Source organism: Bubalus bubalis, chromosome 22, assembly GCF_019923935.1.
Source record: "Bubalus bubalis isolate 160015118507 breed Murrah chromosome 22, NDDB_SH_1, whole genome shotgun sequence".
Classification (NCBI taxonomy): domain Eukaryota; kingdom Metazoa; phylum Chordata; class Mammalia; order Artiodactyla; family Bovidae; genus Bubalus; species Bubalus bubalis.
Genome location: NC_059178.1, coordinates 3,892,369 through 4,032,919, shown reverse-complemented (window position 1 = coordinate 4,032,919; position 140,551 = coordinate 3,892,369). Strand labels below are relative to the sequence as shown.

At 47.1% G+C, this 140,551-nt stretch overlaps 3 protein-coding genes and 2 long non-coding RNA genes across 6 annotated transcripts; 1 reads left to right on the top strand and 4 right to left on the bottom strand.

Annotated features, from left to right (window-relative positions):
* Positions 1-22,426: 22,426 nt before the first annotated feature.
* RAX (retina and anterior neural fold homeobox) lies at positions 22,427-27,256 on the bottom strand. The gene is made up of 3 exons (XM_025273363.3): positions 26,715-27,256; positions 26,163-26,419; positions 22,427-23,394 (listed from the first exon to the last, which is right to left on the bottom strand). The coding sequence occupies exons 1-3, from the start codon at positions 27,001-27,003 to the stop codon at positions 22,882-22,884; spliced, it is 1,059 nt and encodes a 352-aa protein (XP_025129148.3). The 5' UTR covers positions 27,004-27,256; the 3' UTR covers positions 22,427-22,881.
* Positions 27,257-43,708: 16,452 nt separating this feature from the next.
* CPLX4 (complexin 4) lies at positions 43,709-71,334 on the bottom strand. The gene is made up of 3 exons (XM_006073390.4): positions 68,093-71,334; positions 60,263-60,350; positions 43,709-45,824 (listed from the first exon to the last, which is right to left on the bottom strand). Exons 1-3 carry the CDS (start codon positions 68,257-68,259, stop codon positions 45,597-45,599), a joined length of 483 nt encoding a protein of 160 aa, XP_006073452.1. The 5' UTR covers positions 68,260-71,334; the 3' UTR covers positions 43,709-45,596.
* A 139-nt stretch (positions 71,335-71,473) lies between these two features.
* LMAN1 (lectin, mannose binding 1) lies at positions 71,474-93,352 on the bottom strand. The gene is made up of 13 exons (XM_025273608.3): positions 93,077-93,352; positions 89,538-89,692; positions 89,348-89,455; positions 88,220-88,281; positions 87,093-87,192; positions 83,804-83,927; positions 82,211-82,269; positions 81,667-81,799; positions 79,908-80,101; positions 79,707-79,777; positions 76,733-76,886; positions 74,952-75,073; positions 71,474-74,664 (listed from the first exon to the last, which is right to left on the bottom strand). Exons 1-13 carry the CDS (start codon positions 93,312-93,314, stop codon positions 74,628-74,630), a joined length of 1,557 nt encoding a protein of 518 aa, XP_025129393.2. The 5' UTR covers positions 93,315-93,352; the 3' UTR covers positions 71,474-74,627.
* On the top strand, positions 92,804-95,520 carry LOC123331246. Of its 2 annotated transcripts, XR_006547802.2 has the most exons (3): positions 92,804-92,926; positions 93,701-94,076; positions 94,301-95,520. It is a non-coding gene; the product is annotated as an uncharacterized LOC123331246 (long non-coding RNA). The 2 variants fall into 2 exon arrangements; XR_006547801.2 differs by lacking the exon at positions 92,804-92,926 and having other exon boundaries at positions 93,627-94,076.
* Positions 95,521-110,768: 15,248 nt separating this feature from the next.
* On the bottom strand, positions 110,769-117,177 carry LOC123331158. Its single transcript, XR_006547655.2, has 2 exons — positions 115,906-117,177; positions 110,769-114,190 (listed from the first exon to the last, which is right to left on the bottom strand). It is a non-coding gene; the product is annotated as an uncharacterized LOC123331158 (long non-coding RNA).
* Between the last annotated feature and the right edge of the window lie 23,374 nt (positions 117,178-140,551).

Below are 140,551 nucleotides of genomic sequence, written 5' to 3'. Positions count from 1 at the left end.
TTGTAATCCTTTCAAAACTACATTGGCTCCCAGCTTATCCAGAGCCAGGGGACCTCTTCCTCTTCTTGGGATGTCCTAGGCCCGTTTCCTCAAGAACTCAGTCCTGGGCTGAGCACACTGAAGCCCGCCAGGCAGCCGGTGATAAGGGTATAAGTGGGGGATAAGCCTCCAGGGGGCCTCCCTGGTGGCTCAGCTGGTAAAGAATCCGCCTATAGTGCAGGAAACCTGGGTTCAGTCCCTGGGTTGGGAAGATCCCCTGGAGGAGGGCAGGGCAACCCGCTCCAGTATTCGTGGGCTTCCCTGATGGCTCAGCTGGTAAAGAATCCACCTGCAATGTGGGAGACCTGGTTCGATTTCTGGGTCAGGAAGATCCCCTGGAGAAGGGATAGGCTACCCACTGCAGTATTCTTGGGCTTCCCTTGGTGGCTCAGCTGGTAAAGAATCTGCCTGCAATTCAGGAGACCTGGGTTCAATTCCTGGGTTGGGAAGATCCCCTGGAGGAGGGCACGGCAACCCACTCCAGTATTCTTGCCTGGAGAATCCCATGGACAGAGGAGCCTGGCGGACTACAGTCCAAAGGGTTGAAAGTCAGACATGACTGAAGCGATTTAGCACGCACACACACAAGACACTCATAAAGATGGGAACAACCTTTCCAGACTCAGGGGCCATTTCTCTAGGGGTGGCACATCAGGTCGGAAGAGGAAGGCAATGCTTCTGGAATAACCCCATCTAGATGTCTCTTGTTTGGTTGTTTCACGAGAGCAGATATGATCCTTTGTTTCGGTTGCAATTGTTTTTTCCTCACATGTTCTGACCTAGACACAGGAATTGCTCACTCAAATCTCCTGACACTTGCAAGCTCCCCTGTATCAAGCCTTGGTTCATCCATCAATGAATAGATAAAGACGATGTGGTACATAAATACAATGGAATATTACCTAACCATAAAAAGAATAAAACAATGCCACTTGAAACAACATTGACGGCCCTAGAGATGATCATATTAAGTGAAATAAGTCAGAAAAAGAAAGACACATATAGCTTATATATGAAATCTTTAAAGATGATACAAATGAACTTGTTTATAAAACAGAAACAGATTCACAGGCATAGAAAACAAAGTTATGGTTACCACAGGGGAAAGGTGGGGGAGTGATAAATTAGAAGTTTTGGATTAACATATATACACTATCATATATAGAATAGACAATCAACAAGGACCCATAGCACAAGGAAGTCGACTCAAGACTCTGTGATAACCTACATGGAAAAACAATCTGAAAAAGAACAGATCACTGTGTATGTGTAACTGAATCACTTCGCTATACACTTGAAACCAAGCAACATTGTAAATCAACTGCTGTTGCTGCTGCTAAGTCGCTTCAGTCGTGTCCGACTCTGTGCAACCCCATAGACGGCAGCCCATTAGGCTCCTCTGTCCCTGGGATTCTCCAGGCAAGAATACTGGAGTGGGTTGCCATTTCCTTCTCCAATGCAGAAAAGTGAAAGTGAAAGTGAAGTCGCTCAGTCATATCCGACTCTTAGCGACCCCATGGACTGCAGCCCACCAGGCTCCCCAGTCCATGGGATTTTCCAGGCAAGAGTACTGGAGTGGGATGCCATTGCCTTATCTGACTATAGACCAGCAAAAAATAAGAATTAAAAAAGAAAGATCAGAATCCCTTTAGTGAAAAGATAATACCTTTCCCTACACGGAGAGCTTTCTTGAACCCTTGTTTTGCAAGCGGAATCCTATCACCTATCTGTGAGTGCCTATTGGGCCAGGAAATTTCAGCTGCAGGGAACAGCATCCACCTTGAGTTGCTTAAGGAGGAAAGGAAAGCTCTGTGAGCAGACAGTGAGTGGGGAAGCATGGAGCTCAAGGCTGAGCTTGCACTTTCAGGGCTCAAAGCCACGTCTCCGACAGGTCGACGGGACAATTGCCCCTGCAGCCTTCGGCAGAACCACGGAGTCGGCGCAGTCGGCCTCTCCCTGTGCCCACAGCACGGGGCCAACTCTCTTCCGCCCTTGACTTGCTTCTGAATCCGGGTTTCGATGTCTGTGTCTGATTGGCAGAGCCTAGATCACGTGCCTGCAGCGAGGGAAGCTGGGAAACGTAGTTACGAAGGTTCTGCTTCGGGAGCACGGGACAAACGCTGTGGGACCTAAACGTGGGTCCTTGCCATCTGCCTCTGCAAGGATGCGGTTCACCGGCCACTACAGTTGTTGACCTTCAACACACCCCGACGGGAGTGAAGGGAGATCAGGAGGGAGGCGCTCTGGGCTCTGGGGAGACTGGCCGGACAGGCCTTTAGGTAGTTGTTGACAGAGATTTCCAGGAGACGATTTTATGAGCTCGGTTTCTTGCTCATACCTAGAAAAGCACTAAAATCATTAACGGACGCATCTGCTCCTCGTGACCAGCGCCCACCGTCTTGTGACCTGCGGCCACCTTCTGCCCAAATGTGTGCTCGGTTGTCCTTAACTCCCTTCCCCAAAACCACAAATACTCCAGGTTTCCTCCTACCCCTTCGGAGCAGCTCCTAGAGCTATCTGAGTGCTGTCCTCCAGGCTAGAGTCCCTATTTTGCCCCAAATGAAGCTTAACTCACAACTCTCACGTTACCCTTTTTTCCCCCCCAGTCAATAGACCCTATCAGAGAAGGCAGTGTGTTCAAAAGTTGCGGTCAGACTTCCCTGATGGTCCAGGGGTTAAGACTCTGCACTCCCCCTGCAGGGGGCACGGATTCAATCCCTGGTTGCTGAATTCCATGTGCCATGGGGTGCAGTCCAAGGGGAGGGGGAAGGAAAATACATAAATAATAAGAAATAAAAGATATGGTCAGGCCCAGGTTACAGATGTCCCCTGCCCCTTGTGGTTCTCAAAAAAGAGTTTCCTCTTTGATTTCTGCCTGTTCCTATTCTAGAGAACGATTTAGCCCCAGCCTGGGACTCTGGGGAAGGAAGAGGCTTCCGATTGTTCCCGGCACCACACAAGCTGGGTGTCTGTATGCCCACAGCGAGGACAGAGGGTGGCTTTTAAGAGGTGACAGTATTTAGGCCTCCTTGCAGCAAAGCGGGATAATTAAGAGGAAGAATCCAAAAGGGAAGAAAGCAATAATTGCCTTCAAATTTGTTATTTTAAAAACCACAGTCTTTTTTTTTTTTTCTATGTGCCACAGGGCAGGTTGCTGTGGGTAATTCAGCAGTCTTCGCTTATGATCAGAAGCTCAGCAACTCACTAAGCAGGCACTTCAAGCCGTGCAGTACGATTTCTAGCCCCACAACACCCACCTTTCCATTCCTCTTGGGGTATTTGGTCACCACAGAGATTTTTAACCTAGCTTGGATGCATAGGGCATAATCTAAGCAAAGTTGGGGTTCACATAATTCATTTCCTCAACCACAGGCTGCCTTAATCAGAGATTATGAGATAGCCCTTCAAGGGAAACCCACAATGAAAAACTATCACTATTCCCAAAGCAGAAAGACCATGTGAATAACCCTACAATGGATGTGAGAACACAGGTATCTCTTGGAGATGCGGATTTCATTTCCTCTGGGTTCCCACAAGTGGGATTGCTGGCAGTCCTAACCATAGCCCTGCTTCTCTTTGCCCTGTGATCAGACTCCTTAAACTAAGCAGTGAATAACGAATGAATGGGTCCATGTGACTCTAGATGGAAAACAGACTATGTCACAGACCTCCGGGAATGACCACTAGGACCATTCGTGCCCATTAGGATACCTTTGGCTGTTAGTAACAGAAAACCCTCAACTCAAATTGGCATAAAAGATCTGATTTATTATCTCATATACTAGAACTCCAGAGGGAGATAGGATTCAAGGTTGTTGAATTCAGTTAAATTCAGTGACTCAACGATACCCTCAAGGATAAGGGTCTTTTCTGTCTTCCCACTCTGACACCAGGATTCAGATTTATCCTTAAGCTGACTACTCCCGTGGTCACAAGACGGCTGCTGGAGTTCCAGCTGTCACATCCAGACAAGACCACATTCAAAAGGAGAGAGGCCGTATCTTTTCAGGCTTCACCTTATTAACAGTGGTAAGTCCTTTCCCAGAGGACTCGAAATCCCTCGCACCTCAATGACCAGCTGGGTCACATGCTTGGCCTAATCCTACCACTAATGAAGAGAACCAGACCACTGCAACTGACCTCACTGATTAGGATTTACCCACGAGTCATGTGGGAGGAGGGGCAGGAATCTAAGCAAAGTCAAGACTCCCTCAGTAAGGACGTGGGAGGAAATTTCAGCGGTGTTTGTGATGGGCATGAACTTCATTTCTTTTGACCTCACACAACCATGGTTCCAGCCAGAGAGCAAGTTCAAAAATTAGTCACTGTTGGGTGTTATTCCATTCTCGATGCTCACAGAAAGTCCTTCTGATGGGCTTAGGGCCAGGAATACCTTAGAGCAACAGTCCGTTTCTCTTGTTGCAACCCTAGGCTGTGATTGCAGTTGACAGGACGCTCCTCACTTCTGACCCAGCTTTTCTTGTCCTTTACTCCTCCTTGCTTTGCAAGAGCGCAATCAACATAACAGCTCCTCTGATACACAGAAATGGAAAGGAAATCAAGAGCTTCAGATGGCACTCCCCGTGGCCTGGCCGTTTCCCAAGATGCCTCAGCTAGGATGGCCTCAATGGAGAGGCTGGGGACTGAACTTGATTTTGGAAAAAACAAAACCAAACAAATAAAAATGCGTAGACCAGAGGCATCTTCCCTGCTTCCCCACCCCCCACCCTCGCCCCCACTTAACTCCTGGGGATGGAAGGAGAAAAGAAACGTGAATAATATGGAAAACAATTTATTAATAACTTAGCAGTCAGGAACTGGCTGCCTGCTGGTTTGGATGTTTGCCTGGGGAGTGTATTAAAAATGAAAATCAGGGATTTCCCTGGTGGTTCAGTGGCTAAGACTCCACACTCCCAATGCAGGGGGCCCAGGTTCAACCCCTGGTCAGGGAGCTAATCCTACATCCTGAACCTAAAGGTCCCACATGCTGTAAGGAAGACTGAATATCTCAGTTGCCACAACCAGGACCCAGTGCAGCTAAATAAATGAATAAAAGAAAATAAGATAAAATAATGACAGTTGTTCACAGACATTTCAACATCAAGGGATTTCACCTACAAATCCAGATGGCAAGCCCTTTGCAAAATGAGAGGATCTGCCACTGGGCCTGCTCTCCCAGAAGACAGCCAGTGGCTGCTATGGCCCTGTGGCATGGGGGCCCACGTTGTCCCCTGTGCCACCGTCCCCGCCACGCCCAGCGCCACCAGCCCATTTCATTTGTTTCCATTGTCTGTCCACCCACAGTGAGCGCTGAGAGGACGCACCACCCGCCAGTCCGTCATTCCCCGTTTGACGTGTGACACACGGCATGCTACTCGACGTTTCAGAGTCCCCCAGTGAAAGAGCACCTCCTGACGGCTCAGACAGTAGAGTCCGCCTGCAATGCAAGAGACCCAGGTTTGGTCCCTGGTCCAGAAACCCCCTGGGGAAGGGAATGGCAACCCACCCCAGTATTCTAGCCTGGAGAATCCCAGGGATGGAGGAGCCTAGCGGGCTGCAGTCCATGGGGTCACAAAGAGTCGGACACGACTGAGCGACTCACACAACGCCACGCTACAGTGAAAAAGCCACCGGCCTAAGGAAGGGATTCTTTGTCCTTAATGCGTTACCCGCGCAGCACAGGGCAAGGAGCCCTGCCAAGGCAAAGAGGTCGCCGAGGGAAGCAGGCTGTCTTTGCCCCCTTCTCCTGCCCGACCCTCTCCTTCTCGGGTGAGACCCTTCTTTCTCATCCCCACTCGGCCCCGAGAAGAAGCTGTCCCTGGACGAGCCTTCGTCTGCCTCTCCACCTTCTGGACGCACACCTGATTGCACAGGTCCCGTCCCTGGTTCTATTTCTGCCCCTCCCAGCACCAACCTTCCCGTATCACTTCCTGTATCATCACTAGGGTCGCTATGGCGCCTTCTTCACCACTGGCGACACTTCTTCCCTTTCCCATGAACTGCTTCCCTCGGGCCTTCCCACACTTGGGGGGACGTTACATCTTCCACTTTTCCTCCCCCAGGGGGCTGCTAAGCTGCTGCTAAGTTGCTTCAGTCGTGTCCGACTCTGTGCGACCCCATAGACAGCAGCCCACCAGGCTCCTCCGTCCATGGGATTCTCCAGGCAAGAATACTGGAGTGGGTTGCCATTTCCTTCTCCAATGCATGAAAGTGAAAGTGAAGTCGCTCGGTCGTGTCCAACTCCTAGGGACCCCATGGACTGCAGCCTACCAACTTCTCCGTCCATGGGATTTTCCAGGCAAGAGTACTGGAGGGGGGTGCCATTGCCTTCTCCAGGGAGCAGATACCAATTTAGCATATATAGATGTCAAACTTGGAGCTACTTGCCTGGCGTTCCAGTGGTTAAGACTCCATGCTTCCAGCACAAGGGGTGTGGGTTCAATCCCTGGTCTGAGAACTAAGATCCCATATGCCATGCAGCACGGCCAAGAAAATATAATAAATAAGTAAAGAAGTCAAACTTGGAAGTTCCAAATAGGTTATAGATGATTTCATGCCAATTATATGCAGATTAGTAACGTGTGGTATATAAATCCAGGGTCTCCTGCACTGAAGGTGGATTTTTTACCAACTGAGCTACAAGGGAAGCCCAAGAGCTAGCTCAAGGGTACCTAGTTTGTAAATTGGAAAAAAATAAATAAACAGAATAAAACCTATCCTTTAAACTCTAAGGCAATTTCTAGTTTTTATATCACATCTGCCTCCTGCAAATACTCCAGAGTCAAAATGGTAATTCCCCTCCCAGGACAGTTAACGTCTGTTTCTCTAGGAAGGAAGTGAATAAATGGAACAAGTCTTAATCTGCTTTCCCTTCTCTGAACCTTAAGTATCATCAGCATCTCAGCCATTAGCGGGTGGCCGAAAAGGTCACTGAGCTTCAAAGGATTTCCTGACCAGATGTCTTATACACCTAAATGCTACTGTTAATTCTTTGGGCTGGTCATTGTACTCCGGAAATTGACTCTTAGAATGTAAATATTTCTAGGTAGGTGACATATTAGGATATTTAAGTCATTAATACCTTGGCATTAAATACCAGGTATTAGAAACTAACCTGGGAGGAAATCCTATAGTATATAATGTCTAGTGGTAGGGCTAAACTTATTATCTATTTGTTGTGATTTGAAAGGATACCAGGAAGAAGATGGCTTGTATCAAATGCTTTTTACTCCACAGGCATCTGAAGTTCTACCCTTAGGATAATTTTTAATTAAATTTGAATTAAGAATTGCTCTACTTTAGTAATGACAGCAATATTGTGCTACAATCATCAAACTTGCTGGAAGACTGAAACTTAATTATCTCAACCACTACAAAGAGAGGAAATTGTGTAATGTGATAGAGGTGGTAAATGTCACTCACTGCAATATGCAAACTGACGCATTGCCATCTTCAGTGTGCTCAGTGGTACATGCCAAACACACTCAACTAAAAGAATTTCCCTGCTTCAGGGCTCATTTCAGTAAAACATGCAAATATTTCCTCGTGACAGTGGTAAGAGGTTAAGGCATTCATGCTTTGAATAAATTGATTTAGAACTAATTTCTTTCTAGTCTAAATGATGGAGGAGCATGAAAAACTTGAAAGCATAACCTTTCTTGGCCTCCTAGAGGCGTTAATGACAGAAGATCTCCCTGGGTTGGGTTGACCTGCCTGGGAGGGAGTCTGAGTAGAAAAGCAAGGGTTTTCCATCACAAGGAGAGTGTGAAGCCCACGGACTTGGGAGGACTCAGAAAGGAAGGCTGCTACTTGGTTGAGGAAATGTCCTTCTCATTGTAGATGGCTCTGAGAAGGAAGGGTTCTACTGGAAAACTGTTGGTGCCCAATCAGAAGGTATGCAGATGACACCACCCTAATGGCAGAAAATGAAGAGGAACTAAAGAGCCTCTTGATGAAGGTGAAAGGGTGAAAAAGCTCACTGAAAACTCAACATTCAAAAAACTAAGATCACAGCATCTGGTCCCACCACTTCATGGCAAATGCATGGGAGAAAAATGGAAACAGCGACAGACTTTATTTTTTTTGGCTCCAAAATTACTGCAGATGGTGACTGCAACCATGAAATTAACAGATTGCTCCTTGGAAGAAAAGCTATGACAAACCTAGACAGCGTATTAAAAAGCAGAGATATCACTTTTCCAACAAAGGTCTGTCCAGTCAAGGCTATGGTTTTCCCAGTAGTCATGTACTGATGTGAGAGTTGCACTATAAAGAAAGCTGAGCGCAGAAGAATTGATGGTTTTAAACTGTGGTGTTGGAGAAGACTCTTCAGAGTCCCTTGGACAGCAAGGAGATCCAATCAGTCCATCCTAAAGGAGATCAGTCCTGAATATTCATTGGAAGGACTGATGCTGAAGCTGAACCTCCAATACTTTGGCCACCTTATGTGAAGAACTGACTCACTGGAAAAGACCCTTATGCTGGGAAAGATTGAGGACAGGAGGAAAAGGGGACGACAGAGGATGAGATGGTTGGATGGCATCACAGACACAATGGACATGAGTTTGAGTAAGCTCCGGGAGTTGGTGAAGGACAGGGAGGCCTGGCATGCTGCAGTCCATGGGGTCGCAGAGTTAGAGGCGACTCGGCGGCCAATCAGAAGGTGAAGTTGTCAAGATGACCGCCGGGTGTCGCCATCAGCCAAATTACTGAAGCACTCTCTTTGCTGAGTGAGAATGTTGCAGCTGGTAAGATTTTCCAGTTCCTTTGGTATAATATTTTAAATTGTTTTGTTTCACTTCACTTCGTTTCCTTTTAATTTTTGTTTTTAGGCCGTGGCTGTGAAAGCTGGGAATCTCAGTCAGGAGGCCACCAGGGAACTCCTTGTTCTAATAACCCTTTTATTTTACAGCAGTGGAAACGTGGTTTCCTGTTCAAGCTGTCAAGGTCAGGTGTTAGAGCTGCTGCTGCTGCTGCTAAGTCGCTTCAGTCGTGTCTGACTCTGTGCAACCCCATAGATGGCAGCCCACCAGGCTCCCCTGTCCCTGGGATTCTCCAGGCAAGAACACTGGAGTGGGTTGCCATTTCCTTCTCCAATGCATGAAAGTGAAAAGTGAAAGTGAAGTCGCTCAGTCGTGTCCGACCCTCAGCGACCCCATGGACTGCAGCCCACCAGGCTCCTCCATCCATGGGATTTTCCAGGCAGGAGTACTGGAGTGGGGTGCCATCGCCTTCTCCGAGATGTTAGAGCAGAGGGTCTCTATTACCCAGGAAGTCCGTGGGGGAAGGAAACAGGTGAGTGCAACACGCAGGTGGAGCCTTGATGGCAGAAAGAGAAGTCAAGATTTGAAGCTGCAGAAACTACCAGGGGGAAACTACCCTGCCCGAAGCCATATATCAAGTCTGTGGCTAAAAAAAAAAAAGGCGGTGGCTGAACTGGGGTTCCTGTGACCTCCTGAGAAGGAATCCAGTCATCTCTCTGTGACAGTAATCTGAAGGATTACTCCTCACCCCACATGGAACAAAATACAGAAAAGATAGAAGGAGCTGCTGTTAGAGTCTGAGGACAAAGTCTTGCCTAAGCAAGGTTTTGGGGCAAGTGTCAGGCAGTCCCATTTACTGCAGGCTTGTTTGCTCTGAAAAAGAGCCTGGAGTCGCCAGGGGGAAGGAGTGGGATTTCAGAAATACAACAGGACAGACCGATCCTGGGAAATAAGAGGACAGCGGGCAGGGGAGACGCCGAGGAGAGACGCCTGGAGGAGAGGAGCCGTGAACTAGGGACAGAAGGCTGCACAGAGAGGAGCAGAGGTGATTGAGACAGAGGACACTCGGTGAAAGAGCAGGACTGGGTCCACCCTGCAGCCTCCCTGGAGCCTGAGGTCACGCTCTTGTCACACTTGCCCCTCCCCAGCCTCACCTCCCTGACTTACCATTGCAGAAAAAATTTTTCCAGCCAGGCGCTGATGTCACAGGGTGAATTTCAGCCATGGTTGTCTTTCCCAGCAGAGCTGGCATTTTGGGATGGCCTCTCCTTTTGAAGAAAAGGTGTGGTCCAGGGACTTCCTGAGGCGGTCCAGTGGTTAAGACTCTGCTTCCACTGTAGGGGGCACAGGTTCGATCCCTGGTTGGGGAACTAGGATCATGCATGTGACATGGTGTGGCCCCCAAAAAAGGTGTTGTCTGCTTTGAGCAACAGTATGGGGGGTGGCTGGCGAGAGTGATAAGCTGGCAAGGTCAGTTGTCTAGAGCAGAGGGTCTCTACCCCCCAGAAGTGAGACACGTGGGTGGAGCCTTGAAGGCAGAAGAAGTGGGTGGATGATTGATCACAATGCCTAGGACAGTGGGAGCTCATTATCGGTTAGCTGAATTGATACATCCTACTGACTTTGAAGAGGCTCCTTGGCAACGGAGCATCACAGCATTTAGGAAAATTCTTCCAGTGTGAGTACCTGAAATGGATGGAAGCTGCAAGAGCTTGATGGGAAGACTTTTACCAAAAAAAAAAAAAAAAAAAAGGCTTTATTGAGATATAATTCACATACCATACAATTTACCCATTTAAAGTGCCCCATCCAACAGTTTCTAGTATGTTCAAAGATATATGTGATCATTCGCCACCACGGCTGAGTTTAAAACATTTTCATCACCTCAAGAAGAAATCAGCCACCCTTAATCTCCCACCGTGTCCCCATCCTCCCTGCCCCCCAACACAGAGCAACCATGATTCTGTTTTCTGTCTCTATGGATCTCCCTATTCCGAATTTCCTCTGAATATCCATTCACATGGTATGCGGTCCTTTGAGTCTGGCTTCTTTCACCTAACATGTTCAAGGTCCGCCCACGCTGGAGTATGTATCGGTGCCCCACCCTTTTCATGGCTGAGTAATATTTCACTTTATGTATTCACATGCACCACATTGTGCATTAATTCATTTTGCAATGGGCATTTGGGTTGTTTCCACTTTTTAGCTGTTATGAAAAATGCACGTTATAAATATTCATGTATAGGTTTCTGTGTGGATATGTTTTCCTTTGTCTTGGCCAGAATTGATGGTTCCTATGGCAACTTTATATTTAATCATTTGAAGAGCCAGATGGTTTTCCAAAGTGACTGCACCGTTTTACGTCTCCCCAGCCATGTACGCTGGGCTCTGATTCATCACTTTATCACCGACATTGTTTGCCGCTGACTTTCTGATTATAGCCATCCTAAGGCATGGGAAGTGGGACCTCATGGCTTTACTTTTCATTTCCCTGATGACTCGTTATATGAAGTATTTTTTCTCTACTGTTTCCCATTTGAATCTTTACTGTTCCTTCTTTTTGCTCATTTTATGTTTAGTTTGATCTTTTTTTCTGTGTGCCAAGATGGAAGGTTATGTTATTGATCTGTGATCTTCTTTTTCAATAAAGACAGCATTTACAGCTATAAAATTTCCCCTAAGCACTGCTGTAGTTGGATCCCATAAGTTGTGGTATGCCGCATCTTCACTCATCTGAAAGTATTTTCTGTGGGGGAAGATATTCGGGTAGAAGGAAGAACTTGGATAAAGACATAGAGGTAGGAAAGCTTGGGTCAAGTTTGGTGGACTGTCTGGCAAGAGTAGAGAGTGTGTGCAGAAGTTTGAGTGACGGAAGAAGGTTAAGTTGGAGCCATCTTTAATGAAGGACTAAAGCCTTCATACAGGATGGATTTCAGAGCCTCAGTTGCCATTTCTAGGACTGTTGTGTTTTTTCACTTTCTTCCCAGATGTGGGGTGAGTGGCTTTCTGAAGGTGCAAAAAACAGGTGGGGAAAGGTTTAGAAGGAGGGACAGGCGTGGGGTCAATACAAACAGAAAGCCAGTCAGAGTCAATGCAATCCCGCGCTGACCTCCCAGTCCTGGAGAAGTGACCGGTCGGGGTCTGGCCGCCACAGCGACCGCTTCCCAGGCAGCGGGAAACACTGGCAAGGTTTCCAATAGCTGCACCCTGTCCCCCTGTAGGAAGAGAAATTGTATGTCCTTGCTTCAGCACTGGCTAAGTGTGAAGTTTTAAAAATAATAACAATCTGGTTGCTCATCTGGTTGCTCATCCTTTGCCGTTTGAAACTTTCTTCAGCGTCCATGTCACGACACTTCCCTGAGTTTCCTCCCCCGACTCCCTGCCTCCTCCAACACTGCCCACGAAGCCGGAGCCTCTCAAGGCGCTGACGTCAGTCTCCTCTGCTCACACCACAGTCCCCCTCCCTCTGCAGTCTCATCTCATGTCTGCCCAGGGCTTCGATGTTCATTTGTACCGTGATCTTGAGCTCAAATAGCAGCCAGCTCTTTGCTCTAAGCTCTGAGCCAGTACCAAGACTTGCCCACCCAGTCTCTCCACTCCAACTCATTTGATCAAGACTAAACTCACACTCTCCTCATTCAACCTCAGACCTGGCCTCCTTGCTACCGCAAGAGGCTCTCACTGTTTTTCCTTGATCACCGCAACAGCCTTCTAACTGGTCTTCTAGAACTCTCTCTCGCCTCCTTCCTGCAGTTCTTCATACTGCAGACAGGACGATTTACTTGAAATGATCTTGTCAGCGCCTATAGCAGACATTAGTTACTTTTGGGCCATCCGGAGCAGCTGAACACACTTCCTGTGTTGGAAAACTCCCTCCTTAAGAATCCTGGTTGGACACAGACCCTGCCTCCTAAGACTGTTTTTAGTCGTAGAGACTCACTTCTCTTGTCCTTTGGCCTCTGCCCGACCAGCCTTGTTCCGTGAGCCTCACACTGGCCCTGGTCCCTCCTTCTCTGCACACACCCTGCCCTCCCCTCTTGTCTGGGTAACTTGTTTTCCCTTCAGAGCTCCGGCTGAGTGTCCCTTCTTCAGAGAAATCTTCTGTGACTTCATGGTCTGGGGCAGATTCTCTGCTGTAAGCCCTTAAGGGATGGGAGCTTTCTCTGGGAATCATGTATCCCTGTGCTAGTTACTGGAAATCCGTTTGGGTGCCCCCATCAGGTTGGGCACTGAATATGCAGGCAAAAATCAGCTGCCCTTCAAGGACCCCACGGTCTCCCTGGGGGCCACAGACAGCACCATGGGATGAGTGCTGGCACAGTGCTCAAGACCCTACCGGCAAAGTGCCCTGGGGGCAGAGGAACGAGGAACCGACCGCTGCAGGATCACAGGCCAGCTGCATGGAGGCAGTGGTGCCTGAACCAGGTCCTGAAGGAGTCGGGGAGGGTGGGAAGTCCTTCCAGGCAGAAGGAATGTGCATACCCAAGGCCAGAAAGTGAAAAAGCACGTGGCAGACCAGTGAAATGCAGAGCACACCGGTGCCACTTGAGCAGAGGATGAGGAGGGAAGGGGAGTGAGGAGGAAGACCAGAGACAAGCCTGGAAAGGTGGATTGGGTAAGACTCAGAGGCTCGTCAGGTGCTCCCATGAGCCACAAGGAACTGTCTAAGTACTTAATTCTGACCACAGTGTGAAGGACAGATTGAAAGGATTGAGGGACAGGGAGATAATATGGAAGATGTATCTTTATCTTTATTACACTTGGATTGCAGGGAGCTCAAATCAGTCCACCCTAAAGGAAATCAATCCTGAATATTCATTGGAAGGACTTATGGTGAAGCTGAAGCTCCAATACTTTGGCCACCTGATGCGAAGAGCCAACTTATTGAAAAAGACCCTGATGTTGGGAAAGATTGAAGACGGGAGGAGAAGGGGATGACAGTGGACAAGATGGTTGAATGGCATCACCGAGACTCAATGGACATGAGTTTGAGCAAGCTCTGGGAGATGGTGAAGGACAGGGAGGCCTGGTGTGCTGCAGTCCATAGGGTCACAAAGAGTCAGACATGACTGAGTGACTGAACAACAAAAAACAAATCTTTATAGCTCCAGAATTTAGCAAAAGGAGAACCCAATAAATATAATAAACAAATCAATGAAGAAATAACTCAGTAAGTGTGAGGGGTAGGTGAATCAATGAGTAAATAATCATAAAGTGGGACCATATGTGGTAAGTGCCATGAGAAGCACTGCACGCCATGGGAGGCCATGCACCCTGGTGAGAGTCAAAGCCCTGAGCCAGAGAACTTGCTGAGAGAGACAGGGCTAGGTGAATTTAGGAGACATTCTGAAGTGAAATCCATGGAGCTGAGTAGTTAGCCGCATACCGGCATTGAAGGAAAGGAATGAATGAATGAAGGTTAGGTTTGGCTTCCTTTGTGACTCAGCTGGTAAAGAATCCGCCTGCAATGCGGGAGACCTGGGTTCGATCCCTGGGTTGGGAAGAACCCCTGGAGAAGGGAAAGGCCACCCATTCCAGTATTCTGGCCTGGAGAATTCCAGGGAATGTATAGTCCTTGGGGTCACAAAGAGTTGGACACGACTGAGCAGCTTTCACTTTTGCTAAAATGGAGAGCCCAGGTGGCAGTCCAGAGCTGGCATGGTGTGCCAGCGCCAGGGACGCATCACGTACGGTCCCTTCCATCCTGTTATTCAACATCCTCGCAAAGTGCCTTCCTGACACGGTCTAAGATGGGGGCTCCAGCATCACACCTGCCTCGCAGCCAGCAGACTGCAGGAACGAGACAGAGTAGGGCACGCTGGTGACTTAAAAAAAAAAAATATATATATATATATATTTGGCTGTGGTAATCTTTGTTTCTGCACACAGGCTTCTCTAGTTGCAGTGAGCAGGGGATACTCTGTGCTGTGGTGGGCGGGCTTCTCACTGTGGGGGCTTCTCTTGGTGGGGAGTACGGGCTCCAGATGTGCAGGCTTCGGTAGTTGCTGCACGTGGGCTCAGTAGTCGTGGTGCAGGGGCTTAGCTGCTCCATGGCACGTGGGAATCTTCCCAGACTAGGGGTTGAACCAGCGTCCCCTGAATTGCAGGGTGGATTCTTAACCACTGGACCACCAGGGAAGCCATGCTGCTGACTTTTAAGAACTTACTTCCTAAAACTGTTTTCCCTTACATAACATTGGTCATTATTTAATCATAGCTAATTTAAGGGAAGGCTGGGTGATGTCTTTCTTCTGGACAGCTAAAATTTGGAAGATGTATGGCTGAGAAATAAGATTTTTAAAAAACTGGAAAATAACTTGCCTCAAGGGGTCAAGAACGATTTCCATCATAGCCATTGGAGGACTATGAATGCAGAAAGAGAGGAGATGTCTAAGAAGGTTTTTAGGAAGCCTCAGAGTAAGGACAAATAAGTTTTGTTTGGAACATATCTACTTTGGTGTGGCCTGCGGAACCTCAAGTGGAAAACCAGGAGGCGTTGGAAAACATGTGTACAGTTTCATTCTTATTTCCTCTACCTAAGTTATGCTCCTTGAAGATGGTGACTCTGGGTTATCCATCCTTACATGCCCACCATGCCTTGCAAGTGTCAGGAATGGGTAAAGATGGCAGGAAAATCAAGAAGGTGAAAAAGACAAGTGGCTAATGTTTAAAATTACAAATGGGAAAACTATAGAACCCAGCTACTGTAAGCCCTAGAAAGAGCTTTCTCAGGCCACTCTGGACAGGAAAGTTAGCCTGTACACACTGCATTCAGAGCCTACTAATGTAAACACACGGACACACTCATACCATGGACAGAGCCGAAGAGCACTGCTTTTAACATGGAGCGTTCCATTTCTCAAGTTTATGGTGGGCGATGAGGGATAAAGGGAGATTTAGGAGATCTAGCTTCACAAGGGACCTGTCCAAGGTCACATGACCAGGCAATGTCACAGCCATGACTGGACCAGAGACCTCAGGACTTCTAGGCCAAGGGAAGACGCTGCACCTGCCCTTAAGATGACCCACCAGACTAAAGGAACCACATTCTAGAGACACATACAGCGGCTTGAAAACAAGCACGCCAATAGGAAGTCGTGACAGGCTTTCCTTGCCGGATGTCAGCACTCCTGACAAGCAAAATAGTCCAGGAGAATCCCGCACCAGACCCTTTTGTCTACATGGATGATTCTAGCACGAACTTCCAGGATGATTCACAGATACCAGCTGGTGTCATCAATTAACAATGTTGTGATAGTTTCAGGTCAACAGCGAAGGGACTCAGCCAGATATACACATGCATCCAGAGCAGTGTGTACATGACGTTCCCAAAGCCCCCAGTAGTCCTTCCCCTGGTGGTAACTATGGGTTCGTTTTCTATGTTTGCGAGTCACTTTCTGTATTGTGGGTAAGTTCATTTGTATCATTTCTTTTTAGATTCCACATATAAGGAATGTCATATGATATTTCTCCTATTAAAAAAAAAAGGAAGATGGCCCTTCGAAGATAAGGGAATGAGCTGTCTTTGAGTCTTCCAGGGCTGTGAGAGACTGGGGCCAAGGACCTGGACGATTTAATCCGGTTTTTACCAAGGGTGTTTACAATGAGCAATTAAGGCACAGTTAAGGAATTAATCACTAATGAGTCATTAACTCTGCCCACTATTGTAGAGTTAACGAGCTGGGGCCAGATTATTAGAGCCGGTTCCCAATTAAGGGGATGATGCAGGGCAGAAAGCGCAGCACTGGCCTCTTGAACAGTCGGGGGAGCCGGCCTGCGGCTGCCCGGCCTCCCCTTTCCCGGGCAGGTCAGGATGCAGGCCGAGCCCCCAGGGCTTGCGCTGGCTGGGCAGAGGAAAGGCCAGTTTTCCATTAATATTACCTTCCCTGAAAGTCTTTTTTAGTTTTTTGGATGGCCTCCTGGAGGCTTCAGTTCCACTAGTAGTAAAGGTCTGTGGGCAGAAAGGAGCGCATGGACCTGAGACAGAACCACACGCGGCCAGGCTGGGGCTGGGGGCGCAAAACACTACATCTCACCCTAAACTCGTAGGGGCACATCAGAGGCCCGAGATCCAGTCGGTCCACCGGCTGAGCGAGGGACGCAGGAGGAGCCTGGGGGCAGCCCTCCATTCCCAAACCCGGGGTTCACAGAGTGCTCTCTGTAAAAGCTTTCAAGTAACTGATGAACTGAGTGAAAAAGCTGGTTTAAAGCTCAACATTCAGAAAACTAAGATCATGGCATCCGGTCCCATCACTTCATGGCAAATAGATGGGGAAACAGTAGCAGACTTTACTTTTTGGGCTCCAAAATCACTGCAGATGGTGACTGCAGCCATGAAATTAAAAGATGCTTGCTCCTTGGAAGAAAAGTTATTACCAACCTAGACAGCATATTAAAAAGCAGAGAGGTTACTTTGCCGACAAAGGCCTGTCTAGTCAAAGCTATGGTTTTCCCAGTAGTCATGTATGGATGTGAGAGTTGCACTATAAAGAAAGCTGAGCACCGAAGAATTGATGCTTTTGAACTGTGGTGTTGGAGAAGACTCTTGAGAGTCCCTTGGACTGCAAGGAGATCCAACCAGTCCATCCTAAAGGAAATCAGTCCTGAATATTCATTGGAAGGACTGATGTTGAAGCTGAAACTCCAATACTTTGGCCACCTGATGTGAAGAACTGACTCACTGGAAAAGTCCTTTATGCTGGGAAAGATTGAAGGTGGAAGGAGAAGGGGACAGCACATGAGGTGGTTGGATGGCATCACTGACTCGATGGACATAAGTCTGAGTAAACTCTGGGAGTTGGTGATGGACAGGGAGGCCTGGTGTGCTGTGGTCCATGGGGTCGCAAAGAGTGAGACACGACTGAGCAACTGAGCTGAACTGAAGTGATGAACTTGGCGGAGAGGATCAAGCATGAGGACTTCCCTGCACCCCCTTGCGGGGGCAGGGATCATCTCCCTTCGTGTAACATTTCCCATCTCCCCAGAAATTAACTATACATTTAAAATAAGTGAATAAGGGCTTCCCTGGTGGCTCAGCTGGTAAAGAATCCGCCTGCAATGCAGGAGACCCTGGTTCCATCTCTGGGTTAGAAGATCCCCTGGAAGAGGGCATGACAGCCCACTCCACTATTCTTGCCTAGGAAATCCCATGGACAAAGTCTGAGCCTGGTGGGCTACAGTCCATGGGGTTTCAAACAGTTGGACACGACTTAGCAACTGAGCTGAGCAATCACATATAAGGTGGCACTAGTTGGTAAAGCGGAGAAGGCAATGGCACCCCACTCCAGTGTTCTTGCCTGGAGAATCCCAGGGACGGGGGAGCCTGGTGGGCTGCCGTCTATGGGGTCGCATAGAGTCGGACACGACTGAAGCGATTTAGCAGCAGCAGCAGCAGTTGGTAAAGAAACCGTCTACCCATGCAGGAGACTTAAGAGACCTGGGTTCAGTCCCTGGGTTGTGAAGATCCCCTGGAGGAGGGCAAGGCAAGCCACTCCAGTATTCTTGCCAGGAGAATCCCATGGACAGAGGATCCTGATGGGGGTACAGTCCATGGGGTCGCAGAGAGTCGGACACGACTGAGCGACTGACACTTCACAGTAAGTGGATGCAGCGGGGCCGCCCCAGTCCAGGGGCTGACCTCTGGCAGAAGCCCGCCCCACCACAAGGGCTCTCTCTCTCAGTCCTCCCACCCCGTCTCATCTACACCCTCCCCAACCCCTCCTGGCAGCAGGAATGAGAGCTCGGGCCAGCAGGAGACAGGACCGGGTTCCGAGAGCCGGAAGCCCACGGCGGTAGAACAGCTGGGACGGGCCTCGGGCCACAGAGCAGGCGGGGGCCGAGCAAGGAAGACCCCGCGCGGCTGCGGCCACCTCTGGACGCCGGGGCTCCGGAGACTGGCGACCCGCAGAGGCGGAGCCCTCGGTACCCCGCGCCCCCGAGGGAGAGAAAAATAGCCACCAGCAGTCCGGAGCCATCCCGCCAGGCGCGGAGGCGCCACGCTTACGGGCGGGAAAGAGATGCCTCCAAAAGGGTTAGGCGGAAACGGAAGTGCCCCAGCGCGGCAGGCGTGGCTGACGGAGGATGGGCCAGCAGGGCCCTCCGCAAGGGCCGGGCTCTGGGCATTAGCCGCGCGGTCCACGCGGAGCAAGAGGAACCTGCGGCAGCGGCTCTACCGGACGCGCCGGGCCCCGCCCTCCCCGCGGAGCTGTCCAGTCAGAGGCGCCCCGCCCCCGCGGCCCGGCAGCCCTTCCAATGAGAGGCGCGCTTCCCCGCCCCGCCCCTGCAGCCCGTCCAATCAGAGGCGCCCTTCCCCGCCCCTCCCCCGCGGCCCTGCTGCTGGGCCCCGGGCTGCTCGCATCGATGCTCCTGGGAGCCGAGGGCCGCGGTCCAGACTGTCCCACCCTCTCTCCCCGGCCCGGCTGCGGGTCGGACCCTCCTTCCTTCGAGGGAGTCCCCCAGGACGCCCTTAGACTGCCTTGATCCGACCTGGCCTGAACCAAGGCCTGCTTAGAGCCGCACACCGCCTTTTCTCCCCGACCCCCGCGAAACCAGTGCCAACAGGTTACTGTCCCGCTGCGGTGCACACATGTAGCACAGTCTGGACCAAACTCGCAGCCTCATTGTGGAAGTCAAGGGCCACTTCCTAAGGGATGCAGGTTTACTGGGGTGGGGGACAGTTTCCCCAGAGTCCTAGAAAGGCGGGTGCCCCCGCCCCCCCCCCCTCCGCCCCCATCACAGTCGGGAGAGTCTTGTTTCGGAATCTGGGGCTCTTCCTTGGCCGCCGTCTCCGCAAACTGCTTTCCGTAGCCGTGAGCTTGCGCGGCGGCCCCGGGTATTTCTCGATCGTCTAGGGTTTTAACACTCTTTACCGCAAGCCATTCTCACGTCCAGCCTGAGTAAAGTACCGCCTGCCCGCCTCACCTGCACCCCTCCTCCCGGGGTTGGGAGCTTGACTCACTACGGGCCCTTAAATCCGCCCTGCTAGGCAGCCCGTAGGACTGCGGAGAGAGGGGCCTCGGCTCGTCCACATCTCCCCCAGGAAGCCCAGGAAGGCACTCACAGCTAGCATCCATTCCTCAGCATCTCATTCCCAGTGTGGCCTAATGAGCTGTTCGTGGGAACTGGAATTAAGGAGTCCTTATTCAGCAAATATTTCCTGAACACGCGATATGATCGTGAATTGATGGAGGACTTCTAGTTATTCCAGCTCCAAGGCTTACAAGCAGAGTTGATTGGTGCAACCTCTCCAATACCTCAGTCTCCTCATTCATAAAATGGGGCTAGTTGAATCTTCCTGGTAGAGTCCTTGTGAGGCTTCACTGAGATGAAAACCACTTAGAAGAGTGCAGGCACATAGTAAGCTTTCAATGGTGATTAGCTATTAGGATTTTGATCATCCTCCAGGGACTTGTTCCTGAATCCAGGTATGGTTCAGTCTGTTGGTGCCTAAAGATATGGTTTAGAATATTCATTCTCAGAGTAAAAGAAGAGAGGAAAATGGTGGAAAGCTGCATATGCAGAAAGAAAGAAAGAAAAAGAATAGGAAGGAAAGTGGCAGAGAGGAGACAGAAGGAGCAATGAAAATGACCAAAGTGAAGTCGCTCAGTCGTGTTCGACTCTTTGTGACCCCGTGGACTGTAGCCTACCAGGCTCCTCTGTCCATGGGCTTTTCCAGGCAATAGTACTGGAGTGGATTGCCATTTCCTTCTCCAGGGGATCTTCCTGACCCAGGGATTGAACCCAGGTCTCCCGCATTGTCTGAGCCACCAGGGAAGTCCTTAAGGAAATCAAAGTAGATGCTAATGGTGAGAAAGAAAAGGTCAGAGGTGTCCAGGACTAAGGTGAAAGAGGGAGGAATAAGTGTGGTACTCATCTGAAGTGGAGTACCACACTTCAGGTACTTCAGGTACCACTGAAGTTCTCTGAATAAATTATTCCTAGTAAAATGAAGGCATTGAAGGATGAAAGAGAAGATAGGCCAAAGTGAGAGAAATTTACTTACTTATTTATCCTGAGTTTACCTATTTTTTTTCCTGCCGAGAGCTGATATCACTTGGGCCACTCCATTCATTTTTATTGTCAAAGAAAAGCATTAAATGTATTACTCCCTACCTTCCTGGAAAGGGGCTTCCCAGATATCTCAGTGGTAAAGAATCTGTCAGCCAATGCAGGAGATGCAGGTTTGATGCTCCAGGATTTGACCCTCCAGAGTCAGGAAGATCCTCTGGAGGAGGAAATAGCAATCCACTCCATTATACTTGCCTGGGAAATCCCATGGACAGAGGTGTCTGGGGGTCTATAGGCCCTGGGGTCGCAAAAGAGTCGGATAACCCAAATAGCAACAACCACGGCTTGGGAAAAACAACCCACTCAATAAAATCTTACTGACCAGCTTACTATGTGTTAGGCTCCAGAGGAGGGCCTAGGGGTACACAGCCCTGGTTATGCCCAGACCCTAAGGACCCACAGGCCAAGGACTGGGTCCTGTGATGACGCTCCCTCCCTTTCCAGCTCCGACAGTCCTCCTTTCCCCGGGTAGGTTTCAGGAACCCAAGGGCCACACAGGGATACTCCGGATCAGAAAAGTGGGATCACAACGTGTATTGCCTCCTGCCAGGTCGCCAAGAGTTTACACCATGCGGTAAACTACCTATCTTTCCCATTTCCCAGGGAGACCCGGCTCGTCACAGGAGGAAAGGGAGCTGGGGTGGTTCACTAACGTCCTAACGACCCTCAGACAGTACTCCGCGAGTACCCCGCGAGATGCTGGCGCCCATAGAGACTTCTGAATTCCTCCCCCAGCCCCAGAGACGGCGCCAAAGAACTGCAATCCTGTCCACGACGCGCCCGCGAGGACGTGCGCCCCGGGTCGCGGCGCACAGCGCTCCAGGACATCCTTCCGGAGTGCGGCTGCCAGCCCCACGCGCGCCACGCCGAACCGCTGGGCTGGGAGGAGCGGAGCGGTCCAGGGAGGCGAGCCTGAGACGCGGAGCTGACGAACGTCGGCCTGCTCCAGCCTCCGGAGCACTAATGTCATCAACCCTGGGTAGCAGGAGCTGGCCCCGAGCTGGACACTTGAACAAGGATCTGAGAGGCGTCTGGAGCCGTCGCGGGTTGGAAAGAGGGAGGGGGGGCCGCCAGGAGCTTCGGGAAGTTCTGCTCTTACCCTAGGAAGATGGTGTAGGTGGATGCTTCCTATTGGAGTCAGTCCTTCCAAGTAGCGGCGGCAGCCCGGCTATTAGGGTATCGAGGGGCTGGGAACGCGCAGGCAGCTGAACCTTTGGCTCCAAGCACCCAGAACCCCGCACACTCGTAGGCGCCTGTCGCGCCAGGAAAGGGGAGCTCGGGTCTAGGGCGCCGCGGGGTCGTGGACGCGGGCGAGTCCGGGCGGCAGCGCAGCGCCGGGTGAGGATGAGCAGGGGGGTGGGGTGGGAGTGGGGGTGTTGGGGGGGGTGGGAGTGGGGGTGTTGGGGGGGCGGCCCGGCTCCTCCGCAGCCAACTGCTTTTCCGCAAGCCCTGATCCATCACCCGAGGCACCACCCCCCCACCCCGCCCAGAACCCGCATTCATACACACAGCTTCCTCCGCGCCCCCGCAGTCCTGAGAGCGCTGAACCAGTCAAACCAAAACAGGTCAATCTTTAATTCTCCGCCCCACCTCAATTCTTTGAAGCTACTTATTACAAACAGTCCCTCAAACCTTCTCCGTCTCCCCTTCCTCCTAGCCGTCCTTGTTCGGGGTTGCCACGCCGCCCTGGAGGGGCCGAGGTCAGAGGCTTCGGGTTTCTTGAATCTGGAGGCTCCGGGGCCCGCCGGGTGGGGGCAACGTGGCCACCTGTCTTCGTCCAGCAGCGAGGCCAGGGGTCCGTGGGGACGTAGGGGTGGCCAGAGGGCCTCGACTGGCCTAGGAGTCAGCCCTCCGGTGCGAGCCAGGCGCAGATGCCCGACCCGGACCCAGTTGTTCGCGTGGCGCTGGGCAGGAGGGGCCGAGCCCGGGGGACCCAGGGGGAAGGGGTGCGCGCGCCTGTGGCTCGGGGTCGGCTCACGGGACGGCGTCTGGCCCGATTGGGTCCCCGGGGCCCCTAGAGGGCCTGCCACGGCTTCCCGATGGCCTGGATGTGCTCCTTGGCCTTCAGGCGCAGCGCTGCGATACTGCTGTTGCGTGGGTCCGCCTCGTCCAGCGGGAACTTGTCCCCGAAGCCGGGCCCGCACGGGTAGGCGGGCGGCGGCGGCGGCGGCGGCGGCCCGAGGGGCTGCAGGCCGGGGCCGAGCGGCGGGGAGTTCAGGAAGGGCGGCGGCGGCGGCGGCGGCGTGTAGCTGGCGGGCAGGCTCTGCGCCGGCGGCCCGAAGCCCGGCAGGCTCTGCAGCGCCGTAGCGCCCCCGGCCGGCAGCGGCGGCCCGAGCCACGACTCGAGCGGCAGGGCGCCCCCCGCCGGCCCGCCGCCGCCGCCCCCAGGGCCCGCCCCGAGAGGCGCCAGGGCTGCGGCGGGCGGGGAGCGGCTGAAGGAGAGCAGGGGCGAGTCCTGGAGCTTCATGGACGACACCTCCAGCTTCTCCTGCCGCCGCCACTTGGCGCGTCGATTCTGGAACCACACCTGCGGAAGGCAGCAGAGCGCCGTCGGGGTGCGGAGGGCGCAGGACTCCCCGCTCCCGAGGAAAACCGGGGCTCCACGGCTCCCCCTGCCCCTCTCACCCCGCGAGCCCTGCTGCACACCCGCGGTGCCCTTCCGTTCTGTCCCGTCTGCCCAAGGCTACCCTCTTCCCTCACGCGCTCGGAGACTCTGTCCCACCCCGGTCCTCCGTGGCGGTTCCACCCTGTCCTTGTTTCTCCTCACGCTTAGCTGTGGTTGTTTCCAACTCGTGGCACCAAACAGGCGGGGGGGTGGGGGGGGGGGGGAATGAAGTTAACCCTGGAACCGGACCGTGGGAAACCCGATCTCACCAAATTTCTGAGACTGCTGGCTGGCGGCCCATCCTGACATTTCGCTTTAGACCCGGCTTCCTCCCCGGGTGGCACGGCTCACAGTGGCCTATCTACCTCTGCCTCCGTTATAAACATAGGTATAAACGAAGGCTCGACGTACTCTAACTGGCAACACTGGCTGTTAAAATGGACCTGTCTCCACATTACTGGTTACAGTAACTGAAGGACAAACTGGGTTGATTTTATTATCCCGGGCATATTTAAATATGCATGTGGCTGCTCTCCTAAGATTTTCATTTTTATTTAATTGATATCTGACTCGTATTTCTGATATTTCTTAAAAATGGCTTTCAAGGATTACAATAGTTCAATAGTCTACTTTTATTGTATGGAGTTAGTTTTGACATGACCCTAAGATGAATTCAATGAGTTCAAGTTTCTCTTTTTGTTTTAGAGAGTCCATGCCAAGAGTCTCTCTCTCTTCTTTAAAGATTGAAGTCGCTTAATGCTGAAACTTCCATTGCTGATTTGATAAAAAGCACAGGAGAAGGCGTAATTAAGGCTTCACTACCAAGTTACCACCGGGGAAACAGAACACAGAGAACTGGTCCAGTTTAGTGCAGAATCTAGAAGGAACTTTGGCCAAACTGGTGGCTTCAGTGTTGAATTTATGAAGGAAAATGTGGGAAAGGTTGACACCCCACAAGGGAGACAGCAGTTCTGAGTTAATAATAGGGAGAGGGACTCCCTAGGAAAACTGAGGAAAAAAAACCACCCAACACCTGAGCAGAGCAGGACAAGTATCTGCAAGGCTGGAATTTGGTGGGTGGGAGAGAAAGAACAGAAAATGCAGATTCCCTGGGCCCCTTTCTATAAATGATTCATCTGTGTATCCCAGGCCCTAATTTCCCAAGAAGCATTAGATATATGAACACTGGCACATCCCACTGCCCGCCACCAAACCCCACCCCATCCCATGAAACATCAGGCTTTAGGTCCCGTATCCAGAGTTCCAGGGCTAAAGCCTGTGGTAGTCTGCTCTTCTCCTGCTTTACTGCTCCCTCAACACAGTGGGGACCCTGTGATCCCCCCATTTGATGACATCATAGCCATGTGTTAAGCACACACCATATGCTGGGCCACTGTGCTGGCCCTGGGATAGAGAAGTCAGACACTGTTCTCAAGAAGAACACATCTTAGACAAGAAGCAAACATCCCCGAACAAGTCAAGAGGGAAGGAACAAGTGAAGGAGAAGGAAGGTGGGACAGTGCTGTGGAGACAGCCCTTGAGTGGGCTGGGCCTGTATCCCAGAGGGGCACTGGCAGGCTTTGCCCTTTCCCTTTTCTTCATTTTCCACTTGTTTTCTTCCCTTCTCCCTACCCCACCCTCCCTCCCTGTAAAGCAGGTGCTGAAATGTCCACCCCTTCAGTGAAACCCTTGCAGCTCCTCTGCCCTGAATTAGAAGAAATTGTACTGTCCCTGCCAGTTAGTGCTAAAGTCACATTAGGGAACCATGTTTTAAAACCATGACGTTAGTTTAACCCCTTTAACTAAACAGAAAAGACAAAAAGCAAGAGTCTGTCCACTTTTACTTTTTAAGACAAGACTAAAAGCTCCAAACGTCTGAGTTTCCTCCCTTCCTGGAAATCCAATTCATTAGACACACGCAGAAGTCCCATCTCAGCCCCAGGGCCTTACAGATGCCACGAAATTTGTTCCCAATGTCTCCCCTTCAGGCCTCTCCCAATTTGGAAATCCTCCCAGATTTTTCACAGATGACTAGCAAATATTTAAGGCTTTCAAATATTTTAATGATCAGGGATTAAAGATAATTCAGCCTTAATTAAAGCGAAAACCCCTTTAAATAAAAAAGAAAAGGGCCTCTGCAGCAGCGGGAAGTTTGGCTGGAGGTGCACCAGAGAAGCAAAAGTCAGTTTCTTAAATCCTCCGAAAGTTTCAACTGCGAGGCGCCAGGCTTCCGTAAGAAGACAGGGTTTTCGTTTTCACGGAGGTGCGCACAGTTAGCGAACAGGGTAGCATTTGGGCCCTCAATCCGGTTACACTGGAGCCGCTACCTACACTCTCTCTCCACTCAGGGCTTCCCGACCACCCCCCTCCCAGAGCTCCCTCCCTAGTCCAGGATGCTGTCGCCTCTCCATTTCGTCAGCCATTCCCAACTCCTTTAGTTTAGAAGCAAAGGACCCAAAGGGGAGATGCTACTACGAACTGGAACAGACCGTCCAAGGGCCGGTGCGCGGGGCGCCTGGAAAATCAGTGACGCTCTCGGGAGGTGGGGGGGGAGGGTTCTGGTCGAGCCAAGTCGAGGAAGGTCCACCGGCAAAGTGCCGCCATAAACGCGAGGCCGCCCGGGGATTCTAGGGAGCACCGGCCGAAGCCTGGGCCACCCGCCCTCCCCCGGGCCCGTTTGCGCGCTTTACCTGGACTCGGACCTCGGGTAAGTTGACTTTGCCCGCCAGCTCCTCGCGGCTGTACACGTCGGGGTAGTGCGACTTCTCGAACGCGCGCTCCAGCTCGTGCAGCTGGTACGTGGTGAAGGTCGTGCGGTTCCGTCGATGCTTCTTTTTGGGCTGCTCCTCCTCCGACAGCTTCGAGTCGCCGGGGGCGGACGATCCTCCAGGCAGCCCAGGGCTCGGTCGGGCCTCCCCGGTCTCCTTGGGGCAGTAGGGGCGGGGGGCTGGGACGACGAGACCCCCGACGGTCAGAGACACTTGCTCGGGGTACACGGGGGCCGCCCTGCCTACCCACGCGGGCTCCTAGCTGGCCCAAGGAGGCGGGGTGGGGTGAGGGCTGCGAGGGGTCCCTAAGCTTTCCCAGAGCTCAGGTGGGAAGCCCTTGCTATGCACACAGCCCCCAGCCCCGCGCCCAGATGCTTTAATAACAGTGAAGGCAGGGGCTCTCTCCTCTTCTCGAAGAGCTCCTGAGTCTGGGAGCCCTAAGAGGGTCTCGGAGCAGCCAGGGTGTGCACTCACCTTCGTACTCCGGGGCTGGCGCCGGTGCGGGCGGCGGAGACTGTTCGGTGCCTCCGGCAGGCGCCTTGGGGCCGGCGGGCCGCGCGCCTGGCCTCCTATCCCGCTCCTTGGTGCCCCGGGCGGCCCGCTCCTCCGGGAAGGAGCCGAGGACCCCGTCGTCCTTGGTAAATCCCAGGATGGCTTCGATGCTGTGCAGCCGCGAGGTGCTCCCGCCGGGGCTGCGGAGCAGGTGGCCGGCGAGCGAGAAGCTGCCGTCGGCCATGGCTGGGGCGCAGCCCGGCAGGTGCATGGGGGGCGCCGGGGCCGGGAGGACGCGGCCCGCGCTCTCGGCTTCGCAGCCGGCCCAGAAGACCGCGAGCAGAGGCTCGAAGTCGGCTCCCCCGGGGGCGGCCGTCCAGCCCGAGGGGGACCGAACCGCGGCCAAGAGCCGCGAGCGCCGCCAGCCCCGCCTGCGCGCACTAGAGGCGGGCGAGCGCCGGGTCCGCGGGCGCCTGGGTCCCGGCTGGAGTTGGAGCTCCGCCCGCGGGTGGCCGGGACTCGGGGTGCTAAGGCTGGGAGCGCGCCCGCCCCGGCTCCTCCCCTCGCCCGCACCGTCGTCTGCCCTGGCCCCTCCCTGCAGCGGGGCGGGTCCTTCCCCGGGGTCCTTCCCCTTCATCAGGGTCCTCGCCCACCCAGCCGGGCGGGGCGCGCTCGGAACCTTCCCCCTCCCCTCTCTCCATCCACCGTTCACAAGCAGGAGGCCCTGTTTGACGGGCCTGGGTGCCCGGCTCCGAGGGCCCGCTTCGCCCAGGCCTGCGCGCGTGGGGCCGACGCCCTCCGTCCCACCTCCCCCGGGGGCTCAGCTTCCTTTCAGCCCCCTCCGCTACCCCAGACCCGCCTTCTGCCCCCCGGGCTCCGGTCCTCCGCTGGGCTGAGCGCCTGCGGCGACCCTTGGAAAGAGCCGGAGAAAGCTACCCGGCTCTACGGCGTCGGAAGTCTGTCCACGCTCCTTAACAGTTTGAATTCTCTCCTCTCTCTCCCTATGTATGTCCCCCTGCCTGCGCTCCTCTTTCTCCGTAGTTTGAAGCCTTAGGTTTCAGGTTGATTGTGTTTGACTTAACCGCTTCTCCCTGTCCCCTCGAATCGCGCTCGCGCAGCTCCCTGACGACGGCGCTCGCTCCAGGGGCGGTGGGGCCATCCGCGTCCCCAGGCCCGTAGACCTCCCGGGCCCACCGCCCAGCCCGAGGCTCGGGGGCACCGAGTCCGACGACGCGCGGCCGGCCTCAAGCCGGTGGGAGACCCGCTGGGTGTTTGTCCTGAGAGGACCCCTCCCCACCGAACAATGTTCCAGGCCGAGATGACCCAACCTCAGGCTGAGGACGGAAGGACATTCCCCCCGGGGCAAGGTCTCGCCTCTCTGCGGGCTCCGGGCGCCATCGACCTGTATTTCTTTCTCCTTTGGGGACTCCACGAGACTTCCATGGCCCGGAGTGGCTTCCACAGGCCAAGTGGAAAGATGATTTGCGCGGGTGAACTTTCCCCCCGCCCCCACCTTCTCCCAGTGCTGTGAACAGCACTGCTCACACCTGATGCTAGATCCCGGGAAGCACCCCTGACCTTCATTGAAATGCTGGCAGGAAGTGTGAACCAAAACGCTTTCCAAATAAAAGCCTAAGGATCTAGAGATTCTTTTCCTTTTGTTTCCTAGTTGTGTTGACTATGTAAGTTTAAGGTGTGCAGCATAATGACTTGACACATATACAAATGCATACACACATAAATGATTACTGGTTTAGTTAACATCCACCATCTCATACAGATAGAAACCTGAGATTTTTAAAATTCCTTTGCCCTCTGATCTCTAGGTAGGCGCGTCTCCCCTGCCCCCATGTTGATTGACTTCATCTTGCGTTAAGATGGGCACCTACTGTGTCCCTACTGAGGGTGGGACACTGATGTGGGCCTTGACATCACACAAGAAAGGAGAGGCTGGGGCCCATGGCCTCAGGGGTTTAACTTCCAGTATGACAGCAAGACAAAGGAAGTGCTGTTGTTCAATCGCTAAGTGTATCCGACTCTTTGCCACCCCATGGACTGCAGCACGCCAGGCTTCCCTGTTCCTCACTATCTCCCGGAGCTTTCCCAAATTCATGTCCATTGAGTTGGTGATGCTATCTAAGCATCTCATCCTCTGCCAACAACAAGAGAAAAACTCATATTTTAGGATCCTCCACCTTTAAATTAATATTAGAAGGACATTTAAAAGGGTACGAGACAATGTTAAGGATCTTTAAATGGAAATGATTATTAATTCTCCAGAATGGGCACACGGGAGGGGTTCAGTCCACTAATCTCTCTGTTTTTAATAAAACTATAAAAAGGTAAATTAAAATAGCAAACACATGAGTTTGCCGTGGGTAAACTTGAGCTACTGATTCACATGAGAAACTTTTTTTTAAAAAGCTACATTAATGAAGATCAATACTCACTTTACAGTTTTGCATATCACTTTATGGGTGGCAGCACATTCTTCATACCATCCTAGCCTCACAACCCTGCAAGGTGAGCCAGAAAAATATATTTGCCCCCATTTTACAGAAGAGAAGACTGAGGCTCTAAGTGATACAGCCCTTAAGTGGAGCGGACAGGACCAGAACTCAGACTCTCCGACTCCTTATCCAGTGCTGTCTGGCTGTCCCTCATTTGTAATCCTTACGGCAGAGTGTGATATTTTTGAACAGATTCAAGATGCATCTTAGTCTGCAGTCTGTCTTTAATCCTCCCCAGACCCTGAATCCTGTGTACAAGACGCTGAGGCAGAGGTAGCTTAGTTCCTCAGAGAGATGCGGTTCAGACAGTGGCCTTTGGGCGCTGGGGTCCCGGGCGAAGGACAGACCCTTGGCAGGGCCCCGCCCCAGGGCAGGAGAAGCCTGCGGCCAGCCCCCTTCAGCTTTCCTAGGCTGCCAGAAGCGCTCTCCCTGAAAACAGGCTGGTGGCACCCCATACGGTCCCCCACCTGGTTACAAAGAGGGGGGGCTGACGACCCCTTAGTGACCTGAGGGTAGCAGCAGGGATAATCGGTTGCTATCTGTTGTTTCCCCTCTGAGTATGCGTTTTTTGTCAACTCGCCCAATATTACATTGATCTCTGTAACCACCGCTCAACAAAGATTGGCAGCATTTTCTTAAGCTCCTGCCCACATGCTAAGGGGCTTACGGCCTTGTTTTCCAAAGTTAATTCCCTCTGGAACTGCCCCGCACTCCCCAACAGGTGCAGGTGAGGTTAGCTTCTATTTACAGTTCATTTCAGAGTTTATTTCAGAGAAAAGCAGAAAGGACTTCAACAGCCACTGGCAAGGGACCACAGAGGAGACAGGGCAAAGCAGGACGAGGGGAGGCTGGGGCTTCTTTTGTGCCTGGCATAAAGAGCTAGTCAGGACCATTGTGGGCACAGTGCAGGGTCCTCCAAGCAATCAGCCGGGGGCCATTGTTAGGGGCTAATCTACATGTGTATTTCCCAAGAACTCGATTAGGGAAGATGAATGGACTCGGCCATGTTCCTAATTCTTCTGGCCCAAAGCTGCATTTTTCCAGCAGTTATGCCTGCTCGTAATCAGCCCAGCTTCAGCAAAAGTAAGAAGCCTGGCTTCTGAACCCCACTTCTGTTTAATTCATTAATTCATTAGGTAGATCAAAGAAAACCCCCTTCCCCACCCCGTGTGGATTGAATTTTATGCTGCTGAACCCCTTCAGACTTGGCGTGGTTTGGGGAAAACTTTCCGGAAGTAAGGAGAAAGAGGGTGGTTAGGACTTAGGGGGTGTCTGAGGGTCGGAGGCTGGGCGTGATGTGGAGTAGGTGATCTAGAATGACAATCGGAGCTGGAAGATTTTGAGAAGAAAGGGGCTAGGGACTGGTAAGCTTGCAGAAAACAAAGTCCAAACAAAGTCCAAATACTAGCAGGGCGGTGGCTCTTCACCTTTGATGTGTAAGAGGGTGTCCCTTCTGGGTGGACCGCTTTGCCCACAACACTCCTGAGGAAACGAGCATTTACGGAGTGACTTTTCTGTGCACGGCGCATACTCACTAAGTGAGCTCATGGTTTTGGAATCTAGTAATCTCACCTTGAAGAGATGTTTCAGGCTCGGGCGGATAAAGTGCCTGTTGGAAGACCTTTGGGTTATCACTCCATAAAGTGTATAAAACCAACGTGATGTCTTCATGGAGACTATCCCCTTAGTAGATGCCTTTTAATTCGGGAGTAAGTCCATCTGTCTCCTGCCACACCGTCTCCTCCTGCCACACCATCTCCTCCTGCCACACCGTCTCCTCCTGCAAGCTGATACATGCTCATTTGGGCATAGCAACCTAACTTTAGTTATAGCCAAAGCAAAATTCAACACATATAATCACTGAAAACACACGCGCGCGCACACACACAGACACAGACACACACACACACACTGAAGTCAAACGAATTCAGTTATCAAAAGTTAAAATTGATGTATACATGACACATTATTTATTGAACACTAACTATATGCCAGTGGGCACTCTTCTGAGTCCTTTACGGAGATTACCTAATTACGATAACCCTGTTTATCATAATTCTCACGATAACCCTGTGAAGTAGACACTATTATTATCTCCACTTTCCAGACAAGGAACCCGAGACACAGAGAGGACACGTCACTTGCCAGAGGTTTACAGCTGGTTTCAGGTGGAGTTAGGACTTGAACCCTGGTGCTTTTTCAGGAATATCCATCTAATCACTTCATGTACCACCTCCCAATATGGTGTGTGTAAACATACATGTTGCTAAGTCGCTTCAGGCGTGTCCGACTCTTTGCGATCCCATGGACTGTAGCCCGCCAGGCTCCTCTGTCCATGGGATTCTCCACACAAGAATACTGGAGTGTATTCTTTCCATGCCCTCCTCCAGGGGATCTTCCCGACCCAGGGATCGAACCCACATCTCGTACATTTCCTGCATTGGCAGGCAGGTTCTTTACTGCCTGGCAGGCTACAGTCCATAGGATCGAAAAGAATCAGACATGACTGAAGCAACTTAGCTGCACACACGCATTCTCCTCTATACTGTCTATTACGGTATATCATCAGTACAATATACAGGCCACTGACAATCCTTGCCCAAAAAATCAATAGCAAAACTCACTTGTTAATACTGACATACTGAGTCCAGAGATAAAATATACTATCTCTCACTATCAGATCTTCCCAACTGAGGAAACACTTCCCTACTTGAAGCGTCACAGAAGGTATATTAGGAAAATGTTCTTGGAGTTCTTATCACAAATTCGATTTTTTTTATAAGTAGACAATCCCTCGTCACTTCCACCAAATTGGCACAAATGATCAACACACTTCCTAAATTCCAGCTTATTAGCCAACATGACCACCTAAATCTTCTCTACTATTTTTAGGCTACATTGAAATAAGTGTTTGGAATTCCCTGGTGATCCGTTAGTTAGGACTGTGGGTTTCCACTTCAGGGGAACTGGGTTCAACCCCAGGTTGGGGAACTGAGATCCCACAAGGCGAGCAGTGCAGCAGAAAACAAAAGTGTTGATATAAGTGTATTGCAGTGAATAAAAATCCTATAACATAATTGTGGCTAAAATACATAAGCCGATGAAGAGATGGGCCTCACAGGCATCTCTGGCTGAACTGAGCGCCTTGTTGGAAGAGCAGATGAAAATGGACATCTCATGTACTAACAAAAATGAAACAGCCCCGTTGGGGACAGCTGTGTTTTCCTGCAGAAGGCTCCATTTGAAAGTCTTCCTTTGATGTAGGAACAGGGACCATAGCTCTCTGCAGACCATCCAGTAATTAGGAAGAAGCCTGTCCTCTTTGGCACTCTCCTTGCTTCCTAATTACATCATTTTGGGAACAACAATACTTAAAACTAACCTTCGGTTTAGTTTTCTGTTATTTCAGAGGACCACGAGCTTCCCAGATGGCTCAGTGGTAAAGAATCTGCCTGCAATGCAGGAGACCCGGGTTTGATCCCTGGGTGTGGAAGATCCCCTGGAGGAGAGCATGGCAACCCACTCCAGTATTATTGCCTGGAGAATCCATGGATGGAGGAGCCTGGTGGGCACCCATGAGGTCCCAAAGAGTTGGATATGACTTAGTGACTGAGCACAGGCTTAGGAATTAGAAGAGGAAGCTTGGTGACAAAGCTTGGTATCTGCTGTTTTGCTTCTAGCTGCCATTTTTCCTTAGTGGGTGTGGAAACGTGGATCCAGATCACCCTAATGGGACAGCGTATCTGCATGGAGCGGGGCTGGAGGCTAGGCTCCAGACTCCCAGACTCCACCAGGCTGCTGTGGCTTTGCCATTGCCCCTCAGCTTGCAGGACCAGTCACTGGGTGCCCCATGCTTGCACACAGACCTGGTCCGCGCTTGAATCCCAGAGGAATATGTTTGTTGTGCACACGCAACGAAGCTGCTCCTCAGGATACTTCCCAGTCACTTGTCAAGTTACCTTGGCCCTGAGCTTGCTTTTGCAGCTGATGCAAATCCAGGTAGCCTTCGTGGAGGAGAAAAGCGCCCTTGGCAACAGATTTGCAGGGCCTTTGAAGCAAACAGTTGATATCCTGACTCATTGCTTCAAGAGAACCAGCTCTTCCTGACTTGTGCACCAAAGGTTAGCACCTTTTGCCAGCTCTGAGTTCCTCTAAGTAGCTTGAAGTCAGCCATAGTGGGAGTATTTTTACAATCCAAATTAGCAAACACTGCAAAATCAGAGCATTCTCACTCTCAATGTCCTTTAATATTTTAAAAATATGTTTTTAAAATATTGACTAGCGTATCAGTGCTCCTACTTCATTCAAGAGTGAAGAAATCAGAAAGTGTCATTACTTCTAAAAAGTAAAATATGACCTCTTGGGCAAGAGATGCTCACCTTTTTGCCAAAAAATGTGGGACATTTACATCATTATCTCATAATAGGTAAATAAAGGGAAACTTGGATTTCTGCCAAAGAAATGTGCTTTTTGGTTTTTTTTTAATTGTTAGAAGCAAAGCAAAGCTATATTCAGATAATTCCTCTTTACTTGTTTTCTAATTAAACTAATTGAATTCAGAGTGTCTAGGGGAAGCACAAGAGACATTTATCTCAAGGGGCTGATGGTCTTGAAGCCCATCAATCCTCTTAGGGTGCTAAGAAGGCAAATCTGAGGATGCCCGCTTTGCAGCAGCCTTGACCCAGCTGCCACCCAGAGTTTGGTCGTCTCCAGGGTTTTTCTCTTCAGAATTTTTGTTTACTTGATTTCTGGCTGTGCTGTGCCTTTGTTGCTGTGCCCAGGCTTTCTACGGTCTTGGAGAGCAGGGGCTGCTCTCCAGTTCCCGAGATCGGGCTTCTCACGGCAGTGGCTTCTCTTGTTGCCGAGCAGGGGCTCTAAGAGCAAGCCGGCTCAGTAGCTGTGGCAAACGGGCTTAGTTGCCCTCAGATACATAGAATCTTCCCAGTCCAGGGATCAAACCCACGCCCCCAACATCGGCAGGCCGGTTCTTAACCACTGGACCCCAGGAGAGTCCTCCCCTCCCGTTTTTGAAAGGGCAGTGATCAGGGGGTCAGTTCTCATTTCGTCTTCCTGGCACCCTATAAGGGCAGGATTCTTATAAGCCTGTTTGTCTCTCCCCCAGTTTCCGGATGGCCTCCTGGAGTACTTCCGGCCACTCTCCCATCAGCTCCCACTTGCTCACTGGGCTACAGCCTCACGGGCCTTTTCTCTCGAAAACGCCTGCGCCCCTTGCTGCTCAGGGCCGACGCACTGACTGTGCTCGCTGCCTGCAATGCCCTCTCACATGTTCCCGTGATCCTTCGTCCTCATTTTATTGGTCTCACAGCACCTTCCACTCTCCAAAACTGCCTTCCTCTTTATTGATTTCTTTGTTACCTGTCTCCCCTCATTAGAATCTACGCTGCATGAGAAAGGGGACCTTGTTTTCAGATCCCTAGCATTTAGAACATGTGTGAGACACAGTTGTGGCTGATTTAATGAATGACTGTGAGGAACTCTGTTTCACAGAGGAGGACACAGATTTAGTAAATTGTCTCATTTCACACAGCTATTAATGAGCATGGGTATACTTTTTTTTTCTGCATCTTTCATTCAGTCCTTTGGAGCTTTTCTAAAATATTAATTATTTCCCAGACGTTTGGAAACGTCAAACTGTTTCGCTTGTCCTTCCCAAATAGTCCGTAGAAATCATTTGATCGCTTTCAAAAGTCAGCTCAGTCCACTCCAGTCTTGTTAGCATCAGCGCTGGCTGGGGTTGCCTGCTCCGCCTTTGATGTGAATGTTCGTCAAACCCGGAGCCGGGGCTCCACGCCGCCACTGCCGTCTGCGGGAGCCCGCTGCGCCGTTCTCTCTTGGCGGGGTGCACCATCTTAGGGAATGCCGTTCTTTTCTCCAGAGGGGCTCCTGTCTCTACGGCAGACTATGAGCTTTTACAGTTGACTGCAACTTTATGGACATTTGTTTGTCAATTTTTATTGTACTTTCTCCTTTGACCCCTTAAGCCCTAAAAATGCTGATCTTATGTCCCGACCAATCTAATTAGCCCCTTTTAACCACAAGATGCTTTCAATGGAGTTTTCAAGATGCTCCCCAGAAGTCATCTTTATTCAAATGTCAGGAGTTTGCAGCACTAACTAAAGGTTAGATGTGTTGTAAGTTAAAGGAATGAGAGTTAAAGAAACACAACTTGGGAATCTTTTAAGATCTCTAAAATGACCTAAGAAAACAAGCAAGCATCACTGTATTTACTTATATTATCCTTCTACAGCTCAAGGGCTTAGACACCATCTAAGAATGATGGCTTCAGTTTATAGACGGAATTTCAACAGTACAGAGTTTTCCAAGGACAGTGGCACTGGCTAAAGTGCCACCCGAGTGCTAAACGTGGGCCCATGTGGATTTGTTATACCTGTATTTCTACTTTTGATTAGATTTGTAATTTTTCCATAATAAGAGTGTTTTAGGAGGCACAAAATTTTCACAATTTCTGAATCTGAGTTTAATTTATATGACATCTTAAGAATTCGTGAACTAAAATGGACAGAAACGGGCGAATTCAATTCAGATGACCATTATATCTACTACTGTGGGCAAGAATCGGAGAAGGCAATGGCACCCCACTCCAGTACTCTTGCCTGGAAAATCCCATGGATGGAGGAGCCTGCTAGGCTGCAGTCCATGGGGTCGCTAAGAGTCGGACTCGACTGAGCGACTTCACTTTCACTTTTCACTTTTCACTTTCCTGCATTGGAGAAGGAAATGGCAACCCACTCCAGTGTTCTTGCCTGGAGAGTCCCAGGGACGGGGGAGCCTGGTGGGCTGCCGTCTATGGGGTCGCACAGAGTTGGACACGACTTAAGTGACTTAGCTGCAGCAGCAGCAGTGGGCAAGAATCCCTTAAAGAAATGGAGTAACCCTTACAGTCAACAAGAGTCTGAAATGCAGTACTTGGGTGCAGTCTCAAAAACAACAGAATGGTCTTGGTTTGTTTCCAAGGCAAACCATTCAACATCACAGTAATCCAAATCTGTGCCCCAGCCACTAACGCTGAAGAAGGTGAAGTTGAATGGTTCTATGAAGACCTACAAGATCTTCTAGAACTAACACCCAAAAAAGATGTCCTTTTCATCATAGGGGACTGGAATGCAAAAGTAGGAAATCAAGAGATACCTGGAGTAACAGGCAAGTTTGGCCTTCACTACAAAATGAATCAGGGTAAAGGCTAACAGGATTTTACCAAGAGAACACACTGGTCGTAGCAAACACCCTCTTTCGACAACAAAAGAGAAGACGCTACACGTGGACATCACCAGATGGTCAATATTGAAATCAGATTGACTGAATTCCATGTCTTGGCTATTGTAAATAGTGCTGCTATGAGCATTAAAATGCATTAACTTTTCTATTTTAATTGCATAAAGAGATGTGAAATTCTTGTAGAAAGTTTCATCTTTTGTGGGAGTGATATTTACATATTGTTCAATGCTCTGAACTCTTAAATAAGAGTCCTACACATGAACACAAGAGTATGAAGCAAATATCTGTTCTGCATTTAAACGCTTAGGCAGAGAGGAAAGTGAAAGATTAACGTGTATGGAGAATACTGTGTTTCACTTGTTTGTTTCAGCCTTTCTTCCTGTCATACATTTTTCACTAGAGCTGCCAAAAGTAGAGAAGTTTGCACATTCTGCCCCAACATTTAATTATAAATATAAAATATATATTTGGATAAATTTAAAACATATAATAAAGTTGAAGGATTATAAACACCATGTACCCACCACCTAGATTTTAAAATTAATACTTTGCTATATTGTTCTATTCTATCTCTCCATCTACCCATCTCTTATCTATCAATCCATCTCTTGGTTTTGTTTGTTCCTTTTCGTATTTCTTAAGGTAAGCTGCAGGTTTCAGTGCATTTTATCCCCAAATACACAATCGCGAGTATATCGTTGGCTAGAGTTCAATAGTTTTTTAAGGATTCTCTTTTTCTTTTTCAATAAAACATACATATGGTGAAATGTCTACATCTAATGTACTATTTAATGAATTTGGCAAAGATGTATACCTTAATATGCTTTTTTGTAGCAAACGCCTATCAAGATAGGGTGCATTAAACTCACCCCAGAAAATTCCTGCCTGCCCCTTCCTGGTCAGCGCTCACCACCATTCCTGTAGAGGCAAACATTTTTCTAGTGTTTTTCACCATTGAATAGTTTACCTGTTCAAGAACTTGTTACAAATGGAGTTGCGTTAGCACAAGACGGCTTTCATTCAGGTTCATGCTTTTGCGATGGATCCGTGTTGTTTCCTGTGTCAGAGGGCCGTTCATTTTTGCTGCTGAGCTGTGGGAATATTCCGTGGCTGTTTATGCATGCGCCCGTTAACAGGCCCCTGGACTGTTTCTACCTCCTGGCTCTTATGAAGAAAGCTGCTGTCAACATTCGTGGGCACATCTTCTTTGAGGACATGCACTTTCAAATCCTGAGAGCGGAACGCTAGGTCAGAGGCAGTTTAGCTCAGTGTGTTATTTTTATATGAAACTTCCAGCACTTTTCCCAAAAGTTGTTGTGTTAGTTAATACTCCCTGCAATAATATCTAAACAGTCCAATTACAACACATTTCGACCCACACTTGTTGCTGTCAGTTTTTAAAATTTTAAACACTTTACTGGTAAAATGTCATTTTGTTAAAAAAAGAAAAAAAGGAGAAAGAAGGAATCCCCTGGCAGTCTGTGGTTAGGACTCTGCATGTCCACGGCAGGGGGTATGGGTTTGACCCCTGGTTGGGAAACCAAGACCCGACAAGCCATGCTGTGTGGCCAAAGAGAAAGAAAACAGAAAGAAAGTCATTTTGCGGTTGTTTTTAATTTTCATTTTCCTGACAGTTGCAGTGAGCACCTTTTCACGTGCTCAACCATTGGTGTATCCTCCTTGCTCAATGATTTTGCCTTTCTTTTCTTGCTTTTAAAATTTTAATTGTTTAGTTGCAAGAGTTTAAATACATGTTTCTACAAATTATATAATTTATACCTGACAAAAGACTGGAATCAAGCTGTGTATGTAATCTGTATAAAATGCATTAAACTATATATTTATATGTAATTAGATCTGAAAAAATAGAAATATATTTCTCCCCAATTCCAGTCTTTCATCAGATACACATTTTGAAAATATTTCTCCCAGTCTGTCACTTAAATAAAGCTTGCTTATAAAGCTAACTTGTTTATGATGTATTATCCGTTTTCTATATTGCTGAATTTGATTTGTTATTAGTTGCTGAGGATATTTTTTAACCTCTAGGCAACAGGGAAATTGGTCTGCTTATAATGTTTTGATCAGAATTTAGAGTCAGGGTATTTGCCTAATTAATTTGCTTGGAAGAAGTCCCTCCTCTCATATTTTCTTTCTTCTCTGATATCTCAACAGGTAAAGAATTTGCCTGCAACGCAGGAGACACAGGCGACTTGGTATGATCCCTGGGTTGGGAAGATCCCCTGGAGAAGGGAATGGCAACTCACTCCAGTACTCTAGCCTGGAGAGTCCCATGGACAGAGGAGCCTGGCTATAGTCCATGGGGCCGTAAGGAGTCAGACACGACTGAGGATGAGCTTGGTCAGGGACCCACCTGCTAAATTTAGGGCCGAGGTTTAGACCCAGGCAGCTCGGCTCCCAGTTTAAACCCTCCACTCCTGTTTCCTGAAAGGGTCTCTGTAAGGCTGATGTTGTTTCTTCCTTGACTATTTGGTGGAATTTACCAGTGAAGTCATGTGGGCCTGGGTTTTTCTTTGTGGATAGAATTTTGAGAATTATTTCTATTTCTTAAATAAACATGGAGTTGTTCTATTTATCATGTGTCAGAATTAGTGAGGTGTGTTGTATCAAAGATGTGTCAAGTTCACAAAGTTGTCAAATTTATTGGCACAAAATTCACCATAATATTCCCTTATCAAACTTTTGTTTTGTTTTCTGCCTATTAAACTTCCTGATAGCTCAGTTGGTAAAGAATCCACCTGCAATGCAGGAGACCCCAGTTTGATTCCTGGGTGGGGATGATCCGCTGGAGAAGGGATAGGCAACCCACTCCAGTATTCTTGTGCTTGCCTTGTGGCTCAGCTGGTAAAGAATCTGCCTGCAATGCACAAGGCCTGGGTTCAATCCCTGGGATGGGAAGATCCCCTGGAGAAGGGAAAAGCTACTTGCTCCAGTATTCTGGCCTGGAGAATTCCATGGACTGTATAGTCCATGGGGTCGCAAAGAGTCAGACACGACTGAGTGACTTTCACTTTCATGGGTTTCCCACGTGGCGCTAGTGGTAAAGAACCGGGCTGCAAGGGATGCAGAGACTTGGGTTTGATCCCTGGGTTGGGAAGATCCCTTGGAGGAAGGCATGGCAACCCACTCCAGTATTCTTGTCTGGAGAATCCCATGGACAGAGGAGCCTGGTGGGCTACAGTCCATAGGGCCGCAGAGTCAGACACGACTGAAGCGACTTAGCACGCACTCCAACTTTTTATTAGTATCTGGAGGACCTGTACCGTATTCCTTCTTTTGTTTCTCGTGTTGATATTTGTGTTCACTCTTTTTTCCCCCTTAAGCAGTCTTTCTAGCATTTGTCAACTTTGTTGATCCTTAAAAAAAAAAAACTTCTGAGTTTATTTTTTTTCCATATTTTGTTTTTTATGTCACTGATTTGTGCTCTTTATTATTTCTCCCTTTCTACTTATTTGGTGAGTTATGTTTTTTAAAGAGTATTTTTGTTTATCTGTTAGTGAACTTAGCTGGATACAACTGCAAACTGTTTCTCTCGGATGGGCGGCGACAGAATTCTTAGTTCAGTTAAGAAACAGTTAACGGGGCTGCTTGCAGTCAGCCTAACGCATGCATAGGTCAGGGATTAGCCAGTATCTACATAGATTTCCTGGTGGCTCTAATGGTAAAGAATCTGCCTGCAGTGCAGGAGACCTGGGTTCGATCCCTAGGTCAGCAAGATCCCCTGCAAAAGGGAGTGGCAACCCACTCCAGTGTTCTTGCCTGGAGAAGTCCATGGACAGAGAAGCCTGATGGGCTACAGTCCATGGGGTCAAAAGAATCGGACACGACTGAGCGACTGACAGTGACTGACCACACGGATTTCAGGACTGCCCTCGTAGGTCTGTCTCCCTTCCGGGAATCGCTCTTTTATCCCAGACTCTGCTGGTTCTTGGAGCCCATACAACTGCAGCCAATATGACTGCACGTTTCCTGAGTTTTAACTAACTTGGTTTGAGTGGGGCGAGCTGCCAGTAGTAACCTATAAACAAACAAAAACTCATGAGTGCTTTTTTTCCCCTCCAAGTGTAGATCTGATTCCCCTCCAGTGCAAACCTGCTTTGGGCTCTTCTCTGGTGCCTTCAGGCTGTTGTTTCTGTCTGTGTTGTGTCCAGAGCTTGCAGTTCTTTTCAGAGGGATGTTTAATTCCGTAGGAAATTATCCTGTTATCAGAAGCTGTGATCACTTTTAGTCTCACTCTTCTCCCTGTCTCTGATGGTTCTGTTTGTAAGCGGTGATCTAGCAGGTAGACGAAGAGGAAGTGCTCATACACCTCACAAACTGAATTATTTGGCCTCCGAATGGCTGAGCTGTGTTAATATTCCTTCATTACACTGGAAGGGTGCATATCTAAGTGAGGACTAAACTAACTCCTGGCAAATTGGAAAGTCCATTTAATTTGTCTTCTTGGACTCCACTCTACCATACCTCTCCCCAGACTCACTACGGTTCCTTCTGCCTGGCTAGAAATGCTCCCTGGACCCCTAAATTTTCTCTCCATGGGCAGCCCTCTGTGTTCTTGACCCCTTTCCTTTCTGGTACCTACAAAGACTCAGTCCCCTGTCCACCCAGGGGCCTGCTGTCCCTCTGCTCAGCTGGAGTTAGTAAAGAAATCCCGGTCTGCAACAGTGACCATGGGCCAATCTGCTCTGTTTCACAAGATAAATCTGCACTGGATATCGACCGCCCTTGAAAGCGTTGCGTGAATCAGAGAATGTAAAGTCAGCCAGCCCCTCCGTTTTCACTCTTGTGAAAATGAACTTCCAGAGACAATCAATGACTGGGTGAAGGTCATGCGCTGGCAGAACTGGTGCTAGGATCCTAATTCCCGACTATCAGCTAGCTCAAACATCAAGGGAGGCCAGGTGTGGGGAGCGACAGCACCAGAGCCTTCTGCAAGGCCGGCTTCACCTGGGGACAGCGACGGTCAGAGCAGGATTGCCCGGTGGTTAACGGTGTCGACACTGTGCGGTGAGAATTGAGGAAAGAACTGAAGACGTCCTCACTGGGAATGAGAAGGCTGAGTGGGGGCACCATCAGGGGCTTGAGTGGGACCTGAGGCTCAGCTGCGGAGCGGCATACGAGAGAGCCGGGGCTAAGGGGTCGGAGGTGCTGCCGATATCAGCTTAAGACAAGGAAGGCTTTTTTAACAATTAGAGGTGTCCACAAACCCACAGTTGGAAGGGGTGGTGGCTGAATTCCCTTGCAGCAGCCGAAGGTGAATTCTGTACCACTGGGCTTCCCTGATAGCTCAGTAGGTAAAGAATCCGCCTGCAATGCAGGAGACCCCGGTTCAATTCCTGAGTCAGGAAGATCCACTGGAGAAGGGATAGGCTACACATGCCAGTATTCCTGGGCTTCCCTTGTGGCTCAGCTGGTAAAGAATCCAATTGCAATTCAGGAGACCCCGGTTCGATTCCTGGGTAGGGAAGATCTCCTGGAGAAGGAAAAGGCTACCCACTTCAGTATTCTGGCCTGGAAAATTGGACTATATTATAGTCCATGGGGTGGCAAAGAGTCGGACACAAGTGAGCCACTTTCACGATCTACCTCAGGGAGCTTTCAGCTAAGGCTCCACTGGGCTATTGTAGAAGGGATCCCTTTACCGTGTGTGAGTGTGGAATAGATCCCTTTGGGCCCTTTATAGTTGTTGGAGCAGGCGATGGCACCCCACTCCAGTACTCTTGCCTGGAAAATACCATGGATGGAGGAGGCTGGTGGGCTGCAGTCCATGGGGTCGCGAAGAGTCGGACATGACTAAGCGACTTCACTTGCCCTTTTCACTTTCATGCATTGGAGGAGGAAATGGCAACCCTCTCCAGTGTTCTTGCCTGGAGAATCCCAGGGATGGGAGAGCCTAATGGGCTGCGGTTTATGGGGTCGCACAGAGTCGGACACGACTGAAGCGACTTAGTAGCAGTAGTAGTAGTTGTTGGATTCTGTGTTTTGTGTCTGTCCCATGGTATAGACACGTCTTCCTTCTAGAAGGAAAATGCCTTCTCAATGTCCTAGTCCATGCCCTTCCCTGCCCACCCCAACCCCCGCCACACAGGCATGTGACACGGTACTGCGGTGACATGGTGTGCTGCGGTGTGGTGTGATATGCCGTGGTGTGGGGCTGTGTGGAGTGTTGTCAAATGAGAGGAATCAGATACCCATGGCCAGAGTCCTCTACAGTTATACAGCTCCAAATGGTATTGGAGCAGTTTGGGTTGTCAAGAGAACTGCCAATGTGGCGACTTTCTGAGCAGCACTGGCTGCATCTTTGACAAGAAAGCAAGTCTTGTACATCATCCTGCAGCTGGTCTGTGGGATAATTAGGAAGGCATGCTATTTTATGTCACGACAAACTAGACGAAACAGGGTCCCATGCATCTCCCATTCAGCTCATCCACTCCAATTATATGACAGAGTCAGGCATTGGACTAAAAGGAAAATTTTTTTGTGTGGCCATGCTATGCAACATGTGGAATCTTTTTTAAAAATGGTATTTACATTTTATTTTTAAAATATTTATTTGGCTGTGCAGGGTCTTACCTGTGGGACCTAGGATCTCTGCTGCAGGATTTGGGATCTAGTTTCCGGACCAGGGATCAAACTTGTGCCCCCTGCAGTGGAAGCTTGAAGTCTTAACCATTGGACGATCAGGGAAGTCCCTGAAAATAAGTCTTATCCTTTATTTGTGGTTTTAAAAATTGTGAATATTTCAAACTTTCTGGTATAAAACAAATCATAATTCACATGCCAATTCTGATAAAAGACAAGCATGGTTTTAAAATATGTTCATGGTATCTGGCGTTCATGGATGCTACAATCTGACTTTGTGTCCCTCCTGCCAAAATTCATATACTGAGTCCTAAACCCCATGGAAATGGTATTAAGATGTAGGACTTCATGCTTAGGTCATGAGGTTGGAGCCCTAGTGTATGAGATTTTGTGGTTCAGTTGCTCAGTAGTGTCCAACCCTTTGTGACCCCATGGACTGCAGCATGCCAGGCCTCCCTGTCCATCACCAACTCCCGGAGCTTACTCAAACTCACGTCCATCGAGTTGGTGATGCCATCCAACCATCTCATCCTCTGTCATCCCCTTCTCCTCCTGCCTTCAATCTTTCCCAGCATCAGGGTCTTTTCTAATGAGTCAGCTCTTCCCATCAGGTGGCTAAAGTATTGGAGCTTCAGCTTCAGCATCAGTCCTTCCAATGAATATTCAGGGCACTGAATATATTAGTGTATTCTCAGTGTATTAGTGTATTATGAGATTAGTGCTCTTATAAAAGAGAGCCCACTCTTTGAGCTCCCTGCCCCTTCCACCGCGTGAGGATAAAGTGAGAATGTTATAAGCCGCCCAGTCTATTGGTGTCTTATTACAACAGCCTGAATGGACGAAGTGGACTTGAAGGCTAATTACCCTCAAACATCATACCAGTATTCTCCCAGGAACTTACAAGAGGGGCTACACTTTGCCAAGGACCATGGGTTCTCGACCCCTAGTAATTCATTTTATTAACATGTTTTCATACATGAAGTTTTTTCTTATATATCACATTCAGGAACTCTGCTCAGAGAACAGGTTAGCCCCTAACTTTTGCGTCTTAGTTCCCTTTTCCTCTGATAGAGCAATTCTTCTTGATAAAATTGGTCTTTGGCAATTATTTTTTTCTGTACCATTCATTGAAAAACCAGTATTTGGGGGTTCACTGGCATTCCATTAGTTAGGATTTCCTGCTTTCACTGCCGTGGGCCGGGGTTCAGTCCCTGTTGGGGAAGATCCTGCAAGACGTATGGCATAGCCAAAAAAAAAAAAAACAAAAACTAGAATTTTGTTTTGAGTTTGGTTTGGTTAAACAGTTCTAAGTGCTTCAGAGGTAAATGTTCTAAATCTTCTGGGTCATTTCCTTTGAAAGAGAGCAAATGTTAGGCAAAAAAAAAAAAAAAAAAAAAAAATCCATGTATACAGTTGTTCCTGGATGTCTGCCAAGGATTCTAGAACCTGCCGCGAACACAGCATTCGAGGATGCTTAGGTCTCTTGTATAACCCCGCACAGGACAGTCATCCCTCCATATGTCTGGGTCCCGGGTCTGTGGATATGAGGGTTGACTGTAGCCTGGAGGACTGTGGCAGAGAAAGACAGCAGAGTTTGTTGGAAGCTAGGGTGAGGGAGTGAGGTGAGTGTCTGAGGGACAGGAAAGAAAAAGCAGGGAAGGTGGGGAGAGGGGCCAGAGAGGAGAGGAGGATGAGAGAGACACGCACACGGGCTGATTTAAGGTCTCCGTGCTGTTTGCCCACTCTCACGGTCCGGTGCTGTTACCAAGGTCAGCCAAGAGGAGCTGACACCGAATACTGGACCAGGGCTGGCCGTTCCAGGTGCTCCCCATGGCCCCCCACCGGCCTCTAAGCTGCCCCTCTCCCCAGCCTCCCACCTCCACCCAAATCCATTCTTCCCACCCTTCTGGAAGGGTGATCTGCGGTGCAAACGCCGGCCAGGTCTCCTCTCCGCCTCCTCTCTCGTCTCCTCCCCCATCCCTGCCCTTCGGCTTCGTGCAAGCATCCATGAGAAGCATCAATGGCATCCTGGAGACAGAGGTGGTGTGATCTCTGACGGCCCTTAGCCTGCAGTCTGGGCTCCGGGGGGCACCCTGACCTTCCACGTCTTTCTCTGAAGGGACCCGGAGTCCTGCTTAATGGTTGGACAGAGTCAGGACCTTGTCCTGTCTGCAGAAAGTCGGAGATGAAACACCGTTTGCTTTTGTTTCTTCCTGGCCGTCCTACAGACCGTTAAGCAGACGCGTGTTCTGCCTCATTCACGGCTGAAAAGCTCAGGCTTCGTCAGATTCACAACTAAAAGGACAGCGTGATTCCTGCTGCCAGGGGCGCTACCGGAACGTTTAGAGCAACCGAGGTGTCCTCTACGTGTTGGCTGCGAGTTTCCTCACGGTTTTCTTAACCGTTCACTACGCTAATGTCGATGCTGTTGGAAGCGCCGCGCAGGAGAGCGGTCGCTTCCGCCTTGACTGGGCCTCCTCGGTGCCCGCCCGCCTCACATCACAGCGCACTTCTGCTCCGCCGTCTGCTTGATTTCCGAGAAGGTGGCCTGGGCTTTCTCTTTGATGGCGTCCAAGTCCATGTTCTGAAGGTTCTGTAGCTGCCTAAGGATAGAATCCTTGTCTTCTTCCTCTTCTTGATCTTCATCTACCATTTTCCGGAGGTCTTCGGGCAAATCCACATCGTCTCCAGCCATCTGGATCTGGTTCTCATCCATCTCACTCTGTGCAGAAAAACAAACACGGAGATAGAGGAAAAACCCTTCTAAAACCAACCAACCAACCGACCCTGGCCGCAGCAGGGAGCTGGAGGTCTGCTGAGAAGGGATGCTGGGAACGACACACTTGGCCATCTCGCAGCAGGACCTGGGTCTGGTACCAGCTGCGGAGGCCGGACGTCCCAGCTGAGATGCTCCATCTCTCTGCACTTGGCTCTCAGAAGCTTCTAGCACTGTGGTTCTCAAAGTGTGAGGAGCTTCTTTGGAGGTCCAGGGGTTAAGAATTGGCCTGCCAATGCAGGGCACTCTGGTCTGGGAAGAGCCCACGCGTGTGTCCTGACTACCAACCCCATTCTGTAGAGCCCACAACAAGACATGGCCCCGCAGTGAGAAGCCATCACACCACAAGGAAGAGGGGCCCCACTCGCCACAACTAGAGGAAACCCACACACAGATGGGGAGGCCAAGCACAGCCAAAATTAGCTAATTAATTAAAAACATGAAAGCGTGGTCCCTGTACCAGGCAGTATTGGCATCATTTGGGAATGTGTTAGAAGCACAAGTTCTCAAATTACCCCAGACCTACTGGATCAGAAACTCCAGGCTGGGGTCCAGCAATCTGCATTTTCAGACTCCCTGTCTGTCCTGCTGATACCCGAAAAGCTTGACCAACTCTGCCTTAGGGCTGCTCTGCATGCTTTGTTTTCCATCAGCCCCAGACTGTGACTCAGTGGCCCAAGCTGAGCCCACTCTGGGGTAGGAGGCTGTTGGGCTCATAGGGCCAGACCAGGCTCTCTCCATCCAGCCATCACTCTTTAGGGGCAACTCCTGGTTAACCATCACCCCTTCCCTCCCTTCTACCAGATACAGAAGCGGCTCAAATTCAGCTTTACATCCTTGACGCTTTACATCCTAGAAACAAGTCTGGCACACACCACCTGTTTATTGAGTGAATCGTTCACACCAGGACTCCAACGCAGCACCCCCGGGCTAGCCTTGTTCACTGCAACGGCCTTACAATTTTCTCCCGTGGTCCTAGGCATGGCTATTCTGAGCCTCTTAGTTCCTGCTGCCTGGTCTCTGAATTTGTCTTTACTCTTAGGCTGCTGAGCCCTTTGTTCTATAACAAAGAAGAATCTACAGAACATATTTTTCTGCGAAAGGCAAGGGTCCTTTCTTTTCTTAGATGGCTGCTCTCAGATATAATTTTCTGAGATCAGGTTGTAACATGGGGCAAACTGGGCTTTGGGGGACAGCCCCAAAAGGGGCTTCCTTGGTGGCTCAGACGATAAAGAATCCACCTGCCAATGCAGGAGACCCAGGTTTGATCGCCGGGTCGGGAAGATGCCCTGGAGAAGGAAATGGCAACCCTCTCCAGTATTCTTGTGTGGAGAATTCCATGGACAGAGGAGCCTGGTGGGCTACAGTCCATGGGTCACAAAGAGATGGACACGACTGAGCGACTAACAGAGACACACACATGGTCATGGAGCTTGGAGGCTCATCTTCTAACACGGAACGTCTGGGTTACCTGCCCCGCCCTCCCCAGAGCTCCTGCTCCATGTTTACTCCTGTGCTTTCTCCCCGCTCCTTGGAATGCAGACTTCTGATGCCAAGGGGAAAGAGGCTTTCGGGGGGCACATCCCTTGCCCTGACTCTCCCTGGACAGCCTGGGAGGACGGCTCTCAGTGTCGGCTTCCCAGGTGACAGAAGCTTCCCGTGCACTTGGCCAGGCCTTGGCCCCTCAAAGCGCTTAACAGATCAATTAGTTCCTCGTCAAACTGGTGTGGGGATTAATTAGTTAGTTAATCCCCAGGGGCTCCCGGCCAAGCCTCCGTTTCTATTTATTTTGTATTCACCTGCCCTCGAGGGTGCCTCCCTTGTGGACGGTCCTCTGGGCATTTTTTGCAGGAAGGGGGGGAAAAGCAGGGGGCAGCCTGAATTCTCAGCTTACCTAAATGCCATGCCGGGCCCCTGCCCACTTGAAATAAAACATAGAATCTGTAAAGGCATTCCTGGGAATTTCAGCATCTACACCCCTCCAGGTGGTAAGAAGTTCTCTGCGCTTGTCACCAGGTTGGAACCTGGACAGGCTGGGGGAATAGGCGGCTGGCGGGGCCAGGGGGCCAGTCCACTGGTGCCCTGAGCGGCCCGATGCCCTCAGGAGGGTGCTCCCCAACCCCTGTTCTCCAGCCTGCTCAGAGTGCAGCTGCAGACCAACTCGGGTTTATTTTCACCTCCTTCCCCTGGCCCTTGTGGCTCAGCTGGTAAAGAATCAGCCTGCAATGAGGGAGGCCTGGGTTCCATCCCTGGGTTGGGACGATCCCCTGGAGAAGGGAAAGGCTCCCCACTCCAGTCTTCTGGGCTGGAGAATTCCATGGACTGTATAGTCCATGGGGTCGAAAAGAGTCAGACATGACTGAGTGACTTTCACTTTCACTTTCCCTGACCCAGGGAAGGAAGAGCCAAGAGGGTCCACTGTGCCCCCCGACTCACAGAGGGGATCTGGGTCGCCACAACATCTACCCTAGCAGTTCTCAAAGTGGGCTCCCGAGGCTGGCCGCAGTGGCATCCCCCAGAACCTTGTTAGACACAAGGGTTCTTGGCCCTCTCCCTGACCTGCTGATTCAGAAGCCGTGGGGCCTGGCTGAGCCGTCTGTGGTTTAGCGAGCCCTCCTGGTGATTCTGCTGCTTGTCAAAGTTTAAGAAGCCCCACCCTACCTCTCTTGAAGACAGGGGGCTGTAACTCACTCATCTCTAAGTCTCGGAACCCAGCAAGTATCTGGCATGTCGTCACAGACAAGACTCCAGGAGCCTGTTGTCAGAGACGACGATTGAACGTGCAGGCCCTCTTGACTGTAAACAAGCTCTGTTTCGTAGCTACTGATGTGTTTACATTCCCACTCCCATAGGGGCTGCCTAGAGGTCAACGGTTGGCTTGAAGATCAGACACCTGAGTGTGAAGGTTACCTCCACCACATACAGGCTGTGTGACCTTGGGCACCTAATACCCCTTCTCTGAACTTATTTCCTTATTTATAAATTGGGTTTATGTTATTTGCCTCCTTGCTAGCTCAGATGGTAAAGAATCTGCCTGCAGTGCAGGAGACCAGGGTTTGATCCCTGGATCGGGAAAATGCCCTGGAGAAGGGAATGGCAACCCAGCTCCACTGTTCTTGCCTGGAGAATCCCATGCATGGGGGAACTGGGTGGGCTACAATCCATTGGGTCGAAAAGAGCCACTCACGACTGGGTGATGAACTGACATAACTTTCATAATTCTATAGAAGATAAATTAAATGATGACTGAATAATTTGGAATGTATTAAGCAGTTAAAAATGGCTATTCCTAAATGTAATGACCCTCAGAGGTAAAGCCGGGGGTGGGGGAGCTGAATTGCCCTGAAAGGCCTTGGCCCTGCACACGGTGCTCATCCCATCAGAAGGAGGCCTCACTCTCCTGCCCCTCACCTCTGGCCTGGGAGTGCCCCTACCTACCTTCACTCCAGAGCCTCAGCTTTCCTAGCAAACTGGGCCTGTTCATTTCCCTTTCAGCACTAGACACAATTCTGGGAGAAAATGACCCAGAGCGCCCAGCTCCCCTCACCTCTTGTCAGGCCCAACCTAATGCACGTGGGGCACAGAGGGTGAAGACTGACCGAGGTGCCCGGCTTGTGACCTGCACTTCTGTCTGCCCCCCAACCCCTGTTCCCACCCATCCACGGGAGCCTCATGTATATGGTTCCCAGCCTGGGGCTTCCCAGATACTGGTAAAGAGCCTGCCTACTGACGCGAGAGACACGGTTCATCCCTGGGTCAGGAAGATCCCCCCCAGAGGAGGAAGTGGCACCTGCCCAGGCCACACGCATGCTCAGTGGGGAAGAATCCACCTGCCAGTGCAGTAAGAGACACAGGAGACCTGGGTTCAATCCCTGGGTTGGGAAGTTTCCCTGGGGAAAGAAACGGCAACCACTCCAGTACTCTTGCCTGGAGAATCCCATGGAGAGAGGAGCCTGGTGGGCTACAGTCCACGGGGTCACGAAGAGTCAGACACGACTTAGCAACTAAACCACCACCACCACAGGTATTCTTGCTTGGAAAATTCCATGAACAGAGGAGCCTGGAGGGTTACACTGGGGCTACAGTCCATGGAGTCGCAAAGAGTTGGACCCGACTGAGAGACTGAGCGTGCGCTCACCCACATGGGACTCATACACGACCCTGGGATTGCCTCCCCTTGCACGACAAACTGCCCTGCTGAGAGGGACTCCTCTGCAATCCAAGCAGTGGGTGTCTTGTCCTGACTTTGCTGCTCCAGGTTGGGAACGCCAGGAATATTTTGACAGAATGCATGCATCGAGGAAAGGCGTCCATGCTTCACGACACACCATGAGCCCAAGTGCGGGTACAGCTGACACGAACCAGCCCCAGGACAGGAGCGGGAGTCTGATGCTGAGAACCCCTGGCAGGTGAACGAACGAGTGAATGAATGAATGAGAAGGGTGCCACGTGAGCTAGCATATACAGAGGAACGCACAGGCTGCCTTCATTCCTCAGGGTCCTGTTTCAGAAGTCGTCTCGTTTCTAGAAATCTCATCAATATGGGATATTGTTTAATGCAGTTAAGAACTAATTATTTTTAGGCTGGCTGACCACAATCAGTCGTAATCTCTTGCCTTTTAACCAGATTTATAATCTTAATTGCCAGGGCTGAATGCCCCATTATTTAAATAGCACCGCCTCCTGCCCTTGTTACTCCTCTGACTGGTTCTGACCTTTCGCTGAAGGGTAAGCATGATCCTGGATTCAGACTTCCTTCTTCCTCATCTTGGTGAACTGGTCCTCATCTGGTATCAAAATGGAAATACGATGATCAACTATTTCACATGGTTATATCGCCAAAAAGTTGAGTCCAGCCAGTCAAGCCTGATGTGCAGGCACGCACCAGAATGATATAGATGTGACTATGAGCAAACTCCAGGAGATGTGAAGGACAGGGGAGTCTGGTGTGCTGCAGTCCACGGGGTCGCGAAGAGTCGGACATGACTGAGCAATCCAACAACATCAACAATAAGATCTGATTTTGGAGTTCACCAGTGGCTCAGTGGTAAAGAATCTACCTGCCAAGCAAGAGGCACAGCTTTGATCCCTGGGTCGAGAAGATCCCTTGGAGGAGGAAATGGCAACACACTCCAGTATTCTTGTCCGGGAAAATCCCACGGACAGAGGAGCCAGGTGGGCTACAGCCCATGGGGTCGCAAAAGAGCTGGACACGGCTGAGCATGCACATAGGCACAATCTGTGGCAGGGATCCAGGCAACAGAATTTTTAAAAAGCTTTCCTGGGACTTCCCTGGCGGTCCAGTGGTTAAGAGCTCACCTTCCAATGCACGGAATGCCAGTTCGACCCCTGGTTGGGGAATTAAGATTCTCCATGCCTCACCACCAAAACAGAAAACAGAAACAATGTTGTAACAAATTCAATAAAGACTTTAAAAGATGGTCCACCTCAAAAAAAAAAAAAAAGTGTGTGTGTTTTTAAAACTTTTTAAAAATTAGAAGCTTTCTGGGTGATTCTAATGCGTGAGAGGTTGAGACCCTGTCAGGGCTTGCTAGCATCAGCTTCTGCTACACCGCATGGTCTTTCCCTCTTTAGCTCCTGAAGGAGTGAGGCAGAGGCTGTGACTCTGAAAAGTGCTGCCAGTTTCTGATGCTGACTGAGCGAGTGCACACAGGGGCTTCGCGAGGTGCGAGACTTCCCCCACTGTGTGCATCTCACGCTGCTCTCCTGCGTGCAGACTTTCCAGGGGGGCCCGAGACGTTCCTAGAGGAACTTATCCAAGCCTCTCCTCTACAGATGTGGAAACCGAGGTCCTGGGAGGTGAAGAGGCTTGCGCGATGTCCTTCTGCTTGTTAGGGAAGGAGAGCCCAGCCCTACTGCTGGGTCCGGTAGGAAAACCCGGCTGGTGAGTCAGATCGCCTTGGGGTCTTGCCATTTACCGGCTGTGTGACCTCGGGAATCCCAGCACCCTCTCTGAGCTGCTGTTCTTATCCAAGCAGGGGAAATGAGGCCTCCCTCCCTTCCAGGGTGGCCGTGAGGGATAAGTGAGAAGGTGGCACATGCAAAGCCGATGGCCGATTCCCCCCTTCCCAGGTCCCTGAGGACCTTCCCAGGGCAGGAGCAGAAGCAGCAAACAGAACCGGGGCAGCAGAGGAGGAGCGGGAAGGGACGGCCCCTAGCGGGCCCCGGAGGGCCTCCGAGCTGCCGCCAGAAAGAGCTGCTCGAAGCGCGTGTTTCAGTGCCTGGGACCCTGCAGGGCAGCCCGAAGGGCGCCTGGTCTGAAGAAGGCAGGCAGAGAGAGAGTCACAGAATCGTCTCTGCCTTTAAGAGGCAGCTTGCGCTCTCAATGTAGAATGTTGAAAGAAGCCTTCCTGCTAGATTTTCTTCTGTCTTCATCTTTGTTCAGAGTGAGCGATGCCCTTAATACTGCAGACAAACACCAGGTGTAACGAAAGCTCCGCTCCGCGGGGGGCCCGACATTATTTTTCAATGACTAACCTAGATTGACAATTCTGTTAATAGGATTAGCGCTCATTGTGGAGCTGTTTTCTCTTATTAATTTGGCTTGACTTACATATACATTTTGAATTGGCTAGGAAAGGGGGGGCACCTTTGTTTTTAGGGGAAAAAAAACCTCGTGGCTTTATTTATGACTTCCTCTGCCTGAGAAAATATGACATCCTAATTATGAGCTAAAGTAATCTTTGTATTTTATAAGGAATCATAATGTCTTGTTCTTTTCATGAAAACTGATCGTAATTTAACTCTTGTGGCAGATGGATCCCTTCTGCTGATTTTGATACTTCGTTCTTTGGGTGTGCTTTTGTTTTTTTTTTTTTCCCCGACTAACATTGATCATTCAGCAAGACTTTTGTGTGGGGGGGTGTTTATGTGTGTGTCTACGTATATCTGTGTGATAGGTGCATGTGTCTGTGTGCATGTGTGTGTGGTATGTGCACATGTATGTGTGTCTCTCTGTGTGCAGTACAAGTGTATGTATGTATGTGTGTCTCTGTGTAGTGTGTGCATATGTATGTGTGTGTCTCTGTGTGTAGTGTGTGCACGTGTGTGCATGTGTGTCTCTGTGTGTAGTATGTGCATATGTGTGTGTGTCTCTGTGTGTGCAGTAGGTGCGTGTGTGTGTGTGTATGTCTCTGTGTAGTATGTGCATATGTATGCACTTGTGTGTGTGTATGTCTCTGTGTAGTATGTGCATATGTATGCGTGTGTGTGTATGTCTCTGTGTAGTATGTGCATATGTATGTACGTCTGTGTGTGTGCAGTAGGTGCGTGTGTGTGTGTGTGTATGTCTCTGTGTAGTATGTGCATATGTATGTGTGTGCATGTGTGTCTCTCTGTGTAGTATGTGTGTCTCTGTGTGTGCAGTAGATGCGTGTGTGTGTGTGTGTGTATGTCTCTGTGTAGTACGTGCATATGTGTGTGTGTATGTCTCTGTGTAGTATGTGCATATGTGTGTGTGTGTATGTCTGTGTAGTATATGCATATGTGTGTGCGTGTGTGTGTGCACGTGTGTGTCTGTGTGCAGCCTCTCCATGTCAGACACCGTGCAAGGCCCTGATGACAAAGACAGAAACCTCAGCCGCTTTGTTAAGAAGCACACAGTCCAGCAGGTGAGAGGATTCAGAGTAGAAAGATGGCAGGCGAGACATGCACTCAGGCGCTATGGGAGCACAGGGGACCGGGAGAGGGGGGAGGTCATGGAAGGTTCTGGAAGAAGCAGCAGTAGAGCAACGTCTTCCAGGAAGGAAAGGGGTCACAGGGAGCAGGGTGTAGGGGACGTGAGGTGGGAGGAGGAGCTAGTCCAGGTGAGGGGCCCCAAGAGGTGAGGCTGGGCAGCTGGGAAGAACTCAAGGTGTGCAGGCCAGGAGGCTGGACTCTACTCTAAAAAATCATGGTAAGCCTTTTTTTTTTTTAAAAGGGGAAGAACAGAATCTGTTTGCATCTTGGAAACCTCACTCTGCAATTTTGAGGGGAGCAAGACACAATCTAAAAACTACTTAAGAGGTATTGTAAATGGCAACCCACTCCAGTGTTCTTGCCTAGAGAATCCCATGGACAGAGGAGCCTGGTGGGCTACAGTCCATGGGCTCGCAAAGAGTTGGACACGACTGAAGAGACTTAATGCATACACAAGAGGTATTGTAGTCAAGTTGCTGAGAAGTGCTGAGCCATGCACTTGGGGAGGAGTTGAGAATGATTAGGAGGTGGAATGCGGAGAAGGCAATGGCACCCCACTCCAGTGTTCTTGCCTGGAAAATCCCATGGACGGAGGAGCCTGGTGGGCTGCAGTCCATGGGGTCACACAGAGTCGGACACGACTGAAGCGACTTAGCAGCAGCAGCAGCAGCAGCAGGGGGTGGAACGGCTGTCGCCTGCTGATCGCTCTGTGCGGGGCTGGAGGAGGAGGGACCTGGAGGGTGAGCCTGGGGGCGGTGTGGGTTGGGAGCCCTGGTGGAGGTGGATCCTGCAGGAGCAGGGCTGGGAGGGGCCAGTGTCTTTCTGGGTCTGAGCTGGAGGTGCCCAAGGAGAGGTGGATGCGATGGTGACCTTTAGGGAGAAGGTGTAGGAAGGAGGTAGAGGCTGGAGGGTCAGCAGCACACATCTAGGTAGCAGCTGAAGGCCACGGGAGATGCTGCCATTTGGGGAGAGTGTGACAGCGTGAGGGACAAAGAGAAGACGGTGGGGGGAGCACCCGGGGATATTCAGAAACCTGGGGGCAGACTGGGGAGGTAGCCCTGGAAAGAGAGGAGAGACAGGTTATGGACCAGAATGAGGAGGGTGGTGCTGAGAGGCTGAGAGAGAGAGGGCTTCAGGGAGGAAGCGCTGAGCGAGATGGGGTGAGGAAGGCTTTGCCCTGGGAAGGACTGCTCCAGGAAGAGGGCCTGGACGGAACAGCAGGACCGTCTACTGCAGCGAGACCGACCTCAGGGCATCTTCAGGAGGAAGGCTCTGCCCTGGGAAGGACCGCTCCAGGAAGGGGGCCCGGACGGAACAGCAGGACCGTCTACTGCAGCGAGACTGACCTCAGAGCATCTTCAGGAGGAAGGCTTCGGCAGAGCAGCGGGAACCGCTCATTTAGGAAGATGCCTAGAAAGCCACGTTCACTCAAAGTGCTGTTTGCTTTAGTTGGAGAGACTTGACCTCCTTTACAATGGAGAGGCCAGTGGGGAGAAAGCACTGAAGACCCAGGCAGGACACTGGGTGGAACAGGACCCAAGTCTAATATGAGGTTGTGGGTTACTTCAGGCCGCTGAAGTCCCCTAACGACCTGGCATTTGAAAAGCAGAGGAAACCAACGAACGCATGGACATGAACGTTCTGTGATGACCTGGAGTAGGGGGATAAGATGGGGGTGGTGGGGAGGCTTTCGAGGGTGGGGACACAGCGAATATACTCTTCTACATACATGTCTGGTTATTGCGATTTGATGACCGCGCTCATTTGACTCCTGCGATGACCGCAATAGACAGGGGTCATCAGAAGATGAGGGTCTGACCAACGAGGCTGTGCTGACGATGAGCAGAAAACCCGGAGGGGAGGCGTGTGCGGTTTGGCGGGCGTCAGGACTCCACTGCTCCTCTCAGAGACCGAATTTCCCTTCCCTCGGTCAGCAGTCGACTAGAACTCTTTTTTGCAGCAAACACTGGCCAAATGATTTCTTTCAAAAATACAGTTCTAATTCCAGAATGTGACGGAGTTATCCTCATCAGACCCGACAGCTCCTGGGAAGACATTTCCCTCAAATCTGCTCTCGTTGGGCCTGGGCGAGGGTTCGGGCCCAGGACGGCCTCCTGCTGGTTATGTAACCGCTGGGAGTGACCCCGGGGAACCGTGAATGAGGCCCCCAGGGGTCCCCCCTCGTTAGCGGGGAGGACCCGGTGAGCATGTCCAACCCCCTGTGGGCTGTTAATACTGTTAGTCCGGCTGTTTACCCAACATGGATTTTATGAGACGGCCCTGGACTGAGGGTTCTGCAAACCGCGAGGGGAGGGAAGGTTGTGCTCAGGAGCCGGGTAAGGCCCTGGTGAGCCGCACTCTCTGGCCAGCACTGTTTAGACGTGTTAGGCTGCTGTGTTCCGGTCTCAGGTTCTCATTAGCGCAGTAATCAGGATGGCAAGCCCCATGAAGGGCTGTGGGCAACGACTCGAGAACCTGTTGTTCTGTCCCGGCACTGGCCCAGGCCTCCCTTAGCGGGTCTGGGCTGCCGCGAGGGCCCAGTCCTGACATGCCGGCCCCTCATCCCTTCCCCTCCGGTTCACCATACACAGCACCAAGGCCATCGCCTTTCCCCACTTCAGTGACACCCACGGGCACTGCCTGGCTTTCCAGGGCTCCTTATGGGAACATCTAGGAGAGGAAAACCCACCACCTATATTCCTGTGTGGTTCTCAGAAGGTTCTTTCTAAAGGGTCCGCTATGCAGATTCTTCTGAATAATCAGAGGAAGCCCTATGAGCTAACCTATGGATGGTTCCATACGAGCCTGCAGCCCCCCTCAAGAGGCTGACTTGATGCAAAGACTTTTAAGGCCTGGGAAATGACTCTCCCCCATGGCCATCGTTTCCTCAAAGTCGTCTCCTCTCGCAGCTGAAAATTCCAATTCCTTCAACGCTTCCTCAATGACAGCCAGCCGTTTCAAGATTTCTCGGCCAGCATCCCGGTGGCTGCGGAGACAGCGGCTCAGCTCCCTACCATGCCCACCCACGGCCCTCGAAGGTGTGGCCCCTTCCTGCCCCCCACCCAGCGACCCAGCAGGGCCCAGCGTCCTTCCCATGCCTGCCAGCACAGCGGCCACTGCAGAGCAGCGTGTGCTGTGCGATCCTTAATATCAACAGAGTGCACTGCAAAAAACAAGCCCCCCTCTGGAAGTTGCTCCTGGCCACCCGCACTGACCCTCCTAGAGCACGCAGTCCCCAGGGAAGAACTGAGACTCACCGAGGGGCTATTCTGCTGGGGTGGCCTGGGGGCATCGCTCTGCGGCTGCGGCTGGGGACCCCGGGAGCCCGGAAGGACCCAGGTTCCTGCCCCCCGCGCCAGCGTCGGCAGCCTGTGACGGCCTCTCAAGGAGGAGGGGGCATGGCGGGCTGCCCTCCAAGCCCAAGGCCTGCGTGGAGGCAGGGGTGTCACTCATGGCTAGGGAGACCTGGACTGAACGGAATACGACCCGGCCGATCTTTGATGGCATTCTTCCTATTAATTACTGCTTTCAAAATGTATTTATTTTGTTTGTTTATTTTGGGCTGTGTTAGGTCTTCGATGCTTCGCAAGGATGTTCTCTAGCTACGGCAACAGGGGCTGCTCTTTGCTGCCGTGGGCGGGCTTCTCCTTGCTGTGCCTTCTCTCGTTGAGTCCACAGCATGTGGGATCTTCTCCGCTCTGTGCACCGGCAGGCAGATTCTTATCCACTGCCCTACCAGGGAAGTCCTAATTACCATTTTTATGAACAGTGCACCTGAGGTTAGATAGAATTTCCAGGTGCTGACCAAAAGAGCAGGCCGTTGTGTTATTGGGGCAAATTCTTGAAGCATCAGGTGTAGAATCCATTTTGACACCATCCAGCCATGGGCTTTCCTAGTAGCTCAGAAGGAAAGCATCTGCCTGCAATGCAGGAGACCTGGGTTCGATCCCTGGGTCGGGAAGATCCCCTGGAAAAGGAAATGGCAACGCACTCCAGTGTTCTTGCCTGGAGAATCATGGACAGAGGAGCCTGGCAGGCTATAGTTGGACATGGCTGAGCGACTAACACACACACAAAGCTGTGACATATGGGCGCCCTTAGGGAGACCCCACCTGGAAGTAAAGTCCACGGCGCAGGGTGACGTGGGAGCGCTTTCAGGAGACACTGTCGCTGTTTACTCGGGTTGTACCGGAGTTTTGCCTGTGCTCACGGTCTCCCGTCAAGCATCAGCTGACAGAGCAGCAGGGAAAGCGACGGGCCCGCATCTCTGGAGGACAGATTCTGAGATGCTTCGCTGAAATAGGAGCAGGCCACACTGTCCCAGAAGGGGCAGGGCAGTTTTAAATCACGTGGAACTCCAGACAGCTCTAAAACTTTCAGAACGCCTCAAATGCGAAGAGTGGAAAGAGCAGAGACCTTGAGACCAGGTGGAGCTGTGTTCAAATCCCTTTGTGGGTAGGATGCTCTTTTTCAGGGCTGAGAGGCCCGAGATCCAATCCTGGTTCTGTCACTCCACAGCTGTGGGGTTTTGCAAAGCCGCTGAGCCCCCCCACCCCACCCCCACCTTGGCTGCAGTCTTCTCACATCTGAAGTGAGGCCATGGCTTGGACTCTTAGACAAACTCGAAGGTCTCTTTCAGGGTCTATGAAAAAATCAGGAGGGGGTCTCATATCTGTTGTGCATTTGAACCAGCTATAGAAAAATGGGTTCACGGGCATTAGTAACCCAGGCAACTAAGTTACGGGCTCCGCTGTTCATAGTGTATCGACTGCTTGTGGTCCTGCCTCCTCTCGGTGGCTTCGGGGAGCAATAGTTAGATGTGGTGCTAGCGTTAACAAACCTGTTTGCCAGTGGAGAAGACATAAGCTTCGTAGGTTCAATACCTGGGTCAGGAAGATCCTCTGGAGGAGGGCATGGCAACCCACTCCAGTATTCTTGCCTGGAGAATGGACAGAGGAGCCTGGTGGGCTACAGGGTGGCAAAGAGTTGGACATGACTGAAGCGACTTGGCAGGCAGGCAGCCTATGCTGAATAAAGTCACTGTCACTCCAGGGAGGATACGGATCTATATATTACGTGGCTCTAATTCTCCCCTTTTTCCATAGTTTCTGTTGGAAAGGCTCTTGTGCCAAAGAAACAAACCAAGCTTAGAGATCTAGGAATTATTTTTTTCTCTGAAGAGCATCAAACCCATTTTGCAAAGGAGGTTGTCCACCCCTGAGGATTTGGGTGAGCAAGACCACCAGCTCACCATTAAAAAAATAATCAAAGGGCAGATATTTTCAGTTTAAGTGAAAGAAAGTGAAGTTGCTCAGTCGTGACTCTTTGCAACCCCACGGACTGTAGCCTGCCAGGCTCCTCCATCCATGGGATTTTCCAGGCAAGAACACGGGAGTGGGTTGCCATTTCCTTCTCCAGGGGCTCTTCCTGACCCAGGGGTCGAAATTGGCTCTCCCGCACTGCAGGCAGGTTCTTTATTTACTGTCTGAGCCCCCAGGAAGCCCTACTGTTTTTGGTTTAGAGACCTGCACTTCTTGTGTTGTTGACTCACCTCAATGACTCACCCTTGTTATTATCAAGAAATAAGGCTTTTGTGTGTAGAGATAATAACAGCAGTAAGAGCGATCACCCACGGAGCTCTTTCCACTAGTCAGGCACTTGATTTGTCTGATGATTTCAGACGAAGAAAGTACGTGTCAGGAAGTACGTGTCGCTGCCCTCATGTTATAGACGAGGAAAAGGAGGCTGAGATGTATTAAGTAGCCATCTGAGATTGCTGATGTCAGAGCCAGGATTCAAACCCAGTTCTCCTTACATCCTCACCAAACCACAAAACAGTTGTCAAAAATATATCCTCAGTAACAACAAATATATATGTATATATCCTTAAAATACCCCGTCTTTCTGGAAGACACACAACCAGCTGATGGTGTGTGTGTGTGTGTCTGTGTATGTGTGTGTATGTGTGTGTATGTGTGCATGTCCCTTAATGGGACGGTAGTCACTCTCTTTCTGTTTCCTCTAAGAACACACCTTATAAGACTGTGGTGAGGACTGAATGAATTTATCTATGCAAAGAACTTAAGAGCAGGGCCTGGCACTTAGAAGAGCTCAGGAAATGTCAGCTGTGATGACGGTTATTCTCATTGTGCATATACAGATATTCTATAGTCCTTAAATATATTTACATAAACAGGTATTACTCCATTTTGTTGAGAGGAAATGGAAGTTCATAGAAGTTCATAGAGGTTAAGTGCCTGGAATCTAGTTTTTATGAACTAATTCAATGCTCTTTTCACTATATCAAATACCTCAATTATGATTAAGTGAAAGTCACTCAGTCGTGTCTGACTCTTTGCGACCCCATGGACTATACAGTCCATGGAACTATCCAGGCCAGAATACTGGAGTGGGCAGCCTTTCCCTTCTTCAGGGGATCTTCCCAACCCAGGGATTGAACCCAGGTCTCCCGCATTGCAGGCGGATGCTTTACTAGCTGAGCCACCAGTGAAGCCCCGATTATGATTAAGACATAAAATATATATGTATTTTATATATATTTATATTTTAATATATACACACACACACACACAGACTTCTGAGTGTGACCCTTGCTGATAATCCAACACTTTGTGTTTCTTATTATGTAAAAAATGACTGCATGTTTATTGTGTTAAGAGTCTCACCTTTGGGAGTCTGTACTTTTCTCTGAGGTGAACTCTGAGGCACGCCCTCTCGGCCTTTTTTTGTGTAAACGCAGCATCTCTTTCCATCCTGAAAGTGAAAGAAGGCAAGAAAGGCTAAGAGGACGTGAGGCCACTGGCTACTCCAGGCCTGCTCAGAGGAGCCAGACACGGGGCCTCACCCTCTGAGTGCCCACTGATCACGACAGAGTACAAATCCGAATTCCCAGACAGGTCGGTCCTGCCACCTCTCTCTGATGAGGCTCCGGAGAGGCAGGGGACCACCCCTGGTGCAGAGCTGACCTCGCTGTGCTCCTCTCACCCCACCTGGGAGCTCAGGTATCAGAGTCACTGTGAGCGCTTCCCAACGGGCAGCTTCCCAGCCTGTCCGCATCATGAAGAGAAGCTATGTTTTCAAAATCATTTTGTTTCTTATTTTATTATATTTTTTAGGGGCTGACACATTTAGTGCTTCTGAAATGCTAGGTGTATAAGCTGATAACAGAGGATGTTGAGAATTACTTTGGGGATGTAAGTTTTATTTATTTCTAGAATTTAAAACATTGAAATATAGTTGCTGTACAATACTATATGTCACAGATATACAATATAGCAATTTATGACTTTTATTTTATTTAAAAAAGTTTTTTTTGAGCTGTGTCACTCAGCATACGAAATCTTAGTTCCCCAACCAAGGATCGAACCTGGGCCCCTTGCACGGGAAGTTCAGAGTCCCAAGTGTTGGACTGCCAGGGAATTCTTCCTCCCTCTTTTTTCCCCACAATTTTTAAAGGTTATCTTCCATTTATAATGATCATAATTAACATATTGGCTGTGTTCCCTATTTTGCACTATATATCTTCATAGCTTATTTTAACATAATAATTTGTACTTAGCACATAAGTTTTAAATTCTACAGAACACTTATTTTTATGGAACAAAAATGTTTGGAGCAAACCCTTGGCATCTCCTTCCATTTCCTTTCCTGACACCCTTTTAGAAACCCTTACGTGGACTTTCCACATATCTCTTTAAGGCCAGGTTCGGTCTCCACCCATGCTGCCTTGATTCTGCAAGATTCTCAAAGTGAGAGATCTAATTTTGTGTTTTAAAGGATGTTCTTCTCCAGATCTCTGCTCAGTGACTGAGACTTTGAGATTCAGTCGTTATTCAATTCATTTAATTCCATCAATAAATGGGGATCAGAATTCTGAGCTACAATAATGTGGAATTGAAAAAAAAGAAAAGCACTTGAAATCCTTAACAGCTGAACAGGGACATTTAAAATATAAATGACAGGGAATCCAACTGTGAAAATTTCTCTCTGTGACCCTTCCAAAGAGACATGCTCTGGAAATGGCGCCTTAGTCCAGAGAGAAACATCCACTCCTCCCTTTCTGTTGTCAGCATCTATAAACCAGGTTGTGCAGGCTTCTTCAGTGTCTCTCAGAACCACTCCTTCCATTCTAACCATAGCAGCCTTATGAACGTCCATCACTCTGTACCGTACCTCATGCAGTGATTCGTGTCTTCATACCGTATCGTATGCAGTGATTTTTAAAATAGGTTTCTAGTCCCGAATTATCAAAAAGAGCTGGAAGTAGTGGTGTACTGGCTAGTGTATCACAACCAGCTTTCTGGGGAGAGAAGCTCTGAGGCACCCACCAGGTTCCATGGTGTCAGTACTTCCACTGAGGCGGACTTCAAACTAGTAATATCAACTTGATGTCACCGATACTGGGGAGACACTGGGGAGAGATACATGCGATTAACTTTGATGGGTCACTGCTGGTTGCCGTGGGTCAGCTCGGCACATCACTGGCTGGAAGATCCATTTTTCTCACGGCTGTTTAAATCTGGCTCCTCTCAGATGCGGCCGTCTCCTTTACTGCATACCATGGAAACAGCAAACGTGCTCTATCCATGTTTCTCTACCACTTGGGCCACTTGATTAGAGGCTGCATTGGCCATTTAAATGATCTCCCTGCTTCCATCATGGCCCTACCATTGAGAGGTGACATTTTTAACAAACGGCCTGAGCGATTCTTATGCAAGCTAAACAGAGCTGCAGCAGCCAGGACGGGGGAGCCGTTTGGAGGCAGACAGGATTTGGGGATATAATATAAAGCTATTTCCCTTCACTGTCAACCTGTCAAGCCCCAATTTAGGTACGGCCTTCCCTTCCCTGGTTGAAGGGATCACTCGCAGAAGGTCGGGTGTGGATTTTCAGAACGCTCTGTGGATGGCGTAATTGGACTTGTGATTTGCTGTTGGAAGTGGACTCCCTTGTTCTTGATGATCCAGAGAGAAGTAAACACCTTTGAGGATGTCGGTGAAGCTCCCTTGAACCACCTCCTCTCCTAGCTGCCCAAGCACATTGCTAGAGGCTGCTTTTACATATGGGCTTCCCTGGTGGCTCAGTGGTAAAGAATCCACTTGCCATTGCAGGAGACGTGGGTTTGATCCCTGGGTTGAGAAGATCCCCTGGAGAAGGCAATGGCAACCCACGCCTGTATTCTTGCCTGGAGAATCCCATGGACAGAGGAGCCTAGTGGGCTGCAGTCCATGGGGTCGCAAAGAGTTAGACGGGACTGAGCGACTCAACGACAACAGGAACCTTTATATACGTGGACCTGCCCTCTAGCTGTACAGGACTGGACCAAGCTGGGTAAGTGGAATTTCTTCTCTGAGAATTTGGGTTTGGAACGGAGCAAGTCAGAGACTCGCAGTTTGGCTGGATCTGTTAACAGTGAGTTCAGAGGACGTTGGCTGCCCATCATCACGGGTGGTTTAGGTAACACAGGAGCAGAGGGCTGACTGCCCCGAAAGGACAAAGCAGCTGCATGGAGGAGGACGGGCGGCCAGGGATCTAATGAGGGCCCATGACTCCCAGTGACGCTCTGGTCCTGGTTCGGCCCATGAGGCCTGGGGGCATGTCTGCAACAGATCTGGTGAAGCATCTTTGCAAGAAGCATGTTATTTGCTCAGTCATTTCTGACTCTTTGTGATCCTGTGGTCTGACCATGGGATTTTCCAGGCAAGAGCACTGGAGTGGGTTGCCATTCCCTTCTCAAGGGGATCTTCCCAACCCAGGGATCCAACCTGAGTCTCCTGCATTGCAGGTGGATTCTTTGCCACTGAACTACATGCTATGATATGCTAAGTCACTCAGTTGTGTCCGACTCTATGTGACCCCGTGGACTGTAGCCCATCAGGTTCCTCTGTCCATGAGATTCTCCAGGCAAGAATGCTAGAATGGGTAGCCATGCCCTCCTCCCTGAACTACATAATTTGCCTTAAAATAAATATCCTGTTTTCAGGTGGCTCCGTTGATTTCTATTTCTTAACTCCAAGTTCTGGAATCATTACACAGAAGCCTGGCTGAAGGAAGGGTTGGCTCTGAAGGTGTCACATTAAACTGCTCATCACTGGGGCCTGGCTTTGGACACTCTTTGAACTCATTTCCCTCTGCAAAAGGTCAGGCCTGGAGGAGGCATAAGAGAACCCTGGACTCAGTCTTCTCATTTAGGGAAAGAGAGCTTGCTGAAGAGCTCAGAGACCTGGGGGCATGGGCAGAAGCTGATGTCCCCCAACATCAACATTTTACTATAAAAAGATCCAAGTGTACAGAAAAGTTGAAGCAGTTTTACAGCTGCCACGCCTGTATTCACCATTTATATTCTCCTACTGGCATCTTCCTAGACGTTCTAGAAAATGTCACTTACCTAGCCCTCTCTGGCCATTTCTCTCTCCATTCATCCATCATATTTTCTGATGCATTTCAAAGTTGTTGACATCAGTACTCTCTTCCCCCAAACACTTCAACATGCATACCATAACTCCAGTTACATATCTGTTTATTTGCTGTTGTTCGGTAGCTAAGTCATGTCCAACTGCAACCCCATGGGCTGTGGCATGCCAGGCTGTCCTTCACCATCTCCCGGAGTTTGCTCAAACTCATGTCCCTTGAGTTGGTGATGTCATCCAACCATCTCATCCTCTGTCATCCCCTTCTCCTCCTGCCCTCAATCTCTCCCAGCATCAGGGTCTTTTCCAGTGAGTCGGCTGTTCATGTCAGGTGGCCAAAGTATTGGGGCTCCTTTTCTTTTGGATTAAAATGTTGCATGCTATTAAATGCACAGACCTTAAATGGACTGTGATGGTTAACTTCGTGTGTCAGCTCAACTGGGACACAGGGTGTCCTGATTAAACGTCATTTCTGAGTGTGTTTGGGAGGCTGTTTCTAGATGAGATGAGCATTGGAGTCTGTGGACAGTGGACGGAGTGAAACAGAAGGCCCTACTCGATGTGTGTGTGTGTGGGGGGTGGGGGGTGCTCGTGGAATCCATGGAGGCTTTGAATCAACAAAAAGGCCCCCTGCCTGCCTGCCTGCCTGCTGAGCTGAGACAGCGATCTCCTCTTGCTCCGAGAACCCTCCAGTTCTGAGAACCACACCGCCGACTTCCCTGGGTTGGAGATGGCGGATGGTGGGACTTCCCAGCTTCCACAGCCACGTGAACATTGGCTCCTTGTGATAAATCTCACATGTATCTGTGTGTACATACATACATTTTTTTTCTCTTCTCTTGCTTCTGTTTTTACTGTGTAAACCAAACCTCGATTGAGGTGTAAAAAACATCACTATCAGCTGAGAAAATGCCCTCATCCCGCTCTTGATCGATGCCTGCTCCCAGTCCTAGAGGCCATCCCTGTCTTTTTCCCACCATAGGTTGGGTTTGCCTGTTCTAGAACTTCATACACATGTAACCACACGCTAAGCATTCTTTTGTGTAATTCTTCTTTCACTCAGCATAAAAAAACTGGGGATTTATCCAGCTTGTTTTCCTTACCAGGGGTTTGTTCCTTTTCATTACTGACTGTATTCTACTGTATGAATAGATCTCATTTGTTTATTTATTCTATTGATGAACACTTGGATTATTTCCTAGTTTGGGCTCTCGTGAATGAAGCTACTAGGAACTTCTTTGTACAAGTCTTTTTAATATTTCTCTAGTCGCAGGGCACGTTTTTAACTTTGATAATGTCTAATTCCTCATTTCAAAATTTTATGGTCACTGATGTGAGGGTCATGTTTAAGAAATTTCTGCCTACTTCCAAGGTGCAAAGATATTCTGTTTTTTTTCCTAGAGGCTGTATAATGTTAGTTTTTATGCTTAAGCCTGTGATGCACATCCAGGTTCCAGTTACAAGTGCTGCCATAGCCATTGCTGTATCATAACCAAGGGGACATTTTCCTATAATGGAGAGAAATGGAGGGATCAACAGGTTGCTTTATTTAGAACTTTCCAAATATTCTCTTTAGGTATAGACCTCTTTCAGTACTAATGTTACCAATATGGTGGCGGGGGCGGGGCGGTGTGTGGGTGGAATCTGAACATGGAAATAAAGTAAAAACGAGTGCCGTGGAGTGCATTGCTGAGTAGTATTTGATTTATTATTAGTAAAGTCAATCCCACAACTTTCCTAAAATGATAAGGACAAGTTAAGGAGGCTCTTATTTGCTAATACTCATTCTAATTATTATATATATTATGACGTGTGTAGCTGTCTCTAGACATAACTTGTGTGAACCATTTTTGATGCCTGATTTTTTCATTGTAATAGTTGCTCCAATTTATACATTTCAAAATTTTTTTCTGTTGAAGTACAATTGATTCACAATGTGTTAGTTTTGGGTGCACAGCAAAGTGGTTCTGCTTTATATATACGTGTGTGTGTGTGTGTGTGTGTGTGTGCGCGCGCGCGCGCGCGCTCAGTTGTGTCTGACCCTTTTGCGACCCCATGAACTATAGCCCACCAGGCTCCTCTGTCCATGGAATTTTCCAGGCAAGAATACTGGGGTGGGGTGCCATCTCGTCTTCTAGGGGATCTTTCCAAGCCAGGGATCGAACCCATCTCTTGAGTTTCCTCCACTGGCAGATGGGTTCTTTACCACTGTGCCATCTGGGGAGCCCTTTATATATAATCTTTTTCAGAGTCTTTCCCCTTATAGGTTATTACAAAATACGGAGCACAGTTCCCTGATGTCTGCCTCATTGTACTGTATTCTAGGCAATAGGCTCTTGGAAACTCACAGTGGACTGGAAGTCCTGCCTCCTGCCGCGCAAGCAGGTCGCCTCACTGTCCTGCTACTGTTGCTTTAATTGGGTGATCAAACAAACGTATCACACACACACACACACACACACACACAGAGCTGAGTGGTTGGTGTAAACTGACTGATGATACCATTTGACTATTTTGGTTTCTGATCTGTCCAGATATAAAATTAAGTAAAACTATGACATTAATCAAACAGATGTCATATCTGTGACCAGATTTATTACTGGAACACATTAAGTGATATTTTAATATCAGATGTGTAGTCTCTATTTCTGACCATTTTCTTTTTATTGGTCCCCTTGAGCTGAGAACATCTGATGCTATTTTTCTGCTTCCGCTTTTTTTTTTAACACACCACAGGCAAAACTGGCCAGTATTCAAGGAATGCTGCCTTTTTTTGCGTATTATTTTAGCACCCACATTATTTTTGCAGTTGCATTAAAAAAAAAAAACAAAAAACCAGACCTTAAATTTACTGCAAAGCCAAGCACAGTACATTCAAGGTAGTTTTATAAGCCACAGTCACTTTCAGGAAAAAATACAATAGACAAGGTTCCCACTAAATGGAAGATTTCAGCTTCCTTAGGTTCCTCCAGGTCATCAACCCTTTCTCCTTTAATCATTTTAGCAATAAGACCTAAGCAATTATGTAATTATTAGCAAAACAGCCATGGTGGCAAAACAAAACAAAACAACACTTTTGTAACATATGGTTAACTTTTAACTTCAAGACTGATTGCTTCAATACTCAGTTGATTTGATTATTAAAACTCTTAAATTCTACTTAAAACTTTAAAAAATTAAATATAGACTACACTTATTTAAAGATCAGTCTTCAGTAGTTAAAAATTGGTAATATTCACATTCCATAATACCCAACTGAAATGTTACTAATGTTTTATTTTTATTACAGTTTATATATAGCCAGAACAATGTCCTTATCTTTTGGAGGTATATAGGCAAAGTATGCAGGGGTAAAGTATCAGGATGTCTGTAATTTACTTTAAAAATGGTTCTCTGTACCTATTTATCTATCAATCAATCATCTATCCTCCAACCAACTAATTATCTGTAAGCAAGCATGACGAAACGTCAACTGCCGATTTTAGGCCACAGGTATACATGGCCTTTCTTAACACTGTTCTACTCGTCTGCATCTTTTAAAGTTTTCAAAATAGGCAGTCCGCATATCTATTCAGAGTCTTTTGAGAAGCCAAGTCTTATGACATAATTGTCATGCTGTATTTTCCAGGCTTTTTTTTTCCCCCCACACATGTAAGTTCAAGAACATTGTATTCTATGCTCTTTTAGGCCCCCTTCCAGGCGCAAAGTCTGAATTCCCGGTTTGAAAGCTTTCTGCACTCACCTAAGAGGGTGAATTTCCAGATGACTGTAAAAATATTCAGGTGCCCAATTTTGCATTTGAACAACTGAGGTCAATTAAAATGTGCCCGGATCAGAAAGTTTCAGCTGCTTTTAAGGATGACATGTAGATTTGTTTATAGCGTTTTTCATTTTCATTCACACAAGACAGAGTAGCTGCTGATGCTAGGAACTGGTTCACTTTTTAGCAGGACAGACTTCCCTGAGGTTAAGAGGAGAGGGCATAGGCAAGGCCTCTGAAAGGCGGGAGGGGGAGGGGGCGCTGGACAGCGTGGCTCAGGGAGCTGCCTTCTGCTCTAACAGGGAGCCCGAGCTGCGTGCACTCACTTTTCCTCGATGATCTGCTTCTGGTACTCCTCATACTCCTCTCGACTCATCCCTTGAGCAGCTGCGGAGTCAGACGCTCCTCCTTCTTCTTTTTTTTCTTCAGACCCACCACCGAGTCCTAAATTTTTCACCTGGTTACTTATCATAGTTTTCATAAGGAAAGCCATTGTGTCTGCCCCCGGAGAAAGAAAACCAAACACTCCGAGAAAACTCAAAAGAAAACAAACAAATCACAAAATCCCCAAGTATTTTCAGTGATAGCAACACGTTCAAAAGCAAAGGACTCTGCGCAGCCTCATCTATTCAAGGGCATAATGATAGCGAGGAGTGGTTTGTGGGCTCTAAGCTGGATTAAAGAGGTGAACTCCTTAGCACAGAGAGGCAGATGGCTCTGATTACCGAGGCATGCAATCAGATGCAACCAACTACTTTCTGAATTAGTACACTAAGCTAATTTCAGAGGGGGAAAGAAGAATCCTTCACATTATCCATCCCTCTCCCATTTCTAAGGTTTAAATTATAAGCGCAGTAGGGCTTCATCAAGGGTTGTTTCAATTAAATGAATTGGAGGTGACTGATTATATGACTGTGGTGTGGTTCCAAATTCTAGCCCATGAGGACAACATCCTGTTGAGAACTGAATCCAGTGACATGCAAAACCTAAAATGCTTTATTTAGCAAAAATAATCCTTTGATCCATCATTTTATCTCACTGGACTCTCAGGACTATGTAAGGATTTGTGTTTTGGTCTGCTTGAATCCTATGCTGTTTCAGTGGTTACTGGGTCCTGGACACAAATACCTAACCAGGGCAAGTGTGAAGGGCAAATCAGAGGGTCTTTCACTTGCACCTGGAAGATTAGCCTAGCTTGCTCCTGCACTGAAAGGTACACTTCTGCATGGAAACAATGTGCTGGACACTTGCAAAGCTCTGACCCAGAAGGTAAGAACACGGGTGAGTCAGGTCATCGGTGGGGATTGGGTATTTTCCTCTTCCTGGTAGCTCACATAGTAGAGAATTAGCCTGCATTGCAGGACACCCACTTTCCTTCTCTGGGTCAAGATCCCCTTGGAGAAGGGAATGGCTACACACTCCAGTATTCTTGCCTGAATTTCATGACAGAGGAAGCTGGTGGGCTGCACTCCATGGGGTTGCAGAGTCGGATACCACTGAGTGACTAACACTTTCACACTTTTTTCCTCTTAAACGCAGTCACTTCCTAGGTGCTCTGTTTAAACTCATTAGTGTATTTGGAGAAAACTTTCGACAGTGTTTGGTTAATAGCAGATTCTCATCGGCTGTGGTTTCCTCCAGGTCAAGGGAGGAATTTGAGCATGGCTAAGACTTTAATCTACCTTAGTATCTTTCTAATTAAAGCACTCCAAGAGCCGGTGGGGGGGAGGGGAGAGATACAGCCTATTTGTAAGCTATGCTTACTGTTTTATCCACAGGCATGAGCCCTTTCAGGAAATAGATGACTCTCCCTCAGATTGTACACAACCATATATACTGGATCTTTGCCTAAAATGCTTGTTTTATGTATTTTAAGATCTGTTTTTCATTTTACTAACCTAAAATGTTGCTAAAATGGTCTGTTTTAAAAATTAACAAACATTTAGGGTGAAATAAGAAACTTCTTGGTGTTCTTCGATTGAGAATGTGCTTTCATACTTAATTCCACTTCCACTTTTAAGATGTGTTGCTTGGGACGTAATACATTCAAGCCATGACTCCTAAATTATTATTTATAATAAACTGCTTTTCATCTCCATTGAGGAGAGTTACTAGTAAAGTATAACAGAACTTTATATAAAGGAAAAGCCATAGTCTGTTTCTGTTGTTTCTCCTTACAGCTGTTTCATGACGTTAAAAGACACTTTTTATTTCTGAAAGAAAAGGACAATCTCTAAAAGCAAAACAATAAAGATAAAAATCTATAAGTTATTCTGTTAAATTATTTGCTGTATTATAAGACGATTACAATTGCATTTTACTAGGAATTAGGAGATCTGAACAGCAAGGGTCTCGGTTCTGAACTCCAAAGCCAGTCTGTGAAGCCGCTCCTCCCCGAGCAGTGCTTTGTGTGTGTGTGTGAAGAGGGGGGGATGGTGCTGGGCATCACAGAAACTCCAGGGTGATGATCACACCAGGGTGACAAGCAAACACTCCCTGGGACTGCTTATGAAATCAGACCTTTCACTGCCTTCCCATAAGGTAATTCCATTGAAAAGAGCACCGTGTCTTTAAAACTTTTTATTCAGTTTATTCCAATGGCCTTTCCACTTGGCCACCCAGTGGAATCTTCCAGAAAGGGAAAATAAACACCCCAGGTGAAAAGGGAAAACTAGCTGTTAACCTTCCAAAGCCTCCTCATAGTTCTTGAATAAAATCCTACATCTTTACAATGGCACGTCCCCAGTGCCCAACAGTGTCTAGCTCCCACCACCCCGCCCCAGGCAGGCTCACTGCCAAGGTTTTGGTTTCCTCTGATTTCTTTCAAAGCTACGTAATTTTTTAAATTAACTTTTTAAAATTGAAGGATAACTGCTTTACAAATTGTGTTGGTTTCTGCCAAACATCAACATGAACTCAAACCTATCTAGTTTCTTTTACATTGAAAGTGAAAGTTGCTCAGTCGTGTCTGACTCTTTGCGACCCTATGGACTCCCTCCCCATGGGATTCAGGCCAGAATACTGGAGTGGGTAACCTTTCCCTTCTCCAGGGGATATTCCCAACCCAGGGATCAAACCCAGGTCTCCCACATTGCAGGTGGATTCTGTACCAGCTGAGCCACCAGGGAAGCCCTTTTCTGTGCTCATAGCAGGAGAAGGGCCATTAGCTTAGTTTCCATTTTCTGAAACCACTTATAAAGACCACCTTTTACAAGCTGCCAACCCGGAGAGAGTATTATGAGGAAAACGAAGGCCATCTTTAGGAAGTGGCAAAGCCAAGATTTTAAACCCAGATTTGTCTGACACTAAAGCTCTACTCTTTCTTTTTTCATAGCTCAGAACTGGAATTACTTGGTTAAATGTTACTTACCAAAAAGAAGAAAAGATTTTTTTTAAAAACTCCCATTAGTAATGACTAAAAGTTCTAGCTTAACCACACTTTTACCGATAATTGGTTGCTGAAGATGAAAATATCAAATGTATTGTTTTAATTATTTTGCATTTTTCATTACCAGCAAGGGTAAGCATTTATCCGTAGTAGTTTTTAATTCTCTTTTTATGCTTCCATGTATTGACTCGGCAGGTGGTGCCACCTAGGGCAGAACGCAAAGCACAGGACACATGAAATACTATCACAGATCAGGGCCTTCTTGGGAAATAACCTACTTGGGAAATAACTGATTATCTGAGACCAATGAAGGAAAAAGTAAGTTTACTAAAATATTTCTTTATTTGAGTAAGGTCAATGTCATCTTTTGAATTCCAGCTAGCATCAAATTAACAATTAGGAAAAAAAACACTCGACGAAATGTCACTTAACTGAAATTAACAATGGATAGAAAACCCTTTTAAACGTTAAAAGAATATATTAAACAGGCAACATACAGATCTAAAAAGTTCCAAGTGGTGATTTTACATTAGATCTTATAAATAAAAAAATCCCCAGTATAATCATTTGTTCACTATCTCCCTGCAATGAGCACATGGACAGGAAAAAGATAATCACATCTTACTATTCACAACTGTCATTTACGTTCTTTACAAAGACTGTGTCTCTGCGATGCAGTGAGTCAGGCAATCCCTTATTCAAGTAATTTTTGTTTTCCCCAAGTTATCAAAAAGTACAACTGTCTGAGAGAAAATGTCACAAAAACCACAATCAGGAAAAGCAAACGCTCTAGCAGGCAGATGCGAAGATGGGGGTTTCCATGGCTTGACCATGATCTGGAGATGATTTTGTAAGAGCCGTCAACCAAAGTACCGAGAGCCACAGGCGGCAACCTGGGTTTAGTTTGTAGCTGCTGATAAACCAAGAGTTTCGGCGAAAAGAACGTTAAGTGATACGTTCTAAGTATAAAGAAATCAGTGCACATGTGCTCATGTCGCTGACGATGAAAATGTTACGTTAGCTCTCAGCTCAGCTGTAAAACTACACAAACCCGTGTTTCTTTCACTCCCCCTCGTCTCAGTGGTTCTTAAACAGTAGTGTGCTCAGAGTCACCTGCTGAAAACGATTCTCTGTAGCTCCCACCGCGGAGTTCTGATGCAGGTGGTGGGGAATGGCGCTCTGGCATCTGCGTTCTTCACAAGCGCCCCAGGACTCAGAGGGCTCACAGACCTCAGTCTGAGAAACACTGATGTCTCTTTACTACGTGACAGAATACCGTGCCCTCACAGTAAAGGTTCAGGCCGAATAAAACATTCAAACAATCAGAACACAAAAGGTACATTAAATAAGAGTATTAACCATTATACAATTGCATTTCTTTTTTAAAGTGGCAGAAGCACAAAGATTTACAGTAAAATTGTAAAATCAACTTTGTTTTAATCCAAGGCACCTGTAAAATACTTGCTGGTGTGAGAAAAGTTAAAATTCAATTCTATAAAACAGTACAGAAATGAGAGAATCCTGGCAGTGATTGATTTTCCCACATAGCAAACACCTTTTTTTAAAAAACAGAAATGAACTACTTGAAGTCAGTCACTCTGAGGAAAACAAACCAAATTTCCAACAATAATAACTTGTATGAACCGTCTTACTGATTTTTTTTTTTTTTTAGCAAATTAAATTAGTAAGAAAGAAAGAAACATTCACGCGTATGCTCTTTCATCCTAGCTGTCTTCACTTGTATCAGAAATGATTGCAACAATTCCTCTTGAAATTTAGCCTGGAAAATGTACACTGCATAGATCTATTCTTTTAAGTTCAGGCACACGTGGCTCTGGATTTTTATAATACTGGATATTCTACAGCTTTTTCATCTCAAGAGGATTTCCAAGTCTCACAGTCTACAACTGAAACATTCTTCTGAAACTATTAATTTTTTTTTCATGGAATAAGAGTAAATTCTGTCATGATGATGTCTCTGAAATATGAATTTCAACATGTTAACACTACAAGAAAAAAAAAACCTGTGGGGCAGTTCTACGTTGAAGTGGTCATAAGTGTGTGAGTGAGCAATAGAATATTCTTGTTCAGTGTTCTGGGATAAATGCTTTGTAAAAAGCAATGCTAGGACTGTCTGCATATGCAGTACTAGTTAGCTATTGCTCTAATGCAGACTTCTTCAGAGTCTCTGTGTGGGTTTTAGGCAGGCAGTCCAATCAGCAAATAACAACTCAGAGCAAATTTCTGAAAGCTGTGAAGAATTCAACAGCACTATTTTCAGTGCTATGACAAACGAAAGGCATCATTTTAGCTAGCTAGACAAGGGAAAGTAAGAGTATTTTGAAGTCTACATCAGCTATGAAAACTAAATTAAATGCCATTTACAGACAGTTTCTATAACACCTGGAACTATGTACAGGCTACAGCAGCTCCTTCCTGACAAGTCAGGTCACACTCACCAGCACGTGTTGCGCAGCACCCCCAGTTCCGGCATGAAAACAAAGAAATCAGAAGTAATAACACTATTTTTCAGATTTTGCTTTCAGAAACTTTAACACTGCTGCTGCTCCTGCCTTCTCGCGACTAACATGCAGGTCACCAACGCCGCGCTGCGTGGGGCGACTCAGCCTGAAAGCAGGGGCAGGTGCTGTGGCCTTAAAGTGTCCTCAGCACGCGCCATCCGAGGTGAGCTTAGCGATACGGAGGCAGACTGAGTTTCGTAATTTTGAACTGACTCTACTGGAACACAGACATTCAAGAATATGAGCAATCATGAAATGAACACCTCACCAGGTAAAAGACCCATAAAAACCATCATCAGAGGAATGTTCCCACCTAAATGGTTTTTCAGGCAAAGAGCAGCTCTTAATTCTCCCCCCAAATTTCCTTTAAAAGTGAAATATATCACTGATGATCAGAAGGAGAAAAAATGCTTTAATAAACATTCTGAATCCTATTACCCAAATCCTAACACTCAGACAAAATATTTTTTGATTTCAAAGGGAGCTGTATTAGATTTAAGGACTGCAGCACTGAGTCTTGGAGCAGGAAATTCTGGCCTCTTAAAAAAAAGACTTTGGTTACAAAATAAACATGATGGGTAGCTCTCAGACCTCATACTTTGGGGGCAGGAGGGCGAGGGCATTTATGCTAAAGACAGAAACCTCCAACACTGGAGACTTACGGGTTACTTTCATAGATGGGGGTTCCCCCTTTCTGTTTTTTAACCCTCTGATTTATCAATATTCTGTGCAGTGGCTGTATTCTACTGGCCAGAAATTCACTGAAATTTAAATAGATTTATGTACTATGCACAAATTTACATGTGGTTGTCTTTAAGGTTTATTCTTAAGTCAATGTTTAAACAGTTATTTTATACAAAATAATTTAGACTAAAAAGCAATTTAAATACTTAAATTCCCTCAAAAAGACATTTTGTACATACATACATGATGTACACATGAAAATGGTGGTCAAAAGAATTTTTTGGCAGCTGCTTCTTGCTGAGTCCTAAGGAAAAAGAAAAAAAACCACCTGTGACGTTCTGGACACTTTACAGTGGAATGAAACAGGACTGCTTAAAATTAAAAATACCTTTCAAGTGTGCAATACACGAAGATGCGCATGTCCTACACATGCACACCCACACGAACTGAAATATTCTAGACGTAACATTCACTTTGTATGATCCTAATTTTATAGGTATTCAAAGTTCCATTACAGATAATAGACAACTTATTGAATATTTCAAATTAAACAAATACAGAAAAATGTTGGATCAAATTTCAGACACTTACTTATACATGATATAACCGATAAATAACACCGTCTGTACCACGACGAATATAACGAAGTGCACTGTAGATAAACACGATGGAAATGGTGGTAGTTCTGGGCACTTTGGTCTTTCGTTTGACGGCTATGAGGAAAAAGAAATTCTATTATAATCGGTCAAACCAGTATTTCAGAAAAGGAAATAAATGTGAAATCTTTATAAAACTCTTGGTATAAACTCTAATACTTTCATGTATTCACCCCATAAACGTCCTCTTCATTTTCACAACCAAACTTTCTGAAAGAGCATGTGACGGGGGAGGCCTCCCATCTCGCACCCTCGGTCACTGACCTCCCACCGTCCGGCTCCTCCCCCATCTCAGTGACCGTGAGGTCAGCATCCCCGGGGGTCACGGAGCCCACCCCAGGTCACCCCTGTCATCCCGGCTGCAGTGACCATCCATGGCAGCCCCGTCACTGACCTCCCGCCATCCAGCTCCTCCCCCGTCACAGTGACCATGAGGTCAGTGTCCCTGGGGGTCATGGAGCCCACCCCAGGACACCCCCGTCATCCCGGCTGCAGTGACCACCCACGGCAGCCCCACCGCTGTCGGGGGGCTTCAAGTTCAGACAATTGAGCACGGCTGCCCAACAGAGAACGGGCCTTTCTCAGCTCTCATCCACCCCGACCTCCCAACGTTCAACATCACTGATTAGTTTTTCGGGAAAACATTTCTTTTTCCATTTACACGAGTATTCCTTCTATTATAAGCAAGTATCAAAAATTAAAATCCAGGGACAAAGATTTCATCAAGGTAACCAGACAAAACGGCTTCTAAGATTAGTTGTTCTCAGTACGCTCACATCTGCAGGACAAGGCTCTGTGCGGTGTATGTATCACCCACAGCGTTAACCTGGCCGTTGCAACAAAAGCGGAAGATGGGGGCAAATAACCTCAGACAGAATTTAGGAGTATATGACAATGCTCTGGGTGGGAGGTAAAATGGTCAACGAGAAAACGACTGAACCATGTTTAAAAAACTGAAGGGGAAGAGGCAAATGCTATAAGCGTTTGTGGATTTCACAAGGGTTTTCAAATCCAGTCAATAAGAAAAACGTAAAAGTTCCAGAGGCCTATTTCCTAACACTGTCTCTGACGTGTGTTAAACTTCAAAAATGCGCTACCTGTCTTTAACATTTGCTGCCTCGCTCCACAAACGCAGGTGGCGCTCACACTAAAAAAAGAAAGAAAAAAGAAAAAACCCTAAAAAGGCAAAGAAAACAAAATAAAACAAAACTGAAAAAAGTGAACCAAGTAAAACAGGGAAGTAGCTGGAGAAAGGCAAAATCTTGCCTAAAAAGAGCTGCTATAAGTCAGCCAGTTTCAGATCTGCGCTTCCTGAACAGCCTGGAGAGACATGAAATATTCAGTGCCTGTCTGTCTCACCAACAGGTGTGTCAAGAAACACCTACCGTTTTCAAAGCCGTTTAAGGGTATCGTTACTGAAAACCAGAGACATGTTTTTTAAAAGAGAACTTGTAGAAAGAAAAAAGTCTGAGGTTGTGATGACCCCAGTAACTGGAACAGCAAATTTATCTTTTTAAACAATTCTATTCAGTAGGTAATGGAAGTGTGATGCGGAACACGTACACATCTGGGTCATAATGGAGTCACTCTACCCCAAATATTAAAAGTGAGCACTGGCATCAGTTTAAAAGTTAAAATATTTTGAGTAGAATGTGTTTGGCCTTCCTAAAAGCAGACCGCGGTAACTAGTCACAGACAAGCAGGAGGAGAGCCGACCATGCTTCGCTGCGCTAAGCTGTCGATGTCTCGCTTCACGGTGTGCAGGTGCTCCTTGATGTCGCTGAAGTGCTGGGTGGCCTCGTACATGCCCGCCGCCGGCCCAGGGTGCGCGATGCCACTCACCAGTCTGACAGTTTCACTCATGGAGTTCCTGAGACAGAAAGTCGCTTTAGACAGCAGAATCACTAGCAGGATGTCACAGATGTCAAAGGGGTAGATAACATTTCTACGCTCAATGCAACAGATCATTAAAAAAAAAAACAAAAAACAAGTATTTTAAAAAATTGTCCTCAAAATTGGAAAATAACTTCTAAAAACTACATTATTATGCCTTCATCTTTTACTAAAGGCTGTCTAAGCACAGAGAATACTAAATAATTTGTGTTAAAACCAATACTACAAATGGAAGTGAAGAGGAACTAAAAGCGCCTCTTGAAGGTGAAAGAGGAGAGTGAAAACGCTCAACATTTAACAAACTAAGACGACGGCATCTGGTCCCGTCACTTCATGGAAAACAGAAGAGGAAGCGGAAACAATGACAGACTTTTATTTTCTTGGGCTCCAAAATCACTGCAGATGGTGACTGCAAGCATGAAATTAAAAGACACTTGCTCCTCGGAAGGAAAGCTATGACCAACCGAGACAGTGTATTAAAAAGGAGAGACATTACTTTGCCGACAAAGGTGAGTATAGTCAAAGCTGTGAGTTTTCCGGCACTCATGTACAAATGTAAGAGTTGGACCAAAAAGAAGGCTGAGCACTGAAGAATTTGAACTGTGGTGTTGGAGAAGACTCTTGAGAGTCTCTTGGACAGAAAGGAGATCAAACCAGTCCATCCTAAAGGAAATCAACCCTGAATATTCACTGCAAGGACTGATGCTGAAGCTGAAGCACCAATACTTTGGCCACGTGATGCAAAGAGCTGACTCATTGGAAAAGACCCTGATACCGGGAAAGACTGAAGGCGGGAGAAGGAGGGGACGACAGAGGATGAGATGGATGGATGGCCTCACCAACTCGATGGACATGAGTTTGAGTAAACTGTACATGAGCTTCAAATACTATAAGACGAGAGGCAAAAGGAGCTTTATATAAATCCATCAGTAAATGTGTTTCTTACAGGGATATGGTTTAATAATTTGAAGTCACTTTATATATACTTTGTGCACACACTAAAACTGAACCAGAAAGTAAATACACTGTAGATAGTAAGAACCAGGTTACTCCTTGCTGGAGAAAGAATGCTCAAGCAGGAAAAGGAGGAAGGCTAAAATCAACCCTGCAGTGTTTGGTTCAGTCCAACCAAAATCCAAAGTATTTGGATAATCTCGTGGTTTCTTAACACAAAAGGGAGTGTAAGGGATACAAATATACTCAAAGTATCTATCCCCAAATATATATTTATTAACCACCAAGGGAAACTGGGAAGAAACTACAATATCCAAATGATGGCAGCAACATCAGCAGGAGTAAGACATGAGCACCACGGGCGTGACGCGCTGCTGCATGCTTGTCAATAGTGCACAGCTTCCACCCGATCACGAGGGAGTGTCAGACAAACCCAAATCGAGGAACCAAACGGTCCAGTGAACTCATCAATGCTCTTGCAAACTGCCATAGTCATAACAGACAAGGAGAGAGAAACTAGTTCAGACTGCAGAGGTCAAAAGAGAAATAACTAAATGCACCGTGCAATCCTGGACTAGGATCTTCGAATGAAAAGGCATTGGTAGAAAACTGGTGAAATCTGAGTAGGATCATTAGTACTGAACCAACGTCAACTTTTTTATTCTGACAATCGTACTGTGGCTACACAGCACGATAACATCAGAAGCTAAGTGAGGGATACACTGGATCTATACGATGGATGTATGTCCCTTATTTTCCACAATGCCTAAGATTAGATCAAAACATTTTAAAAAATGTTATACTGATCTGGTTTCTATTTCTAAAATAATTTAACTATTCATTTAGCATCGTACATGTTTTAACCACGAGTTCAAAAAACTTGAAGATTTTTCAAAACTACCAAAAGTACAACTGAAAGAAATACAAATTTGCAGTTAGCTTTAATTTCTAGGTGTTACATGCTATCACCCTCTGCTTAACCTCGTTCAGTTGAGTTTTCCAGTCCAGAAGAACTCACCTTAACACTCTAGTTTGCCAAGGGTTGTACTGGTTGGGACAGTTCTCTGACGTGTTAGCTTCTGACATGTGGCATGCTGGCTGCTTTTCTGCTTCAGGCATTGAGTGCTGTTAATCATCTAAGTGAATCCTTTTAAAAACCCTACCATTCAGTGTTACAAGGACACGGTCTCTCTTATAGTACAATACAGAATGAAAAAGAGGCACTCACACGTAACATACTTCCTTCAGAATGGCTTCATGCCGTCACCAAGGAGTTCCTGCATCAGGTATGCTTGTCTTATAGCCCTATAATACTATGCATGCTTATTCCTCTTAGTTATTTTCCACAGCACTGTTATGTATTACCTATATTCTTTTTATATTTTGTTGTTTAGTTGCTAAGTCCGCCTCTTTTGTGACCCCCAAGGACTGTAGCCCACCAGGCTCCTCTGTCCATGGGATTCTCCAGGCAAGAACACTGGAGTGGGTTGCCATTTCCTTCTCCAGGGGATCTTCCCGACCCAGGGATCAAACCTGTGTCTCCTGCACTGGCAGGCAGATTCTTTACCACTGAGCTACCTGGGAAGTTCTTCTTCTGTATTTTACAAATGCATAAATGCTGTCAAACAACTAACATTTTTTCCCCCCCTTAAAAATGCTAAAGCTTTCTCTTCTAGCTGGGAACAATTAAAAAATTTGGACCTACCCTATTTAGAAATAACCCAGAATGTGATTCTTACCCATGGAGGAATCTTGCAGCAGTGACATGCCTTCATGTCTAGAGAAGCCACGAGTTTAGGATAAAGGTGTCACATGCACTCAGACGGGACTTTTGTGTACTTACTTCATTTCGTTTACTTGTCTCAGAATCTCATGCTGAGTGTTCACAACAGTATCCAGTTCTTGTTGAAAGGTCTGGAGGAAAAACAAAAGATGACCAGCCAGCCCGAGAGTCCCCACTCCATAGAGCACACCGCCTAACACCCAGACATCGCTCCTGCTTCCTTCCCTGCCGCAGGCACATCCACGGACCTCGCAAGCTCACCTGCCCCTGCTGCCCTGGGGCTCCAGCTCCTCGCTTAGAGATCTCCTCCGTCAGGGAAGAGACGTATCTTCTCTGTTCATCGAGAATCATATCTAACTGTCGGTTCAGCTGCTTGATTTCAAGGTGAATACGATTCTGTCCTTCAAAGACCTGTCTCAGCTCACGGTCTCCCACGCTCTCAAACATTTCATCCGCTGAAAAGGTGATCACAGATCAAAAGGCATTATTAGACTCACCCATACATATGTGGTTTTCGAATTACCGTAAGTGCCCAAAGTACCAACCTCCACTAAACGAAGGCCATCACTAACACAGTGTCATGATCCTTCCAGTGTTACAAACGTGCATGCAACTGATTCAGTCGTGATTCAATTACTAATTGTTTTCGTCATCTCTGGTGGCTGAATATTTATAACTTAGGTCTGAATTTTTTCACCTAAAAATTATTTTGTCTTTTAAATAGACTGTGTAATTCTATTTACAGAACGAATCTATTTACAGGCTGGCAGAACGAATCTAATTTTTTAATATGAATCAGCATAGTGGCTGTCTCTGTGGGAAGGGGGCTGGCTTGATCTGGGGCAATAAAAATATTCTATACACTCATCTGAGTGATGGTTAAAATTTGTCACAATTTATCAAACTATTCTCTTAAAATCTGTGCATTTTACTCACATAAAAGACTAAGAAACAGAGTTGAAAGCAGTTTTACTTTTCCTTTTATTTCTAACCACACTGAATTCAGATAATTGCATTCAAACACTTACTACAATAAGCTTCAGGATATACTTACAAATCATATGTGATTTTAAAACAAATCCAAGGAAAAAATAAAATTTATTTTTCATTTTATCATTAAATCTGAATAACACTGTTAATCATTTAGATTAACACACTACTTAGTTCAAAAGCCAGCCCCAGGCTTTATCCAGTGTGTGTGCTCAGTCACTAAGCCATGATGGACTCTTTCTGACCCTGTGAACTGCAGCCCACCAGGCTCCTTTGTCGATAGGATTTACCAGGCAAGAAGACTGGTTGCCATTTCCTGCTCCAGGGGATCTTCCCCACCCAGGGATCAAACTCGCATCTCCTGCACAGGCAGGCAGATTCTTTACTGCTGAGCCATCAGGGAAGCCCTTATTACACACAGCCTCGATCATCTGTGCTGATGGGGACCTGAGATCATAAAAGTTAGCAGCTCACAGAGTCATTCTACTTGGCCTTATCTTGTTCGTGACATGGAGCCCATGTAAGTTCTCAGTTACACTAGCTTAAACTAGTATTTCAAAATTTTCAACCTTTAATGTCCAGAATTCTGTCTGAGTAATAAGAGGAGATAATCACTTCACATTACTCTCCCAAGTCTCGACAGTTTTTAAGGATTAGCTTTGTTATCAACTAAGGTAAGTGTGTGCCACTAAAAAGGAAAGAAACCAACCCTGGACAATTCCATTCAACAAGCACATATGAGTCTCAACTACTACACCAGACGGCTGCCGTCTGGGGGCGCAGGGACACAGGGTGCACGCGGGGAGCCTGCAGCCCAAGGGCTCCCTGTTCGTCCCGTCACTCGGCACTCTTCCGGGTAAAAGCATCGATCTCCAAGTCCTTTAGAGACTGAAGACTGGTTTAAAAATCATTTCCAGGAAGTACTTGGAGTGTGACAGATGAGTAAGCAAAGGTAAGACGAATGAAGCGCTGGGGACTCAAAAGGGCCATGCCCATCGCTGCACCAGAGGACGGCCCGGCTCCAACTTACTAGGATGCCCTTGAAGGTCGGGGTGGTCCTTCTGGAATTCCTCTTTTTTTTTGTCCAGCTCTTGTTGAAAGTGCTCAAATTCCTCCTGGTACTTTTCTTTCTCTTTTTCAGAAATTTCTTTATCAACTGTAGGCTTATTTGGAGTTTAAGAATAGATCATTAAAAAAAAAAAATTAGTAAGAAAGTAATAAGCCTCAATATATGTTCCTTTTTCTCATATTAACTACTCCACCACTAGCTGAAAAGTTAATTTACTCTTACTATTAATATTATGACAAAAAATAATAATAGCCACTACCATTTACTGAGTGCTTGCCAGAAGCGCGCTGCCTTTAATGCTTACAACGTCAAGGTGGCCAGCACAAGCGTCTCAGTTTTACTCGTGAAGGAATGGCGTGTATGGACATTAAACACCTTGAACAGGCCGTAACAGCAATCATTAGGAGACAAGATCTGAACCTGACTTCATCTTCTCAAGTTTTCAGCTATGAGGCAACACCAGTAAATTACAAATAAGCTTTCTGAGAAAAATAAGTATACTCACTGGCTCTTTCCCAGGCTCAGTCAATTGGAAGGTCAGAAAAGAAAGAACATCATGGTCGTCTACAAATTAAAGAAAAAAAAAAACAAACTGAAAAAGTTCCATAGTTGATCATTTTTTATGGTTGTGAATTTATAGACATCTCTTACTTTAGAATACTGAAAATTATCTCTAATTTCATAAAGGCAATGGTGCTTTGTGAACTTAGCGACAAAAGTTCATCTGAAAGACTTATATTAGAACTAAACAAGAATTTACTTTCTTAAATCCTAAACCAGAACATTTAGCTGTGTTTAACGTGTTATGGATGTTTAATACCTGATAAAGGGAAGACCAAACAAATCAAGTGTCAAAACAAGCGCAAACTCCTACTCCCGGCACGAAGATCCTCCTTTATTTTTCCACAAACCTCCTTCATGGACTGTGTCCCAGTCACATGAGACAGAAGCCTGTCCTTCAGGTATTTCCTGTTCCATCTCTTTCTGAGCCTTTCTTACACTCGCCACCCCAGCCTTACTTTCCTGTTTTAAACACGACAGCGCTCTGTCCTGGCTTACTGGGAGTCCCGATTTACCCATGTCGTCCTGGTGTTACTAAAGCATCTCCTTTCACTACCAAAGCATCTCAATTAGGTAATTCAACTACTCTTCCGTACCTCTTTTGTATCTGTTTCCCTCATACAGCACATACTAGCAATTTTATTTCACCTGAACTCGTTCGTTTCAAGCTGGCTGAGCTAAAAACAGCCAAGAGATCAAACTCCTTAGCGTGGAACTATCATACTCATCCCGGCTAGCCTCACACCCACAAACAAGACACGGATTTCAACTGCCGCAATCTCTTTGCTTTCTGCTACTTTTACGGAGATCTAGATACATAGCCAGATTAAAGAGAAAACTGAAACACCACAGGGTGGGTTAGGTAACATTAGGAGAAGTCACGCAGTGTTAATAGAGCGCTGGACCCAAGGGGACAGAAACCCAGACCAAGTCCTGCCTGGGTCTGATTTATTGGCCACGTGATCTTTAGAAAGCCCTTTAATCCAAGATTTGGCAAAGCCACCTAAAAATAGAGTGAATATGATCTAGCTTCTCTGTCTCCCTCCCAGTGCTGCTGAAATGAAAAATTCACATATTTGGAAATAATAAGACTATTATACAGTACAAGCACAGGATGCTATTAACACCTAACAATAAGTTCATTTATCACCACACATGAAAAAGATATGATAAGTACATCTTTCAAGTCCAGTCTCCAGTGGTATTTCCTCAGGCTAGAAATTCATCTAAATGCGCTGTGGCAACTCTCCGAGGCCTAAGCACTGGGCGACCAGCCTTTAGATGCGTCTCCTTCACGTAAAAGGCTGCACCCAGACTGCAACTCTGATGCACATAATTGTGTGTAGACCCCAGCCAACTGTAAGCCTACAGGATGAGCAGCCCCAAGAGACCAAAGGCCTGGCCCCACCGATCATGGGAAGGTTGTAACTTGTCTCAAAAGGTTAAAAGTAAACAAAGCTACCCATTTCCAAAGTATAGGATTCCTAGTAAGAATCAGTTCACAACCTCTGAATGTTACAAGACAGCGAGGCTTTACCTGCAAGACCTCCAGTGGCAGCAGATATTCCGAAATGCCCCTGGGCGGGGATGATCATATTTTCCACTTTGGCGCAAAATTCATAATCATTTTTATCTGGTGTGAAGCCGTTATTGATCATTACCTAGAAAGATACACTGCAGGTTAGAGCTTTTACAAAGACCTTGTAAAATCAATCTCACGCAGTCGGTTTAGGGCGATTTGATCTTTGTACCTGGTCTAATAACTGTCAAAGGGCCATCAGCTTCAAATCGTGATGCTGTACACCTTAAACTTCTACAGTGCTGCATGTGAATTACATTTCAATAAAACTGGAAGAAAAAATAAGCACTAGAGAAAAGAAACACTTAAAGAGTTTCAGAAAGGCAGATCATCACGGAAAGAAACCTTGAACTAGTAGGAGAGTGCCTCTGCCAGGTAGAGGACGGGGGCGCGTCACAGCAAGCGACAGCAGACGAGGGCTGGGACCACCGAGCCACAGCCGGTGTCCCGGCAAGGCTCTCTCAAATGGATTCTTCCGAACGCTGGCTCCACAGACATTCACAGACGCTAGGTGGAAAGAGCACCCCACGGTCCAGTAAGCCTAAAGAATGAGCGGCTTAACAGAGGCTTCTTGACTCCAGGACTTCCTAGAATCTTGACTCTGCTTGTATGCACAGTCCTACCAACCTTATCTGACTATGGAACTCTTTTGTGGGTACATGTTGCAGGATTATTATTGTTTTGGGAACTGCTGGCAGGGCCGACGGCCTCTCTGTGTCGGGCTGTACAGGCGGCCTCCCTGGGATCTGTGAATTCAAGTGTCGGGTCTGTACGTGCCAGGGCTGGTGTCTGGTGCGCGTGACCAGTGGTGTCCCCAGTGAAACTGTACAGTCTGTACAATGTGTAACAAGCCCAGTGGAACGCAAATCTAACTTAGTCATAACAGGCTGGACACTTGCCTCTATTCTGAGGTCTCCAAATCAGTTTGGAATTTAAGACTGAGCCAGTACAAAGTTTCCCAAATGACTGTCTTTTTCTGAGTTTACACAAAGGAGTACAAGGCTAGCTCATGATTTAGGGAAAAGAAAAATGTAAGCAAGATATCCTTTACTTATAAGTATTACATGACCAGATAGATACTGATGGCATCTTTAAAAAAGCAAAGCACGCATGGTAGTAGTGACCTTAGTTATTCTAACTGCCTGCTGGGTATTGTCCACCTAAATATTACCTCCAACTCAATTCGTCTACATGGCTCAGACAGTAAAGAATCTGCCTGCAGTGCAGGAGACCTGGGGTTTGATCCCTGGGTTGGGAAGATCCCCTGGAGAAGAGAATGGCTACCCACTCCAGTACTCTTGCCTGGAGAATTCCAAGGACAGAGGAGCCTGGCGGGCCACAGTCCATGGGGTCGCAGAGAGTCAGACATGACTGAACAAATGAGTGACTAACACTCTCACTTTCTTCTTTCCTGTTCACTGCAGCTTCTTTACGACAGACTAGATACAGAAGCAACCGAAACACTCAACAGACGAGGGGGTAAAGATGTGGTACATATGAATCATAGCAGAGAATACCGCTCAGCCATAAGAAAGAATGGAATCTTGCCATCTGCAACACCATGGATGGGCCTAGAGAGTGTCATGCAGGTAAACCATACAAAGACAAGGACTTATGATTTCACAGAACAAAATAGAAACAGAGCTACAGATGCAGAGAACAAACAAGTGGCTGCCAGAGGGGAGGGGACTCGGGGAGGAGAGAAACAGGGCAGGAGATTAAGAGGCAGAGCCTCTAGTTGCCAAACAGTCAGGTGTGAGACAGAGCGGGGAGACAGCCAGGATCACCAGGCCCCTGCGTAGGGCGCCAGGCAACCAGGCTTCCCTCGGCCATCATTCTGAAATGTACAGAAACGGCGAACCACTGCGCTGTATACCAGGGGCTGACAGTGTTTGTTGTAGGTCAGTTTTACTCGAAAAACAAACTCACTCACAGCATTGGATTTTCGGAAACCAGAGGTAGGGGGGTGGGGGTGGAGAACTGGATGAAGACAGTCAAAAAGATCAACTCCCAGTTATAAGATAAATGAGCACTAAGGATGCGATGTGCAACACGAAAGCACAGTGAACACGGCTGGATGTCACACATCAAAGTGGTTAGAGGAGTAAATACTAAGGAGTCTCAGTGTAGAGACTCTTTTTGACACTACTATTTTATTTTTTTTAAACACGTGCAGTTTTATCTCAGTTTGGAAATCATGCACGAAATAGGATCTAATAAAAAATTTTAACTTAACAAAAAAATGAACACTCTCAGGCTGAATCCTTTCAAGGAAAACATTTTTTTCTATTGTGTTTCACTTTCTATCTGTGTGAGACGATGGATGTTCACTGAACTTATTGCACCCATCGGTTCGTGGTGTGTGAGTCGAATCATGCTGCACACTCCAAACTCCTACTGTGCTGTGTCAATTCCATCTCAACGAAACTGGGAGGAAAAAAAGGGAGAAACCGCACGTAAAGGACCAAGTCACACAGATGCGGCCCTCTAAGAGTCAGTCTCAATCTTCCTGCTGCTTGTTTCTCTCACGAACACCATTAGAAGACCACCGCTGCCTCTGTCATCGTCCTGAACTGGAACCTGCTCACTCCACACTCCTGCTCCTTACAGGATACACTGCATCAGGCGGCTGAAGCTCACTACTGCCAAGCTTCCTACCTCACCTCCCATGGCTCCTCTCTCCCCCAGCCATACCAACTACTGGCCTTTCTCCAATCTTTCAACAGTTCTGAGGCCTGTTTCCTCGGCCTGGAATCTGCACCCCACCCGGGAGGCTTCTCCTCCTCCTTCAGGGTGCAGCTCAACTGAGAAACTATTGCTGACCTTCACCTCCCCCCTGGCAGTTACAGGATTCTGACCTCTGGGTCCCTAATGGTATCTGTGTTGTAGCATTTATCACGCAGCATGGTGTTACCTACGGTCGCCTCCATGAGACATGCTCTTTGCAGACAATGGCCTTTGTCTCACTCCCGTTCGCACGGCGCACAGCAGCACGCCTAAACATTCACTCACTATATGCAAACCTACCGTCAAGTCTGACAGCACACCACGTGTGCCAACACGCGACAAGAGAACCGCGCCGTGAAGCCACTTCTGTTCTCACAGAGCAGCCCTGATGAGGATGTGAATACCCAATTAGATGCACTGAGTCTCCACCAGAACGAGGGGTGCACTAGAGTACGAAGAGTACAGAAGAGACACGCTGGAGCGCTGCTCACTGGACTGCCTCTAAGAGCTGGTCACTTACCGTCAATGTTTTCTGGTAATACGTGATCTTTGCCCGGACAGGATAGGGTTTGTTACGGAAGTCCCTCTGGCAGCCTGATAAAGCTTGATCAGCACCATCACTGTAGCGTGAGGGGAGGAAGACAAGGAATTTAGGGAAGTTTCTTGGTATTTTAAAAACTCACTATTTAAAACAATTAATTTCCAGAAAGATCAAAACCCATATCAAGTTATGACAAAGTTTGGGATATTTGAAACTATCTATGCAGAAGACACCAAGTTGACACGTGAGTTCTCCCTGTGACTCGGGTCAGGAGTCTGGACGAGGAGCCGATGTTAGCATGGCTGCCGGCAAGGGGACAGTGATTCTCTTCCTCAGCAGAGTCAGAGTCACATACGGAGCTTTAAAAAAATGCAGACTCCTCAACTCTGCCCTCAATCAGCTGAAGCAGAATCACCAGGGAGAGGCCTTGGACCTCTAGTTCAAATCGCTCAACAGGTGGTCATGAGGAATTACCAGAGTTAAACATCATTAAGGCAGGAAAGTAATTTTTCTTGCATTTTACAGACTGGCTGAAAGGTAATTGCCCCACAACCATGTGAAAATTAAAAATGTACATGCCCAATTCACACACATTATAAATACACTAAACTCTCAGAAGCTTTGTAACCCACTGAAAATTTTTTCAATACCAGGACTGAACAAAGAGGCATAAACTGCTTAGTCATTAGGTTGGTTAAGGCTCCAAACTTTATTTTTTAAAGATCGCTTTGAATAAAGATGAAAAAACATGGCTATTGCATCACTGAGAGCCAGGAATGTTTCATAAATCTTTGAAGGTATTATACAACTTCAGGTTAATGACAACACATTTTTACGTTTGAAATCGAGGTGGTCCACAGAAGGAACTTTACAACAAAACCAAAGTAAAATAAGACCTTCCCATTAAGTTACAAAAAACACCTCAAGAAAAAATAACCTTTTTCATTTAGAAAATGTTCAGATTTGAAACATTTATATATTTATATATTTTTATAAGGTTTTATATATTTATATTTTTATATAAAAATATTTATATATTTTTATATATTTTATAAGGTTTCAAAAAGGAAACTAAAAATTAGAATACTGTAAAAAAATACACTTACTTTTGATGGTCATAATGGATTTGTCCATTGTTGCCTATAATCACTATTGCAGGATTATTTTTCTAAAAATAAGGAGAATGTATTTGTTTTAAAGCCTTAAATTAAAGAAGTATAGACTATTTTGGGTGTGCTGTAAGCTCTCTAACACCTCTAAAATCCTAGGATACTGTGAGCATGGAACTAGTGTGGGATTTAAGGGAACTTAGTAACAGGAGAATTAACACGGCCCCAGCACCGGAGGAGTTCATTGTTAAGGCTCTCCTTTAAATGGCTAATAATGACCTCTGATAATCAACAAACCAGCAGCAGAAACAATGATCACAGTCTTAGGGCTGCTAAAGCACAAGTTAATGTTTCCACTTCATAAGTACATTTTGTCCTTAACTGTTTTAGAGAAATCAGGCTGATCAAAAACAGTGATTGCTGCTGCTGCTGCTGCTAAGTCGCTTCAGTCGTGTCTGACTCTGTGCGACCCCACAGACGGCAGCCCACCAGGCTCCCCCGTCCCCGGGATTCTCCAGGCAAGAACACTGGAGTGGGTTGCCATTTCCTTCTCCAATGCATGAAAGTGAAAAGTGAAAGTGAAGTCGCTCAGTCATGTCCAACTCTCAACGACCCCATGGACTGCAGCCCACCAGGCTCCTCCATCCATGGGATTTTTCCAGACAAGAGTGCTGGAGTGGGGTGCCATTGCCTTCCCCAAAAAACAGTGATTACCATGTATAAAAAGGTATCAGTAAGTGAGCTAACAGTGGCAATGCACACGTTTTCACGAAAAAGCACTAAGAGCCTGAAACACTGCTGGCCTCACTGCCTACGTCTCAACTACTCAGGCTGATCCTCAAAACTATTAAGCATAAACAGGGGCCTGGGGAGGTGGGTCCTGAAAAGTTCTCAGACTTAAGGTTCCGTTGTTACCTCAAGTTGGAATAAGAAAAATCATGAACTTCTACCTTACCATTTATAAATTCCCAGCTACATAAAGATTCATCATCATGCTTAAAATATACTTTAGGGAGTCCTCTACTATAAAGCTGACCAAAGTGTCAAATAAACTATATTGTTCACAGACTAACTTTGTTAGAAAATACATTTAAAGTGGGTTAACAGTCCTGAAAACAACCATACCTTTCCATCATTGTCAAAAGAATCAAAAAATATTCCAACACCATTCCACATATCGGCTGATCCAAACACAGGCCCCTCCAATCCTTGATTCTCCGTATACCAAACTGCCTGTAAATATGTAACAGGGAACCTTTAGAGACTAGCGGTATATGCCACTGTGTAAATTTCGAAGTTAAAGAAATTCCCATACCAGGCCATCAGCTCCAATGCGACTTCTTCCAGTCACTCGAAATGTCACCTCCAGTTCCCAGTTCTCAAAGGCTGCTTTTGTCTTTGTCCACACTGATCCTCTTTGGCTTTTTAAAGATGGTGCTATTCGGATTTGATCTGAACTTGGAATAGCATCTAGAATAGCAATCAGGGAAGAAAAGCTTTAAGTTATAATTAGATAAAACTCAATGAATCATCAACAAACTGTTATATATACCTAAAGAGATCTAACTTTAATTCAGTTGCCTGTATAGTAATTTTGTTAGGGAAAAATTCCATGCTGACAATTTCAACTTTTAAATTTTAGGGGTTTTTTAATACCCCTCTATCTTTGAAAAGTGTGATATCTCTGCAAAAAACAAACAAATAAACCTTTAAGCTGCAACTAACCACTAAAAATTCAAGGGGTAGGAGGGAAGAAATTATAGCTTGAAAGGCAAATCAACTATTTGATTCTTACGATAATCTTTTTCAAATAACTCAGAAATGTGTATATTTTCTTTTTTACAACTTTGGTGTATTTTTACCAGTGTACAAATGTTAGAAAGCTCAAACAGTGTGAAAAGAACATACCACTAGGAATCAAGAGACCTATTCCTAGTCTCACTTCAGCTGTGTGCCTTTGAGCAAATAATTCGCTTCCTCTCGGGCTCACCATATATTCACTGTAAATGAAGGGGCTGGGCTCAATCATTTATATACACCCCAAAAGTTACATGCAAAATTCTGAGCATGTATGCTTTGTTCTGGAGAGAGGGTCAACTGAATTTCCAGTCAACAGACAGTTCTTCAGCATCAGGAGATTCTCGGAGAGAACAGAGACCCCCAGCACGATGGTCTGTATCTCTATCCACTTACTAGCTGTTTGCTCATAGGCAAGTTACTCCATTTCTCTAACTTCATAGGCATGTAAGTGCTTATACAAGTGCATATAAATATTTCAATAAACGTTAGCTATTCCTATTACTGGACTGTGCTCAGTCATTCAGTTGTGTCTCTTTGCTACCCCATGGACTATAGCCCACCAGGCTCCCTCGGTCCATGGAATTTTCCAGGCAAGAATACTGGAGTGCGTTGCCATTTTCTACTCCGGGGGATCTTCTCCATTCAGGGATCAAACACATGTCTCTTGCATCTCCTGCACTGGCAGGTGGATTCTTTACTACTGCGTCACCTTATTGGACTAGGTAATTATTAAAGCACCTATCAGTCTAACTCTGGACAACTGGAGCACACCTTCTCGGATATTAACCAGTTATGACGTTCTAACATCCACGCTGGGACATAACCGTATTGTCTCTTTCCAGGTAGGAAAGCTGACAGGAAAGACCAGCTGAGGCCCTTCAGAAGGTTTAGCCACCATCTGCCAGCATCACCTGCAGAACGTCAAGGTCTGGGCAGTCCTCTTGGAAGCAGCACCGGACAGAGAACCAGAAGAGCCGGATTTGAGTCCTACCTGACCGACATTAGCTACGTAACCTTTGCCAAGAATTTTTACACTTCTGAATATTAGGTTTTTCACCTATGAAACAGCCAGCACCTGCCGGACCTACTAGGGATCTAATCAGGGCATGAAGAAGGTGAAAGAGCTCTTGGAGCTCTAAAGGCTGATGACCTGCTGTTATCATCTTTGCCCTTATGGACCCGAGGATAGGTACTGACAGTACAAAAGGACATTAGAGTTAAGAAAGAGAAACACCATAGATTTGGTCTTAATTTGGGGATGATGTAAGGGGGATCTGTTAGGATTAAATAAATTAAATCTTAACTTTCTCTACTGAAAAAAATGTTTCAAATAATGGATCTCAGGGCAAAATGAAAAGGGAAAAAATGATCAATGGAGTTAAGGAAAGCTGTCAGATGGCAAAAATTACAGTGATAATGAAAGCAAAAGATACCCAGAGCGGTGATTCCCAGAGTCAACAGAAAAGTCACTGCTAAAATTCTAAACTCCTTATTTCAAATTCAATCTAGTCATACAACTTTCATTCGCCCAGGTACACTGCGTGACATTTCTGTAGCAGAAAAGCTTAGTTGGTTATAGGTTCTGTAAAGAAAGTCAATATAACTAATTTAAGCAGTTGATTAACATTCCTAATTGGCTGATGTATGTGGTGTGAGTGCAAGAAAAAGCGAGAACAAGAAGACAATGGAGAAATGCAGAAGTGAAAAACGTCAACACATTTATCACCACTACTGAAAAACTCAGCATCATTTCAAGAAGAACAAAAGTCCCCCACACTTGTGTTTGGGACGCCTGCGCCAGCTCTGTGTTACTAAGAACAAGGCTACCTTGATAAGAAATGCCCAGCGATAGGCTTTTGAGAAGCGGGTATACAGTAAATGTCTGCGGAGTAACAGAATAATTGCACTCTCCTCCGGACATACTTAATGACTTGGTCATTAAGCCTAATTGAAATTTCAACCTTTTAATTACACATTAATTTCAAGGAAATAGCTCCTCCTAAAAGTGTGCTTTGTAAAGCAGCAATTACTTTCTAGAAATGAAACATCTTGTTTCATGCCCTGGGCAATCTAAAAGAATGTATACAAACCTTACATGAATGACTGCTCACGATACTCAAAGATGGAATTCAAAGTGCCAGTGCTTCTCACCCCATAAAAAGGCATTTGCCACTCGTTTCAAAGGTTGCATCTGATGGTCACTGAGCAGTTTACAGACGCCAGCTGCCACGTTTTAGGCAGCCGTGACACATCAGCACTCCCACAGATAGGTTTTCTCTCACGTGCGTAAGCAGTGAGCAAGGCTCTCTTAGCACGGATGGGGCTTCACAGTGCCACATACACAAAGTGAATAAAACACTGAGCACAGGTTATTTCAAACACGCACTCAAAAAAAAAAAAAAGTAAAAATGAAACAGCTGTACACGGTGCTAGTTTTTAGACTCAAGTTCTCAATCAATACCTCGCATCCCTTCTTATGAAGCAACAAGCTAACTATAAATGACATATGTGTTAATACAACAGAAAAGATCAAAGACCACAGGAGGTCCCTGAGAAAGGCAAATTTAAGAGAAGCATGTCCTCTGACATGAAGACTTCGAGATCGCTCTAAAGCCAACACGGGCCATCCCTGCAGCCGTCAGGGGACACCGGACACTCAAGTGGAGTATCAACCGCGGCCGACCCCGTGGGGGAGCAGGGGAGGGCCGAGGGGCGGCGGGGGCGCAGGTCCAGGCTGGGGCCCGATCGGGGGGGGGGACAGGGGTGCGGGACGTCTCCCAGGAGCCGCGGCGCTGGGGTGAAACGCGACGCCTCGAAGCGAGCTCAAGTGAGCGCAGGAAGAAAGGAAGAGCCCGAGACCGAACACAACGAGCGGGGGGCATCGGAAGGGAGCGCGGCAGGAGGGTGAGGAGGGGAGGGGAGGGGAGGGGAGGGGGGAGGGGGTGCGGACGGGGGCCCGCGGATCGGGGCTGACCCACGCGCCCAGGGCGCGGAGGGAGCGGAGGGGCCCCGGCCGGCCGCCCGCCCTCCCGGCTCACTGCCCGCCCCGCTTACTGCCCGCGTGGGCCCAGAAGGGCACGCTCCCGTCGCTCTGCACCAGGTGCGGCCCCTTGAAGCTGTACTTGTACTCGAAGCGGCGGTGCGGCGGCGCGGACGGGATGTCCGTGGCGCCCGTCGCCCCGGGGCTGCCTCCCGGGCCGTCGCCGCCCGCGGAACGGCAGACACACAGCAGCAGAGCGCAGAGCAACGGCCGCATCACGGCCCGGGTACCCCGCCGCCTGGACCCCGCCATCTTGGACTCTGGGAGACGGCGGCCGGCGCGAGCGGGCGGGGCGGGCACCGCGGACGGCCAACAGGGCGCTCGCTGATTGGCGGAGCCCCGGGGGCAAGGGTGAGCCCCGCCCCGCCTCCGCGATCCGGGGGGCTGCCGGACGCCGAGCATCGGTGGGCGGGGCCGCGGGGCGGGGGCGGGGCCAAGGGAGGGTGCAGGACCACAGGGAGGGGGCGGGCCCACAGGGAAGGGCGGGGCCGCGGGGAGGGGGCGGGACCAGAGGTAAGGTGCAGGACCGCGGGATGGGGAGGGGCCACGGGGAGGGGGCGGGACCACGGAAAGGGTCGGGACTACGGGAGGGGCGGGGCCGGGCGGCGAGGTCCGCGCACACGCTTCTGGTCTTCTAGGGCGGGAAAAGGACCCCAACAGTTTCTTACGGCGTGCCGTGCAGGGTTGGAGGTGCAGACCCGAAGCCTACCTGTGAGACGCTGCCTCCTGCCGGTAGAATTCTGGAGCCCTGACACCTGTGGAACCTACCGTATCAATCCCCCCCTGGCCATACTAACAGCGTTAGTTAGGAGAAAGGCCTTCCGTTTGATGTGATACCAATTGCACAGCTCCTGGTGTTCAGCACGTGAACTTCGCAGAAACAAGTCTTTCCGGCAGCAAGGCATAATCGCGAGTATTACTGGTCCTAACCCACTGAGCTCCACCAGCCCGTGTTAGGGCATTTCAAACCGGCAACCAGCAATCCACGGGCCTGGAGAGACCTAGGATCTTTTGGTTGGTGTTGATTCAGGCCTCAATTTATCGCTCATCCTTTACCTTTCTCAAAATCTAATTCCATAAGCTTTCCAAATTTTGAAACCGTAGCAATAATGCATTCAAATAGAACCGAGTGTATAATAGGAGGGATTACGAGCTGCGAAGGGAGGGAGCCACACAAACTGGACATTTGAGATAGTATTGGTCTTTATGAGTCAACAAATAAGTTCTGCCTTTTACAGGGGAATCTTGGGGCTTCCCTGGTGGCTCAGTAGTAACGAATCCACGTGCAAATGCAGGACACACAGGTTCGATCCCTGCTCTGTGAAGACTGCACATGCTGCAGAAAAACTAAGTCCCTACACCGCAACTACTGAGCCTGAGCCGGTGCCCTGCGGCCCAGGAGGAAGAGCAGCCGCCATCCAAGCCAGTGCACCGCGACTAGAGAGGCGCTCCTGCTGACCGCAACTAGAGAGAAGCCCCTGCAGCAAGGAAGACCCGGCGCAGTCAAACATAGATACATAAAAATAAAGGGGAACCTTCTTTTCCTTATCTCGAAAAAATATTGTCAAAATACTGATGGATCATCCAGAGTTTTGTTTTTCATAAATGTGTCTTAATGAATTTTTAAAAAAATCTGAACAAGCAGTATGATTTTTTTGTTTGTTTGTTTTTCTCCATCTAAACAACAGACATTTATTTCTCAGTTGTGGAGGCTGGGGATTCCAAGGTCAAGGTGCTTCTGATTCGGGTCTGAGGGCACCTGCTTCCTGGTTCATGGAAGGTGAGAATAAGCAGTATGATTTAAATAGTTTATTTCATGAGCTCTAAATGAGTACCACCGGGCCCTTGGAACTGCATGACCGCAATATTTTATTTTTCATTGACCTTCCAACTTATCTCCAGATTCATGGCCCATTCTTATTAAATCTCTTTTGCTCAATCAAATCAAATCTTTAAGTTGAGTATGAACTTACATATATGCTAAGAGAGCCTTGCTCCCTGCTTACGTACGTGAGAGAAAACCTATCTGTGGGAGTGCTGATGTGTCACGGCTGCCTAAAACGTGGCAGCTGGCGTCTGTAAACTGCTCAGTGACCATCAGATGCAACCTTTGAAACGAGTGGCAAATGCCTTTTTATGGGGTGAGAAGCACTGGCACTTTGAATTCCATCTTTGAGTGTCGTGAGCAGTCATTCATGTAAGGTTTGTATACATGTAAGTTCTCCACTCTTCAGTTTCCAGATGTAACTAAAGGAAAGTACATTCTCATTACCACCTCAGCAACCACCAGAACAAACACTTACTGTCTGTATAGTATGTGTGGGTCATTGCCCCAGGCTCTCCAGGGTTTTCAGTTCATAGATTAATCATTTTATCTTCAATTCGTTTGTCTCTGTGGGAACAAACTCGATGTCTTTCATAAAGAATCAATCAGTATTTGTTAAAGAAACGTTGATGTTACTCTTTATGGCAAAGCCTTGAGGAATACTTGCTATATGCCAGAAATTGCACTGAGAAGTCTGCACATATTATTTATTTTATTTAAAAATGTTCATTGAAGTACAGTTATGTACAATAGTATATAAGTTGCAGGTGTACAATAGAGTGATTCACAATTTTTAAAGATTATGCTTCATTTATAGTTATAAGTATATAACTGAATATATAAATAAGTATTGATTATATTCCTGTGTTAAACAATACATCATTGTAGCTTATTTTATATAGCACGTTAGCTTATTGAAATATTTGTTTCTCCAGCCTGCTGGGTATCAATGAGAGGTAGGTAGAAATATTTAAGGAAGGAGTCACTTATCAAATAAAAAGTTACAACCTCATGTGATAAAGGCTCTGCTTTTCCGTTTTTGTCCTTCTTTCCGCCTGAAACGTGCGTGCAGTGTGGGGGCAGCAGCCATCTTGTGGCCGCTAAGAATGATGCCCGGGGAGTTAGAGGCGCCCCGTCTTTAACAATTTTCATGAGCCCCTCTGGCAGGAGATATCTGCCTATTTCCAGTCTTCTATCTTCAGAGAAAAGACTCCCTCCTTTAAGCCGCTATTTCCGGTTTTGTTACCTGCAGTCCTGCTAACACAGTGCAGGTGCATTGAGAGCTACTGTGTATCAGGCGCCGCACTGGGTGGTAAGCCTGGCTGCAGCCGTGTGCTGTCCTCAGAGCTGTCTGACTCTCTGCGACCCTATGGACTGAAGCCTACCAGGCTCCTCCGTCTCTAGGATTTTCCAGGCAAGAATACTGGAGTGGGTTGCCATTTTCTCCTCCAGGGAAGCTTCCCGACCCAGGGTTCAAACCCATGGCCCCTATGTCTCCTGCACTGGCAGGCAGATTCTTTACCGTCTGAGCCACCTGGGAATTAACCCAGCGTTTTCATTTACTCTCCTCTACCTGTTTCGTGTCTAAGAAACAGTTCTCTTTTTCAACTTCAATAACTACCTTCCCTGAAATAACATATTGGACATCTTAAAAGCTCTTCTCCAAATTTTCATCAATTATAAATCAGTGATGACAAAGGCTTTGGAGTCAACCAGCTAGGGGTGACTGCTGGCCTTCCCAGTGCATGGTCTTGGGCAAGATGGTTAGCCTCTCTGAAGCTTGGATTCCTCATCTAGATAGGGAGATTAGTAATAGTACCTCTGCCATTTTAGATTTTACATTTTAGAATGAATTTAGTACCTGGAACCCGTAAGCTCTCAGTAAACAAGAGCTATTCTGGTAATATCTTTTCCCTCCTCCACTAACAGCGAAGAGAAGCCTAACTCAGTCCCATCAAATCAGTCTCCTCACGGTTGCATTCATCAGGACACACAGTGCATCTCTTCTTCCCAGCTCTTATTTTCTTAAGAAAATGCACCCAAGTGCAGTCAGATTTGAACAGTGAATGCTGAAGAACTGGTGACTTCATAGTATCAATAGCATAAACTGCCTGACGTCTTTTAGGTACGTTGCAAGAAAATCCTATGGACGAAGGAGCCTGGTAGGCTGCAGTCCATGGGGTCGCGAAGAGTTGGACTCGACTGAGCGACTTCACTTTCAGTTTTCACTTTCATGCATTGGAGAAGGAAATGGCAACCCACTCCAGTGTTCTCGCCTGGAGAATCCCAGGGATGGGGGAGCCTGGTGGGCTGCCCTCTATGGGATCGCACAGAGTCGGACACGACTGAAGCAACTGAGCAGCAGCAGCAGCAGCATGGTTACCTTCAGGCTAATGAATAAAATATGGGTAAGAACTGTTCGGATGCAGCTTAGGTTAGGACAATTAAGGGAGAACGACGCTGTGTTTGGCACAGGATGTGTTGGCATCAGTTGTCTGTGTATTACTATGTCAAGTTTGGTTCAGGTTTCCATAACCTATCAAATATTATTTGTCTTAAGCAGTCAGTGTATGTGAGGATACTTTTCTTGGTCCTGTGATGTTTAAATAAACTAATTGACCCCTTTCCGACTTCTAAAATATATTTTTAAATCTGGAATTTTACCCAAATGTGAGATTTTGGTAAAATGTACATAACATGTTGGTAAGCGTAAAATTAGGCCAGGCACCTGAAAGAAGATATGTTGTATACCATAAACCCAAACTGTTTAACACTTCTTTTTTTTTAAACTTTTCTTCTTATATGACCCTTTATACTTCTGCTGAGACAAAACATTACCTTTCATTCCTTGACAAATTCCAGGTACCATTAAGGGCGGTGGGGGGAAGGGGAAGAAAAAATAGGCGGGAGAACAGAAAGCAAAAGAAGAAAGAAATCGGGAGGGGAGGAAAATGTTCTCATCTGAACTGTGACATCCTGCACCACTTTTTTTCAAAATTTATTTATTGTAGTTAAATTATACTTAAGTAAAGTTAAATTTCTTTTTGCTATACCATAGGTTTTTGTTGGTTATGCATTTTAAATATAGCAGTGTGTACATGACCTTCCCAAAGTCATTAACTATCCCTCCCCCCACCCCTCCCGGCAATTGTGAGTTCATTTTCCAAGTCTGTGAGTCTCTTTATTCTGCACCATATTTTACCACAAAATAAATATTTGTAGATATTGATTTCCCAGTGCAAAATGACAAAGGCCAATCAAAGAGGGGTTAAGCAAAACATTCAAACTGGGAGTCAAAGTTCATGTAAAGAAAGGGGACTTGCACATAGATAGGGAGTAATCGCACCCCTCCACTATGTATTAAAGAAGAATTGAACCAGAGCTGTTAGTTCTTTTTCTCCATGCCCTAGAGATAAAGTCTTTTGCAGCCATTTGGAATGCTGGAGTGTATTCAACTTGGAAACTGAAGGAAATCTCAGTGACATGTGAGGCATTAATAAAAATTTGTCAGCTACTGACTAGCTCAATAAATAATGGATTCTTTCTGTAATTCTTTAAATGTGTGGCACTTATGGCAAGATGACGCTGGAAAGAGAATACTTTCTCAACAATAAATCTCCAGTAACGCAAATCTCCCACCAGGCCAAAAACTGCTTTAAGCAGTTGAGGTCAGAATGGGGAGCTTTCCCTCTCCCCTCTCCAAAACAGCAAGCATATAGTAAAACCGTATTATTTCAAACTCCATACTTTATACAAAATCAAATTGCAGGTGAATTAAAAATCTACATGTGAGGGCTTCCCCGGTGGTCCAGTGGTTAAGAATCTGGCTGCTAATCCAGGGGACACAGGTTCGATCCCTGGTCCAGGAAGATCCCACATACCTTGGGGCCGTAAACTCATGTACCACAAGTACTGAGCTAGAGCTCCAGAGCCCGAGAGCCACCACGACTGAGCCATGTGCCCGGAGGCAGTGCTCTGCAACAAGAGAAGCCTCCACGATGAGAAGCCCTCGGACCACACCTGGAGAGCAGCCCCGGCTCGCCACAGCCAGAGAAAGCCTGTAGCAGCAAAGACCCAGCACGGTCAAAAATAAAGAAATCTTAAAAAAAATCTATATGTGAAAAAGTAAAATCTTTTATAAGAAAATATAAGTGAATACACTTATGACTTCAGTGTACGAAATTGCTTCTTTCAAACAAATAGAAAAGCTTGACTCATAAAGAAGAAAGACTGATAAACTCACCTACTGAAAATTCACACAAAAAAACCTTTATTCAACAAAAGATACGCTAAACAAAGTGGGAGAAAATATCACAAACAGGAAGAATATAATTTCTATGCATAAATCTGGCAAAGGATCAATATCCAGAAAGGAAAAAGAGCTCCTTGAAATGAATAAAAAAGCATACAACCCAATTAAAAAAAAACAAAGATTACAATAGACCATTTCCTCAAGAGGAAATCTGAAATGCCAAGAAATAAATGTTAAGATGTTATTCCCAACTCATGTGAATTAAGTCAGAAGAGTTGAAATTAAAACAATGGGATATCATTTCCTAGTCATCAGACTAGTAAAAATTTACAGGTATGATAATATAAAATATTGGCTAGTATATAGAGAAATGGGAACTCTCAAACATTCCTCTCACAAAAGGCACATATTCTTTGTTTTTGTTTTTGTTTTTTTTTTAATTTTTTGGCTGAGCCACGTGGCATGTGGGATCTTAGTTCCCTGACCAGGGAATCAAACTCGTGCCCCCTGCATCAGAGGGGCAGTGTCTTAACCACTGGACAGTCAGGGAAATCCCCAAAGGCACTGTTCTTGTTAGCAAAGAGCCAGGGGTACAAACTGTGGTCTATGAGACGCTTCAGTCACTTTAGAATTCCATTTGATAATCGTCATTCTTGCTTAAGCTAGCTGGAAAGGATTTCACTTGGTTGCAGCAAAAATGGTGTTAAGACTATGGTTACTTGTGAGTTCTTTGCTTGCATTAGTGGATTGACTATTGGTGGAACCTCATAATGACTTTGAATCAATTGTATTTGATAAGAGTAATCATGCTATTGTCTGCTTGTGGCCATTCATTCCTGCATGCTTGCATTAATTCATATTCATTCATCAAACATAATTGAGTGCTCCACTAAACTAGAGGCAAAGAAGCAGTAATACAACTTCCTGGGATATTTCAGATTAATCCTTAAAAAATTATTATAACATTTTAATAAATGGGATGCTTCCAGCTGCAAAAACAAAAAAAATTCAGTATGAAGTGGCTGAAACAGTAGGGAAGCCTGTCACTGGGCAGAGCTGTAGTTAGAGGTAGGAAGTAGGGCCGGGTGCAGGAAGGTGCAGGCAGACTCTGCTCTGCATTGCAAACGTCTGTGGTTCTACCTCAGGTTGACTTTCCTGTCCTCAGGCTTCTCTTGAAGTTCTAAGATGGCGGTACTTTCCTAATGTTCCATGAAAGGTAGAAAATCTCTCTTCCAACCTCGGAATAAAACTTCTGCCCTTCATTTGAGGAGGTCAGGTTACATGTCCATCTTTGGAACATTAACGGTAGCCAGGGAAAAACCATGCACTGACTCGGTTATGGTAAAGAACATGGGATCACCAGGTTTGGTTAAGACCGTGCTGTGTGCTGAGTAGCTTCAGTCATGTCCAGCTCTTTGCGACCCCATGGTCTGTAGCCCGCCAGGCTCCTGTGGAATTCTCCAGGCAAGAATACTGGAGTGGGTTGCCATGCCCTCCTCCAGGGGATCTTCCTGACCCAGGAATCAAACCCTCATCTCTTATGTCTCCTGTGTTGGCTGGCGGGTTCTTTACCACTAGCACCACCCTGGAAGCCCCACTGGTTAAGAACAGTGGTTCTCAAACTTCAGTGGGGTTCAGAATCACCTGGGGAGCCTCACCCCAACATTTCTAGTTAATGTAGTAGGTTGAGGTTAGAATGCAAGAATTTGCATTGCTAACAAGGTCTAGGTGATGCTAATGCTGTTTGTCTATACACTGAGAACCACTGGCTTAGACAAATCATGATCTGTCCCAGGAGATAAAGATGGGGCCGGCCTCCCAGTCACGTGAGCTGTGTGTGTGTGTGAATATCTAGCCAAAGTGCGGGGGTGGGGTGGGGTGGTGGTGCTCAGTTCAGAAGGAAGAAGGTTGACATGAAAGATCAGAAAGCAGCCAACAGTGTCTCCTACACATGTTTAAGCAAGAACATGATACTGTCTTATAGATTTTATTGATTATTAAAGAGGCAGAGTGTAAGAGTGATCTAAGTTAGGAGGACATGAAAATATAAGAACAAAGAGTTTTCAGTTCAAGATTAGACTGTAGTTGAAATAATCAGGTTTTGATCAACAGTGATACGAGATGTTAGGTTTCTAAGGAAGGTCATCATGGAGCTGGATCAAGTCTTTATGTAGAACAGTTACTCTCCTTTCTGGGTCCCCTCTCCTCTTGGTTTATGGAATCATTCTTTTCTCCCAACAGATAGTGGATAACTGCTAGAGCAGGGCTACAAAGCGATTTGTTTAAATTCTTCTCAGGATACTTTTAATGGGGGTACCTTTTTATAGGTGAGGATGTGATAATGGAATGCTTAATCCCCTGTTTGTTTTTTTTTAATTGGTTGTATCTGCACCTGTTACCCAAAGTGTGTAAAAAAAATAAAAAGGTGTTTTCCCAAAGTGTGCTTAAATATCACTAGTGTCAGGAGATGCTGTTAGGTATGATAAGAATAAGAATTCTATTCAATATAAGCAAATACGTTTAGGAGACTTGAATTTTTTAAAGTGCTAACAGCTCTCTACTGGTGAAGCCCAATTAATTTTGATTTAAATAAACATTGCCAAAGGTGATTTGATTACAGAATCCTTTTTGCACAGCACTTAGTAATATACTGCTGGAGAAGGCAATGGCACCCCACTCCAGTACTCTGGCCTGGAAAATCCCATGGATGGAGGACCCTGGCGGGCTACAGTCCATGGGGTCGCTAAGAGTCGGACATGACTGAGTGACTTCACTGTCATTTTTCACTTTCACGCATTGGAGAAGGAAATGGCAACCCACTCCAGTGTTCTTGCCTGGAGAATCCCAGGGATAGGGGAGCCTGGTGGGCTGCCGTATATGGGATCGCACAGAGTCAGACATGACTGAAGCGACTTAGCAGCAGCAGCAGCAGTAATATACTGCAGGCTTTCTATCATCTGGAACAGACCTCAAGGAATGTTGAACAAGACTTACTTTTAAAAAATGATTATTTTGAAGTATAATTGATTTACAATAGTGTGTTAATTTCTGCTGTGCAGCAAAGTGATTCAGTTATGTGCTTATGTGCGTGCGCGCTCGGTCGTGTCTGACTCTTTGCGACCCCATGGATTGAAATCCACCAGGCTCCCCTGTCCATGAAATCCTCCAGGCAAGAAGACTGGAGTGGGTTGCCATTTCCTCCCCCAGGGGATCTTCCTGACCCAGGGATCGAACCCTGGTCTCCTGCATTGGCAGGTGGATTCCTTACCACTACGCCACCAATTCAGTTATATATATATATATATACACACATACACATATATATGTATGTTCCTTTTAAAGTTCTTTTCCATTATGGTCTATCACAGGATATTTTATCTTATTTTATTTTTAATTTTTTAATTGAAGGATAATTGCTTCATAATTGCTTCATAGAATTTTGTGGTTTTCTATCAGATATCAACAAGAATCTTATAACGGGATATTGAATATAGTTCTCTGTGCTCTACAGAAAGACTTTGTTTATCCATTCTCTATATATTAGTTTGCATCTGCTAATCCCAAACTCCCAATTCATCCATAGTCCACCCTCTTCCCCCTTGGCAACCACGAGTCTTAAGCAAAACTACTTAAAAACACTGTCAGGGAAAAAAAAACCAAAACCCTCAGTATCCATGGGTTACTGCTCCAAGCTTCACCAGACCTCTCTAAAAGCAAATCATTTTGACGGCTAACTGAAGGGTACCATAGTCAAAGTCAATTTCCTGGTTTTTCGGACTTACCATGATTAAGCTATAGGCAGATGTAATAAAGTGATTTTCATATGACCTTTATAATAATTCTTATTCTGACTACTACAGTTGAACAAAATGAGGGTGATGTCTTATGCACAAGAGATGCTTAAATGTGTTTAAAGGTGGTACACAGCTGAAGAATATAACCATGGCCACACAAAGCTTTATCTGTAATCAGTCAAGCATTCTGATTGACTAGGATTTTAGCAGTTTGCAGACAACTCCTTCAGGAATCTGAATGAATTACTCGGGGTGCCAAATCATCAATGAGGTTTATTTCTAATTCAATTCAGTTGAATTTCCTAAACACTTTTTGGATGGATGCCTGTGAGGTTCCAGACTATAGTATTTTGAGTTTGATACTTTAATGTTGAGGATTACTAATACTATTTAAGGTTTTAAAACAGTTTTTTAATCTTCTGGAACAACACTCAATAATATTAACCAACTTCCCTTTTTCATTTTATTAACTCAGTTTACTGGAAGTATATTTATATCTCATAATGTATCTAATTTGTACAACACATAGGTCCAGTGTCTTGATGGACGGACTGCCAAAAATATGGATATCCTTAACTTGCCAGAGACAATGAGAAGTAAAGACAAAAGAATATTTTAATCATGTAATGGCATGAAAATATTTGTTTAATGAAAAAACAAAAAATAAATGTTTCAGACCTGAAAAAAATTTCATTACAGCCTGAATGAATAAAAACCTAGCAATGCTAAATGTATGCGTTCATGACAAATCTTATTTAATACCTGCATTTGCTCATATTTTACTTGGGGAAAAGCCGTGTGAAGGGGCATCTCATTAGGTACATCCTAAGAGTTCCTCCTTCCCCCTAATCTCCCTTTGAGGCCTGTCTAATGTTAGGGAAGATACTCTAGTGCCCCAATTTTCCCGCCCTAAAATGTTTACTTCCTCTTTTTAAAAAAATAATTTCTTCCATCCCCTTGTTTGTCCGTAATTGGTCCATGAAGCCTTGACCTTGTGTAAATACATAGAGCAAAAATCTGCAATTATGATTAAAAAAAATATGAACTTAAATTGAAAGCAGTTGATTATGAAAGACAAATGGGTTCAGGCTCCAGGACCAGAATGAATCTGCTCAATATTGACATAGTGAATTGTCCCAAGGAGATTAAACCCCAGCTCTAAAAGCAGGCAGGGCAGCAGTGAGTGACAGGGCTTTATGGGGGGCAGCGCCTCCCCGGGGGAGAGTTCATCTTCTTCCTCAAAGAGACGCCTTCAGGGATCATGTCACTTGAATTCCCTGTGAATTCAGTGTCATCTTAGCTTGACCAGCTCTGGAAGAACGTATTAACCTCCGCTTGTGATTTTCAGAAAACCATTCTAATTTAGCAAGTAATTAAGGGTCACATGCAGGATAAAGAGCTAGATAATCTTGGATTACCCACAGGAAGCTTTGTCTCCAAGGCAACCCCCAATGGAGAGGCTGTTAATTCGAAGGCCAGTCGGTTAATGAACTGGGAATGGTGACTGGCTCTTAGACCCGTCGCTCGAACCAGGGAAATGAAAATAACAATTATATTGCTACTGAATGATTCAGTGATGGAAAATAAACGCTTCAAAGGCGGCCCCGGCAAAGCGTTCAAGAAAGGCTGCAACTGTCCCCATCCTACTGGAGCACGCCCACGGACCCAAAATTAGCTTGTCTTGAATTCGAGCTGTGCCCATCTTTGTTTATGAATTTTAGCCTTGCCTCCAGCGGGACCCTCTGGTTTCAGTCCTCTCTATGACCTAATTACCCCACAGCCTTGTTTTTCCAGAGGGGCAGCCTCGGTAACCAGACCAGGCTGGAAGAGTGGCCCCAGAGACCTTTGGGAGAAGAGACAAAAATGGCATTGTGCATCGGCCTTTGATATCTCACACTGGGCTAAAAAAATAAGATGAGGCTGTGCAGATAAGCACCCTAAGAGGATTTTCAGGCCAGGTTGGGAAAGGTGGACGCAGAACATGCAGCCGACCTAATGAGAGAGGCTGGGGTACGATGAGAAAGACACACAAAGGCTGCCCCACTCGGAAAGCTCGGAGGGCACGGTGGAAAATGCAAGCACCTTCGCTGCTGCCTCAAGGGCTCTCTCTCTCTCTCTTTTTCCCCCCACTGGCCAAGTTTAGGCCTTACACTCTCTATGAAACTTTCTACAACTCGTGAGCCCTTATTTACTCCCCTGTTCTGAGAGCTCACTGAGCCGTACTTCACGCTCAAGTCTGTCCTCTCTTTCAGGCCTTGTGAACTGTCTCACCTGCCCTGCGTCTCTTGGTTTGTAAGTCATGGTATTGGGTTGGCCAAAACGTTCGTTCGAGGTTTTCCCGTAACGTGTGGTGGAAAAACCCGAATGAATGTTTTGGCCACCCAGTGAATATTTTCAATATTCTAAAAACCTTTATTGAGACTCTAGTGTGAGGTGGGCACTGTGCTAGAGGCTGGTGATACAGAGATGAGTAAAATGTGGTTTCTGGCAGCAGGCGCTCACAGACGAGTGAAGGAGGCAGGTAAGCGAGCAGAAATGGGTCCCAAACTCTGAAAGAGACGTCAGCACAGCTGGACACACATCTGGTGCCGCAGCCTTGGATGTTCAGTCACAAGAAGGAGAGCTAGAAACGAGGAAGGTGATTCATCGCCGAGGCCAACGGTGTGGCCGGTGACAGCACCCAGACGAGAGGATTTGGGGACACGTTGGCAGGGCAAGCTTTGCATTCATACTCACCAAGTGAAGAAAGAGACGAGAAGCAGAAAGCAGGGACCTTCTGGGCTAAGGCAGAAGAGGATAAGGAGCAAGAAAGAGATTTTGGCGAAGATTTACTCCAACTTCCTTACTGGGAAAATAAGACCCTCAGGATATGTTTTTGGGATCTGATGAGAGCTACATCCTTTAGAGCTAATTCTTCCATCAGGGCAGATTTGAGTGTGTAAGAGAAGAAAGTGAACCCGAACTGATCAGGTGTAGGTGACAGGAAATGGAGGGTGAGAATTCACTTTAAATGTGACACTAAATTAAAAAAGGACAGATTTCCTAATCATTGGGAGCTAGTCTTAGGATTCCATGTGCTAAGTCACTTCAGTCACATCCAACTCCTTGGCGACCCCAGGGACTGTGGACCCCCAGGCTCCACTGTCCATGGGATTTCCCAGGCGAGAATACTGGAGTGGGTTGCCATGCCCTTCTCCAGGGAATTTTCCTGACCCAGGGATCGAACTCGCGTCTCTTACGTCTCCTGCCTAGGCAGATGGATTCTTTACCACTAGCGCCACCTGGGAAGCCCTAGGATTCCTTGAAACAAATGTAAAAGCTGATGATTTATGAAGATTGGATGGTTTATTTAGGAAATTGTTTTAATAATGAAAGAATGAAGGACCAACTTTGACAAAAAAATGAGAAAGACAAAAGGAAACCCATGGAAATTTTCACGTGTGTGGCTGGGTCCACTTTGTGGACCTGCCTGAAGCTATCACAACACTGTTAATCAGCTGTTCAGTTCAGTTCAGTCGCTCAGTCGTGTCCGACTCTTTGCGACCCCATGAATCGTAGCACACCAGGCCTTCCTGTCCATCACCAACTCCCAGAGTTCACTCAAACTCATGTCCATCCAGTCGGTGATGCCATCCAGCCAGCTCATCCTCTGTCGTCCCCTTCTCCTCCTGCCTCTAATCCCTCCCAGCATCAGGGTCTTTTCCAATGAGCCAACTCTTCACATGAGGCGGCCAAAGTATTGGAGTTTCAGCTTCAACATCAGTCCTTCCAATGAACATCCAGGACTGATCTCCTTTAGGATGGACTGGTTGGATCTCCTTGCAGTCCAAGGGACTCTCAAGAGTCTTTTCCAACACCACAGTTCAAAAGCATCAATTCTTTGGCACTCAGCTTTCTTCAAAGTCCAACTCTCACATCCATACATGACCACTGGAAAAACCATAGCCTTGACTAGACGGACCTTTGTTGGCAAAGTAGTCTCTGCTTTTGAATATGCTGTCTAGGTTGGTCATAACTTTCCTTCCAAGGAGTAAGCGTCTTTTAATTTCATGGCTGCAGTCACCATCTGCAGTGATTTTGGAGCCCCCCAAAATAAAGTCTGACACTGTTTCCACTGTTTCCCCATTTATTTCCCATGAAGTGATGGGACCAGATGCCATATCTTTGTTTTCTGAATGTTGAGCTTTAAGCCAACTTTTTCACTCTCCACTTTCACTTTCATCAAGAGGCTTTTCAGTTCCTCTTCACTTTCTGCCATAGGGGTGGTGTCATCTGCATATCTGAGGTGATTGATATTTCTCCCGGCAATCTTGATTCCAGCTTGTGCTTCTTCCAGCCCAGCGTTTCTCATGATGTATCTGCATATAAGTTAAATAAGCAGGGTGACAATATACAGCCTTGATGTACTCCTTTTCCTATTTGGAACCAGTCTATTGTTCCAAGAAGAGAAGCGAAAAGGAAAGGAGAAAAGGAAAGATATAAGCATCTGAATGCAGAGTTCCAAAGAATAGCATGGAGAGATAAGAAAGCCTTCCTCAGCGATCAGTGCAAAGAAATAGAGGAAAACAACAGAATGGGAAAGACTAGAGATCTCTTCAAGAAAATTAGGGATACCAAGGGGACATTTCATGCAAAGATGGGCTCGATAAAGGACAGAAATGATATGGACCTAACAGAAGCAGAAGATATTAAGAAGAGGTGACAAGAATACACAGAAGAATTGTACAAAACAGAGTTCATGACCAAGATGATCACGATGGTGTGATCACTTACCTAGAGCCAGACATCCTGGAATGTGAAGTCAAGTGGGTCTTAGAAAGCATCACTACGAACAAAGCTAGTGGAGTGATGGAATTCCAGTTGAGCTATTTCATATCCTGAAAGATGATGCTGTGAAAGTGCTGCACTCAATATGCCAGCAAATGTGGAAAACTTAGCAGTGGCCACAGGACTGGAAAAGGTCAGTTTTCATTCCAATCCCAAAGAAAGGCAATGCCAAAGAATGCTCGAACTACTGCACAATTGCACTCATCTCACACACTAGTAAAGGAATGCTCAAAATTCTCCAAGCCAGGCTTCAGCAGGACGTGAACTGTGAACTTCCAGATGTTCAAGCTGGTTTTAAAAAAGGCAGAGGAACCAGAGATCAAATTGCCAACATCCGCTGGATCATGGAAAAAGCAAGAGAGTTCCAGAAAAACATCTATTTCTGCTTTATTGTCTATGCCAAAGCCTTTGACTGTGTGGATCACAACTAACTGGGGAAAATTCTGAAAGAGATGGGAATACCAGACCACCTGACCTGCCTCTTGAGAAACCTATACGCAGGTCAGGAAGCGTAACAGTTAGAACTGGACATGGAACAACAGACTGGTTAATCGGCTGTACTCCAATATAAAATAAAAACTTAAAAAAAAGGAAATCTATGGGAATTTCCCGGCAGCCCAAAGGTTAGGACTTGGTGTTTTCAGTGCTGGGGCCCGGGTTCAATCCTGGTAGGGGGACTGAGATCCTGCAAGCCATGTGATGTGTCCCCCCACCTCAAAAAAGGAAAACTACCTGAGAACAAAACTCAGAATGCTCTGGGGGAGGTGAGACTCAAGTAAGATCGCTAAGAGACAAGCAGGGCCCCAAAGAAGTACCAAAGAAATTTGGAGTCTTCAGGCCCAAAGGCATGAAGAGAAAACAAGATGTCAGCTCCACCGAGGGAAATTGAAAACACTTCATTATACAGTGAAGGCACTCGAGTGCAGAAAATGTGCCCCTTTATTCAGGCGGCACCGGAAGCTCAGACGGGAAAGAGATGACTCAGCGGAGATGTTCACACAGCCGTGTGTGTTTATAAAGGGAAGTGGAACGGGCAGAGGTAAGGGGGCGCTTGTTTTCCTTTCTCTGAGTATTTATATAAACAGATACAAAAGTACTGGGATGGGAAGGGAAGCAGACTTGAAAGCAGAGACAATGAACAGGCCAGTTGGGAGGTACAGTGGGCATTCTGCATCCAGGGGTTCCGCATCCTCCGATTCAACCAACTGCAGATCAAAAATGTTTGGGGAAAAAAATTCCAGAACATTCCAAGAGAGCAAAATATGATTTGCTGCTTGCTGGCAACTATTTACATAGCATTTGCATTGTATTAGGTATTATAAGTAATCCAGAGATAATTTAAAGTATATAGGAGGGTGTGCATGCCATTTGATACAAATGACTTGGGCATCCTTGGATTTTGGTATCTGTGGGCATCCTGGAATCAATCCACCTCGGATTCCTAGGGGCTGCTCTAGAGAAAAATTGAAGCTATTTGTCTGTTTAAATAATATGCAAGTATGTAGCAAGATGCTCTATGCCTGTAATTACTGTAATAATTTGTATTACCTGCTCTAGGTTAAATTTCCAATATGCATAAGAAAAGAAAGAAAGAGAAGTCGCTCAGTCGTGTCTGACTCTTTGCGACCCCATGGACTGTAGCCTATCAGGCTCCTCCATCCCCGGGATTTTCCAGCCAAGAGTACTGGAGTGGGTTGCCATTGCCTTCTCCAAGGGATCCTCCTGACCCAGGGATCAAACCCAGGTCTCCCACATTGCAGGCAGATGCTTTAGGCAGGCTGAGCCACTAGGGATGCCAATGTGCATAGTCACATCTTAAAAACAGAGAGCTGTGCAAGGAAGGCCTAAGACGGTAACCAAGCCATTCATTCACACAGTAAACATTTACTCTGCAGCTGTATGTGTGAGCACGGCTCTAAGCATTAGGGAGACAGCAATGAAGCCGACGGAGGAGACCTTGACCTTTCAGAGTTTTGCACACTAGTCCAGGGAGAGAGACAGTAAACCGATCAACAGTTTTTTTAAAAAAGAAGATTTCAAATCATGATGCTGATAAATACTGCAAAACAAACACAACAAAAGAAACAGAAGTGAGTTTGAGAGTGTGACTGGCATGGCTGGGTGGGCCAGGCGACCCGACGTGTTAGGGAGCGGCACTTTGAGGGCCTCTCTATGGGAGAAACCTCTGATCCTAGCCCCGAGGGACAGAGAGGCAACCCAGTGAGGATCAGGGAGGGGCGGGATGTCCCAGGGAACAGAAAGCGTAAAGTCCCTGGGGCGAGAAAGGAAGCCCAGAATGACTGGGGCATGGTCAGAAGTTAGAGGGTGGTGGGGAGAGAGCTAGAGGGACTGTGGGGGCTTTCTGAACATGGGGAGTCCTTTGAATTTCATCCTGTTAATAATCTCAGGGAGGCCTGGCGTGCTGCAGTCCATGTGGTCGCAAAGAGTCGGACACAACTAAGAAACTGAACTGAACTGGATAATCGCAGATGGGTGACTGGAGTTTCCAGCAGATGTCTACTGTATCTTTCTCTGTAATCTTTCCCCATAAATGAATCTCATCGACCAGAAGGCCCAGAGTTATCTGGGAGTTTGTTAGAAATACGGGATCTCAGATCCCACCGCGGACTGACGGAATCAGAGTCTTATTTTATCAAGATCCAAGCGATGCATGTGTGTGTGAAACTTTGAGAAGCACTGCTACAATCATATTTGTGTTTTTTAAAGACTCTAAAGGAAAGCCTACTGAGACGGTTATAATTTTCTTTAAAAAAAGAAAGTGTCGGTGAGAATGTGGAGAAATTGGAACCCTTAGACATTGCTGGTGGGAATGCAAAATGGTGCACCCACATTGGAAGACATTTTGACTATTCCTCGATAACTTAAACATAAGTTACTGTATGACTCAGGAATTCCACTCCTGGGCAAATACCCCAAAGAGCTGAGAATGGGAATCTGAAGAAAAGTTGTACATGAATCTTCATCACAGCACTAGTCACAGGAGCCAAAAAGGGATACGACCCAAGTGTCCGTTAACTGATGACGGATAAACAGAACTTGGTCTATCCATACAATGGACTATTAGCCAGCCATAAAAGGAGCAAAGCGCTGATATGTGCTATAGCATGAAAGCACCGTGGAAGCCTGCTAAGGGAAACAAGTCAGACATTGTAGGTCAGCACTGCGTGATTCCATTGAGTTGAAATTTCCAAAGTCGGCAGATCCACAGAGACAGAAGGCAGATGGGTGGTTGCCAGAGGGAGGGGAGAGGGTGAGTAGGGCGTGACTGTTTCGTGGGGACAGAGCTTCTTTTGGGGGTGATGAAAATGTCCAGGAACTGATAGTGGTGATGACTGGGCTGGGATGAGTGCAAAATTTGCTTCAGCGCTGCCCGCCTCTTTACGGCCTCACGGTCTGTAACCCGCCAGGCTCCTCTGTCCATGCGATTCTCCAGGCAAGGACACCCTAGTGGGTACCTCCAGGGGATCTTCCTGACCCGGGGATGGAACGCGCATCTCTTATGTCTCCTGCGTTGGCTGGTGGGTTCTTTACCACGCGCGCCACCTGGAAAACCCTGGTGACGGCTGGACATCATTGTAAATGGACTGAATGTCGCTAATGGTGACTTTTATGTGATGTGTGTTGTACCACAGTCGAAAAAAAGACTTAAAAATCCAGAGTGGATAATGTAACACACCAAACGCTTTTGCCTCAAGGGACGCATCTGTGTTTAGCGGGTGGTCGCTAGTTGTATTTTAATTTTGTAATATTTTTTTAATGACCTGGATACTAACACTTTAAAATGCACGAACATCTCTTTGAGAAAACACCCAGCTAATAGACCTGTTGAAAGCTAAACCTAACACGAACTTGGCTAAATCAGGTGGGCGTCAAGTAGAACGCAATGCCGTGAGAGCAAGCAGGGTAAATGGACTGTCACTTAAGGCAGGAAGGTGAGAAATGGTACAGAGGTGAATACTGAGGGGTCAGAGAGCACAGTCAGAGGGGGCTCTCTGGACAACATGCCAATTTCAGTAGCTGGACATCTGGGAACTGAAGATCACAGAGTAACCACTGGGCTCCATTCGGTTCAGCCTCTCTGGGACACGTGCTCAGACTGTGCTTCCAACTCTGGGGTTTGCACCTGAAACTCCTTATCCACCTAAAAGCACTTGATGGTCATGAATTCTCTCCCCTGAAGGAAATCTAATGTCTTCTTGGAGAAGAGAAGGCACCATACCCAAACAAAAATCTCCACAAAACTGTCACGCTGTTGTTCTGCGCCTACTTGTATGCGACTCTCTGCAACCCCGTGGACTGCGGCCCGCCAGGCGTCCCTGTCCTTCACCATCTCCCAGAGTTTGCCCAGGCTCACGGACATTGAGTCCGCGATGCCATCCAACCAAAACTATCGTTTTTCCTATCTATTCTCCCAAGGGCCCATTGATCTTTCTAAAAAGCCATTTGCTTTTCTTAACTTCCCTTTCTCCCTCTCCCTCTGCCCTATTTCTAAGCAGTCATTTGTTTTCCCTGAAGTTCCCCCTCCCACCCCTTACTAAAATGGATATAAGCCTCATGGCTTTCCCTCCTAGCTCAGTCAGTAAAGAGTCCACGTGCAATGCAGAAGACCTGGGTTCAATCCCTGGGTCAGGAAGATCCTCTGGAGAAGGAAATGGCAACCCACTCCAGTCTTCTTGCCTGGAGAATCCCATGGACAGAGGAGCCTGGTGGGCTACAGTCCATGGAGTTAAAGAGTCGAAAACGACTTAGTGACTAAACAACAACAACAGTTCTTACAAGAGCAGGAGAAATGCTTGGTTCTTTTTTTTTTTTTTCCAAAGGAGTTTCAAACTACCTAGTTCCCAGGGGTCCTTGAAAAATGACCTATATCTTTGTGTTATTAGCTGACACTATTTTTCTGTTTGTTCTCATTTTGAGCTCATGGCTTTTAACACAGTTGAAGCATTTCATTTTATTTTTAGTGTATTTGATGTGTTTTCATCCACTTCAATTACTATCCTTAATCATGCTCTAATCACTCCAGTGGGAGCCTCTTCAGGTTGCCTCCTGAGTCCTATTGATCCAATCCCAGTAATCTTTGATAGTTTTCTTTCTTTCTTTTTTTTAAAATTAAAAACAATTAAACAACAACAACAATTTTGGGGCTGCACTCTGCAGCATGCAGGATTCTAGTTCCTTGACCAGGTATCCAACTGTGCCCGCTGTGCTGGAAGCTCAGAGCCTTACCCACTGGACTGCCAGGGGAGTCCCAGTTTTCTCACATTCTGATAAGACTTTTTCAACTTTTCCAATCATTGGGTCTTAATTAGCATTTCTTTTATTAGTAGTAATGGACAGGAACTTTTCATGTACTTGGATGGGTACATTTTAAGTTCACAGTGGACCAGTGGAGGGCCAGCCTGGTGGTGGGGGTGTTCTTAAGAGCGCACTGAATTGTAAACCAGGAGTCCTGTTCGCTCATCTTGCCACTGGCATGACCCGTAAGAAATTCACTTACCTTCTAGGGTCATTTCTTCCTTATCAAATTGGGGTGGTGGTGGTGCCTTTACAGTCTTTAAATTTTCTTCTCAATCGAATATGCTGAAATCTTAATTCCTGGCTCTCACGTGCCCCAGAATTCACATAATGATGTTTATCCAATAAAATCAAGTCAGTAATTATATAACGAAGTTCAGTTTGATTTCTGTGTCTGGGCAAGTTATTTTACCAAATTCATTTGTCAAACAAACAAAAACACAAGGGTTAGATCAATGTTCTGATTTCTTAAAGCATCGTGAAAAAATATGGTCCCAGAGTTGGTCGAGGCTGCACTGATCGACCCTCTGCTTGCTCTTTCAGAAGCTGCAGCCAACTGGCAAATAGCTGGTCCCGCCTCCTGCTGCAGCATCTGGCGCGGCTCGGGCTTCGCTGCGCCCTCCCCCCGCCCCCCGCCGCCCAGGCGGCCTGCAGGCTCCGGCTGCTCATTAACTCATTAGAAGCTGCTCTGACGGCCGCTCTGGGGGCGGCTCTGCTGTCTGCAGCTCAGGGCCTCTCTCCCAGGCACCTGCCTCAGTGGCACCTGGAGCCTCTGGTGAACAACGTGTCCTCAACACCCACCTACGTGCGCGTCACACACAGAGCTTTTTCTTCCGCAGCGTTTATCACAGCACCAGGAATCAAAGCATTCCTTTCGCAAACCTTTGTGTAACGCCGGCCTCCTGCACTGGACTGCGAGCTCCGTGGGGGCCCAGGCTGGGTCAGACTTTGCTTCCCTTCCTATCCTCAGCTCTCAGCTCGGGGTAGGGCGCTTTGCAATCATCTCAGCATTTGCTGGATGCCGAATGCGTGGGTGATCACATAAATCTGTTTCTTTTTGTTTTTAAATCCTGGAATGCCCTTCCATGTTACTGTAGAAACAAAATCTAGGCACCTGAAAAGAGTAAAAATTCAAGATAATATCTGATTAATGAGAACAAACACTAAATACTATCGGAATTTTAATAGTGGCAGAATTCTCTTCAATTGGAGTAGTATTGTCCAGATTAAATAGTAACACCAAGTTGGTCATTACTTTAAAAAAAAAAAAACTGACATAGAGTGAATGCTCTTTATAAAAAGTATTCTCGGTGGATATAACTCTCAAATGTACTTGTTCAGAAAGAATTATACTGTAACTGTTTTAACCTGGTGATCTTTGATGTAAACTCAGAAAAGACTTTTGGAGAAGGCAATGGCAACCCATTCCAGTGGTCTTGCCTGGAGAATCCCAGGGACAGGGGAGCCTGGTGGGCTGCTGTCTATGGGGTCGCACAGAGTCGGACACAACTGAAGCGACTTAGCAGCAAAGAAGACTTCTGTCTGAAAGGCAGCAAATGTTCCAAAGATTCTAAAGAAATACACACTTCACAAACCCAGACATTGATGTATATGGAACTCAGTTTCATGGAGAGCCACCCAGACCCACAGATGTACAAACCGTCCATGGAAAATGAGAAAAGAATTTTCCCCCAAATTGGGGCTGATATGTGGGTCTTTGTTCTTGTTTAGTCACTAAGTTGTGTCTGACTCTTGCGACCCCACAGATTGTACCCCGCCAGGCTCCTCTGTCCATGGGATTCTCCAGGCAAGCATACTGGAGTGTGTAGCCATTTCCTTCTCCAGGGGATCTTCCCGACCCAGGGATCGAACACGGGTCTCCTGCATTGGCAGATGGATTCTTTACCACTGAGCCACCAGGGCAGCGATATATAGGTCCAGGGGTCAGTATAGGTGTGTAAATACAAAGGAGGAGCTGCAGAGGAGGCCAGCCAGCTTCTGGTCCTGTGGGCTGCATGTTATCATGGAGAAAAAGAAGTGCTGAGCTCAGAAGCACTGAGGTCTTAAGTCCGGAATTTAGTGCTACTCATGGCAACCTGGGAGACTGTGAGCACATCACGTCTTCACCCACAGAACGGTGGTACAGGCGGATTTTCGGTGCTGTGACCCTCAGATTCTCACGAGGGATGCTGTCTCACCCAACCAGCACCAAGATGCTGGCAGACTACCCTCTCAGCCCATGGATGACGCAGCTGACGATTGTTTGAAGTATCCCCTCACCCCGAAACCAGACACTTCCTTAGCTTTCAAACCAAACGCTGCATGCATCTCCTTCCTTGCACATCATTTCTGCCGTTTGAGACTTTGCTTGCCAGGTTTTCCTCTCATTCTCAGTCCTCTTGTGTCAGCTTTAAATGTCTGACTCCTGACTGCAATGCCAGTCACTGTTTCAAGCCCTTGACACGTATCAGCTCGTTTCCCAAAGACGCAGTGTCGTCCCACAAGGTTCTGCACGTGTGTTTACAGGTCGACTCGAGGCGCGACGGTTTTGTGTGTCATTGGTTGACGGGCTCTTAATCTGGCTGGATTTTATGTGACGGCCGTGCGTTTTGAAACAAGAATACTTGGGAATGGAAGACATACTGTGCGGTCAACTGCCCTAAAGTCAGTTACAATGCGTCAGGAAATCACCCTTTGAGAAGTGTGTGACAACAGTGTGAGATAATATATGAAGTGCTAAATCCCTTGGCCTACTTTATAAGTCCTCCAAGGGATGGGGGAAGGGAGAGTTGAGTGGGAACCCGTGAAAGCCACACGCTTGATGTTTACCTCTGAGTCTCCACGGCATCCTTCCTTTCCATGGGGTCCTGTGAGAACAGGAGCTGGCAAGCCAGGTGCGGCGCCCTCAAGAAGGGGTTTCTGGAAGGACACGTGCTTCCTTGGCATCGTCACGTTTCACTGTGCCTGCGACGCGATTTAGAACTGAGATTGAAGGTCCTCTCCGCGCTCAGGACGAGTCTCAGAGGGCTCAGGAAAAGCTTGCGTTCTGAGAGGAGGGACCCAGGTCAGTGTGATGCAGGCCCGTCTCCCTGCAAGTCTCTCTCTACAGTTTTGAAAGGGAGTCAGAGTTGGAACATCAAGTGTTTAGCCTGAATTCAGGCTCATGATGATAATTAAAGACCAGGAAGAGCCATCCTACCCAGCTTATTCCTCTGCTACTAACCCGGGAAGATGCTTTGGAAAGAATTTTCACAGAAAGTATCTCGGTTGCCCCCCTTTCTTTCCCATCAAACCTGTGCCTTTCACCCTCCCAGATCCACACAGATGGCGGCTTGAGTTTTTGTCAAGCTACACTTTATAAGTTTTCTTTCTTTCTTTTTTTTTTTTTGGTCTCATTAACTCCACTCCCTCAGTCTCCCCAGATTTTCCAATGATTAAAGTAGTGGGCTTTTAAAAAAGGCCTCCAATTAGCACCTCATCAGCTCCAATTAGAGGAGACAAAAGCCGTGTAAAGATAACTCAATGAGAGGGGCCTGCAGAGCCGCATGTAATCACTTAAGACAAGCATCAAGCATTCTCTTTGCTAACTCTGCCGGGCCTATTCACCTTTCTTTCTTCCCTTTGGATGCATTTAAGACTGTTTTGCTGGGAAGACAGGCCTCCCAGGAGTCTCATAATTCCTCATTCAGAGGCTACCTGTTTACAACTCGCAGAACCCAAGGACCTAAACAATCCTATATTGTCTGCCTGCTGCTTCCTCAGACCCGGGCATCCCTAATGGCCGGCTCTCTGTGACCGCGCCGTCAGTTAGAGGCTGGCTTTATACTCGCTGAGGCTGCGCCTTGTACTCTCTCCTAATTATACGGGAGGGCAACAATGTATTTTTTTTTTTCAATGAGAGTTCTTTGGAGCAGTTAATTTGGTGCCTGTACTAAATGCCCCCAAACATTAATTAGGGTGGAAGGAACCCTAATTTCCTCTGCAGCTTTCAGCTTTCCCCTCTACTTACTTCCCTTGTATTCACATAGGCCTGGATGAGTCTCCATAATGAAATTACCTCATTAATGCCTTTATTCTTCACAGTAACTCATTCAAAACCGACCATTTAGCTTTAATTTAATGCTGTCAAAAGGAAAAAGGTGCATTCATGGCTTTGATTAGCAAAAAATTCCCCCCCTAAGGGGCGGACAGATTTAAATTATGAAGATGGTAAGTAGTAAGTTATAATTGGGCACAAGCAGTACTTCAGGGAAGCTTAAACGCTTTCAAAGCCGGCCCTGCCGGTCTGCAGACTATTAATTGTGCCCACTGCCTTGTTCGCGCTATTTGAATTGATGGCAACTTAACTATAAAAAAGAAAATGGGGTTTAATTTTTGTTTAATACACAGTGGGGTTGTATTTACCCACACAGCAATAGCTTTTCGATGAGCTCAGCCTTTGTTCGCCTGATAATTTATTATCCGTGCTTTCTAACATGAGTTTTGAAGGCGCCGGGCGTGTCCCTGTTTCTGGGCGAAAAATAAACGCTTAGATGCACAGACTGAGCAAGCGGCTTGTTGACCTAACACCTTGGTTAGGGCTGCAGCAGATCCGTAAGCTCTGATGATATCTTTCATAATCACTTTAAAAGTTATAGCGCTTTGGGGATTTGACCTTTAAAAAAAAACTCCTTCCTTGATGTTTTCTTTGCTGATGCAACGATCCTGGGAAGTAAGATTTAAATATTAACTGCCTGGTGAAAAAGCAGAGGTTTGGGGAGTCTGAGGGATTTACTCAAAAATCATGGCTAGTGAGAAATGTAGGAGCAGAAGCTACTATACTGCAAGCTTGGGGTAATGTGAAGTACTCCGATTTTGAGGGCAGAGCTGCTTTTCTGTAATGTCCAGAGCATCACAGATGTTTACATTGGCTCCATCTCAATTTGCATATAAAGAAGATTGTTTAGTTAACCAGGCAATACTATCCTAGCTGGAAACTAATATATTTATGTTATAGCTATCATATAAACACACAGCTCGTTGGATGTCAGTGAATCACGAATGGATGGAGAGTGTCTTTCTGGCTGCAAAGTGGTCTTCAATTGTTAAGCACAAGCCCAGAGAGAGACAGGAACTGGGGGTCTCAAGCAATCAGACAGTCAGTTCAGTCACTCAGTCGTGTCCGACTCTTTGCAACCCCATGGACTGCAGCATGCCAGGCCTCCCTGTCCTTCACCAACTCCTGGAGTTTACTCAAACTCATGTCCATCGAGTCTGTGATGCCATCCAACCACCTCATCCTCTGTCGTCCCCTTCTCCTCCTACCCTCAATCTTTCCCAGTATCAGGGTCTTTTCAAATGAGTCAGCTCTTCATCAGGTAATCAAAGTCTTGGAGTTTCAGCTTCAAAATCAGTCCTTCCAGTGAATGTTCAGGACTGATCTCCTTTAGAATAGACTGGCTGGATCTCCTTGCAGTCCAAGGGACTCGCAAGAGTCTTCTCCAACACCACAGTTCAAAAGCATCAATTCTCCAGCGCTCAGCTTTCTCTATAGTCCAACTCTCGCATCCATACATGACTACTGGAAAAACCACAGCCTTGACTAGACGGACCTTTGTTGGTAAAGCAATGTCTCTGCTTTTTAATATACTGTCTGCTGCTGCTGCTGCTGCTAAGTCGCTTTAGCCATGCCCAACTCTTTGTGACCCCATAGACGGCAGCCCACCAGGCTCCACCATCCCTGAGATTCTCCAGGCAATAACACTGGAGTGGGTTGCCATTTCCTTCTCCAATGCATGAAGGTGAAAAGTGAAAGTGAAGTCGCTCAGTCGTGTCCGATTCTTCGTGACCCCAGCCTACCAGGCTCCTCTGTCCATGGGATTTTCCAGGCAAGAGTACTGGAGTGGGTTGCCATTGCTTTCTCCGAATATGCTGTCTAGGTTGGTCATAACTTTTCTTTCAAGGAGCAAGCGTCTTTTAATTTCATGGCTGCACTCACCATCTGCAGTGATTTTGGAGCCCAAAAAACTGAAGTCTCTCACTGTTTCCATTGCTTTCCCATCTATTTGCCATGAAGTGATGGGACCAGATGCCACGATCTTCATTTTCTGAATGTTGAACTTTAAGCCAACTTTTTCACTCTTCTCTTTCACTTTCATCAAGAGGCTCTTTAGTTCTTCTTCGATTTCTGCCATAAGGGTTGTATCATCTGCATATCTGAGGTTATTGATATTTCTCCCGGCAATCTTGATTCCAGCTTGTGCTTCATCCAGCCTGGCTTTTCTCATGATGTACTCTGCATATAAGTTAAATAAGCAGAGTGACAATATACAGCCTTGACGTATTCCTTTTCCTATTTGGAACCAGTACGTTGTTCCATGTCCAGTTCTAACTGTTGCTTCCTGACCTGCATACAGATTTCTCAGGAGGCAGGTCGGGTGGTCTGGTATTCCCATCTCTTTCAGAATTTTCCTCTGTTTATTGTGATCCACACAGTCAAAGGCTTTGGCATAGTCAATAAAGCAGAAATAGATGTTTTTCTGGTACTCTCTTGCTTTTTCAATGATCCAGCGGATGTTGGCAATTTGATCTCTGGTTCCTCTGCCTTTTCTAAAACCAGCTTGAACATCTGGAAGTTCACGGTTCACATATTGCTGAAGCCTGGCTTGGAGAATTTTGAAAATTGCTTTGCTAGTGTGTGAGATGAGTGCAATTGTGCAGTAGTTTGAGGATTCTTTGGCATTGCCTTTCTTTGGGATTGGAATGAAAACTGACGTTTTCCAGTCCTGTGGCCACTGCTGAGTTTTCCACATTTGCTGGCATATTGAGTGCAACACTTTCACAGCATCACCTTTTAGGATTTGAAATAGCTCGACTGGAATTCCATCACCTCCACTAGCTTTGTTCATAGTGATGCTTCCTAAGGCCCACTTGACTTCGCATTTCAGGATGTCTGGCTCTAGGTGAGTGATCACACCATCATGGTTATTTGGGTCAAGATCTTTTTCATACAGTTCTTCTGAGTATTCTTGCCACCTCTTCTTAATATCTTCTGCTTCTGTTAGGTCCATACCATTTCTGTCCTTTATTGAGCCCATCTTTGCATGAAGTGTTCTCTTGGTATCTCTAATTTTCTTGAAGAGATCTCTAGTCTTTCCCATTCTATTGTTTTCCTCTATTTCTTTGCACTTATCACTGAGGAAGGCTTTCTTATCTCTCCTTGCTATTCTTTGGAACTCTGCATTCACATGCATATATCTTTCCTTTTCTCCTTTGCCTTTCACTTCTCTTCTTTTCAGCTATTTGTAAGGCCTCCTCAGACAACCATTTTGTCTTTTTGCATTTCTTTTTCTTGGGGATGGTCTTGATCACTACCTCCTGTACAATGTCATGAACCTTCGTCCATAGTTCTTCAGGCACTCTGTCTATCAGATCTAGTCCCTTAAATCTGTTTGTTACTTCCATTGTATAATCATAAGGGATTTGATTTAGGGCATTCCTGAATGGTCTAGTGGTTTTCCCTACTTTCTTCAATTTAAGTCTGAATTTGGCAATAAGGAGTTCATGATCTGAGCCACAGTCAGCTCCCAGTCTTGTTTTTGCTGACTGTATAGAGTTTCTCCATCTTTGATGCAAAGAATATAATAAATCTGATTTCTGTGTTGACCATCTGGTGATGTCCATGTGTAGAGTCTTCTCTTGTGTTGTTGGGAGAGAGTGTTTGCTATGACCAGTGAGTTCTCTTGGCAAAATGCTGTTAGCCTTTGCCCTACTTCATTCTGTACTCCAAGGCCAAATTTGCTTGTTACTCCAGGTATTTCTTGACTTCCTACTTTTGCATTCCAGTCCCCTATAATAAAAAAGGACATCTTTTTTGGGCGTTTGTTATTTCTCGAAGGTCTTGTAGGTCTTCATAGAACCATTCAGCTTCAGCTTCTTCAGCATTACTGGTTGGGGCATAGACTTGGATTACTGTGACATTGAATGGTTTGCCTTGGAAATGGACAGAGATCATGCTGTCGTTTTTGAGATTGCATCCAGGTAGTACATTTTGGACTCTTCTGTTGATCATGATGGCTACTCCATTTCTTCTAAGGGATTCCTGCCCGCAGTAGTAGATATAATGGTCATCTGAGTTAAATTCACCCATTCCAGTCCATTTTAGTTCACTGATTCCTGAAATGTTGATGTTCACTCTTTCCATCTCCTGTTTGATCACTTCCAGTTTGCCTTGATTCATGGACCTAACATTCCAGGTTCCTATGCAATATTGCTCTTTACAGCATTGGACTTTACTTCCATCACCAGTTACATCCACAACTGGCTTTTGTTTTTGCTTTCGCTCAAACAAGACCATGTATCTTATTCTTTCAAACCCTCAAATTATGTGACACAACCATCACAACAATATATAGAGGATCAATGGAAAGAGTGTGGGACTTGGGTTTGCTTAAAAAATCCCACCTCTTCCATGAACAGGCTACTTCTATTTTCTCAATCTGAATTAACTCATTTGTTCAATGATGATAATGAAACTCATTTGTGGAGATAAGGAAACCCATGAAAGAGTAAACATTAATATACGTGGCTTGCAAGTTTCAGAGAGTAACTGTTCAGAAGGAAAATCTTTTCCTCTACCCTCCTAGATTCTGTGCTTGAGGCCTGCAAATAAAAGTGACAAATGTTGGATTAACAAGAGACAAGACAGATTTCTGTTCACAGGAAAATGTGACTCGAGGAGGAATCTGGCCTTATGGTTGGTGGTAGCTTAGTCACTAAGTTGTGTCTGACTGTTGTGACCCCGTGGACTGTAGCCCGCCAGGCTCCTCTGTCCATGGGATTCTCCAGGCAAGAAGACTGGAGTGGGTTGCCATTTCCTTCTCCAGAGGATCTTCCTGACCCAGGGATTGAACCCAGGTCTTCTGCATTGCAGGTGGATTCTTTACTGACTGAGCTAGGAGGGAAAGCCATGAGGCTTATATCCATTTTAATAAGGAGTGGGAGGGGGAACTTCAGGGAAAACAAATGACTGCTTAGAAATAGGGCAGAGGGAGAGGGAGAAAGGGAAGTTAAGAAAAGCAAATGGCTTTTTAGAAAGATCAATGGGCCCTTGGGAGAATAGATAGGAAAATGATAGTTTTGGTTGGATGGCATTGCGGACTCAATGTATGTGAGCTTGGGCAAACTCTGGGAGATGGTGAAGGACAGGGACACCTGGCGGGCCGCAGTCCACGGGGTTGCAGAGAGTCGCATACAAGTAGGCGCAGAACAACAGCGTGACAGTTTTGTGGAGATTTTTGTTTGGGTGTGGTGCCTTCTCTTCTCCAAGAAGACATTAGATTTCCTTCAGGGGAGAGAATTCATGACCATCAAGTGCTTTTAGGTAGATAAGGAGTTTCAGAAACTTGAATGCTTTCAGTTCAAAATAATTTTTATGCCATAGTGGTTTATTCTGGACTCTTTAATAAGGAAAAGATGGTGGATTGATAATAGCTGTTTACTGAACCAAGCTAAATGCCTTCCATACCTTGGAATAGCCCCAAGATGCATCAATGCATATATTTTTGCATTAATTCATATATTTAATATTTATGTTTTATAAGATATTTTAAGTGACAACTATTTTAAAACTTCTTGGTGCCTTCCCTGGTGGCTCAGACAGTAAAGAGGCAATGCAGGAGACCAGGGTTCCATCCCTGGGTCAGGAAGATCCCCTGGAACAGGAAATGGCAACCCATTCCAGTATTCTTGCTGAAGAATTCCATGGACAGAGTAGCCTGGCCGGCTGCAGTCCATGGGGTTGCAGAGAGTTGGACACGACTGAGTGACTAACACTTTTCACTTTACTTTCATTTTAAAACCATCAAATATGAAGTATGCCATTATAACACTTTGCACTTTTCTGAACTTTTCAGATCATACAGTTTGGGGGCAACAAACATCGAATGCAAGTTGTTCTGATCTTGTAGAAAATAAATACCAAGGATGGGGGAAATTTTATTTTGTACATCAAGTCTATGAAACCCTCTCAGAATAATTTGCACATAGTTAACCCCTTCTTTGCTGTCATAGCCAAGCATATTATTTGTAAAAAAAAAAAAATTCTTTTCATCAGCAAAGTGAAATAAATATTTCCTGGAATTAATATAGTATTTGTTGTTTTAATGGAATAATCCATCATAGCAATGTGAGAACCAATATTTTTCTGGCCTTTAGTTATAATTCACTGGGCTTGGTCATTGTTGAAACAGCCTCTGTGTGTTCTTAATTAATACCCCTTTTCCTTATTTTGGCCATGCCATATGGCTTGAAGGATCTTAGTTCCGTGACCCGGGATTAAACCCAGGCCCTTAGCAGTGAGAGCATGGCGTCCTAACCACTGGACAACTAGGGAATTCCTAAGACCCTATAGTCTTGATTCGCAAATAGGAAACACTCAGGTTTCGGAATAGCTAGGAAACCAACAGCAGATCTTTTAGGCTAACTTCTCAGGGCAAGTTTCGTCCATGTTAACTGCTGAGTTGTTTTTTCACTTAAATTGGCAGAGTTGTATATATAAAATAGACAACTAATAACCTACTGTGTAGCACAGGGAACTCTACTCAATACCCTGTAATGGCCTATATGGGAAAACGATCTAAAAAAGAGTGGACATGTGTATGTAAGCTGGTTCACTTTGCTGTACGCCTAAAACTGACATGACCTTGTAGACCAACTACATCCAATAATAATTAAGAGAAAAGTATCAGCAGAGTGGCTATCCTTCTCTTTTATACAAGGGGGCACCATGATCAGTACAGGAGGAACAGAAGCCAGGCAGCACCTCTGCTTGGAATCAAAGAGCTGTGTTGCTGTTGTTTGGTTGCTAAGTTGTGTCTGACTCCTGCGACTCCATAGACTGTAGCCCACCAGGTTCCTCTGTCCATGGAATTTCCCAGGCAAGAATACTGGACTGAGTTGCCATTTCCTCTTCCAGGGGATCTTCCCAACCCAGGGATCGAAGGTGGGTCTCCTGCATGGGCAGGCAGATCCTTTACCACCAAGCCACCCAAAGAGTTATGTAGGAGGTGCTCACACGTTTTTTGTAAATTCTTTAGACAGATTTAAAGTACCGGTGGTGTGAGCCTGTGAGTACATCAGAGCCATGAACTTCAAGCAAGACTTTTCAAAACATAGGTTAGACATATCCAGTGCATTAGGACGTGGCCGCCTCCAGTTCTGAATACCATGTCATCGTGTCGTTCCTTTAAACACAGTCTGCCTTGCTTACTGCTCATTTATGTCTGGGAACAGTCTCCTCTAACAGACTGTAAGCTCCCAGAGGGGAAGAGTCATTTTATTCAGATTTTGATTTGGGGCTGTAACGACCTCACTTTGTATTGTGCCCCAAGTACTCTCACACCTACCTCTTCTACACTGTTTATATGACTACCTTCTCCATGAAGGGCAGCCGTAAACACACAGGTGCCTTTTTATTACTACATCCTGCTCTGCAGTTAGTTCAGTTGCTCAGTCGTGTCCGACTCTTTGCGACCCCATGGACTGCAGCACGCCAGGCCTCCCTGTCCATCACCAACTCCCAGAGTTTACTCAGACTTATGTCCATCAAGTCGGTGATGCCATCCAACCACCTCATGTGCTGTCCCCTTCTCCTCCTGCCTTCAATCTTTCCCAGCATAAAAGTCTTTCCCAATGAGTCAGTTCTTAACATCAGGTGGCCAAAGTACTGGAGTTTCAGCTTCAACATCAGTCCTTCCAATGAATATTCAGGAGTGATCTCCTTCAGGATGGACTGGTTGGATCTCCTTGCAGTCCAAGGGACTCTCAAGAGTCTTCTCCAACACCACAGTTCAAAAGCATCAGTTCTTTCTGCTCTGCGGCGCTGGCCAAATTTATATCCATTTCAAAGCCACTCTTGTTTTTATTATTATCATTGGAGTTGACTGTCCTCACAAGGTTGTGTTGGTCTCTGCTGTACCGCAGCCTGAATCAGCTGCAAGTGTGCACACATCCCTTCTCTTTTGGGCCCCCCTCCCTGCCCCACCCCTCGAGGTCATCACAGAGCGCCGGGCTGAGCTCCCTGTGTTACACAGCGGCTTCCCACTAGCTGTCTGTTTTGCACATGGTCGTGTGTATAAGTCAGTGCTCCTCAAATGCTCATTCTGGACCTGTGCTGACTTCCCCCCTTGGGTCAGGGCCAGGGATGCTAATTCCATGATTTTATTGCATGTGAAGTGTTTCCACAACATAATGCAGCACTGGGCGTGTTTTAGACCAGTACGTGAGTGCATGAATTATGGTTTAGCATATTAGAGCTGTACATTGTGCAGTCCTGTGACATCTGATTTTCATAAAAGGCCAGTTTGTATAATGCAGAACACTGCCGTGGTTGTAAGACTGAGTAGAGACTGAGAGGAATTGAGGGCAAGTGGTATATACGGCTTTATATACCATATATAGGGTATATATTTCTTCTGTCCTCATCTAAACGCTGGAAATAAAAATGCTAGCCACCATGGAAAATACTGTATTTATTTTACAGAGGATAATTTTCCAGGGAATAAACAAAACTGTGAGCCTTTGGGGTAGGTATACATTTTCTCTGATTGAAACGAGCTCGTTTGATTCATCCTAGACCAAGGGTCTGTTTTGAAGAACACGGAGACAGCTTGTAATTATGCCCTGGAAAGCACACCATCTCACCCTCTGCACCACGGCCGTCCTGGAAGGAACAGTGAACGCAGACCCCTGCTCCGCTGCCCTCCCTGCCCGTCTTGTTACATCTGGTCAGTTCTAACAAACATTGCTAATGACTGGGCTATATCGGCATTACCTAGTCAAGTAGTGCATTCAGTTTGTTCAAAAGGGCACAGGCATAATCAAGCATTTGGCTGAATGCACAATTCACACTGAATAGGGCAAATATTTGGATTCAAGTATAGGTCAGCAGTAACCAATTGAAATATTGATAAAGGAAGCCTGTGGGAACTAAATGTGCATAAAAGAAAGAAGAAAAGGAAAGAGAAAAAGGAGGTCCTTGAGGGGTGAGCCAGGGCAACAGGACCACAGGGGCGATTTCTCTCTGCAGTTTGGTGGGTGGCTTGGCTCAGGGGGTTAGCAAAGCCAGCACTGACAGCCTGTTCTTCTAGTTTCAGAAAGCGGTATGTTCAAACTGCTTTGTTTGGTCCAAAAGTGGAATTCATAATTTTCTATGAAAGTACTATGAAGCTTTCTAATAGGAACCCCACTCCCGCTGCCCAAGTCCACAGAACTTTATTAAGAGAATTAGACTGGAGTCGCTTTGTGGGTTTTTTTATATTGTCCTATTCAGCCATCAGATCGCACTTGGGTAGGTTTTCTTGACTTGAAAACCCTCCAGAGCACGGAGGCGCCCCTGGTCACCTCCTTGGCTCCAACCCTCATCGTCCACTCACCCGTGACGCTCGGCAGTCCAGACCTCTGTGGCCCAAAGTAAATGTTTGCCACACTCAATGCCTCGCTTAATGGGTGGTTTAATTCTCAAATGTCCCCTCTGCATGTGGGCATTAATATGCCCCAGTGCCACACTCAGCCATACCCCCTTCCTCCTAAAAGGGTCAGAGACCCCAGTCTCCAACTTCTCCAGAGTACTCAGCTTTCTTCGCATCTCCCTCCAGACTCCTCTGAAGTCCAGCCCGACACTCCCCAAGCTCGTCCTTGAAAACCTCCAGGGAGCGGTGATTAGGCAAAGAGCCCTCTGCCATTCCCACTGGTTGGTTCCCCTGCCCGTGAAACTGCAGGGGCCAGCAGGAAGATGGGACAACAGCGTGTGCCCCCAGCATTCAGAGCTTGACTGAACTGGGGCAGTGGAGAGACTCCGACATCCAGGATCCACCTGCCTCCAGCCTGCACCCCTGCAGACGGCCCTGAGAAAAAGGGGGCACCCTCCCGCAGGGAGGAGAGGCTGCCCAGATCACACCCTCCTGTGGTGGCAGGAGAGGTGGAGCTTGGATCTGTGTGGCTGCGGAGCCTGGCGCTTTCCCACACCACCTGGGGACGTGTTCAGGGCGGCCATCCTGCGTGGAGTGAGCCACGTGGAAGGGGGTTGGGGGAGGCCCGGACAGGTTCGATTTTAAAGCCAATGCTTCCTTCATTCAGCAGAGAGCTGGAATCGATGTAGCTGGTAGCTGTGTATTCCCCAGCCATGTCTTGGCCAGAGAATGAGATAGTAGAGAAACTCTTTGGTTGATCTCTGTCTTTGGGGTCTAGAAGTTTATGCCTATATATACATATGTGCTGTGCTTAGTCGCTCAGTTGTGTCCAGCTCTTCGCGACCCCATGGACTGCAGCCTGCCAGGCTCCTGTGTCCATGGGATTCTCCAGGCAAGAAGAGTGCAGTGGGTTGCCACGCCCTCCTCTGCGGATCTTCCCAACCCAGGGATCAAACCCAGATCTCCTGCATTGCAGGTGGATTCTTTACCATCTGAGACACACACACACACACACACATGCTGCTGCTGCTGCTAAGTCACTTCAGTCGTGTCCAACTCTGTGTGACCCCATAGACGGCAGCCCACCAGGCTCCCTTGTCCCTGGGGTTCTCCAGGCAGGAACACTGGAGTGGGTTGCCATTTCCTTTTCCAATGCATGAAAGTGAAAAGTGAAAGTGAAGTCGCTCAGTCGTGTCCAACTCTTAGCGACCCCATGGACTGCAGCCTGCCAGGCTCCTCCATCCATGGGAGTTTCCAGGCAAGAACACTGGAGTGGGTTGCCATTGCCTTCTCCAAACACACACACACACACACACAAAACTTAGATGTGAAATCAGTGTAGGCCATCTATGATTTTGGCATAAACCAAAACCTATTTTTGGAATGAAAAGACCTAACCATGACCCTAAATGGACCTTCACGTACTCGCTCCATCCCAGGAACATCTTTTTTCCATTATTACCCCACATGTAAAAATTCGTGGCAAGTGCAGTTGTACTGTATGGAACAAATGTAGAAGCCTTTCCTGGTCAGGAGTACTTGGTTGGTTCATTGAGAAAGTCCATCAAATCACAGACTTTTAAAAAAGTGAATGTTTTCATTTAGCTTAAAGAAGAGGTGCATATATTCACATCAATCTTATGATGTAAGCCCGTTGTCTTTTCTTTGCACAGGCTCCATTGATTAGAGCTCTTCATCACTTGTGTTGTATAAGTCACATCCTTAATGCATAGATGATGATGGCTAGTTTTGGTTTCTTTAAAATGCAGAGACACTGCAAACATAATAAAAGCATATCACTGACTCGATGGACGTGAGTCTCAGTGAACTCCGGGAGTTGGTGATGGACAGGGAGGCCTGGCGTGCTGCGATTCATGGGGTTGCAAAGAGTCGGACACGACTGAGCGACTGATCTGATCTGATACTAAATATTAATAAATTTCCCCTAAACTTTCCTAGCAATCTTATCCATATCTGATTTGATCAAAAATGTTTTAGCAACTACTTGTTTTTACCAGGTCTCTTAAAAGTTTTTATGTTTGTTGTCTTTTTAGTGTATTCATTTGTTTGGAGGACGCTCCCTGGTGATGGAGTCCCATTAGGGTTTGGCACGCTCCTTTGTTTGTAGATTTAGTCAATATTTAATCAGCTGCATGGCTACACCAGCAGTTACTTGGGATCACCCTTGCTGCCCCACCTGACTGCTCTCAGCCGGTCCCGGCTCCTGCATCACCCCCCCTCACAGCCTTTCCTCTAATGGAAGCTGAGCCATCGAATTCCATCTCTGCACCTGCTTCTCAGCAGACCCCCAGCTGATGCGGTGCACGCTGCATTTATTGTGGGAAAAAGAAATGACTGTAGTAGAAAAATGCGTAATAACTGAAAGAAAAAAAAAGTCAATGACGCTTTCAGGACATCTCTTTAAATTGAATCTACATTAAACACAATTTACGTGGGCACTTCCAGTGGTGAGAACTATTCAGGAAGAGATGCCTGGAATCTGCAGTGTTCTGAATGGTGACAAAGGTACACTTCTCTAGTGGGCGCTGTTTGTTAAGCCAGGAAACTAGACGTGTGTGTTTACTAAACGCGTTTCTATTCATATAGACATATAACCTCACTACGGGAAATTAGAAAAGGGAGGAATGAAAAAAGAATCTTGCCTACTAACTAAACCATCGTTGCTTTGGTGAAGAGTGAGCTCATGAATTTTAGAAAAGTTTTACAAGGATGGAAGCACGTAGGATTGTTAATTAACAGCCTAGTCAACAGACTGTTCAGTTAACTAGAACCCAAGCCAGGAGCTTCTTGAGTCCCAGCTGGTCAGATAACCGCAGAGGTTAGTGCAAGGCATGGCCAGCCCTGCTCTGTGGGGGCCACCTGTGGGCCAGGTGGCGCTAGTGGTAAAGAACCCGATGCCAGTGCAGGAGACGTAAGAGACTTGGGTGTGATCCCTGGGTCGGGAAGTTCCCTGACAGGAGGGCATGGCAACCCGCTCCAGTATTCTTGCCTGGAGAATCCCACGGACAGAGGAGCCTGGTGGACTACAGTCCATGTCCCCGACTAGGACGCGACTGAAGCCACTTAGCATATGCTGTGGGCCTCGCTTCCAGGCCTGTCCTCGGTAGCCTGGAAAGGGCAGGTGGGGCGGAAGGTGGCCCAGGGAAATGAAGCAGGTGTCCTTTTTCATCTGCATTTCTCAGGCTGATTGCACGGGCTGCAGGGCTGTTCCACCCAGGTCTAAGATAATAGCTTCGTCATCTCACAGGAATCTAGCCCAGAGCCACCCACGACAGGTCTATACTCTGTGCTACAGTTGAATCCGGAACTGGTGTGCAAAAGTCATGAATTTTGCAGTTTGGACAGGTGTTAAGTAATTACTTGGAGAACCTCCTGCTTTCTAGGAGTTCTGGAAGGCAGCTAAGGGCATTCCCCATGCTTTGGGGCACTCCTGGGGCTTCCCCAGTGGCTCAGTTGATAAAGAATCCACCTGCAATGCAGGAGATTCTGGTCCGATCCCTGGGTTAGGAAGATCCCCTGGAGAAGGGAACGGCTACCAACTCCAGTGTTCTGGCCTGGAGAGTTCCATGGACTGTAGAGTCTATGGGGTCACAAAAAGTCGGACATCACTGAGTGACTTTCACTTTTTGGGCTTCAATGGCACCCCACTCCAGTACTCTTGCCTGGAAAATCCCATGGATGGAGGAGCCTGGTGGGCTACGGTCCATGGGGTCGCTAAGAGTCAGACACGACTGAGCGACTTCACTTTCACTTTTCACTTTCATGCATTGGAGAAGGAAATGGCAACCCACTCCAGTGTTCTTGCCTGGAGAATCCCAGGGACGGGGGAGCCTGGTGGGCTGCCGTCTATGGGGTCGCACAGAGTCGGACACGACTGAAGCGACTTAGCAGCAGCAGCAGCAGTGGCAATACTGCCTCCTAGAGGTTGTTTAGGAACTTGTGAGTGGTGTGTGTGTGTGTGTGTGTGTGTGTGTGTGTTTGTGAGAGAGAGTGAGAGGGATTGTTGTCACAACTAATGAAGACACCGGAACCTAACCCTGTTTTACGTATAAACACAATTGGTCTCTTAGGACTTTACAACAATTCTGTGTAAATTCAGGAAAGGTTCTACTTATATTTGGGCGGAATTTTGCTGAGAGTTACTAACCAGTACAGCACAGTTCATGGTATTTGAGTCACTGGCGCTTACTCTGGGGCTGTCACATTCGGGTAAGTATGTCTGCTGTTGCTGCTGCTAAGTCACTTCAGTCGTGTCCGACTCTGTGCGACCCCATAGACGGCAGCCCACCAGGCTCCCCCGTCCCTGGGATTCTCAAGGCAAGAACACTGGAGTGGGTTGCCATTTCCTTCACCAATGCATGAAAATGAAAAATAAAAGTGAAGTCACTCAGTCGTGTCCGACTCTTCGCGACCCCATGGACTGCAGCCCACCAGGCTCCTCCGTCCGTGGGATTTTCCAGGCAAGAGTACTGGAGTATACAGGCACAAACATCGAACTACTTCCCTCTGTCTTCTAGCTGTGACTGTATCATTTACATATTTGATATATGTTAATTTATTTTAATGACTTTGCTTTTATTTATTCTTCATGAAAGAGCCGACCCATTGGAAAAGAACCTGATGCTGGGAAAGATTGAGGGCAGGAGGAGAAGGGGACGACAGAGGATGAGATGGTTGGATGGCATTACCAACTCGATGGACATGAGTTTGGGTGAACTCCGGGAGATGGTGAAGGACAGGGAAGCCTGGCGTGCTGTGATTTATGGGGTCGCAAAGAGTCGGACACGACTGAGCAACTGAACTGAACTGAAGCAAAGAAGGAAACTTTCTCAGAGGAACCGATGTTTGAGCTGAGATGTTTACTAATGTATAAATTGATTAAGATTGATTGTTAATAACATCTTATGGCTACTTACAGATGAGATTCTACATACATCCAAGCCTGTGACAGCCTCTAAGTCCCACAGTATCCTGTGGGATCTGCTTCCTGACTTCAGTCACATATAAAATATTAGGGACAAAGAAACTTGGCGTGTGCAGTCCAGGGGGTCCCAAAGAGTCAAGCACCACTGAGCGACTGAATCTTCATATTACTGTTAGGACATTAGAGTGATTAAAATATTATCTGTGTAGGTAAGTTGTATCTGAACATTTGATTTTGTTTTGGGGGGATTTATACACTATTTGTTAGCAAAAGGGGACTTGAGGTCTGATTGAGTTGAGAAATGCTGTTCAAACTGAACTTGCAGCCCCCGGCAATTAAGTCTTGGGGGAGTCACTTGGAACCGGCTTGTTCTTGGGGCTCTCCCTGCTGTGGGTTCTGCCCTGGCACTCGTTGGAGACCACTCTGGGGCTGGCCCTCCGGGGGTGTAACACAGAGCCCCCACTGAAACCCACCATTCTCCGTGTTGGTCTGGGGCTCACCCAGCCTCTTGAAGCAGGACACACCAGGTGATGCTTGTTGGATGCTGGAAAGGTAGTTTATGGATTCAAGCTCACACAGTTCTGAGGTCCAGCATTAGGGAAGGTGGTTTTATTGGGGAAGCTGCCTCTGAAGATCCTATTCCAGTCTTGAATCCCGCCTAGGATAGCAACGTCTCTTCACCCAAGCAGATGGAAAAATGGAGACTGAACATATTCTCCTTGATTCCAAAAGCAAAAAAAAAAAAAAAAAAAAAGAAAAAGAAAAAGGAAAAATTCATTAAGTTGAGGTCATTGGCAAAGTTTTCCTCACAGACAGAATGTTACTTGATAAGAAGTTGTCCCCTGAATAAGCACTTTTGAAGCATGCTCAAGAGCCTTCAGAAAAGCAATGGATACTTGGTTTAGGGACTTCCTTGGTGGTCCAGTGGTTAAGACTTTGCCTTCCAATGCAGGGGGCGGGGGCGGGTTCGATTCCTGCTGTAGGACTGCTAAGTCGCTTCAGTTGTGTCCAACTCTGTGCAACCCCATAGACTGGACTATGCAGCCCACCAGGCTCTTCAGTCCCTGGGATTCTCCAGGCAAGAACACTGGAGTGGGTTGCCATTTCCTTCTCCAATACATGAAAGTGAAAAGTGAAAGTGAAGTCGCTCAGTCGTGTCAACTCTTAGCGACCCCATGGACTGCAGCGCACCAGGCTCCTCTGTCCATGGGATTTTCCAGGCAAGAGCACTGGAGTGGGGTGCCATTGCCTAGGATCCCACATGCCTAGCGGCCAAAAGACCAAAACATAAAAAAAACCCAGAAGCAATGTTGTAACAAATTCAATAAGGACATTAAAAATGGCCCACATCAAAAAATCTTAAAAAAGAGAAATATTTGGTTTAACTGCAAAAGACATGAACAATGACTCTGTGGGGCCTCCAGGGGGCTTGGTGCTTAAGTGAAACGGACTGTATCTCCAGCCTGCTTGTCGCTGCCTCCTGCCAGGACCGCTGCCGCCATCTGGCAAACTTTCCAGCAGGAATGTAGGTTTGTCCCCCGTGAAAGCAGCCCAGAGGCAGCAGCTTGGTGGGAAGTGACTCAGGCCAGCTGCCCAGAGGCTCCCTGTGCGATTCAATTGCTCCATCTGCTGAGTCAACTAGGAAATGCAAAAAGCGCTCAAGGGAAGGGGGAGAACGGAAGGAAGGAAAACACAGCTGGACGTACTAACAGTGATGGTCCATACCGAGTTGTTCATCCCATGCGTGAGACAGAGAACCCGCACACGGAAGACACTGTGAATCCCATGCGTGAGACGGAGAACCCACACACGGAAGACACTGTGAATCCCACGCGTGAGACAGAGAACCCACACACGGAAGACACTGTGAATCCCATGCGTGAGACAGAGAACCCACACACGGAAGACACTGTGAATCCCATGCGTGAGACAGAGAACCCACACACGGAAGACACTGTGAATCCCATGCGTGAGACAGAGAACCCACACACGGAAGACACTGTGAATCCCATGCGTGAGACAGAGAACCCACACAGGGAAGACACTGTGAATCCCATGCGTGAGACACAGAACCCGCACACGGAAGACACTGTGAATGCCATGCGTGAGACAGAGAACCCACACACGGAAGACACTGTGAATCCCATGCGTGAGACACAGAACCCGCACACGGAAGACACTGTGAATCCCATGCGTGAGACAGAGAACCCACACACGGAAGACACTGTGAATCCCATGCGTGAGACAGAGAACCCGCACACGGAAGACACTGTGAATCCCATGCGTGAGACAGAGAACCCGCACACGGAAGACACTGTGAATCCCATGCGTGAGACAGAGAACCCGCACACGGAAGACACTGTGAATCCCATGCGTGAGACAGAGAACCCGCACACGGAAGACACTGTGAATCCCATGCGTGAGACAGAGAACCCGCACACGGAAGACACTGTGAATCCCATGCGTGAGACAGAGAACCCACACACGGAAGACACTGTGAATCCCATGCGTGAGACAGAGAACCCACACACGGAAGACACTGTGAATCCCATGCGTGAGACACAGAACCCGCACACGGAAGACACTGTGAATCCCATGCGTGAGACAGAGAACCCACACACGGAAGACACTGTGAATCCCATGCGTGAGACACAGAACCCGCACACGGAAGACACTGTGAATCCCATGCGTGAGACAGAGAACCCACACACGGAAGACACTGTGAATCCCATGCGTGAGACAGAGAACCCGCACACGGAAGACACTGTGAATCCCATGCGTGAGACAGAGAACCCGCACACGGAAGACACTGTGAATCCCATGCGTGAGACAGAGAACCCGCACACGGAAGACACTGTGAATCCCATGCGTGAGACAGAGAACCCGCACACGGAAGACACTGTGAATCCCATGCGTGAGACAGAGAACCCGCACACGGAAGACACTGTGAATCCCATGCGTGAGACAGAGAACCCACACACGGAAGACACTGTGAATCCCATGCGTGAGACAGAGAACCCGCACACGGAAGACACTGTGAATCCCATGCGTGAGACACAGAACCCACACACGGAAGACACTGTGAATCCCATGCGTGAGACACAGAACCCACACACGGAAGACACTGTGAATCCCATGCGTGAGACGGAGAACCCACACACGGAAGACACTGTGAATCCCATGCGTGAGACACAGAACCCGCACACGGAAGACACTGTGAATCCCATGCGTGAGACAGAGAACCCACACACGGAAGACACTGTGAATCCCATGCGTGAGACAGAGAACCCGCACACGGAAGACACTGTGAATCCCATGCGTGAGACAGAGAACCCACACACGGAAGACACTGTGAATCCCATGCGTGAGACAGAGAACCCGCACACGGAAGACACTGTGAATCCCATGCGTGAGACAGAGAACCCGCACACGGAAGACACTGTGAATCCCATGCGTGAGACAGAGAACCCGCACACGGAAGACACTGTGAATCCCATGCGTGAGACAGAGAACCCGCACACGGAAGACACTGTGAATCCCATGCGTGAGACAGAGAACCCGCACACGGAAGACACTGTGAATCCCATGCGTGAGACAGAGAACCCGCACACGGAAGACACTGTGAATCCCATGCGTGAGACAGAGAACCCGCACACGGAAGACACTGTGAATCCCATGCGTGAGACACAGAACCCACACACGGAAGACACTGTGAATCCCATGCGTGAGACACAGAACCCACACACGGAAGACACTGTGAATCCCATGCGTGAGACGGAGAACCCACACACGGAAGACACTGTGAATCCCATGCGTGAGACACAGAACCCACACACGGAAGACACTGTGAATCCCATGCGTGAGACACAGAACCCACACACGGAAGACACTGTGAATCCCATGCGTGAGACGGAGAACCCACACACGGAAGACACTGTGAATCCCATGCGTGAGACAGAGAACCCACACACGGAAGACACTGTGAATCCCATGCGTGAGACAGAGAACCCACACACGGAAGACACTGTGAATCCCATGCGTGAGACAGAGAACCCACACACGGAAGACACTGTGAATCCCATGCGTGAGACAGAGAACCCACACACGGAAGACACTGTGAATCCCATGCGTGAGACAGAGAACCCACACACGGAAGACACTGTGAATCCCATGCGTGAGACAGAGAACCCACACACGGAAGACACTGTGAATCCCACGCGTGAGACAGAGAACCCACACACGGAAGACACTGTGAATCCCATGCGTGAGACAGAGAACCCACACACGGAAGACACTGTGAATCCCATGCGTGAGACAGAGAACCCACACAGGGAAGACACTGTGAATCCCATGCGTGAGACAGAGAACCCACACACGGAAGACACTGTGAATCCCATGCGTGAGACGGAGAACCCACACACGGAAGACACTGTGAATCCCATGCGTGAGACAGAGAACCCACACACGGAAGACACTGTGAATCCCATGCGTGAGACGGAGAACCCACACACGGAAGACACTGTGAATCCCATGCGTGAGACAGAGAACCCACACACGGAAGACACTGTGAATCCCATGCGTGAGACGGAGAACCCACACACGGAAGACACTGTGAATCCCATGCGTGAGACAGAGAACCCACACACGGAAGACACTGTGAATCCCATGCGTGAGACAGAGAACCCACACACGGAAGACACTGTGAATCCCATGCGTGAGACGGAGAACCCACACACGGAAGACACTGTGAATCCCATGCGTGAGACGGAGAACCCACACACGGAAGACACTGTGAATCCCATGCGTGAGACAGAGAACCCACACACGGAAGACACTGTGAATCCCATGCGTGAGACGGAGAACCCACACACGGAAGACACTGTGAATCCCATGCGTGAGACAGAGAACCCACACACGGAAGACACTGTGAATCCCATGCGTGAGACAGAGAACCCACACACGGAAGACACTGTGAATCCCATGCGTGAGACGGAGAACCCACACACGGAAGACACTGTGAATCCCATGCGTGAGACAGAGAACCCACACACGGAAGACACTGTGAATCCCATGCGTGAGACGGAGAACCCACACACGGAAGACACTGTGAATCCCATGCGTGAGACGGAGAACCCACACACGGAAGACACTGTGAATCCCATGCGTGAGACAGAGAACCCGCACACGGAAGACACTGTGAATCCCATGCGTGAGACAGAGAACCCGCACACGGAAGACACTGTGAATCCCATGCGTGAGACAGAGAACCCACACACGGAAGACACTGTGAATCCCATGCGTGAGACAGAGAACCCACACACGGAAGACACTGTGAATCCCATGCGTGAGACAGAGAACCCACACACGGAAGACACTGTGAATCCCATGCGTGAGACAGAGAACCAACACACGGAAGACACTGTGAATCCCATGCGTGAGACAGAGAACCCACACAGGGAAGACACTGTGAATCCCATGCGTGAGACAGAGAACCCACACACGGAAGACACTGTGAATCCCATGCGTGAGACAGAGAACCCACACACGGAAGACACTGTGAATCCCATGCGTGAGACAGAGAACCCACACTCGGAAGACACTGTGAATCCCATGCGTGAGACAGAGAACCCACACACGGAAGACACTGTGAATCCCATGCGTGAGACAGAGAACCCGCACACGGAAGACACTGTGAATCCCATGCGTGAGACAGAGAACCCGCACACGGAAGACACTGTGAATCCCATGCGTGAGACAGAGAACCCACACAGGGAAGACACTGTGAATCCCATGCGTGAGACAGAGAACCCACACACGGAAGACACTGTGAATCCCATGCGTGAGACAGAGAACCCGCACACGGAAGACACTGTGAATCCCATGCGTGAGACAGAGAACCCGCACACGGAAGACACTGTGAATCCCATGCGTGAGACAGAGAACCCACACAGGGAAGACACTGTGAATCCCATGCGTGAGACAGAGAACCCACACACGGAAGACACTGTGAATCCCATGCGTGAGACAGAGAACCCGCACACGGAAGACACTGTGAATCCCATGCGTGAGACAGAGAACCCGCACACGGAAGACACTGTGAATCCCATGCGTGAGACAGAGAACCCACACACGGAAGACACTGTGAATCCCATGCGTGAGACAGAGAACCCACACACGGAAGACACTGTGAATCCCATGCGTGAGACAGAGAACCCGCACACGGAAGACACTGTGAATCCCATGCGTGAGACAGAGAACCCGCACACGGAAGACACTGTGAATCCCATGCGTGAGACAGAGAACCCGCACACGGAAGACACTGTGAATCCCATGCGTGAGACAGAGAACCCGCACACGGAAGACACTGTGAATCCCATGCGTGAGACAGAGAACCCACACACGGAAGACACTGTGAATCCCATGCGTGAGACAGAGAACCCACACACGGAAGACACTGTGAATCCCATGCGTGAGACAGAGAACCCACACACGGAAGACACTGTGAATCCCACGCGTGAGACAGAGAACCCACACACGGAAGACACTGTGAATCCCATGCGTGAGACAGAGAACCCACACACGGAAGACACTGTGAATCCCATGCGTGAGACAGAGAACCCACACACGGAAGACACTGTGAATCCCATGCGTGAGACAGAGAACCCACACACGGAAGACACTGTGATACCCGTTTTGCAGGTGAGGAAACTGAGACTCGGAGAGTTTGAATTCTTGGCTTAAAATCACACAGCTGTGGAGCGGTGCTCTTGCCTTTTTGAGGTCTTCCACTGAGTAAAGTAGGGGGGCGAATGTTGCTGGACCGGATGTGTGGGATTTTCTCCAGAGGCTTCTTTGCCTTAGATATCTTTGCTGCAAGCACTTCTGCCTCAGACTTGTTGTGCAAGGAATTGACTGTAAGGCAGTTTTTCCCTGAAAGATAGAATAACTAGCTGACTGTTTTCAACTGATTGAAATGCGTTAGCTTTTCTTCCAGTTATCGGCATTAAAAAAAAAAACAAAACACTACAGAATTGATGCCTGACAGATGATGACGGTTTGTGCCAAGAGTTGCTTTCTTATTTTGAAACTCTCTACACTGGAGGTGTAAGAAGCAAGAGGCCTTGAAGACATAGAGCTGAACCCACGTGTCCCACAGAACTTTGGAACATCTCTTGAGGGACATGAGACAACGTGCCAAGAACAATCAACAATGTACAGGCTTTCCCAATGTAGTATAAAGCTCAGCTACCAACACCCATCCTAGTGTTTTAAAAGTACTTATGGACTGGATATATTCACAGTTTATACAGTTTTTTCCCTACTGATGGATATTTGGTTTGCTTTCAGGTTTGGGTTTTTTTCCTGTTATAAACAATGCTGCTCTGAAAATCCTTGTACACACCTCTTAGTGCACTCGTGTAGGGTCTTGAAGGTAGATACTAGCACATCAGATTGCCAGGTGGTAGGGAGTGTATATCAGACGTACTAATACAGCCAAGGAAATGGCAACCCACTCCAGTGTTCTTGCCTGGAGAATCCCAGGGACAGAGGAGCCTGGTGGGCTGCCATCTATGGGGTCGCACAGAGTTGGATACGACTGAAGCGACTTAGCAGCAGCAGCAGCAGCAGCCCTTCCAGAATGGATATTACTGCCTTTCCCATTATCTTTGCCAACTCTTGTTATAATCATTTTTAAACTTTGGCATTCTTTTGGGTGAGATTATCTCAATTTTTAAAAACATTTGCATTTCTTGGATTTTTAGTGAATCTGAGCTTCTCATGTTTATCCATCATCCTGCCCTGAATTTCTCATTATGACTTATTTTCTATAAAAGCATTTGTCTTCTTTTTTGTTGTTGTATATGAATCTTTTCATTTAAATAAAAGTATTACATTTTGATGTTGTCAAATTTACATTTTTTCCTTTATGCTTTAAAATTTTTTAAGGGTTGATTAAAAACTTTTCACATATACTAAGGGCATTCATATAGGTTCTTATGCACATTAAAAAAAATCCTATGAGGTTTTGGTATTTATATTTAATCTAATTGGATTTAACTTGTGCTTGTGATGTCCATCTAGTCAAGGCTATGGTTTTTCCAGTGCTCATGTATGGATGTGAGAGTTGGACTGTGAAGAAAGCTAAGCACCGAGGAATTGATGCTTTTGAACTGTGGTGTTGGGGAAGACTCTTGGGAGTCCCTTGGACTGCAAGGAGATCCAACCAGTCCATTCTGAAGGAGATCAGCCCTGGGATTTCTTTGGAAGGAATGATGCTAAAGCTGAAACTCCAGTACTTTGGCCACCTCATGTGAAGAGTTGACTCATTGGAAAAGACCCTGATGCTGGGAGGGATTGGGGGCAGGAGGAGAAGGGGATGACAGAGGATGAGATGGCTGGATGGCATCACTGACTCAATGCACATGAGTTTGGGTGAACTCTGGGAGTTGGTGATGGACAGGGAGGCCTGGCGTGCTGCGATTCATGGGGTCGCAAAGAGTTGGACACGACTGAGCGACTGAACTGAACTGAACTGAACTGAACAACTGTGATGTGAAGGCCCAGGCTTAGTTTTCCAAATGGAAAGCTTACATTCTAGCATGTATTGATGATCTAGTCAATGATTTGAAGTGCCAATTTTATTATGTAATAAATTTTGATATATATACACAAGTCCGTCTCTGATACTTAGTTTATCTTTGATTTATTTTCTATTTATTCCCTTATTAATATAAAAATACTTGCCTTTTTAGTTATGCTGGCTTTATGATATGTTTTAGTATTTCATTGGGCAAATCTTTCTCTTTTGTTTTGTTTTCAAATCGGCATGGCTTGTTTTGTGCTTTTACTTTTCTTTTAAAATTTTGGGATGAGCTTGTCATAGAAAATCCTGTTGGGATGTTGTTTGGGATTGTTCTGAATGTCTATATTAATTTTGGGGAAATAGAAAACTTTACAATCCTGGGTCCTTCTATCCAAGAGCATGGTATTTACCGCCATTTGTCCAGTTTGTTTTTAAACATTTGTTAGGAAAGTTTTATCGTTTCTATGAAAAGATCACATACCTTTCCTGTTAGGTTTA

Bases quoted from the DNA above. Each gene is read 5' to 3' on its own strand.
- CPLX4 (XM_006073390.4), bottom strand. From the start codon at position 68,259: ATGGCTTTCCTTATGAAAACTATGATAAGTAACCAGGTGAAAAATTTA. The intron at 60,351-68,092 runs GTGAGTGCACGC...TTTCACTTTCAG, and splicing joins AAGCAGATCATCGAGGAAAA to GATGGAAAGAGATGCTGCGT. The intron at 45,825-60,262 runs GTGAGACTCTTA...TTTTCTGCACAG, and splicing joins AAAAGTACAGACTCCCAAAG to AGTGAGATGGATGAGAACCA.
- LMAN1 (XM_025273608.3), bottom strand. From the start codon at position 93,314: ATGGCGGGGTCCAGGCGGCGGGGTACCCGGGCCGTGATGCGGCCGTTG. The intron at 89,693-93,076 runs GTAAGCGGGGCG...TTGCTATTCTAG, and splicing joins CTTCTGGGCCCACGCGGGCA to ATGCTATTCCAAGTTCAGAT. The intron at 82,270-83,803 runs GTAAAGCCTCGC...TTTAATTTGTAG, and splicing joins TGCCACTGGAGGTCTTGCAG to ACGACCATGATGTTCTTTCT.
- RAX (XM_025273363.3), bottom strand. From the start codon at position 27,003: ATGCACCTGCCGGGCTGCGCCCCAGCCATGGCCGACGGCAGCTTCTCG. The intron at 26,420-26,714 runs GTGAGTGCACAC...TCGTCGTCCCAG, and splicing joins GCCAGCCCCGGAGTACGAAG to CCCCCCGCCCCTACTGCCCC. The intron at 23,395-26,162 runs GTAAAGCGCGCA...TGCCTTCCGCAG, and splicing joins TACCCGAGGTCCGAGTCCAG to GTGTGGTTCCAGAATCGACG.